This window comes from Mustelus asterias, chromosome 1 (assembly GCF_964213995.1).
Source record: "Mustelus asterias chromosome 1, sMusAst1.hap1.1, whole genome shotgun sequence".
In the NCBI taxonomy this organism is placed as follows: domain Eukaryota; kingdom Metazoa; phylum Chordata; class Chondrichthyes; order Carcharhiniformes; family Triakidae; genus Mustelus; species Mustelus asterias.
The window spans coordinates 183,617,969-183,762,147 of record NC_135801.1 but is presented as its reverse complement, the minus strand read 5'-3'; the positions used below and the strand labels follow the sequence as shown (position 1 = coordinate 183,762,147).

At 46.5% G+C, this 144,179-nt stretch overlaps 1 protein-coding gene and 1 pseudogene across 2 annotated transcripts; both read left to right on the top strand.

Annotated features, from left to right (window-relative positions):
- Positions 1 to 24,786: 24,786 nt before the first annotated feature.
- Positions 24,787 to 25,932, top strand: LOC144479950 (N-acetyllactosaminide beta-1,3-N-acetylglucosaminyltransferase 4 pseudogene; annotated as a pseudogene).
- Positions 25,933 to 54,289: 28,357 nt separating this feature from the next.
- LOC144500720 (histone-lysine N-methyltransferase Smyd1-like) lies at positions 54,290 to 141,737 on the top strand. 2 transcript variants are annotated; one of them, XM_078224087.1, is made up of 10 exons: positions 54,290 to 54,518; positions 88,356 to 88,532; positions 94,091 to 94,304; positions 103,253 to 103,383; positions 110,425 to 110,463; positions 121,781 to 121,976; positions 123,753 to 123,845; positions 135,752 to 135,915; positions 138,270 to 138,438; positions 139,996 to 141,737. In XM_078224087.1, exons 1-10 carry the CDS (start codon positions 54,382 to 54,384, stop codon positions 140,152 to 140,154), a joined length of 1,479 nt encoding a protein of 492 aa, XP_078080213.1. In that variant the 5' UTR covers positions 54,290 to 54,381; the 3' UTR covers positions 140,155 to 141,737. The 2 variants fall into 2 exon arrangements, with proteins under 2 accessions (XP_078080213.1, XP_078080222.1); XM_078224096.1 differs by lacking the exon at positions 110,425 to 110,463 and having other exon boundaries at positions 54,296 to 54,518; positions 139,996 to 141,093.
- The last annotated feature ends 2,442 nt before the right edge of the window (positions 141,738 to 144,179 follow it).

Sequence of the window (144,179 nt, the reverse complement as noted above, 5' to 3'; positions counted from 1 at the left end):
TCCCTCTGATGAAGCCATGCTGACTATCCCTGATCAAGCTTTGCCTCTCCTTCAGAAGTTTCTCTAATAGTTTCCCTACCACTGACGTGAGACTCACTGGTCTATAGTTCCTGGTTTATCTCTACAACCATTCTTAAATAGCAGAACCACATTAGCTGTTCTCCAGTAATCTGGTAATTCCTCCCTGTGGTCAGATTTGGGTCAGAGCCCCTGCAATCTCCTCCCTTGCCCCCCACAACAGCCTAGGGCACAATCATCTGGACCTGGAGATTTATCCACTTTTAAGGCTGCCAATACCTCCAATGGCTAGTCAGGCAACATCGTGACACTCACTGAATCATATCTTTCACACAATATCCCAGACTACCCAATTCCTATACCCGAGTATGTCCAATCCCAATGGCAGGGCAGACCCGGCAGATGTGGCAGCAGCTCAGTGATATACTGTCAGGAGGGAGCTGCTGATCCTCAACATTGACTTAGGACTCCATGAAGTCTCATGGCAACAGGTCAAATATGGTCAAGTAAACATCCTGCTGATTATCCTGTGCCCCCCCCACCCTCGTCCTCACATCAGTGCTCCATCATGCTGAACACCACTTGGAAGAAGAATGATAGTAGCAAATACTACGGGGGATATTTAGCCCAGAAACAGGCCATTCCATCTTCCCATCTTTCCTCATCTCGAACAGGCGCCAGAGTGTGGCGACGAGGGGATTTTCACAGTAACTTCATTGCAATGTTAATGTAAGCCTTACTTGTGACGCGAATAAATGAACTTTAAAATAAAAACTTTGACGAGTTTGTCCACCTTGCTTTTAGAATGTAACCTCTTACTTTTGAACACTTGGGTAATCCTGGATTTCTCCCCCTGGAAATGAGTGTTTAGGCAGGACAGGAAGTTTTGGGGAAGGCAATTGATCAACATCTTATTCTCCCTCAAATTCCGGTAACCCAGGTGTAGCAATAAGGTCAGTAACTCTAACATGCAAGAGAAGGACATTATCTGGTTCGGTTCTGTCTCTAGTCCTGTTGTTTGAAGGCTCCCACCCTTGACTAATACTTTTGATGCAAGGGCAGGTGTAGCTGCACTGACAAAGGGGTCACCACTGTTGAGGAATGTGGTATTACACCAGTGCGTGCTGATCCTTGAGTTTCACCTTCCATCTTAGTCATTTCACAAAATGATAAGAGATCATGGTCACGCTTGTCGGTCTAATTCAGGCATTTCCAAAGTGGGGGTTGCGACCTGCAGTGGGGCCGCAGGATGTTAAATATGGGTCACCAGTTAAATGCTCACTGCCTTATAAACTGATCCTGTTCAGAAGACGCGGGATGTACTGTGATCCTGTTTAAAACAGGGATGTTGTGTTTATAGTGCACATCTTGTAACAGGCGGGGTGACAATGAGCACCCCTCAGATGATGACACAGCCAGCATGAGGACTTGTGATGTGGAGGAAAAGCTTAGTATTGCCCAAGACAGTTCAAGTCACGTGCACTCTGTGAAAGGAAAAGATAAGAATTAGGAGAGAGGTGTATTTTTATACGTACAGTAAGTCCCGTTTAGATTGCGACAGTGCTGCAGCTTGCCTAGTCAGCAGACTCCGCCTGAGTCTTGAATTTCCTGCCGTGAAGGCAGGCTTTAACTTCAGAGTTTGACAAGAATGGGCATTTGGCAGACTTTGACCAAAAGTAAATTTGGTGAGAGTAATGGAGTGATCCCTGTCGGTCTCTCAGGTATGCTCTGCACCACAATCATCTCATACGCAGTCACGTTTTTGGAGACTGGTGAGTTTCATACTGGTATTGGGGACGGGTTGGGCGGGGGGGGGGGGGGGGCAAACACGCCAGTGAGCCTGGCTGCAGAGCGCTGGGGTGCCCTGATCTCACAGTGCACTGGGGGATCCTCTCCCACCCCCCATGGACATCAGGACCCCCCCCCCCCCCCCCCCCCCGCCCCCCCCCCCCCCCCCCTCATCGGTGGCATGTCCCCTCAATTCCAGCCTCCCGGACTACCTGGATCCACTACAGTTTGCCTACCGCTCAACAGGTCCACAGCAGACGCCATCTCCCTGGCCCTGCACTCAACCATGGAACACCTAGATAACAAAGACACCTATGTCAGACTCCTATTTATTGACTGCAGCTCAGCCTTCAACACTATTATTTCCACGAAACTCATCGCTGAACTCCATGGCCTGGGCCTCAGCACCTCCCTCTGTGACTGGATCCTGAACTGCCTAACTCGCAGACCACAATCAGTAAGGATAGGCAACAACACCTCCTCCATGATAATCCTCAACACTGGTGCACCACAAGGCTGTGTTCTCAGCCCCCTACTATACTCCTTGTACATCTATGTCTGTGCGGCCAAATTCCTCTCCAATTCGATTTTCAAGTTTGCTGACGACACAACCATAGTGGGTGGGATCTCAAACAATGACGAGACAGAGTACAGGAATGAGATAGAGAATCTGGTGAACTGGTGCAGCAACAATAATCTCTCCCTCAATGTCAACAAAACAAAAGAGATTGTCATCGACTTCAGGAAGCATAAAGGAGAGCATGCCCCTGTCGACATCAATGGGGATGAAGTAGAAAGAACAAAGAGAACAAAGAAAATTACAGCACAGGAACAGGCCCTTCAAGCCTGCTCCGACCATGCTGCCCGACTTAACTAAAACCCCCTACCCTTCCGGGGACCATATCCCTCTATTCCTATCCTATTCATGTAGTTGTCAAGATGCCCCTTAAAAGCCACTACTGTATCCGCTTCCACTACCTCCCCCGGCAGCGAGTTCCAGGCACCCACTACTCTCTGTGTAAAAAAATCTGCCTCGTACATCTCCTTTAAACCTTGCCCCTAGCACCTTAAATCTGTGCCCCCTAGTAATTGACTCTTCCACCCTGGGAAAAAGCTTCTGACTATCCACTCTGTCCGTGCCTCTCATAATCTTGTAGACTTCTATCAGGTCGCCCCTCAACCTCCATCCTTCCAGTGAAAACAAACCAAGTTTCTCCAACCTCTCCTCATAGCTAATGCCCTCCATACTAGGCAACATCCTGGTAAATCTTTTCTGTACCCTCTCCAAAGCCTCCACATCCTCTGGTAGTGTGGCGACCAGAATTGAACACTATATTCCAAATGCGGCCTAACTAAGATTCTATGAAACTCCCAATTTTTAAACTCAATGCCCCGGCTGATGAAGGCAAGCATGCCGTATGCCTTCTGGACTACCTTCTCCACCTGCCTTGCCATTTTCAGTGACCGATGTACCTATACACCTAGATCCCTTTGCCTATCAATACTCTTAAGGGTTCTGCCATTTACTGTATATTTCCTATCTGTATTTGACCTTCCAAAATGCATTACCTCACATTTGAACGGATTAAACTCCATCTGCCATCTCTCCACCCAAATCCCCAACCGATCCATATCCTGTTGTATCCAGGGTTCAGAGCTTCAAATTTTAGGTATCCAGATCACCAACAACCTGTCCTGGTGCCCCCATGCCGACACTAGTTAAGAAAGCCCACCAACGCCTCTACTCCTCAGAAGAAGAAGGAAATTTGGCATGTCAGCTATGACTCTCACCAATGTTTACAGATGCACTATAGAAAGCATTCTTGCTGGTTGTATCACAGCTTGGTATGGCTCCTGCTCTGCCCAAGACCGCAAGGAACTACAAAAGATCTTGACTGTAGCCCAATCCATCAGGCAAACCAGCCTCCCATCCATTGACTCTGTCTACAATTCCCGCTGCCTCGGCAAATCAGCCAGCATAATTAAGGACCCCACGCACCCCAGACATTCTCTCTTCCACCTTCTTCCATTGGGAAAAAGATACAGAAGTCTGAGGTCACATACCAAGAACTCAAGAACAGCTTCTTCCCTGCTGTTGTCAGACTTTTGAATGGACTTACCTTGCATTAAGTTGATCTTTCTCTACACCATAGGTACGACTGTAACATTACATTCTCCACTCTCTCGTTTCCTTCTCTATGAACGGTATGCTTTGTCTGCATAGCGCGCAAGAAACAATATTTTTCACTGTGTGTTAATGTGACAATAAATCAAATCAAATCTAAATCAAAGGGGGACGAAATAGAAAGGGTTGAGAGCTTCAAGGTTTTAGGTGTCCAGATCACCAACAACCTGTCCTGGTTCCCCCCATGTCAACTCTATATTTAAGAAAGCCTCTACTTTCTCAGAAAACTAAGGAAATTTGACATGTCGGCTACGACTCTCTCCAACTTTTACAGATGCACCATAGAAAGCATTCTTTCTGGTTGTATCACAGCTTGGTATGGCTCCTGCTCTGCCCAAGACCACAAGAAACTATCAAATGTCGTGAATGTAGCCCAATCCATCATGCGAACCAGCCTCCCATCCATTGACTCTGTCTACAATTCCCACTTCCATGGCAAAGCAGCTAGCATAATTAAGGACGCCACGCACCCCGGACATTCTCTCTTTCACCTTCTTCTGTTGGGAAAAGATCCAAAAGTCTGAAGTCACGTACTAACCAACTCAAGAACAGCTTCTTCTCTGCTGCCATCAGACTTTTGAATGGACCTGCCTTGCATTAAGTTGACCTTTCTCTACACCCTAGCTGTGACTGTAACACTACATTCTGAACTCTCTCGTTTCCTTCCCTATGAACGATATGTTTTGTCTGTATAGCGTGAAAGAAACAATATTTTTCACTGTATACTAATACATGTGACAGTAATGTATCAAATCAAAAACATCGGTCGCCCGCTTCGGGGCATCAAAGCCTTCCCAATGGGACCTCAAAATGAACCCCCCATCATGCCCCCGACCATGACCCAGGACATGCCCTCCCATCATGACCACTGACATGCTCCCCCCGTCCTCTGCACGACCTCCTGCATGGCTCCCCCCCTGCATGACTCCCCAATGCATAGCTCCTCATGGCATGAGATGCCAGTCTCCAGCCAATTCGATTCACTCCACATGATATCAAGAAACGGTTGGAGGCACTGGATACTGCAAAGACAATGGGCCGTGACAACATTCCGGCAATTGTACTGAAGTCTTGTGCTCCAGAACTTGCCGCTTCTCTAGCCAAGCTCTTCCAGTACAGTTACAACACTGGCATCTGCCCAACAATGTGGAAAATTGCCCAGGTATGTCCTGTACACAAAAAGCAGGACAAATCTAACCCAGCAAATTACTGCCCAATCAGTCTACTCTTGGTCATCAGTAAAGTGATGGAAGGGGTTATCAACAGTGCTATCAAGCAGCACCTGCTCAGCAATATCCTGCTCAGTGACGCCCAGTTTGGGTTTGGCCAGGGTCACTCAGCTCCTAACGTCATTGCAGCCTTGGTTCAAACATGGACAAAATAGCTGAATTCCAGAGGTGAGGTGAGAGTGACTGCCCTGATATCAAGGCTGCATTCGACTGAGTGTGACATCAAGGAGCCCAAGCGAAACCAGAATCAATGGTTATCAGGGGGCAAAATCTCCATTGATTGGAGTCATACCTGGTTCATAGGAAGATGGTTGTGGTTGTGGAGGGTCAGTCATCTCAGCTCCAGGCCATCTCTGCAGGAGCCCCTCAGGGTAGTGTCCAAGGCCCAACAATCTTCAGCTGCTTCATCAATGACCTTCCCTCCATCATAATGTTAGAAGTGGGGATATTCGCCGATGATTGCACAATGTTCAGCACCATTCGCGATTCCTCAGATACTGAAGCAGTCCATGTTCAAATGCAACAAGATCTGGACAATATCCAGGTTTGGGCTGACAAGTGGCAAATAACATTCGTGCCACACAAATGCCAGGCAATGACCATCACCAATAAAAGACACTCTAACCACTGCCCCTTGACGTTCAATGGTGTAACCATCACTGAATCGCCACTGTCACCATCCTTGGGGTTACCATTGACCAGAAACTCACCATCTAAACACGGTGGCTACAAGAGCAGGTAAGAGAATAGGAATACTTTGGTGAGTAACTCACCTCCTGACTCCCCAAAGCCGATCCACCATCTACAAGGCACAGGTCAGGAGTGTGATAGAATGCTCCCCACTTGCCTGGATGGGTGCAGCTCCAACAACGCTCAAGAAGTTTGACACTATCCAGGACAAAGCAGCCCTCTTGATTGGCATCACATCTACAAACATTCAATCCCTCCACCACCGATGCTCAGTAGCAGCAGTGTGTACTATCTACAAGATGCACTGCAGCAATTCACCAAAGATCCTTAGACAGCACCTTCCAAACCCACGACCACTTCCATCTAGAAGGACAAGGGCAGCAGATAAATGGGAACACCACCTCCTGCAAGTTCCCCTCCAAGCCACTCACCATCCTGACTTGGAAATATATCACCGTTCCTTCACAGTCGCTGGGTCAAAATGCTGGAATTCCCTCCCTAACGGCATTGTGGGTCAACCCACAACACATGGACTGCAGCGATTCAAGAAGGCAGCTCACCACCAGTTTCCGAAGGGCAACTAGGGATGGGCAATAAATGCTGGCCAGCCAGCGACACCCATGTCCCACAAATGAATAAAAACACTGCATATCCTGCCCCAGTCATAGCCCCTCCTGTCATGGGCCCCACTCAGGACCCATCCTCTTGGCACTGCCCCAGCACACTGGCAGTGCCCAACTGACATTATCAGGATGCCTGTTGGCAACTGCCAGGTTGCCATGCCTTGCCATGCTCCCAACCACCCGGGGGTTTAAATGTCTTCCGAGCCTCATGACATGGCCATCGTACCAGCTCTCCGCTAGTGGAGACCTGTAGTGATTCTTGCGCTGTGCCGGAAGGCTGGATGATTCCATGCACTGGTAGTCGAATGGCCTATGCATAATTAAATGCTGCTTTAAATATGCTGATCGGCCTCGCACCCTTCCTGGGCGCAACCCGGTTCAAGCCATTAGAAAAGGGCTGGGAGGATTGCAAACTGTTTGCGGTCGGGTGCAAAACCAATTTGCTTTTAGGCCCACACACTCCAGGATTGGCGCAACCCATGCCGGGTGCGGGGAGGTGGGAATATCACCCCAATATCTCACAATCCAACTCATTATTTTTCCCCCTCTGCGCATAAAAGTATTTTGCGGTTGAATCGATTTCAAAATGAGAAGACATCTGAGAAACAGGAAAACCATTGAGATGTTTAATTTTTAAAAAGATTACAGCTGTCTGTGAGAAAGGATAATCGACACATTAACCATAGACTTCTGTAGATGCAGCAACATGCAGTTATTGATGTGACATTTCCCGCCTACCAGGGAGGTTATTGATGGGATGGTAATAGACAGAGATAATGGGACTATCCTATTTAGTTTCCACCAAACAGCAGCATGTTGATCTGGTGAGCTCCGCATCCCAAAGGTGCATCTTAAATGAAAAATCTGTCACAAATAAACGGCAGTCAGTTTTCTGTGGGTGGCTGGGTGCACAGTAAATTAGTGTATTGTTTGATTTCAGACATTTATTTTGAATGTATATGTTGACGAGAGCTTGCAAAATACTGACACCAATTTCCTTGGTGCCAGAATATGGTGGCACAGTGGTTAGCACTGCTGCTTCACAGTGCCAGGGATCTGGGTTCGATTCCCGCCTTGGGCCACTGTCTAGTGTGGAGTTTGCATGGTCTCCCCGTGTCTGCGTGGGTTTCCTCCGGGTGCTCCAGTTTCCTCCCACACTCCGAAAGACGTGCTGGTTAGGTGCCATGCTAAATTCTCCCTCAGTGTATCTGAACAAGCGCTGGAGGGTGGCGACTAGGAGATTTTCACAGTAACTTCATTGCACTGTTAATGTAAGCCTACTTGTGACAATAATAAACTTTATGACCCAAATAAATTGGAAAATGATTTGAAACTGACCCCCCGATGCTAATATACTGTATAATGTTAGTACAAAGGCAAAAGATCCTTGGCGCGATCTTAACAGCCTTTCAAGCCACGATCCCACTCCAGCGAGGTCGGAGAACTTGACAGCCAGCCAAAGCTCCGTTCACTGCAGCTGGATGGGGAAAGTCCCGCCAGCGTGAACGATGGTAAGATTCCAGCCCCTATTTCATGACACATCCCACATGACATGGGTCATGAGGGACGGCCGTTTTGTAAAAGTGGGTCGCTGGAAAAAAAAGTTTGAAAAACACCGGTCTAATTGGGTTCAATACCACTTTGATGAGAACAAGTCTACTCTCTGTTCCCTGGGCATCTTCCTGGAAAAGGAGCCTTTGTGAAGTGTGTCAGATAACCAGTGCTGTACCTTCCGTGCATTCGGACCGTTTGAGGGGCTTTGATTTGTTATTAGCATTGAATGTTCTTTTCGTTGGTTCACGGGATGTGGGCATTGCTGACTGGGCCAGCATTTGTTGCCTATCCCTAATTACCCTTAAACTGAGTGTCTTGCTCGGCCATTTTAGAGGGTATCTAAGAGTCATTCACATTACTGTGGGTCTGGAGTCACACATAGGCCAGACCAGGTAAAGACAACAGATTTCCTTCCCTAAAGAACGTTAGTGAACCAGAGGGTCTATCCATTGACATCCTTTGCTGTCTCGATGTGGTTGAGGTCTACACGGGCATTTCAGGTCAGAAGAGAAAATTCCTGCTTGCAAAGGACATCTAATGTTTCCAGCACCTGTTTGCTCTTGCTATTGGAACGCAACATGTCAATGACTTGTAATTTGATTCCACCTGGTCCAAATAACTGGGTTTCAGCTGTTCCTAGCCTTTGTGTTACCAACCGGAGCTCTTTGCTCTCAAGATTGTCAGACTTGCTCCTGTATCCAATTTGAAATTAGTGATATATCCATTGACACAAATATCCGCATTCCAGAATGTGTATCTGGGGTAATTTATCAAAGATGTGGAGATGCCGGCGTTGGACTGGAGTAAGCACAGTAAGAAGCCTCACAACACCAGGTTAAAGTCCAACAGGTTTATTTGGCAGCACGCTGCCAAATAAACCTGTTGGACTTTAACCTGGTGTTGTGAGACTTCTTACTGTATCCTCCGTGCATCTAGAGGTTTTAGTTCCACACAAATATCCATACCTTTTACAATGAAAGCATGGGGGAGGTGGTGGCGTAGTGGTATTGTCACTGGATGAGTAATCCCGAAGCATGCTCTGGGGACCCAGATTCAAATCCCACCATAGCAAATGTTGAAATTTGAGTTCAATAAAGAAAAATCTGGAATTAAAAGTCTACTGATGACCATGAAACCATTGTCGATTGTCTTAAAAATTCATCTGGTTCAGTAATGTTCTTTAGGGAAGGAAATCTGCCGTCCTTACTTGGTCTGGCCCACATATGACTCCAGAGCCACAGCAATGTGGTTGACTCTCAACTGCCCTCCAAGGGCAACTAGGGATGGGCAATAAATGCTGGCCAGACAGTGACTCCCATGTCTCATGAATGAATAGAAAAAGTACCATCATTGGGGGTTTCCTGAGCCAAGGATTTTCTCCCCCACCGATACACAGTAACAGCCCCTCCCCCACCGATACACACAATAAAGTTTAAAGTTTATTTATTTATGAGTCACAAGTAAGGCTTACATTAACACTGCAATGAAGTTACTGTGAAATTCCCCTGGTTGCCACAGTCCAGCGCCTGTTCGGGCCAATGCACCGAACCAGCACGTCTTTCAGACGGCCCCTCCCCAACCGATGCACACAGTAACAGCCCCTCCCCCACTGTTACACACAGTAATCAGTTCTGCCCCATCACCCATCATATTCTGTGTTTCGAAAGGCTCTGATGAAGGGTCACCCAGACCCGAAACGTTGGCTCTATTCTTTCTCTACAGATACTGTCAGATCTGCCGAGTTTCTCCAGCATTTTCTGTTTTTGTTTCAAATTCCAGCATCCGCGGTATTTTGCCTTTGTTTGAAAGATTGGGCTGGTTCAGTACCCTGTCTATTTTGAACAGTGGTGAGGGGACATATTGTTCTGCTGTTAGATACGATCCAGCAGTCACTGGAATTGAACAATCCCGAGTATAAACACAGTGATTATTGGTCCGGATGGCTGGTTTTTGTACTGAGGACTGTGTTATCATGGGAATGAATGGTGTCACAATACTTGTGTTACTGAATTAGAAAAATGAAATCTGGCCTGGAGCCAAAATGGCCATCCTACCAGGAAGGCTGGAGAATTTAAACCACTTAAGAATAAAATGTAATTTTCAGTAATGGTGGCCATTTTGAATCACAGATTATCAGCTAAAACTAGAATCAAACAATGGGTTGCCTTTAATGAGATGGTTCAGGTACATTTGACACACATAGGGCAGGCAAGACAGAATTCCCTCGCTGACCAAATAGGTAGAGGGAAGATAATGCAGAAAAGGTTTGTGTATGAATGTCAGGTTGATAAAAGTCAGAACCAGGTTGAATGTAGAAAGGTCAGAACAGAACTGCAAAAGGAGTCATAGAGACAAAGAACAAAGAAAGGTACAGCACAGGAACAGGCCCTTCGGCCCTCCGAGCCCATGCTAATCATGATGCCCCAATTAAACAAAAAAACAACCTTCTGCCCTTACTCGGTCCCTATCCCTCTATTCCCTCCCTATTCATCTACCCATCCAGATGCCTCTTAAATGTTGCTAATGTGCCTGCTTCCACCACCTCCTCTGACAGCACATTCCAGGCACCCACCAGTCTCTGCATGAAAAACTTCCCCCGCACATCTCCCTTAAACTTCCCCCCTCTCACCTTGAATCTGTGCCCCCTTGTAATTGATACTTACACCCTGGGGAAAAAGCCTCTGACTATCCACCCTGTCTATGCCTCTCATAATTTTGGAGACCTCCATCAGGTCTCCCCTCAGCCTCCGTCTTTCCAGTGAAAACAATCCTAGTTTATTCAATCTCGCCTCATAGCCAACGTCCTCGGGACCAGGCAACATCCTGGTGAACCTTCTTTGCACTCACTCCAAAGCTTCCACATCCTTCTGATAGTGTGGTGACCAGAAATTCATGCAATACTTCAAATACGACCGAATCAAGAATTTATATTGCTGCAACATGATTTGCCAACTCATGTATCAATGCCCCAGCAAGCATGATAGAGTTTTACAGCATGGAAACAGGCCCTTCAGCCCATTGTGTCCACACCAACCATCTAGTACCTATCTATTCTAATCCCCTTTTTTCCTTATCCAACCCTTGATATCCCTTGACATCCAGGTTTCTCTGGACTTGTTGCTCCCGCCCTTCACTTGCATAGGAACATGTTGATACTGCATTCCCTCTGTTTCCTTTTTGAATGAATCCCACTGCTCTGATTTAGATCTTCCAACAATAACTAATCTAAAGAAACTGAGAACTAAGAGTGGAAACTGCCAATGTTCTGGCCATGACTGTGCAATCTTCCTTTGGTGCAAGAGAATTGCAAAGGTACATCATGGTTCAGGAATAGATGGCAGGAAAACACGGGCTCAGTGGTGAGAAAATGTACAGGAACAACGGCGAGAATCTGACCCACGATCTGCGTACATGGCAGGTGGGACTGGCAGCAGCTGCCTGTCCCAGGCCTGCACGAGATCAATCACGAACGTGATGTTATGCTGGCTGGCCACTTAAGGGCGGCATGGTGCCACAGTGGTTACCCTGCTGCCTCACAGCTCCAGGGACTCGGGTTCGATTCCGGCCTCGGGTGACTGGGTAGAGTTTGCACATTCTCCCTGTATCTGCGTGGGGTCCTCAGAGTGCTCCGGTTTCCTCCCGCACTGGTTGGATTGGCTATGCAAATTTGCCCCTTGGTATCCCAAGTTACATAAATTAAATAAGTTAGCCATGATAAATGAGTGAGGTTACAGGGATAGGACAGGGGAGAGCGACTGGGTAAGATACTGGGACAGAGAGTTGGTGCAGACTCGATGGGCCAAATGACCTCTTCTGCGCACTCATATTTTATAGACCTCTTTCGGTTATAGAGTCATAGAGGTTTACAGCATGGAAACAGGCCCTTCAGCCCAACTTGTCCATGCTGCCCTTTTTTTTAAACTCCTAAGCTAGTCCAAATTGCCCGCATTTGGCCCACTTCTCTCTATACCCATCTTACCCATGTAACTGTCTAAATGCTTTTTAAAAGACAAAATTGTACCCGCCTCTACTACTACCTCTGGCAGTTTGTTCCAGACACTCACCACCCTCTATATGAAACAATTGCCCCTTTGGATCCTTTTGTAACTCTCCCCTCTCACCTTAAACTTATGCCCTCTAGTTTTAGACTCCCCTACCTTTGGGAAAAGATATTGACTATCTAGCTGATCTGTGCCCCTCATTATTTTATGGACCTCTATAAGATTACCCCTCAGCCTTCTACACTCCAGAGAAAAAGGTCCCAGTCTATCCATCCTCTCCTTATAATAGGATGAATAGGATGAAAGAATATAATATTAAGGGTAAGATGCTTGGCAGTGTGGAAGATCAGAAGGATCTTGGGGTCCGGGTTCATAGGACGCTCAAAGCAGAGTCACAGGTGGAGGCTGTGGTTAAGAAGGCGTATGGAATACTGGCCTTCATCAATAGAGGAATTGAGTTTAGAAATCAGAAGATAATGCTGCAGTTGTATAGGACCCTGGTCAGACCCCACCTGGAGTACTGTGCCCAGTTCTGGTCGCCTCATTACAAAAAGGATGTGGAAGCCATAGAAAGGGTGCAGAGGAGATTTACAAGGATGTTTCCTGGATTAGGTGGCATGCCTTATGAGGATAGGTTGAGAGAGCTAGGTCTTTTCTCCTTGGAGAGGCGAAGGATGAGAGGTGACCTGATAGAGGTGTATAAGATGTTGAAGGGTATTGATAGAGTGGATTCTCAGAGGCTTTTACCCAGGGCTGAAATGGTTGCCACAAAAGGTCACAGGTTTAGGGGTTTGGGGAGTAGGTACAGAGGTGATGTTAGGGGTAAGTTTTTCACTCAGAGGGTGGTGGGTACATGGAATCGGCTGCCAGTAGTGGTGGTGGAGGCGGATTCGACAGGGTCTTTTAAGAGACCTTTGGATAAGTTCATGGAAGTTAGTAAGATAGAGGGTTATAGGTAAGCCGAGTAGGTAGGGACATGTTTGGCGCAACTTATGGGCCAAAGGGCCTGTTTGTGCTGTAGCTTTCTTATGTTCTATAACTCAAACAATCAAGTCCCGGTAGCATCCGAGTAAATGTTTTCTGCACTCTTTCTAGTTTAATAATATTCTTTCTATAATAGGGTGACCAGAACTGCACACAGTATTCCAGATGTGGCCTTACCAATGTCTTGTACAACTTCAACAAGACACCCCAACTCAATGTTCAATGTTCTGACCAATGAAACCAAGCATGCCGAATGCCTTCTTCACCACTCTGTCCACCTGTGACTCCACTTTCAAGGAGTTATGAACCTGTACCCCTCGATCTCTTTGTTCTATAATTCTCCCCAACACCCTACCATTAACTAATCCTGCTTTGGTTCGATCTACCAAAATGCATCACCTCGCATTTATCTAAATTAAACTCCATCTGCTATTCATCAGCCCACTGGCCAAGCTGATCAAGATCCCATTGCAATCTGAGATAACCTTCTTCACTGTCCACTATGCCACCAATCTTGGTGTCATCTGCAAACTTACTAACCATGCCTCCTATATTCTCATCCAAATCATTAATATAAATGACAAATAACAGTGGACCCAGCACTGATCCCTGAGGCACACCGTTGGTCACAGGCCTCCAGTTTGAAAAACAACCTTCTACAACCACCATCTGTCTTCTGTCACCAAGCCAATTTTATACCCAATTGGCTACCTTACCCTGGATCCTATGAGATTTAACCTTATGCAACAACCTACCATGTGGTACCTTGTCAAAAGCCTTGCTAAAGTCCATGTAGACAACATCAACTGCACTGCCCTCATCTATCGGGCGGCACGGTGGCACAGAGGTTCGCACTGCTGCCTCTCAGCGCCAGGGGCCTGGGTTCGATTCCTGGCTTGGGTCACTGTCTGTGTGGCATTTGCACGTTCTCCCCATGTCACCGTGGGTTTGCTCCGGGTGCTCCGGTTTCCTCCCACATTCTGAAAGGCATGCTGGATAGGTACATTGACCCAAACAGGCATCAGAGTGTGGTGACTAGGGGAATTTCATAGTAACTTCTTTGCAGTGTTAATGTAAACCTTACTTGTGATAAATAAATTTTACTTTATCTTCTTGGTTACCCCTTCAAAAAACTGTTACCCCTTCAGGTATGATTCTAAGAGCATGACTATTCCAGACTTGACTAGTCTGTGGGATAGCTCTCCAAATTCTGGAGCAAGTCAGTCATGAGGAAGACCTTACAAGTTTGAGTGAGCTGGCTGGGCCCTTGTCATGTCTGTATTTGCTACCTCGGTCGATTCTGGCTGATCTGACCAGTTTTATTCTCATTCTTACTTCACGTAGTTATTTGTTGCTACACGTGCCTCAGTGGACCATTTCCGTGGACAGTTAAGCATCAACTACATTGTTGTGGATTGGGAATCTGGAGGCCAGGATAGGTCAGGGCGACAGATTTCCTTCCTTAAAGAACATTAGTGAACCAGTTGGATTTTTTTTTCATCATGGACATAGGATGGGCAGTAATTGCTGGCCAGCATTTACTGCCCATCCCTAGTTGCCCGGGGGCAGTTGAGAGTCAACCACATTGCTGTGGCTCTGGAGTCACATGTAGAACAAAGAACAAACAAAATTACAGCACATGAACAGGCCCTTTGGCCCTCCAAGCAGGCACCGACCATGCTGCCTGACTGAACTAAAACCCCCTTCCCTTCCAGGGACCAAATCCCTCTATTCCCATCCTATTCATGTATTTGTCCAGACGCCCCTTAAAAGTCAGTATCGTATCTGCTTCCACTATCTCCCCCCGGCAGCGAGTTCCAGGCACCCACCACCATCTGTGTAAAAAAACCTGCCTCATACATCTCCTTTAAACCTTGCCCCTCGCACCTTAAACCTGTGCCCCCTAGTAATTGACTCTTCCACCCTGGGAAAAAGTTTCTGACTATCCACTCTGTCCATGCCCCTCATAATCTTGTAGACTTTTATCAGATCGCCCCTCAACCTCCGTCGTTCCAGTGAAAACAAACCAAGTTTCTCCAACCTCTCCTCATAGCTAATGCCCTCCTTGCAAGGCAACATCTTGGTAAACCTTTTCTGTACCCTCTTCAAAGCCTCCACATCCTTCTGGTAGTGTGGCGACCAGAATTGAACACTATATTCCAAGTGCGGCCTAACTGAGGTTCTATAAAGCTGCAACATGACATGCCAATTTTTAAACTCAATGTCCCGGCCGTAATTAAAAATAACAATTCCATTTCTACAAAGTCTCATCAAAAATGAAATCACTACATTTGGGTACGCGATGAATGCAGTTTTTATATGCTCTGCTCAGCATGATGTTGCTGTATACATTTCCGTGGCACACATTTTCTGAAATCTAATATTAGGAGCCATTAGGGAGTCCAAAGAGTTTAACTGTTCCAGCCAGTACAGAGCGAGACTGCGGATAGTTGGGAACCTGTCTCGGGGGCAGGGAATTCATATAGTGTTCATGGAAGTGGAAATGACTAGGGTTGGGAAGCATTTTCCGATCAGGGCCATTGTGATCTCCTGGACTCGTTTCGATCGCCTCAGGGGATCGGAGAGGAATTTCCCAGTTTTTTTTTTCCCCATATTGGCCCTGGGGTTTTTCACTCTGGGTTTTCGCCTCTCCCTGGAGATCACATGGTCTGGAATGGGGGGGTGGGGGTGAGTTAATAGGTTGTAATGAACAAAGCATCGTAGCTGTGAGGGACAGCTCGGTGGATAGGATATTGGTATGTAGATAGGCTGGAAAATTGGGCGGGGATCCTGGATTCAGGATTCAATCCTGGACCGGGGAGCGGCGCGGGCTTGGAGGGCCGAAGGGCCTGTTCCTGTGCTGTATTGTTCTTTGTTCTTTGTTCTTTGTATGCCTTCTTGACTACCTTCTCCACCTGCGTTGCCACTTTCAGTGACCTGTGTACCTGTACATCCAGATCCCTTTGCCTATCAATACTCTTAAGGGTTCTGCCATTTACTGTATGTTTCCTTTCTGTATTAGACCTTCCAAAATGCATTACCTCACATTTGTCTGGATTAAACTCCATCTGCCATCTCTCCGCTCAAGCTTCCAACTGATCTATATCCTGCTGTATGTATCCTCTGATGGTCCTCATCGCTACCGCAATACCACCAACCTTTGTGTCGCCCGCAAACTTACTAATCAAACCAGTTATATTTTCCTCCAAATCATTTATATATATTACAAGCAGCAAAGGTCCCAGCACTGATCCCTGAGGAACACCAAATGTCACATTCCTCCATTCAGAAACACACCCTTCCATTGCTACCCTCTGTCTTCTATGACTGAGCCAGTTCTGTATCCACCTTGCCAGCTCACCTCTGATCCCATGCGACTTCACCTTCTGCACCAGTCTGCCATGAGGGACCTTGTCAAAGGCCTTACTGAAGTCCATAGGCCAGACCAGGCAAGGACGCCAGGTTTCCTTTCCTTAAGGACATTAGTGAACTAGATGGGTTTTTATGACAATCGACAATGATTTTATGGTCATCAGTAGATTTTTAATTACAGATCTTTTTTCGTTGAATTTAAATTCCAGGAACAGTTACATTCCATCAACTTTATTCAGACAGGGTGGCATGGTGGCACAGTGGTTAGCACTGCTGCCTCACAGCGCCAGGGAACCGGCTTCGATTCCCATCTTGGGTCACTGTCTATGTGGAGTCTGCACATTCTCCCCGCGTCTACGTTGGTTTCCTCTAGGGGCTCCGCTTTCTTCCCACAGTCTGAAAGACGTGCTGGTTAGGCACATTGCCGAAGTGTGGCGACTAGAGGAATTTTGCAGTAACTTCATTGCAGTGTTAATGTCAGCCTTACTTGTAACTAATAAATAAACTTTTATTTTAAAAACCCCTCATGATTTTGATTACCTCGATCAACTCTCCTCTCAATCTTGGTCCCTTGAAAGGGACCACTCCCAGCCTCTCCAATCTATCCACAAAACTGATGTCCCTCATCCCTGGAAATACTCCTGTAAATTTTTTCTCAACCCTCTGTAAAACCTTCATGTCATTTATAAATTGAGTGGCAGGGTGACACAGTGGTTAGCACTGCTGCCTCACAGCACCAGGGACCCAGTTCAATTCCCAGCTTGGGTAGTCTGTGCAGAGTCTGCATGTTTTCCCCGTATCTGCATGGGTTTCCTCTCTCCATGCCTCCTAAATTCTCATCCAAATCATTAATATAAATAACAAATAACAGTGGGCCCAGCACTGATCCCTGAGGCACACCGCTGGTCACAGGCCTCCAGTTTGAAAAACAACCCTCTACAAACCCTCTTCTGTCATCCAGCCAATTTTGTATCCATTTGGTTACCTCACCCTGGATCCTGTGAAATTTAACCTTGTACAACAATCTACTACGCGGTACCTTGTCAAAGGCCTTGCTAAAGTCCATGTAGACAATATTAACTGCACTGCCCTCATCTACTTTCTTGGTTACCCCTTCAAAAAGCTCAATCAAATTTGTGAGACATGATTTTTCACTCACAAAGCCATGCTGACTGTCCCTAATCAGTCCTTGCCTCTCTAAATGCCTGTCGATCCTGTCTCTCAGAATACCTTCTGACAAATTAAACACTACAGACATTAGGCTCACCGGCCTGTAGTTCCCAGGCTTTTCCCTGCAGCCTTTCTTAAGGCATCACTATTTATTCCCCCAAATTCTCTCTCAACCTTTTTCAACAGTATATACTGATGAGAAGTATTCATTTAGGATCTCACCGATCTCTTGTGGATCTGCACATAGATGGCCATGTTGATCCTTAAGAGGTCCTACTCTCTCCCTTGTTACTCTTTTGCCCTTTATGCATTTGTAGAAGCTCTTTGGATTCTCCTTTGCCTTAACTCCCAAAGCGACCCCGTGTCCCCTTTCTGCCCTCCTGATTTCTCGCTTAACTCTACTCCTACACCCTCTATATTCTTCAAGGAATCCACTTGATCCCAGCTCCTTATGCATGTCATATGCCTCCTTCTTCTTCTTGACCAGGGCCTCGATATCCCAAGTCCTCCAGTGTTCCCTACTTCTACCAGCCTTGCCCTTCATTCTAAAAGGAATGTGCTTACACTGAACCCTGGTTAACACACTTTTGAAAGCCTCCCACTTACCAGACATCCCTTTGCCTGCCAACAGACTCCCCCAATCAACTTTTGAAAGTTCCTGTTTATTAACATCAAAATTAGCCTTGCCCCAATTTAGAATTTTAACTTTTGGGCCAGACCTATCATTCTCCACAATGTAGTGTCTTGCCACACAGTGTGTTTTTAATCCTTATACAATGGACAAAGAACTGTGAGTTGACTTCTTATTAATACAATAACATTTATTCATTCACACAATTAATATTGTATACTGAAGGGAGAACGTGCAGACTCCACACAGACAGTGACTTGAGCCAGGAATCAAACTTGGGTCCCTGGCTAACCACAGTGCTAACCACTGTGCTACCATGCTGCCCCAGAGAGGTGAATAATAAGAAATTATTGGAAGTTGTAACAAAGGCAACGCAATACTTGTGAGTAAATTTGATCTTGATATAGAAGGGAACAATCAGATTGGCAAATGTGACCTGAAGATGATTTTTTAGAATGCTTTTGTGACAGGTTCCTGGAGAATATGTTGTGGAACCAAATAGGGATAAAGTTATTTTAGATCTAATGTTGTGCAATGAGTCAAAGTCATAAAGTTGTAGTAATAGATCAATGAGCATGATACAATTGAATTCAACATTAAGTTACATTAAGTCCACATTACTCCAATCACAAACAAGAATCAGAAACATAAAGTGAATTATATAGATGTGAGGGCACAACCAGTTATGGTTAATTGAGAAAATAAACTTCAAGGTATAGCAGTAAATAAGATGGAAAATGTTTAAAGAAACAATTCAACATTCATGTCCTCCACAACCGATTCAGTGGCAGCGATAAGCACCATCTACAAGATTCACTGCAGGAACTCATGAGGGCTCCTTAGACAACACCATCCAAATACACATGACCACTACCATCTAGAAGGATAAGGGCAGCAGATACATGGGAACGCCACCACCTAGAGGTTCTCCTCCAAGCCACTCATCATCCTGACTTGGAAATATATCGCCGTTCCTTCGCTGTCACTGGGTCAATATCCTGGAACTTCCTCCCTATCAACACTGTGGGCACTCCCGTGTTGTTAGACTTCTTACTGTGCTTACCCCAGTCCAACGCCGGCATCTCCACATCGGTACTCCGACACCACAGAGACTGCAGCGGTTCAAAAAGGCAGCTGACCACCTTCTCAAGGGCAATTAGGGATGGGCAATAAATACAGGCCGAGAAAGCGACGGCCACATCCCATGAATGAATGAATTAAAAAAAGTTCCCCGAAAATACATTTCATTGCTCAACTAAAACTCGATTAGAAACATCCATTCATGGTTTGCTAAGGATTTTAAGAATAATATTAGATTATAAGAAGAGACTTGTATTGTTACAAAGAGCTGTAGTAATTCTGAGCACTGGAAGTGTTTCAGGAATCAGCAAAGAACCATCAAAAGTCAATAAGGGCTCATGGAATTGTGGATACTATGTTAGCATGGATGGTAAACAAAGGGGGGGAGTTCCCATCCTGTCCATCACAGGAGCCGTAGCGGACGGGGGCGGACCAAGCAAAGATCTGTTGACCACGGGCAGCATTTTCCAGCCTTGGGGCGAGGGTGGCTGGAACATCCCACCCAAAGAGCAGAGATAAATGGGGCATTTTGAATTCTGTGACTAGTGGGCTGCTCCAGGGATCAGTGCTGGGCCCTCAGATATTCACAATTTATATTAATGACCTGGATGAAAAGATGAATTTGAATGCATCTCCGTTTGCTGATGATTTAAAGCTCGGTGGGTTTGAAAGTTCTCAGGAGAACAGAAAGAGGCTGCAAAGGGATAGGTTAGTGATTGAGCAGCAGGGTGGCAGATGGAGTATGATTTGGAGGAGTGGGAGGATATTCACTTTGCTCATCAGAATTGAAAAGTAGAATACTTTTAAAATAGCATGCACAGTGGCACCGTGGTTAGCTCTGCTGCCTCACAGCGCTAGGGACCGACGTTTAATTCCCGGCTTGGGTCACCGTGCGGAGTCTGCACTTTTTCCCTGTGTCTGCGTGGGTTTGCTCCAGCTTCCTCCCACAGTCCAAAAGACGTGCTGGTTAGGAGCATTGACCATGCTAAATTCTCCCTCAGTGTACCCGAACAGGCGCCGGAGGGTGGCGACTAGGGGATTTTCACAGTAACTTCATTGCAGTGTTAATGTAAGCCTCACAGTGCCGGTGGCCTGGGTTCAATTCCGGCCTCGGGTCACTGTCTGTGTGAAGTTTGCACGATCTCCCCGTGTCTGCGTGGGTTTCCTCCGGGTGCTCTGGTTTCCTCCCACAGTCCAAAGATGTGTGGGTTAGGTGCGTTGGCTATGCTAAATTGCCCTTGTTGTCAGGGGGTTAGCAGGGTAAATACATGGGGTACAGGGACAGGGCCTAGATATGTTTGTTGTCAGTGCCGGCTTGATGGACCGAATGGCCTCCTGTAGAGATTCTATGAACTTGTAAATGTTAATGCTCAGAGAGACTTGAGACATGGAATACACAAATGCTAACAGCAAGGAATAGAAGAGCAAACAGCGTGTTCACCTTTATTGCAAATGGATTGGAGTACATGAATAAAGATGTCTTACTCACACTGTATAGTGCTTTGGTAAAACTACACCTGGAGTAATGTGTATAGTTTTGGTCCCCATATTTAGGAAGGATACACTTACACTGGAGATGGTACAGCGAGGGTTCACTAGATTGGTACCTGGGATGAGAGGGTTGCCCTATGATGAGAAACTGAGTAAATTGAGTTTATATTCTCCAGAGTTTAGAAGAATGAGATTTGAGCTCATTGAAACATTCAAGAATATTAAGGTACTTGACAGGTCAGACACTCAGTGGTTGTATCCCCTGGCTGGTGAATCTTGAACAAGGGTTATGGTTTCAGAATAAGGGACTGAGCATTTGGAATTGAGATGAGGAATTTCTTCATTCAAAGTGTTGGGAATCTTTGGAATTCTCTACCCTCGATGGGAATCACTCCATATATCTTTGAATATATTTAATGTTGACATAAGATTTCTTGTTTCCCAGGGAATCATGGGATATGGAGAGTTGGGGGTGGCGGGGAGGGTGGGGTGTGTGGGGGAGGGGTGGGGGGGGTTGGAGTGTAGTTGAATCCCAAGATCAGTCATGATTATATGCAATGTTAGGGCAGGTTTGGTGGGTTCAATTGTCATCTTCTGCTCCCTATTCTTGTGTTCAAAAACATTACCATTGGTTGGGTTGACAAGTGGCAAGTAGCATTCATGCCACACAAGTGCCAGGCAAGACCATCTACAGCAAGAGAGAATCTAACCATCTCCTCTTGACATTTAATGGCATTATCATTGCTGAATTTCCCCCAGTACCAACATCCTGGAGGTTATCATTGACAAGACACAGTCAAAATATTGTCTGATTTCAAGAAGAAATTAAAGTTTTTAAAGTTTATTTATTAGGCAAAAGTAAGGCTTACATTAACACTGCAATGAAGTTACTGTGAAATTCCCCTAGTCGCCACACTACGGCGGCGCCTGTTCGAGTCGCTGCACCTAACCAGCACATTTTTCAGAACGTGGGAGGAAACTGGAGCACCCGGAGGAAACCCACGCAGACACGGAGAACATACAAACTCCACACGTGATATTTTGTTAGGAATGTATCAAGGTTGAAAGAGCGGACACATGATTTGATTGATTGTCACATGTATTAGTATACAGTGAAAAGTATTGTTTCTTGCGCGCTATACAGACAAAGCATACAATTCATAGATATGGAAAAGAGAGTGTGCAGAATGTAGTGTTATAGTCATAGCTAGGGTGTAGAGAAAGATCAACTTAATGCAAGGTAGGTCCATTCAAAAGTCTGATGGCAGCAGAGAAGAAGCTGTTCTAGAGTCAGTTGGTACGTGACCTCAGACTTTTGTATCTTTTTCCCGATGGAAGAAGGTGGAAGAGAGAATGTCCGGGGTGTGTGGGGTCCTTAATTATGCTGGCTGCTTGGCCAAGGCAGTGGGAAGTGTAGACAGAGTCAATGGATGGGAGGCTGGTTTGAGTGATGGATTGGACTACATTCATGACCTTTTGTGTTTTCATGCAGTCTTGGGCAGAGCAGGAGCCATATCGAACTGTGATACAACCAGAAAGAATGCTTTCTATGGTGCATCTGTAAAAGTTGGTGAGAGTCATAGCTGACATGCCAAATTTCCTTAGTCTTCTGAGAAAGTAGTAGCATTGGTGGGCTTTCTTAACTATAGTGTCGGCATGGGGGGACCAGGACAGGTTGTTGGTGATCTGGACACCTAAAAACCTGAAGCTCTCGTTCCTTTCTACTTCGTCCCCATTGATGTCGACAGGGGCATGTTCTCCTTTACGCTTCCTGAAGTCGATGACAATCTCCTTTGTTTTGTTGACATTGAGGGGGAGGTTACTGTTGCTGCACCAGTTCACCAGATTCTCTATCTCATTCCTGTACTCTGTCTCATCATTGTTTGAGATCCGACCCACTACGGTGGAGTCGTCAGCAAATTGAAAATCGAGTTGGGGGGAATTTGGCCGTGCAGTCATAGGTGTAATAAAGAGCATAATAAGGGGCTGAGGACACAGCCTTGTGGAACACCAGTGTTGAGGATTGTCGTGGAGGAGGTATTGTTGCCTATCCTTACTGATTGCGGTCTGTGAGTTAAGTAGTTCAGGATGCAATTGCAGAGGGAGGTGCCGAGGCCCAGGCCACGGAGTTTGGAGATGTGTTTTGTAGGAATAATAGTGTTGAAGGCTGAGTTGTAGTCGATAAATAGGAGTCTGACATAGCTGTCCTTGTTATCTAGGTGTTCCAGGGTTGAATGCAGGGTCAGAGAGACGGCATCTTCAGTGGACCTGTTGCGGCGGTAGTCAAACTGTAGTGGATCCAGGTAGTCCGGGAGGCTGGAATTGATTTGTGCTGTGACTAGCCTATTGAAACTCTTCATAATGATGAATGTCAGAGCCACCGGACGATAGTCATTAAGGCACACTGCCTGGCTTTTCTTTGGTATTGGGATGATGGTCATCTTCTTGAAGCAGATAGGGACCTCAGATTGTTGTAAAGAGAGGTTGAAGATGTCTGCAAGTACCCCCGCCAGCTGATCCATGCAGGATCTGAGTGCTCATCTGGGTACCCCATCTGGTGTGGAGATGCCGGCGTTGGACTGGGGTAAACACAGTAAGAAGTTTAACAACACCAGGTTAAAGTCCAACAGGTTTTAGTACCAAATAAACCTGTTGGACTTTAACCTGGTGTTAAACTTCTTACCCCATCTGGGCCAGTTGCATTCCATGGGTTGACCTTCGAGAAGGCTGCTCTGACATCTGCAATGGTGACCTCAGATACATGTTCATGCAAGGCTTCCAGGATGGAGGACATGCACTCGCTGACCTCTTGCTCAAAATGGTCGTAGAATGCATTGAGCTCACCAGGGAGGGGCGTGTTGGAGCCGGCGATTTTACATGCCTTCATCTTGTAGTCTGTTATGCCTTGCAGACCTGGCCTCCAGTGAGAGGAGAGAGACATGGGATTATTTCCCTTGGCGGAGGATGTTGAGTGGAGATTTGCCAGTGGTATTGAGAGCCTGGAAGTGTTTTGACAGGATGCGAAAGGAGAAGTGACAGAAGTGTCAGCAACCATAGGGACCAGATTTATGTGACTGTCAAAACAACCAGAGACAACATGTGGAAACATGTTTTTTAGGAGCCTGTTGTTATGATTATACACAGCTTGAAGAGATGGTGAAAGTAGATCCATAGAATCATCGAATCCCTACAGTGCAGAAAGAGGCCATTTGGCCCATCGAGCCTGCACCGACCACAATCCCATCCAGGCCCTATTCCTGTAACCCCTCATATTTACACTGCTAATCCCCCTGACACTAAGATCAATTTAGCACGGCCAATCAACCCTAACCCGCACATCTTTGGAGTGTGGGAGGAAACCGGAGCACCCGGAGGGAACCCACGCAGACACGGGGAGAATGTGCAAACTCCACACCGACAGTGACCTGAGGCCGGAATTGAATTCAGGTCCCTGGCAACAGTGTTAACCACTGTGCCGCCGTGCCGTCCAAAGAGCCAGCACAGGCACAATGAACAAAATGGCTGCCTCATCCCTTCACTGCAGCAATGCTCGATGATACAAACATACAAATTAGGTGCTGGAGTAGGCCATTCGACCCCTGTCGCCCTCAAAAGGCAGTGAAAGTAGAATATTTTTAAGGTAGAACTAGGTAGATTCTTGATTAACAAGGTTATCGGGAGTTGGCAGGAATGTGGAGTTGTAGTTATAATCAGATCAGCCACGATCTTATTGAATGGCAGAGCAGGCTTGAGGGGCCGAGTGGCCTACTCCTTCTCTTAGTTCTTACATTCATATGAAATTTGCAAGTAGTACCCAGCCTCTGCAGCTTTTGGAAGAATGTTGTGCAGCCGGAACTCAGAACTGAATGTTTGTCGCTTTTCATGCTTTCCACAATTAAGTATATAATCTTCCCTTGTGTATACATTCTCAAGATGTAATTTTCTCCTCTCTCAATCTGCAGGTATGAACATGACTGCTTTGAGCCGGGCAATGAAAGGCATTGTGGTGTTTTCAATTCTGCTAATAGTTGGTTTCAGCTTCTATAACCCAGTTACCATCACAAAGAGGAAAGTGGAGATTTTAACATGCCTCAAGTTTATCTGGCGTTCCAAAGCCTCACCAGCTCAAACCAATGTCACCAACGTGACTGCTGATATGGTCAGTGCTCAGCCCAGAGAGGAACCCGCTCCAGGCCCCTGCCTTCCCAACCTGAGTTTTAACAGCTTGACTGCCAAGTTGAAACCAATCTATAAGGACTTCATGATGTACCGCCATTGCAAGAACTTCCCACTCCTGCGACAAGCCCGCAGCTGCAGTGAGAAAGATACCTTCTTGCTGTTGGCGATTAAGTCTCTGGCGGAGAACGCCGACCGGCGCGCCTCGATCCGCAGCACGTGGGGGCAAGAGCGCACCGTCGGCGGGGCTCTGGTGCGTCGCGTCTTCCTGCTGGGGCAAACGGAGATCCAGATCCGCTCGCAGGCTGTGCAGGCCATGGTGGACCACGAGAGTGAGGAGCACCGTGACATCGTCCAATGGGGCTTTCGTGAGTCCTTCTTCAACGTGACGTTGAAAGAGACGCTCTTTTGGAAATGGTTCTCTGAGGAATGCCGTGGGGTCAAGTTTGTCCTCAAGGGCGACGACGACGTGTTTGTTAATGTGGAGAATGTTCTGGAATATTTAAACGACGTCAACCCTGCCCATGACCTCTATGTCGGAGATGTCTTCAGAAACTGGTACCCGACCAGGGCTGTGCACAGCAAATACTACATCCCTTTGTTTCTGTATGGGAAGAAACCTTACCCTCCGTATGCCGGTGGGGGTGGCTACCTACTATCTGCAACATCAATTCTGAAACTGCACAACGCCTCCGCATCTCAGGAACTCTTTCCCATTGATGATGCCTTTGTGGGAATGTGTGCCCAAAAGGCCAATATTGAAGTGGTTGCTCACACAGGCTTCCGCACGTATGGGAACATTCCATATGACCCGTGCATTTACAAAGGGTTAATGCTTGTCCACCGAGTGACCCCCAATGAATTATGGCTGATTTGGAGTTTGCTAAAGTATAACACTAAGACGTGTAGTCATTTCACAAGAATCTCATTGAAACTGTGAAGAAACAGTTCTATTTTTCTGTTCTGGCAAGCGACATTCGCGCTACACAAGTGTCAGGCAATAACCATCTCCAGCAAGAGGCAACCTAGCCATTGCCCCTTGATATTCAACGGCATTATCATCACTGATTCCCCCACTGTTGACATCTGGGGGGTGACCAGAAACTGAACTGGACTAGCCATATAAACACAGGTCAAAAGCTCGAAATCCTGCAGCAAGTAACTCACCTCCTGACTCCCCAAAGCCTGTCCATCATCTACAAGACATAAGTCAGGAGTGCGTTGGACTACTCTCACCTTGCCTGGATGGGTGCAGCTCCAACAACGCTCAAGAAGTTTGACACCATCCAGGACAAAGCATCCCGTTTGATTGGTATCCCTTCCACAAAAATTCACTCTCTCCATGGGGAGAGACAATCGCAGCCATGTGTACCATCTACAAGATGTACTGCAGGAACTCACCAAGACTCCACAGGTAGCACCTTCCAAACCCATGGCCACTACCAACTCGAAGAATAGGTCACATGGGATCATTAGCATCTGGAAGTTCCCCTCCAAGCCATTCACCATCCTGACTTGGAACTATATCACCGTTCCTTCGCAGTCGTTGAGTGAAAATCCCAGACTCTCTTCCGAACAGCACAGAGGGTGTACCTACATCACATGGGCTGCAGCAATTCAAGAAGGCAGCTCATCCATCTTCACAAGGGCAATTAGAGATGGGCAATAAGTGCTGATCTAGCCAGCATCACCCACATCCCATAAATGAATAAAAATAAATATATATCCGATAGCAATATTCAATCCTTGGATTCACTGTAGAAATCAGAGTTGGGAATCATGCTCTGATTCTCTCTTCATTCTTCCCGTTCCATCAATGGAAGCACCGTGACTGCCATTGTTGCTGAGCTCAAGTGACTGACCGCAGATGATCATCCCTGGAGATTGCTTGGCCTGTTTGGTTCAAAGTATGAGACATCCTGCCTTCTGGGACAAACCTGAGGTTCCAGCTGATCAGTCAGGTGGACAGAAGATCTTGTGACACTGTTTGTCAAAGAGGAGGGGCATTCACCCTGGCCAATGCTTACCACTCACCCGACACCTTTTTAGAAACAAATAATTTAGCCGTTGCTATTTAGGAGGTCTTGGTGTGAGCAAATTAGCTGCCCCAGAGGGCAGTGGAAGCCTGGTCAGTGAGTATGTTCATGACCGAGGTTGATCATTTCTAGATAGTAAAATCATCAAGCGATATGGGGATAGTGCAGGAAAATGACACTGAGGTAAAAGATCAGTCATGGTCTAACTGAATCGTGGAGGAAGCTCAAGGGGCCAAATGTCCTATTCCTGCTCCAATTTCCTATTTAGAATAGAATCATAGCATCCCCACAGTGCAGAAGGAGGCCATTCGGCCCATCAAGTCTGCACCCACCAAAATCCCACCCAAGCCCTATCCACATAACCCCACACATCTACCTTAGCTAGTCCTCCTGACACTAAGGGGCAATTTAGCATCTAACCTGCACATCTTTGGATTGTGGGAGGAAACCAGAGCACCCGGAGGAAACCCACGCAGATATGGGGAGAATGTGCAAACTCCACACAAATATTGACCTAAGCCGGGAATTAAACCCGGGTCCCTGGCACTGTGAGGCAGCAGTGCTAACCACTGTGCCACCGTCCCGCCCCACATATTTCCCAACATTACAACAGTAACTACACTTCAGAAGTACTTTTTTGACTGCAAAGTCCTGAAACTGTGAAAGGGGCCCTGTATAAAGTCAACCTCTTTCTAATTACCTTGTGATCCTCCATGTTAAAACAGTCCTGCTCATTTGGACCTTGAGCTTTTGTTGCAATAATGTTACACCCACTCAGAGATTTGGGGGGGTTCATTTCTTGCAAATTACGAGTGCTGGAAGGAATGGGGTGGGTTTGTTTAGAAGGGGGATGGCATCAGTTGATGCTTCACGCCATTTATAAAGAACTGAAACTGTGTTGTTGTATTGAAATCTGTTTAGCATTGCTTAAACATTGTGGAGGCACCAACGAAAGGGAGTGGGATAGCTTGATCTTGGTTTCAGATAAAGCTCGGCACAACATCATGGGCCGAAGGGCCTGTTCTGTGCTGTACTGTTCTATGTTCTAATGTGTCTTTCACCCAGCCTCCACATTGACCACCACAATCATATGATCTGATTGAGGTTAAATTCTTACTCACCTAACTCAGTCATGAACTTATTGAATGGCGGAGCAGACTCGATGGGCCGAACGGCCTACTTCTTCTCCCATGTCTTATGGCACAACCTGAGCAGGGCACCCCCTCTGAGCAGGACTGACTCATTTTGCAACCTGTTGAATGGCTTCATTGCCGTCACAGTGCATCAGTGGTGAACTTGCATTTATATAGCACTTTTCACCACTTAGAAACATCCCAAAGCACTTTACTGTCAATGAAATACTATTAAAGTGGAACTACTGTTGTACAGAATGTGGCAACCAATTTACACACAGCAAGATCCCACAAGCAGGAATGTGATGACGATCAGGTCATTTCATGTTTTTGCTTATTAGTATTGGTTGAGGGCAAAATGTTGGCCAGGACAAAGGGGAGAAGTTTCCCCGCTCTACAAAATAACGCCTTGAAATCTTTTACACCTACCTGTGTGGGAGTACGGCTGCTAAACCTCCCACCTGGGGTGAAAGTGGAATTCAATCTGCTCACAACTTGTAGATCATTGGCAGAACATGACGAATATTGTAACATCTTTCAAGGCTTTTGCGAGTACTCTTTTAACATGACGCCCAACGTGAGGCTTTTCTTTGTAAATGTTTCCGGGGCGCTGCACACCTTCAAAAGACATCTGGAAAAGTAGCACATAATCTTCCAAATCTAAAGACACATGGGGTGAAAAGGGTGATGTTAATTTGGGTACGTGATTGGTTAGTGGGTAGATGACAGAGGGCAATGGTGAATGGGTGATATTTATTTTTGGAGAGGTGTAATCAGTGGGGCTCCCTCAGGGATTGGTATTAGAACCATTTATATCAATGAACTAGACTTGGGCACGGAGAGTACAATTTCAAAGATGGTGGCTGACGCCAAACTCAACCACATTGCAAGTGGTGAACAGGATAGTACAAGATTTCAGTAGACTGACTGATAAAATAGGTAGGCTCGGGGCAGATGCAGTTAAGTATGAAGTGACGCACTTTGAGACAAACATGAAGTAGAGGGCATTTCTTCACTGTCGCTGGGTCAACATCCTGGAACACCCTTCCTAAGGGCGGGTGTTGCTGCACCCCAGAGACTTCAGCGGCCTAAAAGGGCAATTAGGGATGGGCAATAAATGTTGGCTTAGCCTGGTGACACCTACATCTCATGAATGAATAAACTTTTTTTAAAAATCTGACGAGCTCTCACAAAGGGTCACCCAGATTTGAAACGTTAGCTCTGTTTTCTCTCCACAGATGCTGTCAGAGCTGCTGAGATTTTCCAGCATTTCCTGTTTTAGTTTAAAAAATCTGAACTGCACAATTTTTTTGTGGGGGGTGGGGTGGGGGGGGGGATGTACAGAAGAAGAGAGACTGGGGATGCATATTCACAAGTCTTTAGCGGCAAGACAATTTGATAAGGGCAGCAGTGACACATCTCTCAACATGGAGAATCCTGTGGAATATGGAAGTTTTATATTGGAGATGTTTTCAGAACCTGGCGCAATTCCTGACTAGGGCTGCAGACAGTGAATACTAGAATCTGTCTCTTTGCACGCGGATACGAGCCTTTCCCCCCACACGCCAGTGGCTGCCTGTTATCTGGAACATCATTCCAAGAACTGTACAAAGTGTCCAAACTAATTGTGGGAATGCGTGCCCACAATGTCTCGTCTGACCTTGCACTCACCTCTCCTCCACACCTCCTCAATATTGCATTGGAAGGCCCGATTTTAACCCACTTGAAACACATTTACTTGCACAGAGTTAAAATCAGGTCAGAAGTGGCAGTCTGGATTAAATACGCAAGGCCCTGGAGGACGAGTAAACCGAGCATCTGACTCCGAGGTGAAAATGTTCCCAACTGAGACAAGACTGACACCTCCACACATTCTTTATGCAGTGGTGTCCATTGGAGCTCGGAGTTCCTTCAGAATAGAATATCTCTCCTTTAATCTTTGTAGGCGGTGTATAATTAAATGGAACACTGTTTCGCTTGGCAGATTAGTTTTAAATTGAGAAAATGAGCTTTATTTCTATTTTTTAAAATTGTATTATACAAAGTTATGGGCATTGTTGTCTCAATGTAGATTTTGGTCGATATAATAAAGGGTTGTAATTATTTGATTAAAGATTTTATTTTAATTTAACTGGAGTATTTTATAATTCATTATCTTTTTTACAAATAAGATGTGTTTGATTTGTTCTGAACGTTGATTGTCCTTTTCTGTCATGAATTTTGTTTTCCAAATTAAGGGACTTTAGCTGTGACTGGAACACATTGGAGATTCTGAGCTGAGAGTTCCTGAAATGGTCTCAGTGTATAAGCCCAGGGTATGGTTCCAGTGTATAGGCTCAAGGTATGGTTCCAGTGTTTGAACCAGTGTATGGGTTCCAGTGTTTGAACCAGTGTATGGGTTCCAGGGTATGAAGGCCCAGGGTATAGAGGCCCAGGTATTGTCCCAGGGTATGGTTCCAGTTTATTTATTCATGTCACAAGTAGGCTTACATTAACACTGCAATTAAGTTATTATGAAAATCCCTGAGTCACCACACTCCGGTGCCTGTTCGGGTACACTGAGGGAGAATTTAGCATAGCCAATGCACCTAACCAGCACGTCTTTCGGACAGTGGGAGGAAACCGGAGCACCTGGAGGAAATCCATGCAGACACGGGGAGAACGTGCAGACTCCGCACAGAGTTACCCAAACCGGGAATTGAACCTGGCTTCCTGGCACTGTGAGCCAACAGTGCTAACCACTGTGCCACTGTGCTGCCTGGTAGGGTCCTAGGGTATGGTCCCAGGGTATGCTTCCAGTGTACAGGCCCAGTGTGTGGGTCCAGAGTATGGTCCTAACTCATGGTGGGCAAAAGACTTTCCTGCTGATCAATGTTGGGAACTACATTTGCATTCATTTGCATAATGTGAACACTTACTTAAAATCCAAAGTGCTGGAATCACATTCTCGATCCAAATGAAGCGCCCACTAGTGGATAATTAGAATGCTGTGTTTCATCGGAGTATAGTAGCGGTGTGCACTTGGTGAGCTTCACTCCAGCAGCGACTGCGAGGTTGGTGGGCTGCTTTCATTAACCTTTAACAGCGAGGCTTCAATATTTTGCTGCTTCTCTGATTCAACGTCAGGTCGAGCGTCCATCAGGCAGGACCATAGGGAAGGGGGACGAACACGGGCCTGACTGGGGCAGGGTTCCTGGAATACGAGGGGGAAAGGGGTGAACACAGACACATGACTGGGGTAGGTACTGGAACATGGGAGTGAAGGGGGAAACAAGAGGCATGACTGGGATGGATGTTGTCAGAGGAAGGGAGAGGAGTAGTGTAACTGTGTCCTGGGTCTAGGTTAATAAAATTGAGAAAGATGATTTGATTTGAACTGATTTATTATGTTACATGTATTAATATAAATCATCTGGTTCACTAATGTCCTTTCGGGAAGGAAATCTGCCGTCCTTACCTGGTCTGGCCTACATGTTCCAGAGTCACAGCAATGTGGTTGACCCTCAACTGCCCTCAGGTAACTAGGGATGGGCAATAAATGCTGGCCAGCGAGCGACACCCATGTCCCATGAATGATTAAAAAGATACAGTGAAAAGTATTGTTTCTTGCACGCTGTACAGATAAAGCATACCGTTCATAGAGTACATAGGGGAGAAGGGAAGGAGAGGGTGCAGAATGTAGTGTCACAGTCAGAACAATCAACTTAATGCATGGTAGCTCCATTCAAAAGTCTGATGGCAGCAGGGAAGAAGCTGCTCTTGTGTCAGTTGGCACGTGATCTCAGACTTTTGTATCTTTTTCCTGAAGAAGGTGGAAGAAATTATAATCAAGGGGCCCTTGATTCTGCTGGCTGCTTTTCCGAGGCAGCGGGAAGTGTAGATGGAGTCAATGGGTGGGAGGCTGGTTTGTGTGATGGACTGGGACACGTTGGCTGGGGCCAAATTGTTGCAGGAAGAGACTGCCCTGAGGTGGGTGCTGACCATATGAGGACTCGGCCTGGCACGCATGTCTCAGTGCCACTCCTGGGAGGGGGGCAGGCTTCTCTGGCCAGTGACGGTCATGCACAGCATGGTGTGCAGAGTGTGGTCAATCTCTTAGAGATTGTGATCTTGGGGGCCAAAGTACTGAGAGAATAAGGGGAGGTGCCTGTAAGTCGGGAACTGGAATGTCATTGGGGGGTTGGGGGGGGGGATGCAGTGGTGTTGTACGGTCTTATGATCTAGTTGAATAACAGAGTAGGTTTGAGAGATTGAATGGTCTATTCTGCTCCTATGTTCCTATAGGCCCAGTCACCCAGATCCTTCTGTACTGCAGAGTTCTGCAATATCTCACCATTTCAATAGAATCATAGAATCTCTACAGTGCAGAAAGAGGCCATTCAGTCCATTGAGTCTGCACCAACTCTCTGAAAGAGCATCCTACCCAGGCTCTCCCATTTGCCCTATCTCTGTCGCCCCACACAATGGTGGAAGCAGGCACATTAGCAACAGTGAAGAGGCATCTGGATAGGTACATGAATAGGGAGGGAATAGAGGGATACAGACTGAGTAAGGGTAGAAGGTTTTTTTATAGTTTAGTTAGGGCATCATGATCGGCGGAGGTTTGGAGGGGCCAAAAGGCCTGTTCCTTATGCTGTCCTTTTCTTTGTTATTTGTTTACCATGGCTGATCCACCTAACTTCCACATCTTTGGACTGTGGGAGGAATCCGGAGCACCTGGAGGAAACCCATGAAGATACGGGGAGAACGTGCAAACTCCACACTGTCGCCCGAGGCCGGAATTGAACCCGGGTCCCTGGCGCTGTGAGGCAGCAGTGCTAACCTCTGTGAAACATTGCCGCCCTAATAAAATGCTGCTTTCCTATTCTTCCTGATAAAGTGGATAAATACACATTTTCCCACATTACACTCCATCTAGGTGGGGGCGATGGCCTAGTGGTATTATCGCTTCACTATTAATCCAGAAATCTCAGCGAATGCTCTGGGGACCCGGGTTTGAATCCTGCCACAGCAGATGGTGGAATTTGAATTCAACAAAAAATATCTGGAATTAAGAATCTACTGATGACCATGAAACCATTGTCGATTTGGTATCCTGGTAACTTTTTTCTGTACCTTCTCCAAAGTCTCCACATCCTTCTGGTAGTGTGGCAACCAGAATTGAACACTATATTCCAAATGCGGCCTAACTAAGGTTCTATAAAGCTGCAACATGGCTTGCCAATTTTTAAACTCAATTACCCAGCCGATGAAGGAAAGCATGCCGTGTGCCTTCTTGACTACCTTCTCCACCTGCGTTGCCACTTTCAGTGACCTGTGTACCTGTACACCCAGATCCCTCTGCCTATTAATACTCTTAAGGGTTCTGCCATTTACTGTATATTTCCTATCTGTATTAGACCTTCCAAAATGCATTACCCCACATTTGTCCGGATTAAACTTTATCTGCCATCTCTCTGACCAAGTCTCCAACCGATCTATATTCTGCTGTATCCTCTGATGGTCCTCATCGCTATCTGCAAATCCACCAACCTTTGTGTCGTCTGCAAACTTACTAATCAAACCAGTTACACTTTCCTCCAAATCATTTATATATTTTACAAACAGTAAAGATCCCCAGCACTGATCCCTGAGGAACGCCACTTGTCACAGCCCTCCATTCAGATATGCGCCCTTCCACTGCTACCCTCTGTCTTCTATGACCTAGTAAGAGTTTTAACAACACCAGGTTAAAGTCCAACAGGTTTATTTGGTAGCAAATAGCATTAGCTTTCAGAGCGCTGCTCCTTCGTCAGATGGAGTGGAAATCTGCTCTCAAACAGGGCACAGAGACACAAAATCAAGTTACAGAATACTGATTAGAATGCGAATCTCTACAGCCAACCAGCTCTTAAAGATACAGACAATGTGAGTGGAGGGAGCATTAAGCACAGGTTAAAGAGATGTGTATTGTCTCCAGACACGACAGCCAGTGAGATTCTGCAAGTCCAGAAGGCAAGCTGTGGGGGTTACTGATAGTGTGGCATAAACCCAACATCCCGGTTTAGGCCGTCCTCATGTGTGCGGAACGTGGCTATCAGTTTCTGCTCAGCGACTCTGCGCTGTCGTGTGTCGTGAAGGCCGCCTTGGAGAACGCTTACCCGAAGATCAGAGGCTGAATGCCCGTGCCCTGTTTGAGAATGCTTACCCGAAGATCAGAGGCTGAATGCCCGTGCCCTGTTTGAGAGGAGATTTCCATTCCATCTGACGAAGGAGCAGCGCTCCAAAAGCTAATGGTATTTGCTACCAAATAAACCTGTTGGAATTTAACCTGGTGTTGTTAAAACTCTTACTGTGTTTACCCCAGTCCAACGCCGGCATCCCCACATCATGACTTCTATGACCTAGCCAGTTCTGTATCCACCTTGCCAGCTCACCTCTGATCCCATGCGACTTCACCTTCTGCATCAGTCTGCCATGAGGGGCCTTGTCAAAGGCCTTACTGGGGTCCATGTAGACAACATCTACTACCCTATCCTCATCAAACATCTTCGTCACTTCCTCGAAAAACTCAATCAAGTTAGTTAGACACGACCTCCCCTCCACAAAACCATGTTGCCTCTCGCTAATATGTCCACTTAGTTCCAGGTGGAAGTAAATCCTGTCTCGAAGAATCCTCTCTAATAATTTCCTTACCACTGACGTAAGGCTCACCGGCCTGTAATTACCTGGATTATTGTTGCTACCTTCTTAAACAAAGGAACACTATTGGCTATTCTCCAATCCTCTGGGACCTCCCCTGTAGCCAGTGAGGATACAAAGATTTCTCTCAAGGCCCCAGCAATTTCCTCCCTTGCCTCTCTCAGTATTCTGGGGTATATCCCATCAGGCCCTGGGGACTTGTCTCCCTTAATGTTTCTCAAGAACCCGAATACCTCCTCCTTTTTGACCTCAACATGACTCAAACAATCTACACACCCTTGCCAGGATTCATCATCCACCAAGTCCTTCTCTTTGGTGAATACTGATGCAAAGTACTCATTTAATACCTCGCCCATTTCCTCTGGCTCCACACATAGATTTCCTCCCCTGTCCTTGAGTGGGCCAACCCTCTCCCTGGCTACCCTCTTGCTCTTTATATATGTATAAAAAGCCTTGGGATTTTCCTTAATCCTGCTGGCCAATGCTTTTTCATGACCCCTTTTAGCCCTCCTTACTCCTTACTTAAGTTTCTTTCTACTTTCCTTGTATTCCACACTTGCTTCGTTAGCTATGAGGAGAGGTTGAAGAAACTTGGTTTGTTCTCACTGGAACGACGGAAGTTGGGGGGGGGCGACCAGATAGAAGTCTACAAGATTATGAGGGGCATGGACAGAGTGGATAGTCAGAAGCTTTTTCCCAGGGTTGAAGAATGAATTAAGGTGCGAGGGGCAAGATTTAAAGGAGATGTACAAGGTAGGTTTTTTACCCAGAAGGTGGTGGGTACCTGGAGCTTGTTGCCGGGGGAGGTAGTGGAAGCAGATACGATAGTGACTTTTAAGGGGCGTCTTGACAAATACATGAATAGGATGGGAATGGAGGGATACGGTCCCCGGAAGGGTAGGGGGTTTTAGTTCAGTTGGGCAATGTGGTCGGTGCAGGCTTAGAGGGCGGAAGGGCCTGTTCCAGTGCTGTAATTTTCTTTGTTCTTTGTTCTTTGATTGTCGGAAAAACCCATCTGGTTCACTAATGATCTTTAGGGAAGGAAATCTGCCGTCCTCACCTGGTCTGGCCTACATGTGACTCCAGAGCCACAGCAATGTGGTTGGCTCTCAACTGCCCTCTGAACAAGGGCAACTAGCGAAGGGCAATAAATGCAAATGCTGGCCAGCTAGCGGCACCCATGTCCCACGAATGAATAAAAAAAATCTGCCAAGTTTTTTGCCCTCTCATTTAACCTATTCAAACCCCTTTCCTTATGTTCACTTCATAACATACTCTCCTTCCTATCTTTGTGTCATCAGCAAATTTAGCCAACATATATTCCAGTCCCTTGATATAGATAAAGTAAAGTTTAAAGTTTATTTATTAGCCACAAGTAAGGCTTACATTAGCACTGCAATGAAGTTACTGTGAAATTCCCCTAGCCGCCACACTCTGGAGCCCGTTCGGGTCAATGCACCTAACCAGCACGTCTTTCAGACTGTGGGAGGAAACCGGAGCATGTGGAGGAAACTCACGCAGACACGGGAGAATGTGCAAACTCCACACAGACAATGGCCCAAGCCAGAAATTGAACCCAGATCCCTGGCACTGTGAGGCAGCAATGCTAACCACTGTGTTACCGTGCCACCCACAGATTGTACACTGTTCAGATAGTTAAAGGTTACTTCAGTGAGTACCAATATTCTTGGGAGTTAACAAGAGTGGCCGCCCTTTGCTAGTTTTACCCCCCCCCCCCCCCCCCTCCCCCCCAACCTCTGTTTGCAGACAAAACACATTGGAACATAACAAAAAGATCATGCTCCAAAACATAGAATCATAAAATGGTACAGCACTGGAGGAGGCCATTCTGCCCCTCAGTCTATGCCTGTTCTTTTGAAAATCAATTCATTTAGTTCCATTCCTAATTTCTTTCTCCATATCACAGCATTTTGACATTGCCCATTGATATTCAGTGACATTACCACCGCTGAAACCTACTGTCAACACCCTGGAGGTTACCATTGACCAGAAACTAAACTGGACCAACTATATACATGCAGTGGCTACAAGAGCAGGCAAGAGGCTAGGAATTGCGTGGCGAGTATCGCACCTCCTTACCCCCCTCCAAAGCCTGTCGACCATCTACAAGGCACAAGTCAGGAGTGTGATGGAACACTCTCCCCTTGCCTGGATAAGTGCAACCCGTTTGATTGGAGGGTTTAAACTAATATGGCAGAGAGGTGGGAATGTCTGTAAGGATTCAGGGCAGGGGAAATCAAGAACAAGAGGAAAACATAGCAAGGAGAATAAGATAAGTGATAGGCAGAGAAATCATGGGCCAGAATCAGATAAGAACACAATAAAAAATAATAGGAACAGGACCAGCATTATTAAAAGGGCTCACCTTAAGGGTTTGTTTCTGAATGCTCAGAGCATTTGAAACAACATGGATGAATTAGATATGCAGATAGATGTAAAGGGGTAAGTTATAGTTGGCATCATGGAGACATGGCTCCAAGGATGGGAACTTAACATTGAGGGCTATTTGGTGTTTAGGAAAGACAGCCAGAAAGGTAAAGGTGGTGGAGTTGCATTGTTGATTAAAGATGATATTGATACGATATTGAGGAAAGATATTAGCACAGATGATGTGGAATCTGTATGGGTCGAGTTAAGAAACACCAAAAGGCTGAGGAGTGGTATACAGAGCATCAAATTGTAGTGGTAATGTTAGGAACACAGTAAGAAGTTTAACAACACCAGGTTAAAGTCCAACAGGTTTATTTGGTAGCAAAAGCCACACAATGTTAGGAACAGCATGAGACAGTAAATCGCAGATGAATGTGGTGAAGGAACATTGCATTCCTTAATGTAATGTTTGGTGATATAGATTGGGAGAGTCAAATTAGTCACAGTACAATAGAGGACGAATTTCTGGAGGGCATACGGGATGGTTTGTTGGAGCAATATGTTGAGAAACCAACAAGAGAACAGGCCATATTGGACTGGGTGTTGTGCAATGAGAAAGGATTCGTTGGCAATTTAGTTGTGAGAGAAGCTTTGGGGATGAGTGACCGTAAAATGAAAGAATTCTTTATCAAGGTGGATAGTGATGCAGTTGATTCTGGGACCAGGGTCCTGAATCTTAATAAAGGTAAATATGATGGTATGAAGCATGAATTTGCTTTGATAGGCTAGGTAAAGATGTTTCCCAGGGAGGTCATGAGGGAGGTCGTGCCTTACAAATTTGGTGGAGTTTTTTGAGGAAGTGACAAAAACGGTTGATGAAGGAAGGGCCGTGGATGTCGTCTATATGGATTTCAGTAAGGCATTTGACAAAGTCCCACATGGCAGGTTGGTTAAGAAGGTTAAGGCTCATGGGATACAAGGAGAAGTGGCGAGATGGGTGGAGAACTGGCTTGGCCATAGGAGACAGAGGGTAGCGGTCGAAGGGTCTTTTTCCTGCTGGAGGTCTGTGACCAGTGGTGTTCCGCAGGGCTCTGTACTGGGACCTCTGCTATTTGTGATATATATAAATGATTTGGAAGAAGGTGTAACTGGTGTAATCAGCAAGTTTGCGGATGACACGAAGATGGCTGGAATTGCGGATAGCGAAGAGCATTGTCGGGCAATACAGCAGGATATAGATAGGCTGGAAAATTGGGCGGAGAGGTGGCAGATGGAGTTTAATCCGGATAAATGCGAAGTGATGCATTTTGGAAGAAATAATGTAGGGAGGAGTTATACAATAAATGGCAGAGTCATCAGGAGTATAGAAACACAGAGGGACCTAGGTGGGCAAGTCCACAAATCCTTGAAGGTGGCAACACAGGTGGAGAAGGTGGTGAAGAAGGCATATGGTATGCTTGCCTTTATAGGACGGGGTATAGAGTATAAAAGCTGGAGTCTGATGATGCAGCTGTATAGAACGCTGGTTAGGCCACATTTGGAGTACTGCGTCCAGTTCTGGTCGCCGCACTACCAGAAGGACGTGGAGGCATTGGAGAGAGTGCAGAGAAGGTTTACCAGGATGTTGCCTGGTATGGAGGGTCTTAGCTATGAAGAGAGATTGGGTAGACTGGGGTTGTTCTCCTTGGAAAGACGGAGAATGAGGGGAGATCTAATAGAGGTATACAAGATTATGAAGGGTATAGATAGTGTGAACAGTGGGAAGCTTTTTCCCAGGTCGGAGGTGACGATCACGAGGGGTCACGGGCTCAAGCTGAGAGGGGCGAGGTATAACTCAGACATCAGAGGGACGTTTTTTACACAGAGGGTGGTGGGGGCCTGGAATGCGCTGCCAAGTAGGGTGGTGGAGGCAGGCACGCTGACATCGTTTAAGACTTACCTGGATAGTCACATGAGCAGCCTGGGAATGGAGGGATACAAACGATTGGTCTAGTTGGACCAAGGAGCGGAACAGGCTTGGAGGGCCGAAGGGCCTGTTTCCTATGCTGTACTGTTCTTTGTTCTTTGATCATTTGCCTTGTATTGTGTGGTAACTGTGGCTGGATTTGACTTATAGATTTATTTAATTTAGATGTTGATGCGCGACAATCAAGCACGAGGTACAAGACTTCAGCGATTGAAGGCTTTTATTGACAAACAATGGAACTATCCAACACGAGTACACCAATCCAGACTGAGGGGTCCCGCCTGAGCAGAGGGTCTTATACCTCTCCCCAGGAGGCGGGGCCCGACCGGGATGTACCATAACAGCATCCACCACAGGTATATTAATCCCACAGTGTAAACACCCTAACCCAACAACAACATTATAACAACCCCACAGTGGCAACACCCTAACCCAACAGTAACATTGGAATAACCCCACAGTGGTAACCAACGATGGTTCACCACATTCACCCCTCCTTTAAAAACAAAGGCCGGCGGGGTGCGAAAACAGATTACATATATACAAAATCTACAAGTCCAGACAGTCTGGAGGACCGCACCGTCGCTGTGATCTCCTCAACACCGGTTGCGACACCGGAGCAGGTGCTTGCGGTGGCGTTCTCTCCAAAACAGCGTCCGGCTGTCCCCTGGAGGACTCACGGGCCGGTTGACCCTGGTGAAGCGGTGGTGCAAGGGATCCTGGTACCTTCTGTGGTGGCGCCGATCTCCGAGTCTCAGGCAAGCTGTACATGGGAGTATAACTGTTATGCACTGGTCCCGGTGCTGACCGCGCCACGTCTGGGGAAGAAAGAAGTGAAAGGGGGTTCGTGACATGGGGTATAGGAGCGACAGGAGTTGCTACGTCCCCTGCGGGCGCCAGGTCTCGAATCGAGACCGTATCCTCTCGCCCGTCAGGATATGCCACATAGGCATACTGAGGGTTGGCGTGGAGGAGTTGGACCGGTTCGACCAAGGGGTCGGACTTGCGGGCCCTCACATGTCGCTGCAGAAGGATGGGTCCTGGGTACGTCAACCAGGCTGGTAAGGAGATCCCCGAGGACAACTTCCGAGGGAATGAGAACATCCTCTCGTGGGGAGTAGCATTGGTTGCCGTACACAGGAGGGAGCGAATGGAATGAAGCGCATTTGGAAGAACCTCCTGCCAACGGGAGACTGGAAGGCCCCTGGACTTCAGCGCCAATAGGACAGCCTTCCAGACTGTAGCATTCTCCCTCTCCACCTGTCCGTTACCCCTAGGGTTGTAGCTCGTGGTTCTACTAGAGGCAATCCCGTATGAGAGCAGGAATTGCCTCAAGTCGTTACTCATGAACGACGAGCCCCTGTCGCTATGTATGTAGCAGGGGTACCCGAACAGGGTAAAAAGATCACTGAATGCCTTAATCACTGTGGCAGTCGACGTGTCCGCACAGGGGACAACAAACGGGAACCGGGAGTATTCATCTATGATATTGAGAAAGTAGACATTCCGGTCCGTTGAGGGAAGGGGGCCCTTAAAATCCCCACTCAGCCTCTCGAAGGGGCGAGTGGCCTTGACCAATTGTGCCCGGTCCGGTCGATAAAAGTGCGGTTTGCATTCCGCGCAAATCCGACAGCTTCTCGTTACTGACCTGACATCCTCCACCGAGTAGGGCAGGTTGCGGGCTTTTATGAAGTGGTAGAGTCGAGTGACTCCAGGATGGCACAGGTCATTGTGGAGGGCGTTCAAGCGGTCCTCCTGCATGATAGCGCATGTTCCGCGCAAGAGGGCATCCGAGGGCTCATTGAGTTTCCCTGGACGATACATAATATCGTAATTATAGGTGGAGAGCTCAATTCTCCACCGCAAGATCTTGTCATTCTTGATCTTGCCCCTCTGCGTATTATTGAACATAAACGCCACGGATCGCTGGTCCGTGATCAGGGTGAACCGCTTCCCCGCCAGGTAATGGCGCCAGTGTCTGATGGCCTCCACAATGGCCTGAGCCTCCTTCTCCACCGCTGAATGCCGAATTTCGGGACCTTGAAGGGTGCGGGAAAAAAACGCGACGGGCCTGCCTGCCTGGTTTAGTGTGGCGGCCAGGGCGAAGTCCGATGCATCACTTTCCACCTGAAAAGGGATGGATTCATCCACCGCGTGCATCGTGGCTTTCGCAATGTCGCTTTTCAAAGCCTTGAAGGCCAATTGGGCCTCCGGCGTGAGTGGGAAAGTCGTGGACTTGATGAGCGGACGGGCTTTGTCCGCGTAGTTGGGGACCCACTGCGCATAATAAGAAAAGAAGCCGAGGCATCTCCTCAGTGATTTTGCGCTAGCGGGCAAGGGAAGTTCAGTAAGGGGGCGCATACGGTCTGGATCTGGGCCGATGACCCCGTTTTCCACCACGTATCCAAGGATAGCTAACCTGCGCGTACGGAATACACACTTCTCCCTGTTATAGGTCAGATTCAGGCGAGATGCAGTGCGCAGAAAGTTTTGGAGATTCGTGTCATGGTCCTGCTGGTCATGGCCGCAGATGGTGATGTTATCCAGGTACGGGAAGGTAGCCCGCAACCCGTTCTGGTCCACCATTCGGTCCATAGCACGCTGGAAGACCGAGACCCCATTGGTGACACCAAATGGAACCCTAAGAAACTGGTATAGACGACCATCCGCCTCAAAAGCCGTGTATTGTCGGTCCTCTGGGCGGATGGGGAGTTGGTGGTAGGCGGACTTAAGGTCTATGGTGGAGAACACCCGGTACTGCGCAATCTGATTGACCATATCAGATATGCGTGGGAGAGGATACGCATCCAGCTGCGTATAACGGTTAATGGTCTGACTGTAGTCGATGACCATCCGGGGTTTGTTCCCGCTTTTAACCACCACGACCTGCGCTCTCCACGGACTAGCACTGTGCCGTATGATCCCTTCTTTGAGGAGCCGCTGAACCTCAGATCTGATAAAGATCCGGTCTTCAGCGCTGTAACGCCTACTTTTAGTAGCGATGGGCTTGCAGCCTGGTACCAGATTCTTAAATAAAGAAGGTGTGGTGATCTTTAGTGTGGAAAGATTGCATGCGGGGCGCTTTGGGCAATTTGGAGGCTGCGGCTGATTCCCTACTACCAGCGAAGGGAGTGGCCCACCGTACTGTAGGATCACACTCTTCATGTGGACCATAAAGTTTAGTCCAAGGAGAATTGGCGCGCAAAGGTGCGGCAACACAAGGAGCCTGTATCGCTCGTAAATTGTGCCCTGCACCTCCAGGGTTACCATACAACGTCCTTGGATCGGTACAGACCGGGACCGTGATGCCATAGAAATTGTCTGTTTGGCAGGTAGAACCCGGAGTCCACACCTTTTCGCAGTGTCAGGGTGAATAAAACTCTCGGTGCTCCCACTGTCAAACAGACAATACACAGTACGACCATTTACCTTGATGTTCATCATCGAACAGTCAAGCCTGTGATGCTTTGTCTGGTCCAGAGAGATCGACGCCACCGTTGGCCCTTGGACGTCACTGCATGCAGCCGAGGTTGATACTGAGGACCCCTGCTGGTCGCTCCTGGTCGTCGTCGACCATGATGGCCGCCCCCATGAATCGCACGTGGGTGAGGGCGCCAAGCGTAGCGACTCCTGGTGGTCATCCTCCTCCTCCGTCAGCCACGATGGCGCCGTCCTGGATTCGCACATGGTCGGGCCTCGCGGGTACTGCGACGCCGAAGGAGATTGTCTCCGCTCTGGAGGGTCACAGGCTGCACTGCCGTTCTTGGGCTTCAATCTGCAGACTTTAGCGTAGTGCCCCTTTTTACCGCACTGACTGCAGATCGCCGTTTTAGCTGGACACTGTTGCCATGGATGCTTGGCTCCACCGCAAAAATAGCACCGCTGGCCGCCTAGAGCTGCCGCCGTCGTTGGGTCAATATGGGAGCGCGAGCCCGTGGGGCGAGGAGGGATTTGTGACTGCTCCTGCCACGTTGTCTCCACGTGGTCTTCGGGGTACAGAGCCAAGCTTTTCGACGCTGCCTCCAGCATCTCAGCCATCTCCATCGCTTGGGTCAAGTTGAGGTTCCCTTTCTCCAATAGCTTAAGCCGGATGTACGAGGACCCTACCCCTGCTACAAACGCATCTCGGGCGAGGTCGTACATATACTGCTCAGCCGACACCGCTTTGCAGTCGCAGCCCCTGGCAAGCTGCAAGAGCTCATTGGCGTAGTCCTCCATGGTTTCGCCCGACTGCCGACGTCGTGTAGCGAGGAGGTAACGAGCGTGAATCTCGTTGGGTGGTCTCGTGTATCGTTTTTTCAAGAGCTCGATGGCCCTCGGGTAAGTGGTGGCCGCACGAATCGTGAGGTAGACCGTGTCGCTTACCCTCGCGTGGAGGACCTGGAGTCTGTCGTCGTCTGTAGTAACTGCTGCAGAGGCCGCCAGGTAGTCCTCGAAACACTTCAGCCAGTGGTCGAAGGTGTTAGCGGCACCGACCGCACGTGGGTCCAGCGCCAGACGCTCTGGTTTCAGCATTTGCTCCATACTCTACTGTCGAGAGTTTTATGTTTGTCAATAAAATTGATGCGCGACAATCAAGCACGAGGTACAAGGCTTCAGCGATTGAAGGCTTTTATTGACAAACAATGGAACTATCCAACACGAGTACACCAATCCAGACTGAGGGGTCCCGCCTGAGCAGAGGGTCTTATACCTCTCCCCAGGAGGCGGGGCCCGACCGGGATGTACCATAACAGCATCCACCACAGGTATATTAATCCCACAGTGGCAACACCCTAACCCAACAGTAACATTGGAATAACCCCACAGTGGTAACCAACGATGGTTCACCACAGATGTTGTTTTGGAACAGGGAAGTGTTAAGGATTTCAGGGATTGCAGGTATATATTTTGGAACAAGGGGTAATTTCTATATAAACTGTGTGTATGATTAGTAATTCAAAGATTTATTTCTCTTAGAATATTATAATCCTGTTTCTGTGTAATTGCCTTGTCTTTCACTTTAAAAATTGACTTTAGCAATTGTTACACAACAACTGGGCTGGTTATTCTCACTGAGGGGGGGTTCACGTGATTCCTCACACCACCATCAACCGGTGTTTCAGGTTGAGACACCCTCTCAGACAACATCTGCGTGGTTCGTGACAGAGCAGACCGGGTTAGACCATAAGACCATAAGACATAGGAGCAGAATTAGGCCACTCGGCCCATCGAGTCTGCTCCACCATTCAATCATGGCTGATATTTTTCTCATCCCCATTCTCCTGCCTTTTCCCCATAACCCCTAATCCCCTTATTAATCAAGAACCTATCTATCTCCGTCTTAAAGACACTCAATGACCTAGCCTCCACAGCCTTCTGCGGCAAAGAGTTCCACAGATTCACCACTCTCTGGCTGAAGAAGTTCCTCCTCTTCTCTGTTTTAAAGGACTGTCCCTTTAGCCTGAGGTTGTGCCCTCTGGTTCTACTATCTAGGTTATCACAGAGGGAGCAATCCCTGTGGGATGCTGATGGAGGGAGAAGGGGGAATGAGTGTTCCATGGTGGCAACATGCTGGGGTTGGCAGAAATGACGGAGGATGGTGGGCGGCACGGTGGCACTGCTGCCTCACAGCGCCAGGGACTCAGGTTCGTTTCCTGGCTGGGGTCACTGTCTGTGCGGAGTCTGCACGTTCTCCCCGTGTCTGTGTGGGTTTCCTCCGGGTGCTCCAGTTTCCTCCCACAGTCCAAAAGACATGCTGGTTAGGTGCATTGGCCATGCTAAATTCTCCCTCAATGTACCCGAACAGGCGCCAGAGTGTGGCAACTAGAGGATTTTGACAGTAACTTCATTGCCATGTTAGTGTAAGCCTACTAAATAAATGTTTAAAACTTTAATGGTCTTATGAATGCGAAGGCTGGTGGTGTGGAAAGTGAGGATGTGATGGGAGGAGTTGGGGGGCAATCAATCCTGGTTCTGGGAGGGAGTGGAAGTGGTGAGGGATTGTGAACAAGCTGGTTCACCCTGAGACAGTGACTGCAGTGAGGGAAGCAGGGGAGGGTGAAGTTGATGGGAAGCATACTGAATTTACAGCCAGGCCTGAGGACAAAGATTTCGGTCTTGCCAACATTTAGCTGAGTGGGACTTTGTGGTTCACTGAGAATTGATATTTAACAAACTGGGTAGAATTTTCCGGCCATGCTCACCCCAAAACTGGAAAATTCCACCCACGGTCAACGGGGGGAATTGTCCCGCTACGATTCCCTTGGCGGGCGGGAAGTAAAAATTCCCCCCACTGTCTGGGAAGAGTGGGAAGTTTCACAACACCCCATGTTAAAGTCCAACAGGTTTATTTGGAATCACAAGCTTTCGGAGCGCTGCTTCTTCACCTGATGAAGGCTCAGTGCTCCAAAAACTCGTGATTCCAAATAGACCTGTGGACTTTAACGTGGTGTTGTGAGACTTCTTCCTGCGCCCACCCCAGTCAAAAGCTGGCATCTCCACGTCATGGGCAGACTGAGCATGTGTTAGGATGAAAAGAATGAGCTGCAGAGAATAGAAACCTACAGGCAGTCCCTCAGGGAATAACAAACAAATCAACCAGATTAAAATCTTTTAATACTTGTTGTGCAACCTGATTGTACAATGTTTGTAAGGAAATTGAATGGTTTACGGTCCTTGTAAATAGGAGGTAGGTGAGTCATCAAAATGTGGATTGCCCCTCCATTGCACAATGACAATATTTAACTGCCAGCGCACAAAACCGGTTCATAAACCCCTTCAGAAACGGACTCCTGGTTTGAAAGCTGGTTACATAAGAACCATTTAACCTGCTCCACCATTCAATTCAATCTGATCTGTATCAAATCTCCTTCCAGCCTTTGCCGAACAAAACATACCAGGAAACGTTGATGAAGTGGGAGAGGGGGGCGGGGTGTTGAGAATGACATTTTGGGCGGGGGAAGAGTCCAATAGTTCTGAAACTAATGGAGCAGGTGACTTTACCAAGAAGGAAAAAACAGTTCAAAATGATCAAATCTCAGTAAGGATCAGTTATTCTGGGGCTTGTAATACTGGAGTTCCATTTTAAGGTGTTCAAGGCAAGTTCAAGTCGGTTTTACTAGTACCTACCCTTCCTTTCCAAGTTGCACTGGTTTTTATCTCCAGGGTTAAATTACTGATCAATTGATCTTTATTCCACTTTTCCTGGTTGGAGAAACCATTCTCTTCACTCTCTTGTGCCAGAGGTTTATGATATTTCTGTTACAGACTCATCCATTCCCAATCACTTTCTAAAACTCCCCTATGTTTGTTTTAAAAAGTAAACGTGTTAAGTCTCCACTCAGTTCCCTCTGCTCCTGTGCAAATCCCAACCTTTGCCTGAAGATCATCTGTGCATCAATGTGTTGGAGAGTACACCGGGGAGCTGCATGTTTGCATGGTGGGGAATCTCTGTATTAACTTGTGTGTGAGGTTCCGGTCCACATCATCAGGTCCTCTGCCTTCAACATACAAACATAGAAACTAAAAGCAGGAGTAAGCCATTTGGCCCTTAGAGCCTGCTCCATCATTCATTTTGATCATGGCTGATCAGCAAATTCAATATCCTGATCCCCCTTCCGCCCATATCCCTTGATCTCTTTGGAGCTATATCTAATTTCTCCTTGAAATCAGTCAACGTTTTGGCCTCAACTACTTTCTGTGGTAGCAAATTCCACACATCCACCATCCTCTGGGTGAAGAAATTCCTCCTCACCTCAGTTCTAAAATGTTTACCCCTTATCTTCAAACTATGATCCCTAGTTCAGGACTTCTCCACCATTGGGAACATTCTTTCTGAATCTACCCTGTCTAACCCTGTTAGAATTTTATTCGTTTCTATGCAGTCCCCTCTCACTCTTCTAAACTCCAGTGAATATAATCCTAACCAATTTAGTCTCTCCTCATATGACAGAACTGCCATCCCAGGAATCAGTCTGGTAAACCTTCACTGCACTCCCCCTATAGCGAGGACACCCTTCCTCAGATAAGGACCCCAAAACTGCACACAGTACTCCAGGTGTGGCCTCACCAATGCCCTACACAATTGCAGTAAGAAGTCTCACAACACCAGGTTAAAGTCCAACAGGTTTATTAGGAATCATAAGGTTTCGGAGTGCTGCTCTTTCATCAGGTGAGTGAGTGACTCGCCTGATGGAGGGGCAGTGCTCCGAAAGCTTGTGATTCCAAATAAACCTGTTGGACTTTAACCTGGTGTTACATAGAACATAGAACAGTACAGCACAGAACAGGCCCTCCGGCCCACGATGTTGTGCCGAGCTTTATCTGAAACCAAGATCAAGCTATCCCACTCCCTATCATCCTGGTGTGCTCCATGTGCCTATCCAATAACTGCTTAAATGTTCCTAAAATGTCTGACTCCACTATCACTGCAGGCAGTCCATTCCACATCCCAACCACTCTCTGAGTAAAGAACCTACCTCGGACATCCTTCCTATAGCTCCCACCACGAACCCTATAGTTATGCCCGCTTGTAATAGCTCCATCCACCTGAGGAAATAGTCTTTGAACGTTCACTCGATCTATCCCCTTCATCATTTTATAAACCTCTATTAAGTCTCCCCTCAGCCTCCTCCGCTCCAGAGAGAACAGCCCTAGCTCCCTCAACCTTTCCTCATAAGACCTACCCTCCAAACCAGGCAGCATCCTGGTAAATCTCCTTTGCACTCTTTCCAGCGCTTCCACATTCTTCTTATAGTGAGGTGACCAGAACTGCACACAATATTCCAAATGTACAGTTGCAGCATAACCTCATGGCTCTTAAACTCCAACCCCCTGTTAATAAAAGCTAACACACTATCGGCCTTCTTCACAGTTCTATCCACTTGAGTGGCAACCTTCAGAGATCTGTGGATATTGACCCCAAGATCTCTCTGTTCCTCCACAGTCTTCAGAACCCTACCTTTGACCCTGTAATCCACATTTAAATTTGTCCTACCAAAATGAATCACCTCACATTTATCAGGGTTAAAATCCATCGGCCATTTTTCAGCCCAGCTTTGCATCCTATCTATGTCTCTTTGCAGCCTACAACAGCCCTCCACCTCATCCACTACTCCACCAATCTTGGCGTAATCAGCAAATTTACTGATCCACCCTTCAGCCCCCTCCTCTAGGTCATTAATAAAAATCACAAAAAGCAGAGGACCAAGCACTGATCCCCGCGACACTCCGCTAGCAACCTGCCTCCAATCCGAAAATTTTCCATCCACCACCACCCTCTGTCTTTGATCAGATAGCCAGTTACCTATCCAATCGGCCAACTTTCCCTCTATCCCACACCTCCTTACTTTCATCATAAGCCGACCATGGGGGACCTTATCAAACGCCTTACTAAAATCCATGTATATGACATCAACTGCTCTACCTTCATCAACACACTTAGTTACCTCCTCAAAAAATTCTATCAAATTTGAGAGGCACGACTTGTCCTTCACGAATCCATGCTGACTATCCCGGATTAATCCGCATCTTTCTAAATGGTCGTAAATCCCATCCCTAAGGACCTTTTCCATCAACTTACCGACCACTGAAGTAAGACTAACCGGCCTATAATTACCAGGGTCATTTCTATTCCCTTTCTTAAACAGAGGAACAACATTCGCCACTCTCCAGTCCTCTGGCACCATCCCCGTGGACAGTGAGGACCCAAAGATCAAAGCCAAAGGCTCTGCAATCTCATCCCTTGCCTCCAAAGAATCCTAGGATATATTTAATCAGGCCCAGGGGACTTATCGACCTTCAATGTTGTGAGACTTCTTACTGTGCCTATCCCAGTCCAACGCCGGCATCTCTACATCATGGTTATACAATTGCAGCAAAGCATCCCTATCCCTATACTCAAATCCTCTTGCTATGAAGACCAACATACCATTTGTCTTCTTTACTGCCTGCTGTACCTGCGGATGGAGGTAGAACAGGCAATTGAGTGCCTTGTCATCTTGATGTGCACTGAGGCTGGGCCCTACTTCCAGCTGTTAATGATACCAGCAGAAGTATCTCTCAGAGTTGCTCAGATTAGGCTTCCTGTTTTTATGGTCTAATTGCGGAGCTCATTCAAAAAGCCAGCACAAGCACAGAGGGCTGAATGGCCTCCTCCTGTGCTATACAAGTCTCTGATGATAGGCAGGGCAGAGGTAGGTGGCTGTGAAACAGATGCCTGCTCTGCCACCTCAAACTGTTGTTTGAGTGATTGCGTTTCTATTTCAGCTACACTCTGGTCACAGGTGCAACACCAACAGGGTGTTGTTGTCCTTAAGTTGACTCCAAGTCACATGCGGAATTTCTTTTCTGTTACCTGCACCAAACAAGGAAATGTCCAACTTTTCCACAACAGCATGAGCAAAGATTTGGAAAACATCAGTGAGTTTAGTGTTCGAAGGAGCATCTACAGCAGGCAATGGAGTGGACGCCTTAAACTCTTCACCCAGTGACACCATTGACTCTGTCTACACTTCCCGCTGTCTCAGAAAAGCAGCCAGCATAATCAAGGACCCCACGCACCCTGGACATTCTCTCTTCCACCTTCTTCCATCAGGAAAAAGATACTAAAGTCTAAGGTCACGTACCAAAAAACTCAAGAACAGCTTCTTCCCTGCTGCTGTCAGACTTCTGAATGCACCTACCTTATAATGAGCTGATCTTTCTCTACACCCTAGCTATGACTGTGACACTACATTTTGCACCCTCTCCTCTTCTTCTCCCTTATGTTCTCTATGAACAGTATGCTTTGTGTAGCACGCAAGAAACAATACTTTTTATTGTATTCCAATACACGTGACAATAATAAATCAAATTAGATCAAATCAAATCAAATGAATGTTCCTTCTCAGGGTTGAACTTTGCCAATCAGAGGTATTCAGGGTCACAGCCTTTATTGGCTGGGCTTTCCCCATTTTGGAAAGAGGAAATGATTACTTATTAGTATCACAAGTAGGTTTACATTAACACTGCAATGAAGTTACTGTGAAAATCCCCTCGTCCCCTCGTCGCTCTGGCTCCTGTTCGGGTATACTGGGGGAGAATTTAGCATGGACAATGCACCTCACCAGCACATCTTTCGGACTATTTGAGGAAACCGGAGCACTCGGAGGAAACCCACACGAACACGGGGAGAATGTGGCGGCACGGTGGTTGGCACTGCTGCCTCACAGCTCCAGGGACCCGGGTTCGATTCCCGGCTTGGGTCACTGTCTGTGTGGAGTCTGCATGTTCTCCCTGTGTCTGCGTGGGTTTCCTCCGGGTGCTCTGGCTTCCTCCCACAGTCTGAAAATGTGTTGTTTAGGTACATTGACCCATACAGGCGCTGGAGTGTGGCGACTAGGGGAATTTCACAGTAACTTCATTGCAGCGTTAATGTAAGCCTTATTTGTGACTAATAAATACATTTTACTTTAATGTGCAGACTCCGCACAGACAGTGACTCAAGCTGGAAATCGAACCTGCGTCCCTGGCAATGTGAAGCAGCATTGCTAACCACTGTGCCATCATGCCACCCATAGGAAGTAGTGACATCTGGTTTCCACCCTCACAACTCTGTCCCAGGACTTCCTCAATGTTCCTCAGCCACAGAAGGCTGAGGAGGCCAGGTCATTGAGTGTCTTTAAGACAGAGATAGATAGGTTCTTGATTAATAAGAGGGTCAGGGGTTACGGGGAAAAGGCAGGAGAATGGGGATGAGAACAAAATCAGCCATGATTGAATGGCGGAACATACTCGATGGGCCGAGTGGCCTAATTCTGCTCCTATGTCTTCTGGTCTTATGGTCTAAGGTGATGGAACCAGGCGTTACAGCTCAATGCACCGATATGAAATCGGCGAGAGTGAGCCATTCTGCCCCTCACTTACCCCTGCACCCATCGGGAACTCAAATGACATAAAATCCCAAATGGTAAGGCTTGTGGCGGGACTCTCCAGACCAGGGGGCCAGCAGATGCCTGCGGAGCACTCAGATGAAAAGAGAACAAACGCAGTTTGTCTTGTCTTCCTGTCATCTCCCCGTCCCCTCGTGACCTTTGGGGCCTGAGACCAGCAATGACCAGAAGACTCTAATCCTGGCAGTGAGAGGTCTCCCCATGTTCCTGCTGGGAGGATTAAAAAAAAATATAAGAAACTTATTATGTAAATAGTAAATATTGAGGTGCAGAGGGATATGGGTGCCCTAGTGCTTGAATCACAAAAGGCTAGTAAGCAGACACAGCAGGTCATTAAGAAAGCAAATAGGAACACAAGAATTAGGAGCAGAAGTAGGCAAATTCAGCCCTTCGAGCCTGCTCCGCCATTCAATCAGATCATAGCTGATCTCTCCCTGATCTCAAATCCATCTCCCCCCTGTTCCCCATCTCCCCTTGGCCCTCTCTTTATTAGTAATATGTCTATCTCCCTTTTGAAACCATTCAACAATTCAGACTCCACCGCGCTACGGGGCAGCGAGTTCCACTAATTCACCACCCTTTGTGAGAAATAGTTCTTTCTCATCTCAGTTTTAAATCTACCGCCTCTCAACCTATACCTGCGACCTCTTGTTCTAGATTGTCTCATAAGAGGAAACATTTGGTCGACATTTACTTTATCAATCCCTTTTAAAATGTTATATACCTCGATCAGATCCCCTCTCATCCTTCTAAACTCCAGTGAGTACAAGCCCAAACTGTTTAATCTCTCCTCATACGTCAGCCCTTTCATCCCCAGAATCAATCTGGTGAACCTCCTCTGAACTGTCTCCAATGCCACCACATCCTCCCTCAAATAGGAAGCCCAAAACTGGGACACAATACTTCAGATGTGGTCTCACCAACACCCAATACAACTTCAACAACACTTCTCTACTTTTATACTCCGGTCCTTTTGCAACAAATGCCAATAGAATATTATTGTTTATTGTGAGGGGAATTGATTACAAAAGGAGGGAGGTTATGCTTCAGTTATACAGGGCATTGGTGAGACCACATCTGGAATATTGCGTACAGTATTGGTCTGCTTATTTAAGGACATATGTAAATATGTTAGAGGGAGTGCAGGGAAGGTTTACTAGACTAATACCAGGCAAGGGCGAGTTGTCTTTTGGGGAAAGGTTGGAGAGTTATGTTTGTAACCACTTGAGTTTAGAAGAGTAAGAGGCAACTTGATCAAAACCTTTAAGATCCTGAGGAGTATTGACATGGTGGATGTGGGGAGGATGTTTCCACTTGTCAAAGAATCTAAAACTATGAATCACTACTTAAAAATAAGGGGTTGCTCATTTAAGATGGAGATTAGGAGAAGTTTTGCTTTTCAGAGGGTGGTGAGTCTCTGGAACTTTCTTCCTTAACAGGCAGTGGAAGCAGAGTCTTTGAAGATTTTAAAGGCTGAACTGGATAGATTCTTGATTAACAAGGGGGGTGAAAGGTTATGGGGATAGGCAGAAATGTGGTGTTGAGGTTACAGTCAGATCAGCCAGGATCTTATTGAATGGTGGAGTCGACTCGAGGCCGAGTGGCCTACTCAAAGAAAGAACAAAGAAAATTACAGCACAGGAACAGGCCCTTCGGCCCTCCAAGCCTGCACTGACCATGCTGCCCATCTGAACTAAAAACCCCTACCCTTCTGGGGACCATATCCCTCTATTCCCACCCTATTCATGTATTTGTCCAGACGTCCCTTAAAACTCACTATCGTATCTGCTTCCACTACCTCCCCCGGCAGCGAGTTCCAGGCACTCACCACCCTCTGTGTAAAAAACTTGCTACGTTCAACTCCTTTAAACTTTGCCCCTCGTACCTTAAACCTATGTCCCCTGGGAAATAGCTTCTGACTATCCACTCTGTCCATGCCCCGCGTAATCTTGTCGACTTCTATCAGGTCGCCCCTCAACCTCCGTCATTGCACTGAGAACAAACCAAGTTTCTCCAAACCACTCCTCATAGTTAATGCCCTGCATACCAGGCTCCTGCTCGGAATTCAAATGTTCAGCTGCAATGACCCGGCCTCACAATTGTACAAGTTGAGATATTAGTCCAATAATTTGCCTCATCGGTGCAGCAAAAAAAAGAAACGTGCATTTGGTGTTTTTGTGAGGGGAGAGGTCAAAAACCAAATGCATTATATGCTGCGGTGCTAACCACTGTGCCATGGTGTTGCCCACTAAATTTCACAATAACGTCATTGCAGTGTTAATGTAAGCCTATTCTGGCAATAATGAATAAACTTTAAACTTTAAGAACTTTAAATTGCAACTATCTTGTGTCTTGCCATTTCACCAGTGTATGTTCTCCTGAAGTCAAACATAATAAGAACATAAGAAATAGGAGCAGGAGTAGGCCATCTAGCCCCTCAAGCCTGCCCCACCATTCAATAAGATCATGGCTGATCTGATAGTGGTTTAGTTCCACTTACCCGCCCGCTCCCCATAACCCTTAATTCCCTTATTGATCAGAAATCTATCAACCTGTGACTTAAACATATTTAACGAGGTAGCCTCCACTGCTTCAATGGGCAATAAAATAGTTTCCTATCTAACTTAACCTTCAGGTAAGTTCAATTTAAACAATTGTGCACTGCTTAATCATTCTAATCTGACCAATCCAAATCATTTGGCCTTTGTCATCATCCCTTTTTTGACAGGTTTCTGGAACTTTCTGCAATGCTTTGTAATTCGCGAATGCTCTGGGCCACTTTGCTGTTAAATGTGCAGCAACTCAAGAGACTGACATCTCTCTGAAATGTTTTCACAAGTTTCACAACAAACGGCTGCCACTCTTCAGCTGCCACACTTTGACGGACGCCGTCATCTGTCTTCCAAAAATAACTCCTCTGGCTGCAGACCCTCTCCTCAGGGGGAAGAAAGATAACTCGAGACATCGTGGGATTAATAAAGTACCTCAGGAAAATCACTTCCGTCTTTGAAAAGACTTATCACCGTGATTCACTTTCAGAGGTTAAAGAGATATACGGTAGTTTGCCTGAATTAATCTCAGTCCCACCTCCCACCGGACGGTGTTCCCCTCTCTCTTCCCCCAGCCACCCTGCCAATTTTGAGTTGGTACAGGCTGGATGAGCCATACCATTTATAGAGTTTGCTTGCAGCCATCTGAATGTGTCAAGATCACTGAAGATTAGTGACCAAGCTTAAAGCCCATTCTGCTGCGCTCTGGCTCATTCCCTCCATGACAGTTGGCAATATGGAAAAAGTAGAAGTCTTCAACACGGATGGCAAGGGCAGGGGTCTGAAGTTGAAACAAGAGCTTTTAAGTGGGGACGTGGTCTTCGCTGAGCCAGCATATGCCGCGGTTGTGTTTGACAAGTAAGTCAGTATGTCTAACTATTGCGCACACAAACCATCTCATGTTGCTCCATTGCAGGCAATGGGATCAAATTTGAATCTTTCATACGGCACGGTGGCACAGTGGTTAGCACTGCTGCCTCACAGTGCCAGGGACCCGGGTTCCATTCCTGGCTTGGATCCTGTCTGTGCGGAGTCTGCACCTTCCCCCAGTGTCTGCATGCGTTTCCTCCAGATGCTCCGGTTTCCTGCTACAGTCCGAAAGACGCGATGTTAGATGTGTTGGCCATGCTAAATTCTCCCTCAGTGTATCCGAACAGGCACCAGGGTGTGGAAACTAGGGGATTTTCACAGTAACTTAATTGCAGTGTTAATATAAGCCTACTTGTGACACTAATAAATAAATTTTTAAAAGGGAGTCTGTATTTTGATATAGGAGCACCTCTGCAAGGTTTCATTGATTATTGACTGGCTAATTGATTGAGCTCCATTTCTTCATTGCCCCAATTCTTAAAGAACTTTCCCCTTTTGTCTTGCCCAGTCTTCATGTGTGAGTTGGTGGGGGTAGATCACATGGGACCATTTTATGTCGCTGTGGGGAGCTACGCGGCTCAGTAACTGCCCTTGGTAAATTTCCAAGGTGGAGAAGTTTCTTCAGGGATTAAATTGAATTAGGGCAGCACGGCGGCACTGTGGTTAGCACTGCTGCCTCACAGTGCCAGAGACCAGGGTTCGATTCCCGGCTTGGCTCACTGTCTGTGTGAAGTCTGGGGATGAGCGGGGATTTTCACGGTGACTTCATTGCAGTGTTAATGTAAGCCTACATGTGACACTAGTAAATAAACTTTAAAATGCAGAGCTTTATCAATTATTCCAGATGTTATCAGGATGTGGGCAACATTGAGAAAGTTTCATTAATTTTATTGCCCTGTTCCACCTCAATCTTCACCCTTGTTGTGGTGAAGCCCCCATTCTAGCGTTTGGTAAGGAAATTGGGGACTTCAGCCTCATGATGATGAAGGAATGGGGATTTATGTTCAAATAAGGGCTGTCTTGACATCAAGGAGAAATTGGAACCCCTTCAATTCTGCTGCCTTTATCCTTCTTGCTGGTGGTAGAGGTTTCAGGGTGGGATGTTGTAATGAGCTTGGCAAGTGGCTACGGTGAATCCTGTAGTTGAGACTTACTGCTGTTGTCGTTCACTGGTATAGAATTCACTTAGAATCATAGAGTCCCGACAGTGTAGAAGGAGGCCATTCAGCCCATTGTGTCCACACCGATCACAATCCCACCCAGGTCCTATTCCTGTAAGCCCACATATCTACCCTGCTAATCCCCCTAACACTAGGGTCAATTTAGCATGGCCAATCAACCTAACCCACACATCTTTGGACTGTGGGAGGAAACTGGAGCTCTGGCGGAAACCCGCGCAGACGCGGGGAGAATGTGCAAACTGCACACGGAGAGTGACCCGAGGCCGGAATGGAACCTGGGTCCCTGGCGCAGTGAGGCAGCAGTGCTAACCACTGCGCCACCGTGCTGTCCATAATCGATGGGCTGGGTGTTGAGTCCAGTGGAAGGGTTTCCTAATCAACCGGCCTTGTTTTGAGTTTCAGATGTTCCTTCCACTGCACCAATTACGAGGAATAGTGAATGCTGGGGCAGTGAGTCACTTGTTACAGAGTAAGGAACGTTTCCTTTGCTCTTGTAGCTGTCTTGTTATTTTGACTGGTCTGGTTCAGCCTCTGGTCGATGGATGTTAGATTCATGGAATGGTTCCAGAAAAAGTCATGTCTGTGTCAGCTCTGCATGAGCAACTCCCCTGGTCCCTCGTGTCTCGTCCCTGATAGAGTCATGGGATGGTTGATGGTGGGGGATTTGGTAATAATGGTATTATTGACAAGTATGAAATGCTAAGACCATCCCCCATGTGAGACAATCACTTCCTGTGCAAAGATGTGCCAGTTAGGTTGATTGGCCATGCAAAAATGGCTCCTTAGTGTCAAGGGGATTAGCAGGGTAAATATGTCGGGTTGCGGGGATAGAGCCTGGGTGGGATTGTTGTCAATGCAGACTTGATGGGCCGAATGGCCTCCTTCTGCACTGTAGGGATTCTATGTGCATGTGAACATCAGCTGCAACTTCTCAATTCAAGCTCTGCCGTTAAACAATGCTCCTGATATCACTGACATCATGGAATCCCTACAACGCAGAAGGAGGTCATTTGGCCCAACAAGTCTGTACCAACCCCCCAACAGAGCATCTTACCCAAGCCCACCCCATGTCCTATTCCTGTAACCCCACACACTTAGTCTGCTAATTCCTCTAACCCACAAATCTTAGGACACTAAGGGACAATTTAGCATGGCCAATGAACCTGACACGCATATCTTTGTATTGTGGGAGGAATTCAGAACATCCGGAGGAAACCCACGCAGACACGGAGAGAATGTGCAAACTTCACACAGACAGTCATCCAAGGCCGGATTTGAACCCAGGTCCCTGGCGCTGTGAGGCAGCAGAGCTAACCGTGCCGTCCTGCATTATTATCGACAGGATTATGACTTGAGCTGAATGCTGTGTCCGTTGCTGACCTTACGGAGGAAGTGTCAAGTGACGAAACAGCTAAGGATGGTTAAGCTGTAAGGACTGCCCTGGGAAACCCCTTCAGCGACGTCCTGGGAAGGTCACCAAAGGCCTCTAGCAATCATAGGCCGCCTCTCCTTTTGTCAGACAATTTTCCTGTTGGAGGGTGGGGGTGGGGGAGGTGGGGTGTTTCCTGCTGTTTCCTGTTGTCTCCTGTTGACGTTTTGGTTTTGCTGGAGTTTCTTAGTGAACAGCTCAGAAAAATATTGTCTGGAGGGAAATTGATGTTGAGTTCTTGCACCTTGTGTCTGGAATAGAAATCTGCTATAGGATCTGGAGCTGAGAGATTCTGACAGAAGATGGGCTGACGATAAACTGGTCTACTGCCACTGTTGATAACTCCGATTAATACTTACAGTTTTATGAATTGCAAATGCTTTCCCCGGAGAAACAAACGAAATTATGTAAGATTAAATGCAAAGACTAATAAATTAATTACACTAATGGATGGGATTAGACAGGCAGACAGCAACATTTAAAAATAGACATATAGTGAATGAGACAGACACTGTTCAGTAAAGAGATATTGCAGGGTACTGTATAAAGTCTTAGTGACAGCTCAGTTGGTAATACTCATTCCTCTGGGTAAGGGTTCAAGTCCCACTCTCAGGCTTGAGTACAAATATTAAGGCAGACATGACATTGCCTCAGTGTCAGCCATGCCATCTTTTGGATGGGACATTAAACCAAGGCCCCTGTGTCTGCTCAGGCAGATGCTGGAAATTCTATTCTGAAGAAAAGCAGAGGCGTGCTTCCCGGTGCCCTGGCCATAATTTATCCCTCAGTTAACATTGCTAAATTAAATGACCTGGTCATGATCATATTTGTGGCATCACGGTGGCACAATGGTTAGCACTGCTGCCTCACAGCACCAGGGACCTGGATTCAATTCCAGTCTCGGGTCACTGTCTGGGTGGAGTTTGCACATTCTCCCCATGTCTGCGTGGTTTCCTCCGGGTGCTCCGGTTTCCTCCCACAGTCCGAAAGATGTGCTAGTTAGGTGGATTGGCCATGCTAAATTGCCCCTTAGTGTGAGGGGGATTAGCAGCGTAAGTGTGTGGGGTTACGGGGATGGGGCCTGGGTAGGATTGTGGTCAGTGCAGGCTAGTTGGGCCTAATGGCCTCCTTCCGCACTGTAGGAATTCGATGATTCGATGCTGTTTGCGGGAGCTTGCTATGTACAAAATGGCGACTGTGTTTCCTACATTGCGGGCTGAATTATCCAACATTGCTCGCAGCCGGGATTCTCTCATCCCACCGCAGTGAATGAAAACTTGGCTGAGCGCCAAATTATCCGTCCTCGCTGGCAGCGACGGCGGGGCGTGAACGACCAGAGAACTCCGGCCTATGGCTGGAATTTTCTTAGAGAAATTCTCAGTGTAAAACGGGTGAGAAAATGGCAGCATAGCATGTCACCGATATTTAAATTAGCCTCGTGCCCGGGAAGGGCGCAAGGCTGATTTCGCCAGCAGAACGAGGCTGGCCGTATCATCCTGCTGCGCTACTCAACCAACGCAGCTGGGCAGAAGAATCCCACCCTCCATCTGCAGTTAGACTTCAAAGAAAAAGTTTATTTATTAGTGTCACAAATAGGCTTACATTTACACTGCAATGAAGTTACTGTGAAAATCCCCTAGTTCCCACACTCCGCCACCTGTTCGGGTACACTGAGGGAGAATTTAGAATGGCCAATGCACCTAACCAGCACGTCTTTCAGACTGCGGGAGGAAACCGGAGCACCCGGCGGAAACCCACGCAGACACGGGGAAGAACGTGCAGACTCCGCACAGACAGTGACCCGAGCCAGGAATCGAGCCCGGGTCCCTAGCGCTGTGAGGCAGCAGTGCTAACCACTGTGCCATCGTGCCACCCTTCAAAAGCATTTCATTGGCTGTAAAACACTTTGAAACGTCTGATGGTTGTGAAAAGCACTACATAAAGGCAAGTCTTTCTATTTTTCTTATGGGTAATGAATTATACAGGAATGACATCTCACTTTACTGAATGGAAGAACGGCAGATTATCTCACTCTCTCATATCTTTATGTAATTTTCTAAAGTTTGTGGGGGACATACCCAGAGTTGGGTCAAGGATTGATAGCGTTATTGTTCACTCTGTAAACTGTCTCGTGGGTGGCACGTTGGCACACTGGTTAGCACTGCTGCCTCACAGCGCCAGGGACCAGGATTCAATTCCAGCCTCAGGCCACTGTCTGTGTGGAGTTTGCATGTTCTCCCCTGTCTCTGCGTGGGTTTCCTCCAGTTTCCTCCCACTCTCCAAAGATGTACGGGTTCGGTGGATTGGCCATGCTAAATTGCCCCTTAGTGCCGGCGGGGGGGGATGGGTCTGGGTGTGGTGGTGTGTGGTGCAGACTCGATGGGCCAACTGGCCTTCTTCTGCACTGTATGATTCTAGAGTCTATCTAAATTACAGCTACCTGACAGGAAAAATCAATCGGCAAAAAATGTTAGGTAGAAATGGAATTCTTCGAAAGCTTGTGCTATGTGTGAGGTGATTCACTTTGGAAGGAGTAACAGGAATAGAGAGTACTGGGCTAATGGTAAGATACTTGGCAGTGTGGATGAACAGAGAGATCTCGGTGTCCATGTGCATAGATCCCTGAAAGTTGGCACCCAGGTTGATAGGGTTGTTAAGAAGGCGTAAGGAGTGTTAACTTTTATTGGTAGAGGGATTGAGTTTCGGAGCCAGGAGGTCATGTTGCAGCTGTACAAAACTCTGGTGTGGCCGCACTTGGAGTATTGCGTGCAGTTCTGGTTGCCGCATTATAGGAAGGATGTGGAAGCATTGGAAAGGGTGCAGAGGAGATTTACTAGGATGTTGCCTGGTATGGTGGGAAGGTCTTATGAGGAAAGGCTGAGGGACTTGAGGTTGTTTTCGTCAGAGAGAAGAAGGTTAAGAGGTGACTTAAAAGAGGCATACAAGATGATCAGAGGATTAGATAGGGTGGATAGTGAGAGCCTTTTTCCTCAGATGGTGATAGCTAGCATGAGGGGACATAGCTTTAAATTGAGGGGTTAGAGATATAGGACAGATGTTAGAGGTAGGTTCTTTACTCAGAGAGTAGTAAGGGCGTGGAATGCCCTGCCTGCAGCAGTAGTGGACTCATCAACATTGAGAGCATTCAAATGGTTATTGGATAAACATATGGATGATGTTGGAATAGTGTAGGTTAGATGGGCTTTAGATTGGTTTCACTGGTCGGCGCAACATCGAGGGCCGAAGGGCCTGTACTGCGCTGTAATGTTCTATGTTCTATGTTCTATAACTGTACGAAGAAAGTTGAATATATATCAATATATATATATCAATATATTGAATATATCCACCATCTGCCAGACACAAGTCAGAGTATGATGGAAGACCCTCCACTTGCCTGGGTGAGTGCAGCTCCAACAAAACTGAGGAAGCTCCACACCATCGAGGGCAAAGCAGTCCACATGTTTGGTATCCCTTCCACAAACATTTACTCCCTCCATCACCGATGCACAGTGGCAGCAGTGTGTGCCATCTACAAGATGCATTGTCGGAACTCACCTAGGCTCCTTAGAAAGCACCTTCCAAACCCATGACTGCCACCATCTCAAAGGACATGGGCAGCAGATACCTGAGAACACCACCGACTGGAAGTTCCCCTCTGAGTGACGAGTCACTCACCATCCTGAAATATATACATTTAGAAATATATCGCTATTCCTTCACTGTCACTGGATCAAAATCCTGGAACTCGCTCACGAACAGCACTGTGGGTGTACCTACACCTCAGGAACTGCTGCAGTTTGAGAGGGGAGCTCACTACTACCTTCTGAAGGACAACTAGGAATGGGCAATAAATGTTGGCCTATCCAGCGATGCAATCATCCTATAAATTAATTTCTTTTTAAGTACGATGGAGTGTTGCACAGACTTTTGGATGGGATGCTAAATGAAAGCAGATGTAAAAGATCCAATTGGAAGAGCATAAGAGTTCTCCTGGGATCCTGACTGAATTTGGTCTCCCAACCAGTATCACGAAGAACAAATTAACCACTCATTTATCACTTTGCACCCGAAGGACCCTGTGCATAATTTGGAGGTTGTATTAATTTACCTCCAAAATGCACACTGGCTTTAGGCTGCTTTGGGACATACTGAGGGCATAGAATCATAGAATCCCTACAGTGCAGAAGGAGGCCATTCAGCCCATTGAGTCTGGACTGGCCACAATCCCACCCAGACCCTATTCCCATAACCCCACACATTTACCTTGCTAATCCACCTGACACTAAGGGGCAATTTAGCATGGCCAAGCAACCTAACCCACACATCTTTGGGCTGTGTGGGGAAACCGGAGCACCCGGAGGAAACCCACGCAGACACGGGGAGAACGTGCAAATTCCACACAGGCAGTCACCCGAGGCCGGAACTGAACTGAATTGAATTGAACCCAGGTACCTGGTGCCGTGAGGCAGCAGTGCTAACCATTGTGCCACCGTGCCGGCATGAATAGCACAGCCTAACTGTCAGGACTACCGTTCCTCATATATCGAGGCAACAGATTTAACAAATGGGCTGAGATCACCAAGGATAAGGAGCTACTGGGCTGAGGAAAGAGGAAGTTAACTTGGTGTTTTCAGAGAATTAGCAATGGGGATTTTAAAAGGGACGCATGAGGGAAGGAAGAGAATGGAGTGCTTGAGGGAGGAGAAGGAGTCGGGAGAAGAGGCCAGGGTGAGATTTGATGATGGCGTGTTTGGATTGAGGCTTCAGTTGGAAAATCTACCGAGGTAATTGAGTCAGGAGGTGGTGGAGGGGTGGAATCATTCCCCAGCCAGAGTCAGTGCCTCAGGAGAAAGGTAAGTAACAGGGATGACTGGGGCAAATGAAGGGGGCAAAAAGGATCGCGTCACCAAATGTGTTCAGCAGCTGCTGAAACTAAAGAGTGACATTGCACAAAGAACCGTGAAACATTCTTTGCTGAGAACTGATAGATGATATTTTGTGGGAAGGTTAAGATGAAATGTCAAATGAAGTTCATGGAATTGCTGTCATCAGGGAATGCTATCATCTGGTATAACTATTCAGTGCTAATGGACCACTTCGCATTGAGATTTTTAACTCCAATTACCACTATTCAAGAGTCATATTCATTTGATTTGATTTGATTTGATTTTGATTTGATTTATTATTGTCACATGTATTAACATACAGTGATAAGTATTGTTTCTTGCGTGCTATACAGACAAAGCATACCGTTCATAGAGAAGGAAAGGAGAGAGTGCAGAATGTAGTATTACAGTTATAGCTAGGATGTAGAGAAAGATCAACTTAATGCAAGATAAGTCCATTCAAAAGTCTGACAGCAGCAGGGAAGAAGCTGTTCTTGAGTTGGTTGGTACGTGACCTTAGACTTTTGTATCTTTTTCCAGAAGGAAGGAGGTGGAAGAGAGAATGTCCGGGGTGCATAGGCTCCTTAATTATGCTGGCTGCTTTGCCAAGGCAGCGGGAAGTGTAGACAGAATCAATGGATGGGAGGCTGGTTTGCGTGATGGATTGGGCTACATTCACGACCTTTATTGAACTGAATTGAATTGATGTCCATTCGTGTCCTTTAGTGTAATGTGGGATTCATCTGGTAGAACTCTGAGGCAGAAGGTTGAACCTTCAAGAATAGTAAGAAGTCTCACAACACCAGGTTAAAGTCCAACAGGTTTATTCGGAATCATGAGCTTTTGGAGCGCTGCTCCTTCATCAGGAAAGCTCGTGATTCCAAATAAACCTGTTGGACTTAACCTGGTGTTGTGAGACTTCTTACTGTGCCCATCCTAGTCCATCGCCGGCATCTCCACATCGTGGCTACAAATCTTCAGGAGAAGGAGCTCCACTCCAGAGACTTGAGTGCATAAACCCAGCTGACAGGACAGTGCAGATCTGAGGGAGTGCTGCGCTGTCAGAGGCACTGCCTTCCAAGCTCGGAGAGGGATTTGTAGGTGGTGGTGTTCCCAAGTGTCTGCTACACTTGTTCTTTCTTGGTGGTAGAGGCTGGGCATATGGAAGATGTTGGCAAAGGAGCTTTGGTGAGTTGCTGCGGTGCATCTTGTAGATGGTCCACACTGCTGCCACTGTGCGTTGGTGATGGAGGGAGTGAATGTTTATGGTGGTGGATGGGGTTCCAATAAGTGGGCTTCTTTGTCCTGGATAGTGTCAAGCTTCTTGAGTGTTGTTGGAGCTGCACTCACCCAAGCATGTGGGGAATATTCCATTACACTCCTGACTTGTACCTTGTAGATGGTGGACAGGCTTTGGTGCGTCAGGAGGTGAATTATTCTCAACGGGATTCCCATCCTTTGTAGCTACGGTATTTATATGGCTGGTAAATTTATGCTGCACTCCCTCTCATTATGTGCATGTCTTAAGTGCCAAGGGATTAGTGCTAGAGAATGGGATTTCACATTGCTTACCACCTGCTGAGATACACAACAGCAGAGACTCAAAAACATTCCACTACTAGTTGCTAAGGGATTAGAAAGAGAGGGTCGTTGATAAGGGAGAGGTCACTGCAAGCATTAAACCTTCAAGCTGCAGATATTATTGTTCAGTTTTATTTCCTAAAAACCTGATTTGTGCAATGTCTGCATGAAAGGGCTTGGAGGGAAAAGGAACAAATTGAATGAAGGTGATGAGGACAATATGTTCGCATGCTGACGGATCAGATCGACTGTTGCAACCATAATGTACATACACAACAACAATAACAGGGGTGGCACGGTGGCACAGTGGTTAGCACTGCTGCCTCACAGCTCCATGGATCCGGTTCAATTCTGGCCTTGGGTCACTGTCTGTGCGGAGTCTGCACGTTCTCTCCGTGTCTGCGTGGGTTTCCTCTGGGTGCTCTGGTTTCCTCCCACACTCCAAAGACATGCAGGTTAGATTGATTGGCCATTCTAAGTTGCCCCTTCGTGTTAGGGGTCTGTTAGAATAAATACAAGGGTTACAGGGATAGGGCCTGGGTGGGATTGTTGTCAGTGCAGGCTCGATGGGCCGAATGGCCTCCTTCTGCACTGTAGGGATTCTATGAGCCTCCCTTTATATACTTTCTCTCACCCAGAAAAATCTACAAGGGGCGAGCGCGGCCGGAATCCCGCCTGACATCAACAGACCTTTGCATGGTCCATGTTCCTGTGGTGGGCGTAACAGGAAAATTGCGCACAAGTTGTTTCACCAAAGAGTAATTATACAAGAATTGACACCAAGTTAAAAAAGAGATGATAGAAGGGAAGAATCAATGCAGGGTCAGAGAGGTGAATTCTAAGGAAGGCCTGAAAGGAGGAATGGAAAATGATGGGACGGAGAGGTTTACGAAGGGAATGACAGAACTGAAGGTTAAAAGCTGATAGCATTGTAGCAAATGATGGGGTAGCTGGAGTGGGGATGTAACTTCATTCCAGTGTTAATGTAAGCCTCACTTGTGACTAATAAATTAACTTTGAGTTTACAAGCTGGAGGAAATTGCAGAGTTGGGAAGGGATGAGGCCATGGAGAGGATTTGTACATAAAGTTGTGAATTTTAAAATCGAGCCACTGGTGGAGAGAAAGCAATGAATAATGTTGCTGAATTTGCAATCCATCCAGGCCAACATCACTCTCCTGATGTCAAGTGTCCAAAGCTCAACACAGCCCTCCACATTGGGTTTGACTAAATTATTCCCAATGTTTGCACAGTAATCCCAGCATAATCTGTAACCTCCACTCAAAAAAATTACAATCCAATTATTCAATGGCTGGGGCAAATTAGTGTATACTCTGCTGCCAAGGTGAAGCCTCACCAGGTGCTAGAATTTGTCAGAGATGGAGTTCCAACACCATAGCCCAAATGCACTACATGCTCCCAGTCCAACAACGCCTCACTTTTAAAATTCCCACCTATGTCCCGTGCACAAAAAGCAGGACAAGTCCAACATGGCCAATTACCGTCCCATCAATCTACTCTTGATTACGAGTAAAATGTAATATGCCACTGCCAGCGCTATCAATATGCCACATATTGAACAGTAACCGGCTCACTGACACTCAGTTTGGGTTTCACCAGGGTCACTCAGCTCCTGACCTCAGTACAGACTTGGTTCAAGCATGGACGAAAGAGTTGAATGCCAGAATTGAGGAGCAAGTGACTGTTCTTGACATCAATGCAGCATTTGACTAAATATGGCATCAATATGGGTGGCACGGTGGCACAGTGGTTAGCACTGCTACCTCAAGTGCCAGGGACCTGGGTTCAATTCCCGACTCGGGTCACTGTCTGTGTGGAGTTTGCATGTTCTCCTCGTGTCTGCGTGGGTTTCCTCCGGGTGCTCCGGTTTCCTCCCACAGTCCGAAAGACATACTGGTTGGGTGCATTGGCCATGCTAAATCCTCCTTCAGTGTACCCGAACAGGTGCCGGAGTGTGGCGACTAGGTGATTTTCACAGTAACTTCATTGCAGTGTTAATGTAAACCTACCTGTGACTGATAAATAAACTTTACTTTAACTTTACTTTAAGAAGCCCTTGTAACATGAGTCAATCAGGGGGAAAATCAGGGGGAAAGCTCTCCATTGGTTGGAGTCATACCTGGCACAAAGGTGGTTGTGGTTATTGGATGCCAACCATCTCAGTCCTGGGATATAATTGCAGGAGTCCCTCAGGGTTAGTGTCCTGAGCCCCAACCATCTTCAGCTGCTTCATCAATTACCTTTCCTCCATCATAAAATCAGATGTGGGGATGTTCACCGATGATTGCATAATATTCAGTACCATTCATGACTCCTCAGATTCTGAAGCAGCCCATGTCCAAATGCAGGAAGACCTGAACAATATCCAGGTTTGGGCTGACAAGTGGCAAGTAATGTTCATGCCACACAAATGCCAGGTAATGACCATCTCCAACAAGAGAGGATCTAACCCACATGCCCTGACATTCAATGGAATTACCGACGCTCCATCCATCACTATCAAAATTCTGGGAGTTACCATTGGCCAGTAAGTGTCCCTCCAATCACTCACCATCCTGATGTGGAAATATATCGCTGTTCCTTCACTGTCGCCGGGTCAAAACTCAGGAACTCCCTCCCTATCAGCACTGTGGGTGTGCCTACACCACATGGACTGCAGCAATTGGAGAAGGCAGCTCACCACCACCTTTTCAGGAGCAATTAGAGATGGGTAATAAATGCTGGCCTCGCCAGTGACACCCACACCTGAGCATGGATTCAAGTAAAAATGGTTTGACATCAACTGGAGTATTTCATCCAGTCCTGGTCACCTCACCACACTTTCAGAATGATGTGAAGGCAACAGAGGGAGCACAGAAATAATAGAAATAATAGTTCCAGGGATGAGGAACTTTAGATTCACGGACAGATTGGAGAAGCTGGGGCTGCTTTTCTTGGAGAAGAGAAATTTGAGAAGAGATTTGACCGGTGTTCAAAATCAGGAGCGGTCTGGACAGAATCGATAAGAGGGAAACGGTTCCATTGGCAGATCCATAGAGCATAAGAACAGCGAGACTTCAGCTGAGTGACAAAAGAAGTGACAATGACTCAGGAGAAAAATATTTTCCACACAGCGAGTGGTTAGGATCTGAAACACACTGCCTGAAAGTGTGACACAGGCAGGGTCAATCAGTTCAAACTCCAGCCTTCACAAGAGTATTAGATAATTGTCTGAAGAGAAAATTGTGAAAATAGACTGCCCCCACATTATAATCATGGCCACACTTTAAATGTATTTCAGAGGTTGCTAAGGGCATTGAGTTGCACAGAAGTCAAAGAACAAAGAAAAAGAACAGTACAGCACAGGAACAGGCTTTTCGGCCCTCCAAGCCTGCGTCGATCATGAGGCCTGTCTAAACTAAAACTGTATGCACTTACAGAGTCTGTATTCTTCCATAAGACCATAAGACATAGGAGCAGAATTAGGCCACTCGGCCCATCGAGTCTGCTCCGCCATTCAATCATGGCTGATATTTTTCTCATCCCCATTCTCCTGCCTTTTTCCCCATAACCCCTGATCCCCTTATTAATCAAGAACCTATCTGTCTCCGTCTTAAGGGCACTCAATGACCTGGCTTCCACAGCCTTCCATTCCCATTCTATTCATGTATTCAAACAAATTACTGTGGATGCTGGAATCTGAAACCAAAAGAGGAAATGCAGGAAAATCTCAGCAGGTCTGGCAGCATCCGTAAGGAGAGAAAAGAGTTGACGTTTCGAGTCCAGATGACTCTTTGTCAAAGCTGACCAAAGCTCTTTTGGTCCATTCACGTATTCTCTAGTTGCCCGTTACCTGCTCCCACCACGTCCCAGGACAGTGCGTTCCGGGCATTCACCACCCACTGGGCCCGATTTTACCATTTTCATTCTAAGTGTCGAATCTGGGCGTAGTACAGATCCGAATTAGAAATCCGCTTTCAGGCGCCCCCATACGCTCTCAGCCATCTCCAGTCCCATTCGTTCTGTGGGCGGGGCTTAGCGCGGCTGAAACGATCGGAGCTCTGAACTGCGCATGCGCAGTTAGAAAAAAATTGGAAAAAGTGCGCCTGTGTCAGATCGCTCCCGAGCTGCATAAAACTGAGAAAGCGGCCCGGGAGCGAAAAGCGGGAGCGAGGGTGTATCACAGGGTGGGGGGGGGGGGGGGGCAGATAGATCTCTGGTGGGGGGGGCAGATAGATCTCTCGTGGGGGGGCAGATGGATCTCTGGTGGAGGGGTGGGGGCAGGGGGGTCTGCTGCCACTCTGTGGGTGATCGGTGTGGGGGGGGAGGGGGGCAGGGGTGGCGATCAGTCTGGGTAGTGGGAGTGGTGGATAAGGGGGACACACACACATCACTGTCCCCCTTATGCAACCCCCTCACTACCCAGACCAATTGCCACCTCTGCTCCTCCACCAGAGATCTATCTGCCCCCCCCACCAGAGATACATCTGCCACCCCCCCCGAGATACATCTTACCTGCTTCCCTCTCCCCCCTCCAGACGACGATCTGGCCTCACTCACCACCCCCCCCCGAAAACGAACTTGCCTCACTCCCCCCGCTCCCCAGACGATGATGTGGCCTCACTCACCCCCCCTCCCCGAAAACGAACTTGCCTCACTCCCCGCCCCCCCGCCTCCCCCCCCCCAGAGAATGGTGTGGCCTCACTCCCCCTCCCCCCGCCCGACAACTAACTTGCCTCACTCTCCCACCCCCCCCCCCCCCAGAGAATGGTGTGGCCTCACTCCCCCTCCCCTCCAGAGGAACATCTGACCCGCCTCCTCCTCCCCCACTACCAGACAACGATCGGCCCTCCTCCCCCCCACCACCAGACAACGATCGCCCCCCCCCACCACCAGACAACGATCACCCCCCCTCCACCACCAGACAACGATCACCCCCCCTCCACCACCAGACAACGATCACCCCCCCTCCACCACCAGACAACGATCATCTCCCCTCCACCACCAGACAACGATCACCCCCCTCCACCACCAGACAACGGTCGCACCCCCCCCTCCCCCCGCCCGACAACTAACTTGCCTCACTCCCCCCCCCCCCAGAGAATGGTGTGGCCTCACTCCCCCTCCCCTCCAGAGGAACATCTGACCCGCCTCCTCCTCCCCCACTACCAGACAACGATCGGCCCTCCTCCCCCCCACCACCAGACAACGATCGACCCCCCCCACCACCAGACAACGATCACCCCCCCCTCCACCACCAGACAACGATCACCCCCCCTCCACCACCAGACAACGATCACCCCCCCTCCACCACCAGACAACGATCACCCCCCCTCCACCACCAGACAACGATCACCCCCCCTCCACCACCAGACAACGGTCGCACCCCCCCCTCCCCCCCGCCAGAGATACATCTGACCCGCCTCCTCCACCTCCCGCCCCCAACCAGACAACGATCTGACCTCACTCCCCTCCTCCCCCCTCCAACCAGAGAATGATCTGACCTGCCTCCCTCTTCCCCCCCCACCACTGATCTGAGCCAGGGAGCCGTTGGAAACACTGAACGCGTCCTTCAGAGGCTGGAGCACCCGACTCAGACTTTTATTTAGCAGGTCCATAACGGTGCGGTTCCGGATTGGCAAACACGGTGGTAAAGGGGGAAATGCTGATAAAGTTGGGCGGGCAGTTCATTAATTCAATTTAAATGCATGCAAATGCATTTAAATCGCCGTTGCGCCCGTTTTGGGTGCAAAGCGGATCGCCGCCATTCCCGGGTTTCAGTAAAGTGGCCATCTGCGCGGACATGGGTGCAGATCGCGATAAAGCCCTCACACCCAACTTTACCACGATTTCGCGCCTGAAAACGGGCGCAAATTGTTGGTAAAATCGGGCCCACTGTGTAAAAAACTTGCTTCGCACATCTCCTCTAAACTTTTCCCCACACACCTTAAACCTATGTCCCCTAGTACTTGATTTTTCTACCCTAGGAAAGAGCATCTGACTATCCACTCTGTCCATGCCACTCATAATCTTGTAAACCTCTATCAGGTTGTCCCTCAACCTCTATCGCTGCAGTGAGAAGTCATGAAAGGTAGCACATAATTACAAGTCATGCTTTATATTAGGAGATGTACACCTTTGTTTCTAAGCCATAAATCATGTTTTCTTTGTTAGATATGCAGGAAGTGTAAACCTACTTTGAATAACCTTTGTTATAAAGTTAATCACATAATAAATATATAGTTTGCCGTAATTTAAAATTCACATCATTTATTTTTCAAATCCCAACATAGCATCACCTCACCATGGAGGCATGGTTAGCACTGCTGCCTCACAGCGCCAGGGACCCGGGTTCGATTCCAGCCTCAGTCTATGTGGAGTTTGCACATTCTCCCACATGTCTGTGTGGGATTCCTCCGGGTGCTCCGGTTTCCTCCCAAACTCCAAAGATGTGCAGGTTAGGCGGATTGGCCATGTTAAATTGCCCATTAGTGTCCCAAGATGTTAAGTTTAGGAGGATTAGCGGGGAAGCTGCCTGGGGTTATGGGGATGGAGGTGTTGGGCCAGTGTAAGATGCCCTGACGGACAATTAGTGCAGACTCAATGGGCCGAAAGACCTTCTTCTGTAGGGGCTCTATGGTTCTCTCCCTTTCTCTATATAGAACCATAGAACATTACAGCACAGAAACAGGCCTTTTGGCCCTTCTTGACTGTGCCGAACCATTTTTCTGCCTAGTCCCACTAACCTGCACCTGGACCATATCCCTCCACACCCCTCTCATCCATGTACCTGTCCAAGTTCTTCTTAAATGTTAAAAGTGAGCCCGCATTCACCACTTCATCTGGTAGCTCATTCCACACTCCCACCACTCTCTGTGTGAAGAAGCCCCCCCTAATATTCCCTTTAAACTTTTCCCCCTTCACCCTTAACCCATGTCCTCTAGTTTTTTTCTCCCCTCGCCTCAGTGGAAAAAGTCTGCTTGTATTCACTCTATCTATACCCATCATAGTTTTATACACCACTATCAAATCTCCCCTCATTCTTCTACGCTCCAGGAAATAAAGTCCTAACCTATTCAACCTTTCTCTGTAACTCAGTTTCCCAAGTCCCGGCAACATCCTTGTAAACCTTCTCTGCACTCTTTCAACCTTATTAATATCCTTCCTGTAATATCAAAGAATCCCTACAATGCAGAAGGAGGGATTTGGCCCATGGAGTCTGCACTGACTCTCTGAAAGTGTATCTTACCCAGGGCCTATCCTCGTAACCCCATGTAACCTCCTCGAGTCCGACAACCTTCTGAGATCTCTGTGCTGCTTCAATACTGACCCCACTATGCATTCCCACTGCTAATCATTACACCACTGGAGGCCATACTTCCAGCTGCCTGAGCTCCAAACTCTGAAATTCCCTCCCTAATCCTCTCCGCCTCTCTCTCTCTCCACATTTCTTTTGAGCTATTATTTGATGCAGTTGTTTTGATTCTGCTGTCAGGTTCCCTGGGAAAAATCTTCCAGCCCTGCCAGCAGTGGGAATCTTGGTGGAGGGGAGAACTTAATCTGATGTGAGGTTAAAATTCAGTTATCTGATGATGGGATGAGTTTCGGCAATAATGATCTCGGGACCTTAAAGGCGGGTTAAAGGTGAGTCAAGTTTCCCAATGAACAACATTGGGAATCCCAGAGCATTAGCATGTCGTTGCAGACTCACCCAAATTAAATTCTCCCTTCAAATTAATTCCTCGCCAGTAAGAAATTAGAATGTTCGCTTTTACGATTGCATGCGAGTGCCGTGCACCGGGCAAGGTGATTTCTTCCAGGATTAATGGTGAGTTGCTATTGCATTGTTCTCTTTGAGGGGGCCATCTGTAATCACCAACCTAGGTTTGAGACTGGGTGGTGGCAGTGCAGGTTGTGTGGGGGATAACATAAAGAAGGAGGGAAGGGTTAGTGGGGTTCAGTGGAGGAGTGGTTGGGTAAAGGTGGAAGGGATGGTGCAGGCTGTCCACATGTCCTAGGGATGGGCAATGAATGCTGGCCAGCCAGTGACATCCATGTCCTTTAAATATGGCGGCAGGATCTTCGACCACATGAGGTAATGGCAGAAACGGATACTTCCAAACAAACTCGCCATGAGAAATGGCAAACTCGCCGTGGATGTTTGATTGTGGAATCTGTGGAATTCACTACCTCAGAGTGCAGTGGATGGCATTGAGTAATTTGAAGGAGGAGACAGACAGATTTTTGATTCGCAATGTGTTGAAGGGTGATGGAGAACGGGCAGGAAAGTGGAGTTGAAGCCGAGACAAGATCAGCCATGATGGTATTGAATGGCAGAGCAGGCTCGAGGGGATGAATTGCCCATTCCTGCTCCTAGTTCATATGTTCTTAATTTATTTATTTTTTGTTCATTGATGGGACATGGGCGTCGCTGGCTGGGCAGCATTTATTGCCCATCCCTAGTTGCCTGAGGGCAGTTGAGACTCAACCACATTGGTGTAGTTCTGGAGTCAGATGTAGGCCAGACGAGGGAAGGATGGCAGATTTCCTTCCCCAAAGGACATTAGTGAACCAGATGGGTTTTTATGACAATCGCCAATGGTTCCATGGTCATCAGTAGATTCTTAATTCCAGATTTTTAAAAACTGAATACAAATTTCACCATCTGCTGTGGTGGGATTCGAATCCGGGTCCAAAAGTCCAAAAGTGACCAAACTTTTGCTTATCTGTCCTAGTATTGCCTTCTGTGTTTCTTGTTTATTGACACTCCAATGAAGTGCCTTGGAATGTTTTACAATAAGGGATCTTACGTCAATCCAAGTTTCTGTTGCTATTTTGTTGCCAGTGGGGGATTGTGGCATCGGGGAAACCTCATCAAACGCCCTCCTTTGAATAAAAAAAGGACAATGGTGAATGGGTCTATCTGTGAAACCTCCAGCAAATGTCCTCCAGACAGCATTGTACATTCCCATTCTAAAAATGAACAAGGTCTTCTTGTCTGCCAGTCTTTCTCCATATATAGGAACCTGTCAGACCCTGATCACGCAGCAAGCATTAGTGCATGACTGGCGTGAAATTCTGCTTCTTGTGCAGTTGACACTGGCTGATGGATAAAAGCCGGATGGAGGCAGATAACGAAGGTTGTGCAGGGATCACATTGCAGCTTAAACTACCAGTGCTCATAACACAGTCTGGGGCTCCTGCTTCCACAACACTTGCTGCTCCATGAGGTTCTGAACCTGAATTCTCGGCCTACGCATTGGCAAGACCTTTAAGCGAGGGTGGGATGGAGTGTTGGGTGCTTTTCTCCTCCGCCAGTTAAAGAGAGACAGCAGGCCTGAAATCCAGATTTTTCTTTTGCGGATTCTAGGCTAACAAAATCGAGTCAAAATTGCTGGAATGAAGGCAGAAATTGTTAACAGCAACTTGCATTTTTATAGCACCTTCAGCAGAATTAAATACATTTCACCAGTGTTATCAGAAAAGGAAAACGGTAACATTTGACAAAGAATGATTCATCAGGACAGGTGATGAAAAATAAAAGAAAAAGAAGGTTGTTTTCGTTGGGCTGAGGGACAGCCTGATCGGGGTGTACAAGATTATGAGGGGCCTGGACAGGGCGGATAAGGAGCAGCTGTTCCTCTTAACTGAAGGATCAGTCACAAGGGGGTCATAGGTTCAAGGTGAGGAGCAGAGGGGGTGAGGGGGAATGTGAGGCAATGCTTTGATGCCACCCTCAGTCAAATGCTGCCTTGGTGTGAATGGAAGTCACTCTCACCTCACAAATAATGTCATGGGATATTTTCCATAGTCTGGAATGCGCTGCCCTGATCATAATGAATGGCGGAGCGTGCTCCTCCTGCTCCTATCTTCAACGTTTCTATGTCTGGGAGGGTGGTGGAGGTGGGTTGCCTCACATCCTTTAAAAACTACATGGATGAGCACTTGGCACATCATAACATTCAGGGCTATGGGCCAAGTGCTGGCAGATGGGATTAGATGGGAGTCCAAGTGTTTCTAATGTGTCGGTGCAGACTCGATGGGCCGAAGGGCCCTGTCTGCAATGTATGATTCTATGATCCTATGATCTTGAAGGAGTTATCTTAAGGGCTAGCAGGCAGGTAGATGAGGTTTGTTTTTAGAAAGGGAATGTCCAGTTATCTCTGAAGAACACTTAGAGGATTTTACAGACAGATTCATTCAACATTGTAATTTTTCACAAACAAAAGGACATTTGATGAAGTTTCCCTGTTTGCACAATCTCCCACTGGCAAAAAACCCCATAGCAACTTACATTCTTACATCTCTTACTGTCCAAGGTGAAGAGGCACAGATGTGATTAGGGATGAAATTACATCCAGGCTTAAGGTCTAAACTGATAAAAGCATGAAGTATAGGAATAATTGTTAGCTGATTCTCTTCCCCCACCTAGTGGTGCATTAGGCAGACTTCATCTGTTTCCTTAGCTATAATTCCCTGAAACTGGTCACTACGTCTGTCTTATAACTTGAGGGGTGCCACTCCACACCCAGCATGACTGACCAGGAGTCTCTCCTGCTCTTAGCACCTCCCATTGCCACTCTCATAATCAGGAGTGGGAACTTCAGCTGAATTCCCTCTGCCCTTAGGCAGCACTACTGCAAAGAAGAACAAAGGAGGAGGAAAGTTACAGCACAGGAACAGGCCCTTCGGCCCTCCAAGCCTGCACCGACCATGTTGCCTGTCTGAACTAAAACCCCCAACCTTTCCGGGGACCAATATCCCTCTATTCCCGTCCTTTCATATATTTGTCAAGGTGCCACTTAAAACTCATTATCGTATCTGCTTCCACTACCTCCCCCGGCAGCGAGTTCCAGGCACCCACCACCCTCTGTGTAAACGAAGGCCGAAACTCAGTATTTATTACCCATCCTTAATTGCCCTTGAGAAGGTGGTGGAAGAATTTTACATGTTGACACATTCAACTTGTTCGACCGTGTGGTGAACGCAACTTCCTTGGCCATCAAGTCCTGGAGTGGGTCTCAAACCCAGAGCTTCTGGCTCAGAGGCAGCGATGCTACTCACTGCACCACAAGACTTCCATCTGGAACTAACAAACAACATTTAAGCAAGGTGGAGAATCATTGGGCTGCATATAGTACTTTATGAAGCGGCTTTACAAAATCTATATTCAGCACCTTGGAGAGCCATCTCCAGACAAGGATTTATTTGAGCTTGATATTGCAAAAGGACTCATGGAAGCCCCATTGAATCCTATCACTATGCACCTCACTGTCTCAGCTCACCATGGTTTCCAAATGGTTCTGGCTCTTCAGCAGCCCCAGCAGGAAGGTGCCCCAAATTATCGAACCATAGAAACACTACAGTGCAGAAGGAGGCCATTCTGCCCATCAAGTCTGCACCGATCACAATCCCACCCAGGCCCTATCCCCATAACTCCATGCATCCCCATAACTCCTGCTAACCCTCCTGACACTAAGGGGAAATTTATCATGACCAATCCACCTAACCCGTACATCTTTGGCTGTGGAAGGAAACCGGAGCACCCGAAGGAAACCCACACAGACAGTGGGAGAACGTGCAAACTCCACACAGACAGTCACCCGAGGCCGGAATTTAACCCGGGTCCCTGGCGCTGTGAGGCAGCAGTGCTGACCACTGTATCACCGTGTCGCCCAATCAATGTTCCAACCTCTCTCTAACGTGAATGGAAAATATCCCATGACATTATTTGTGAGATGAAAGTGACTTCCATTCATACCAAGGCAGCATTGGACTGCGGGTGATATCAAAGAGTGATACTAAAATTGGAGTCAATGGAATTCAAGTAGAAAGCTGGTTGGAGTCATATTTCTTCTAGAATGTGGCGATGCCAGTGTTGGACTGCGGTGGACAAGATGAGAGGTCACATGACACCAGGATATAGTCCAACAGGTATATTTGAAATCACAAGCTTTTGGAGCCCTGCTCTTTCATCAGGTGACCTTCGAGTCAGGATGGGTCATCCAAAAGGGTCACCCGGACTCAAAATTTTGGCTCCATTGTCTCTCCACAGATGCTTTCCAGCATTTTCTGTTTTCGTTCTGGATTCCAGTATCCGCAATATTTTGCTTATATCCTACAGTTCTTTATCAAAGTGGATAGGATATTGGTATGTAGATAGGCTGGAAAATTGGGCGGGGATCCTGGATTCAGGATTCAATCCTGGACCGGGGAGCGGCGCGGGCTTGGAGGGCCGAAGGGCCTGTTCCTGTGCTGTATTGTTCTTTGTTCTTTGTTCTTTGTTCTTTATCCCTGGAATCATTCTTGTAAATCTCTTTTGTACGCTCTCCAATGCCTTCACAGCCTTCCTCAAGTACGGTGCCCAGAACTGACATAGTCCTCAATATGTGGCCTAATTAGGCATCATACATAACTTTGTTATTGCAAGTATTTCCTTTCACTTTTATTGCACACTTTCACTCATTGGGTGGTGCAGTGGTCATGTGGACTAGTTATCCAGAGGCCCAGACTAATGCTTTGGGGGCACAGGTTCAAATCCCACCACGGCAACTGATGGAATTTAAATTCAATTAATAAATCTGGACTATAATACTAGTGACGATCATGAAACTATTGTCAATTATTGTAAAATCCCATCTGGTTCAATAATGTCCTTTAGGGAAGGAAATTTGCTGTCTTTATCTGGTCTGGCCGACATGCGACTCCAGAACCACAACAATGACTCTGAAATGGGCCTAGCAAACCATACAGATCAAGGGTAATTAGGGATGGACAAAAAAATACCGCCCTTGAGAACATCAACCACAGCCCATGAGAGAATACAGGAAAAAAAAGGATGAATTGCATTTGCTAGTTCGTGATTGTATCATTAAGGTTTAGGCAATCAGTATGGGAGCCTCCAAAGAATGATATAACAGCTGCATTTGAGTTTTGGAGCAGATATGACCAATATTGCCAGTGGAACTTTATCAGATCAAAACTTTTATTGGATCGAAGTGCCATTTTTAAATAACTTGGACTGATAAAGACTCTGTAAAACCTTGAATTTTCATGAATATTTATTTTATAGCTTAGCAAATGCCAGACAATGACCATCACCAATAAGAGAGACTCTAAACACCGCCCTTTGACATTCAATAGTGTAACCATCACTGAATCCCCCCACTGACAGCATCCTTGGGGTTACCATTGACCAGAAACTCAACTGGACTTGCCACATAAACACAGTGGCGACAAGAGCAGGTCAGAGGCTGGGAATACTGTGGCGAGTAACTCACCTCCTGACTCCCCAAAGCCTGTCCACCATCTAGAACAAAGAACAAAGAACAATACAGCACAGGAACAGGCCCTTCGGCCCTCCAAGCCCGTGCCGCTCCCTGGTCCAAACTAGACCATTCTTTTGTATCCCTCCATTCCCACTCCGTTCATGTGGCTGTCTAGATAAGTCTTAAACGTTCCCAGTGTCCCCGCCTCCACCACCTTGCCTGGCAGCGCATTCCAGGTCCCCACCACCCTCTGTGTAAAATACGTCCTTCTGATATCTGTGTTAAACCTCCCCCCCTTCACCTTAAACCTATGACCCCTCGTGAACGTCACCACCGACCTGGGGAAAAGCTTCCCACCGTTCGCCCTATCTATGCCTTTCATAATTTTATACACCTCTATTAAGTCTCCCCTCATCCTCCGTCTTTCCAGGGAGAACAACCTCAGCTTACCCAATCTCTCCTCATAACTAAGCCCCTCCATACCAGGCAACATCCTGGTAAACCTCCTCTGTACTCTCTCCAAAGCCTCCACGTCCTTCTGGTAGAATAGAATAGAATAGAAACCCTACAGTGCAGAAGGAGGCCATTCGGCCCATCGAGTCTGCACCGACCACAATCCCACATATTTACCCGCTAATCCCACTAACCTACGCATCAGGACTCTAAGGGGCAATTTTGTAACCTGGCCAATCAACCTAACCCGCACATCTTTTTGACTGTGGGAGGAAACCAGAGCACCTGGAGGAAACCCACGCAGACACGAGGAGAATGTGCAAACTCCACACAGACAGTGACCCGAGCCGGGAATCGAACCCGGGACCCTGGAGCTGTGAAGCAGCAGTGCTAACCACTGTGCTACCTTGCCGCCCAGAACTGGACGCAGTATTCCAAATGCATTACAAGGCAGATGTCAGGAGTGTGATGGGTGCAGCTCCAACAACACTCAAGAAGCTTGACATCATCCAAGATAAAGCAGCCCGCTTGATTGGCACCCCATCTACAAATATTCAATCCCTCCACCACCGACGCTCAGTAGCAGCAGCAGTGTGTTCCAAGATGCACTGCATCAATTCACCAAAGATCCCGAGACAGCACCTTCCAAACCCATGACCACTTCCATCTAGAAGGACAAGGGTAGCAGATACATGGGATCACCACGACCTGCATGTTCCCCTCCAAGCCACTCACCATCCTGACTTGGAAATATATCGTCATTCATTTATAGTTGCTGGGTCAAAATCCTGGAATCCCCTCCCTAATGGCATTGTGGGTCCACCATTGTGGACTGTAGCAATTCAAGAAGGCAGCTCACCACCACCTTCTCAAAGGCAACTAGGGATGGGCAATAAATGCTGGCCAGCCAGTGACGCCCATGTTCCATGAATGAATGAATATGCACATTGCTGGCTGAGCCAGTATTTATTGCCCATCCTTAATTGCCCTTGAGAAGGTGGTGGTGAGCTGCCTTCTTGAACCTCTGCAGTTCATGTGGTGTAGGTACTCCCCCATTGCTGTTAGGGAGGGAGTTCCAGAATTTTGACCTGACAAGACTGTCCTTGAACACCTGCCACTGGCCTCAGAATTGGAGGAAGGTCAGGGAGTCACGGGAAGAAGGCAGGAAGGCCGCTTGGGGAATTTTACTGGTCCGTTTACCTGCAAACCTACCCATGTGAGCCTCAAAAATTCGGCCCACTGTTTCACTTGGCAGGAATATGTGGAGTGCTGGAAAGTTGGCAGAGAGGAGGTGAAAGGGCATCCTTAATTTCACAATCAGAAGTGGGAACTTCAGCTGAATTCCTCTCCCCTTTGGCAGCAGGACTGCAATGAAGAACAAAGATCAAAGGAAATTACAGCACAGGAACAGGCCCTTCGGCCCTCGAAGCCTGTACTGATCATGCTGCCCATCTGAACTAAAAAAACCCTACCCTTCCAGGGATCATATCCCTCCATTCCCATCCTATTCATGTATTTTTAAAGATGCCCCTTAAAAGTCACTATTGTATCTGCTTCCACTACCTCCCCGACAGCGAGTTCCAGGCACCCACCACCATCTATGTAAATAATTTGCCTCGTACATCTTGTCCCTCACACCTTAAACCTGTGCCCCCTAGTAATTGACTCTTCCACCCTGGGAAAAAGTTTCCGACTATCCACTCTGTCCATGCCATGTGGTCCACCAAGGACCTTGGTGAGACCACATTTGGAATATTGTGTGCAGTTCTGGTCACCTCACTATAAGAAGGATGTGGAAGCACTGGAAAGAGTGCAAAGGAGATTTACCAGGATGCTGCCTGGTTTGGAGGGTAGGTCTTATGAGGAAAGGTTGAGGGAGCTAGGGCTGTTCTCTCTGGAGTGGAGGAGGCTGAGGGGAGACTTAATAGAGGTTTATAAAATGATGAAGGGGATAGATAGAGTGAACGTTCAAAGACTATTTCCTCGGGTGGATGGAGCTATTACAAGGGGGCATAACTATAGGGTTCATGGTGGGAGATACAGGAAGGATATCAGAGGTAGGTTCTTTACGCAGAGAATGGTTGGGGTGTGGAATGGACTGCCTGCAGTGATAGTGGAGTCAGACACTTTAGGAACATTTAAGCGGTTATTGGATAGGCACATGGAGCACACCAGGATGATAGGGAGTGAGATAGCTTGATCTTGGTTTCAGATAAAGCTCAGCACACCATCGTGGGCTGAAGGGCCTGTTCTGTGCTGTACTGTTCTATGTTCTATGCCCCTCATAATTTTGTAGACTTCTTTCAGGGTCGCCCCCTCAACCGCCGTCATTCCAGTGAGAACAAACCAAGTTTCTCCAACCTCTCCTCAAAGTTAATGTCCTCCATACCGGGCAACATCCTGATAAATCTTTTGGCTAAAACTGTCGTTTTGGCTAAGATCCGTTCACAAACATAAAGGGTAGGACTTTCCGGCCACGCTCGGCCCAAGGTCGGAAATTCCCTCCCCGAGGTCAGTGGATCATTGCATGCTCCACGGAGTTTTCTGTCCAGCCCGCTACGATTCCCATGGCGGGTTGGATGGGAAAATTCCGCCCAAAGAGTTTTTGTTCTGTATGTCACAGATCCATTCCACTGAGCTTTCATGAGTCCTATTATTGAGTCCTTTGAAACAAACTTTTAATAAATATGGGCTATATTTGCAGAGTACGCATTTTCTTTCACTCAGAAATGTGCTCCAGTTCTTCATATACATTGGCTTGTTTCCAAATGCTTCAATAGTAAACTTGAGGCTAGGAATACTGTTGCGAGTAATTCACCTCCTGACTCCCCAGAGCCTATCCACCATCTACAAGGTACAAGTCAGGAGTGTGATGGAATACTCCCCACTTGCCTGGATGGGTGCAGCTCCAACAACACTCAAGAAGCTTGACACCATCCAGGACAAAACAGCCTGCTTGATTGGCACCCCATCCACAAACATCCACTCCCTTCACCACCGACGCTCAGTAGCAGCAGTGTGTACTATCTACAAGATGCACTGCAGCAATTCACCAAAGATCCTTAGACAGCACCTACCAAACCCACAACCACTTCCACCTAGAAGGACAAGGGTAGCAGATACATGGGAACACCATACCTGCAAGTTCCCCTCCAAGCCACTCACCATCCTGACTTGGAAATATATCGCCGTTCCTTCACAGTCGCTGGGTCAAAATCCTGGAATTCCCTCCCTAATGGCATTTGTAGTTCAACCCACAGAACATGGACTGCAGCGATTCAAGAAGGCAGCTCATCACCACTTTCTCAAGGGCAACTAGGGATGGACAATAAATGCTGGCCAGCCAGCGACGCCCATGTCCCATGAATGAATAAAAAAAACCTCACTCCCATTGTATCACAGTGCAGCCATTTTGGCCCCAATATTTGTGATCTCATCCCACACCCTTTGATCAGTTACAAGACAGGCGCATTCGGTAACATTAGGAACAGGAGTTGCTTATTTAGCCCTTGTGCCACAGCAGAATTCTTGCCTTTACTTCCTCTCCTTTGGCTTGCTTGGTGTGTCCATCATCATTATGGCTCTGAGCTGAGGTTGTCCTTGTTCAGGAGTGATAGAAACTGCTGGAGGCAATGCTGTTGATAAACTTTACCTTTTATAAAAGCCTCCTTACTATATTCTGTTGTCATGTGCAAGGGTCATGAATGAAGCCCAGTCCATCAGTCAAACCATAGAGTCATAGAGGTTTACAGCATGGAAACAGGCCCTTCAGCCCAACTTGTCCATGCCATCCTTTTTTTTAAACCCCTAAACTAATCCCAATTGCCCGCATTTGGCCCATATCCCTCTATACCCATCGTACCCATGCAACTATCTAAATGCTTTTTAAAAGATAAAATTGTACCCGCCTCTACGACTACCTCTGGCAGCTTATTCCAGACACTCACCACCCTCTGTGTGAAAAAATTGCCCCTCTGGTCACTTTTGTATCTCTCCCCTCTCACCTTAAACCTATGCCCTCTAGTTTTAGACTCCTCTACTTTTGGGAAAAGAATATTGACTATCTATCTTGTCTATGCCCCTCATTATTTTATAGACCTCTATGAGGTCACCCCTCAGCCTCCGACATTCCAGAGAAAAAAGTCCCAGTCTATTCAGCCTCTCCTTATAACTCAATCCATCAAGGCCCGGCAGCATCCTAGTAAATATTTTCTGCACTCTTTCTAGTTTAATGATATCTTTTCTACAATAGGGTGACCAGAATTGCACACAGTATTCCAAGTGTGGCCTTACCAATGTCTTGTACAAATTCAACAAGACATCCCAACTCCTGTATTCAATGTTCTGACCGATGAAACCAAGTATGCCGAATGCCTTCTTCACAACTCTGTCCACCTGTGACTCCACCTTCAAGGAGCTATCTCTTTGTTCTAGATCTCTTTGTTCTGTAACTCTCCCCAATGCCCTACCATTAACTGAGTAAGTCCTGCCCTGGTTCAATCTACAAAATTGCATTACCTCGCATTTGTCTAAATTTAACTCCATCTGCCATTCGTCAGCCCACTGGCCCAATCGATCAAGATCCCGCTGCAATTGGAGATAACCTTCCTCACTGTCCACCATGCCACCAATCTTGGTGTCATCTGCAAACTTACTAACCATACCCTCTATATTATCATCCAAATCATTAATATAAATGACAAATAACAGTGGACCCAGCACTGATCCCTGAGGCACACCGCTGGTCACAGGCCTCCAGTTTGAAAAACAACTCTCTACAACCACCCTCTGGCTTCTGTCAAGAAGCCAATTTTGTATCCATTTAGATACCTCACCCTGGATCCTGTGAGATTTAACCTTATGCAACAACCTACCATGCGGCACCTTGTCAAAGACCTTGCTAAAGTCCATGTAGACAACATCAACTGCACTGCCCTCATCTACCTTCTTGGTTACCCCTTCTAAAAACTCAATCAAATTTGTGAGACATGATTTTCCACTCTCAAAGCCATGCTGACTGTCCCTAATCAGTCCTTGCATCTCTAAATGCCTGTAGATCCTGTCTGTCAAAATACCTTCCAACAATTTACCCACCACAGATGTGAGGCTCACTGACCTGTAGTTCCCAGGCTTTTCTCTGCAGCCCTTTTTAAACAAAGGCACAAATTTGCCACTCTCCAATCTTCAGGCACCTCACCCGTGACTATCGATGATTCAAATATCTCGGCTAGGGGACCCGCAATTTCCTCCCTAGCCTCCCACAACGTCCTGGGATGTACCTCATCAGGTCCCGCAGATTTATCTACCTTGATGCGCTTTAAGACTTTCAGCCTCCCATCCATTGACTCTGTCTACACTTCCCGCTGCCTCGGCAAAGCACCAGCATAATTAAGGACCCCCACGAACCTCAGACATTCTCTCTTCCACCTTCTTTCGTCGGGAAAAAGATACAAAAGTCTGAGGTCACGTACCAACCGACTCAAGAGCAGCTTCTTCCCTGCTGCCATCAGGCTTTTGAACGGACCTACCTCGCACTAAATTGATCTTTCTCTACACCCTAGCGATGACTGTAACAGTACATTCTTCACTCTCTCCTTTCCTTCTCTATGAACGTATGTTTTGCCTGTATAGCATGCAAATGCTATACATAAGAACATAAGAACATAAGAAATAGGAGCAGGAGTAGGCCATCTAGCCCCTCGAGCCTGCCCCGCCATTCAATAAGATCATGGCTGATCTGACGTGGATCAGTACCACTTACCCGCCTGATCCCCATAACCCTTAATTCCCTTACCGATCAGGAATCCATCCATCCGCGCTTTAAACATATTCAGCGAGGTAGCCTCCACCACCTCAGTGGGCAGAGAATTCCAGAGATTCACCACCCTCTGGGAGAAGAAGTTCCTCCTCAACTCTGTCTTAAACCGACCCCCCTTTATTTTGAGGCTGTGTCCTCTAGTTTTAACTTCCTTACTAAGTGGAAAGAATCTCTCCGCCTCCACCCTATCCAGCCCCCGCATTATCTTATAAGTCTCCATAAGATCCCCCCTCATCCTTCTAAACTCCAACGAGTACAAACCCAATCTCCTCAGCCTCTCCTCATAATCCAAACCCCTCATCTCCGGTATCAACCTGGTGAACCTTCTCTGCACTCCCTCCAATGCCAATATATCCTTCCTCATGTAAGGGGACCAATACTGCACACAGTATTCCAGCTGCGGCCTCACCAATGCCCTGTACAGGTGCATCAAGACATCCCTGCTTTTATAGTCTATGCCCTTCGCAATATAGGCCAACATCCCATTTGCCTTCTTGATCACCTGTTGTAGCTGCAGACTGGGCTTTTGCGTCTCATGCACAAGGACCCCCAGGTCCCTTTGCACGGTAGCATGTTTTAATTTGTTTCCATTGAGATAGTAATCCCATTTGTTATTATTTCCTCCAAAGTGTATAACCTCGCATTTCTCAACGTTATACTCCATTTGCCATATCCTCGCCCACTCACTCAGCCTGTCCAAATCTCTCTGCAGATCTTCTCCGTCCTCCACACGATTCACTTTTCCACTTATCTTTGTGTCGTCTGCAAACTTCGTTACCCTACACTCCGTCCCCTCCTCCAGATCATCTATATAAATGGTAAACAGTTGCGGCCCGAGTACCGATCCCTGCGGCACGCCACTAGTTACCTTCCTCCAACCGGAAAAACACCCATTTATTCCGACTCTTTGCTTCCTGTCGGATAGCCAGTCCCCAATCCACTTTAACACACTACCCCCAACTCCGTGTGCCCTAATCTTCTTCAGCAGCCTTTTATGGGGCACCTTATCAAATGCCTTTTGGAAATCCAAAAACACCGCATCCACCGGTTCTCCTCCATCAACCGCCCTAGTCACATCTTCATAAAAATCCAACATGTTCGTCAAGCACGACTTTCCCCTCATGAATCCATGCTGCGTCTGATTGATCGAACCATTTCTATCCAGATGCCCTGCTATCTCCTCTTTAATAATGGATTCCAGCATTTTCCCTACTACAGACGTTAAGCTGACCGGCCTATAGTTACCCGCCTTTTGTCTCCTTCCTTTTTTAAACAGCGGCGTAACATTAGCCGTTTTCCAATCAACCGGCACTACCCCAGAATGCAACGAGTTTTAATAAATAATCACTAACGCATCCACTATTACCTCTGACATTTCTTTCAATACCCTGGGATGCATTCCATCCGGACCCGGGGACTTGTCCACCTTCAGTCCCATTAGTCTACCCAGCACTGCCTCTCTGGTAACATTAATCGTATTAAGTATTTCTCCTGCTGCCAACCCTCTATCGTTAATATTTGGCAAACTATTTGTGTCCTCCACCGTGAAGACCGACACAAAAAACGTATTTAAAGACTCAGCCATATCCTCATTTCCCACTATTAACTCCCCCCTCTCGTCCTCCAAGGGTCCAACATTCACTCTAGCCACTCTATTCCTTTTTATATATTTATAAAAACTTTTACTATCATTTTTTATATTAATTGCTAGCCTAGCTTCATAGTCTATCCTTCCTTTCTTTATCGCTTTCTTAGTCTCTCTTTGTTGTTTCTTAAATTTTTCCCAATCACTTGTTTCTCCACTATTTTTGGCCACTCTGTACGCAGCTGTTTTTATTTTAATACTCTCCTTTATTTCCTTCGTTATCCACGGCTGGTTCTCCCTTTTCTTACAATCCTATACTATGCTAACAATACATTTCACTGTATACTAATACATGTTGTGGAGATGCCGGCGTTGGACTGGGGTAAACACAGTAAGAAGTTTAACAACACCAGGTTAAAGTCCAACAGGTTTATTTGGTAGCAAAAGCCACACAAGCTTTCGAGGCTCTAAGCCCCTTCTTCAGGTGAGTGGGAATTCTGTTCACAAACAGAATTTATAAAGACACAGACTCAATTTACATGAATAATGGTTGGAATGCGAATACTTACAACTAATCCAGTCTTTAAGAAACAAAACAATGGGAGTGGAGAGAGCATCAAGACAGGCTAAAAAGATGTGTATTGTCTCCAGACAAGACAGCCAGTGAAACTCTGCAGGTCCACGCAACTGTGGGAGTTACAAATATTGTGACATGAACCCAATATCCCGGTTGAGGCCGTCCTTGTGTGTGCGGAACTTGGCTATCAGTTTCTGCTCAGCGACTCTGCGCTGTCGTGTGTCGCGAAGGCCGCCTTGGAGAACGCTTACCCGAATATCAGAGGCCGAATGCCCGTGACCGCTGAAGTGCTCCCCAACAGGAAGAGAACAGTCTTGCCTGGTGATTGTCGAGCGGTGTTCATTCATCCGTTGTCGCAGCGTCTGCATAGTTTCCCCAATGTACCATGCCTCGGGACATCCTTTCTTGCAGCGTATCAGGTAGACAACGTTGGCCGAGTTGCAAGAGTATGTACCGTGTACCTGGTGGATGGTGTTCTCACGTGAGATGATGGCATCTGTGTCGATGATCCGGCACGTCTTGCAGAGGTTGCTGTGGCAGGGTTGTGTGGTGTCTTGGTCACTGTTCTCCTGAAGGCTGGGTAGTTTGCTGCGGACAATGGTCGGTTTGAGGTTGTGCGGTTGTTTGAAGGCAAGAAGTGGGGGTGCGGGGATGGCCTTGGCGAGATGTTCGTCTTCATCAATGACATGTTGAATCCTCCGGAGCCTTCAACATGTCATTGATGAAGACGAACATCTCGCCAAGGTCCCTCATGGCAGACTGGCGCAGAAGGTGAAGCTGCATGGGATCAGAGCTGAGCTGGCAAGGTGGATACAAAACTGGCTCGGTCAAAGAAGACAGAGGGTAGCAGTGGAAGGGTGTGTTTCTGAATGGAGGGCTGTGACAAGTGGTGTTCCTCAGGGATCAGTGCTGGGACCTTTGCTGTTTGTAATATATATAAATGATTTGGAGGAAAATGTAACTGGATTGATTAGTAAGTTTGCGGACATCACAAAGGTTGGTGGATTTGCGGATAGCGATGAGGACCATCAGAGGATACAGCAGAATATAGATCGGTTGGAGACTTGGGCGGAGAGATGGCAGATGGAGTTTAATCCGGACAAATGTGAGGTAATGCATTTTGGAAGGTCTAATGCAGATAGGAAATATATAGTAAATGGCAGAACCCTTAGGAGTATTGATAGGCAGAGGGATCTGGGTGTACAGGTACACAGGTCACTGAAAGTGGCAATGCAGGTGGAGAAGGTAGTCAAAAAGGCATACGGCATGCTTGCCTTCATTGGCTGGGGCATTGAGTTTAAAAATTGGCAAGTCATGTTGCAGCTTTATAGAACTTTAGTTAGGCCGCACTTGGAAGATAGTGTTCAATTCTGGTCGCCACACTACCAGAGGGATGTGAAGGCTTTGGAGAGTGTACAGAAAAGATTTACCAGGATGTTGCCTGGTATGGAGGGCATTAGCTATGAGGAGAGGTTGGAGAAACTTGGTTTGTTCTCACTGGAGCGATGGAGGTTGAGGGGAGACCTGATAGAAGTCTCCAAGATTATGAGAGGCATGGACAGAGTGGATAGTCAGAAGCTTTTCCCAGGGTGGAAGAGTTAATTACTAGGGGGCATAGGTTTAAGGTGTGAGGGGCAAGGTTTAAAGTAGATGTACGAGGCAGATTTTTTACCCAGAGAGTAGTGGGTGCCTGGAACACGTTGCCGGGGGAGGTAGTGGAAGCGGATACGGTAGTGACTTTTAAGGGGCGTCTTGACAAGTACATGAATAGGATGGGAATAGAGGGATATGTTCCCCAGAAGGATAGGGGGTTTTAGTTAAGAACAACAAAGAACAAAGAACAATACAGCACAGGAACAGGCCCTTCGGCCCTCCAAGCCCGCGCCGCTCCCCGGTCCATGATTGAATCCTGAATCCAGGATCCCCGCCCAATTTTCCAGCCTATCTACATACCAATATCCTATCCACCGAGCTGTCCCTCACAGCTACGATGGTTTGTTCATTACAACCTATTAACTCACCCCCACGCCCCCATTCCAGACTATGTGATCTCCAGGGAGAGGCGAAAACCCAGAGTGAAAAACCCCAGGGCCAATATGGGGAAAAAAAATCTGGGAAATTCCTCTCCGACCCCCTGAGGCGATCGAAACGAGTCCAGGAGATCACAATGGCCCTAAGTCCGGCATCATGGCCTGTTCCTGTGCTGTAATTTTCTTTGTTCTTTGTTTTTTGTTCAAATCAAAAAAATCAAAAATCAAATCAAAAATCTTACATCACTGATGATGCAGAGTGTCGATTTAGATACTGAACATTAACCCTTTGAAATTGGGAGTAGAATTGATAGGTGTATGATGGCTGACATGATGGGCTGAAGGGCCTCTTTCTATGCTGTTAGACTCTATGGGCAGGATTTTCCAGCCAGGCTCACTCCAAACCCGGGAAATCCCACCCGAGGTCAACAGACCTTTACATGGTCCGCCACCACCCACCCGCTATGATTCCCGTGGCGAGCGGGATGGGTAAAGTCCGGTCTATGACTCTGTACCTGAGACTTAGATAACTGAATTTTCAAGGCCACCATCATGCGGTCTCCATGGCAATGTCTCTAACAATCAGAGCTCACTTGTCAACCCAGGACCCAGGTCCGATTCCCGGCTTGGGTCACTATCTGTGCAGAGTCTGCACATTCTCCCTGTGTCTGCGTGGGTTTCCTCTGGGTGCTCTGGTTTCCTCCCACAGTCCAAAGGTGTGTGGGTTAGGTGAATTGGCCATGCAAAATTGCCCTTTTGCATCACAAAGATGTGCAGGTTAAGTGGATTGGCCATGTTAAATTGCCCCTCAGTGTCCAAAAATGTGTCAGTTAGATGGATTGGCCATGGTAAATGTGCAGGGTTACAGGGATAGGGTGGGGGTGATGAGGGGTTGGGTAAGATGCTGTTTAGGAGAATTGGTGCAGATTCAATGGGCTAAATGACCTCCTTCTGCACTGTAGGGATTCTATAGTTAAACTAAACTCGAGATTTTCTTTCTTTCTCTCCATTACAGCCTCATATATCAAGTGTGCCACAGCTGTTTTAAGAAGCAGGCTAAACTCCAGCGCTGTGGGCAGTGCAAGTTTGCCCACTACTGCGACCGGACCTGCCAGAAAGCAGCGTGGGCAGAGCACAAGAATGAATGTGTCGCCATCAGGAACTACGGCAAGCCCACCAATGAGACCGTCAGGTGAGCCATGATTGGGTGCTCCCCTCCACCTTGCAGCAGCTGCAGCCACTCTGTGAATGGACAGGGGAATAAAGCAAACTGGATGGATGGGGTTGGGAGAATTGGAGATCGCCTGTGTTAAATATATGGCCAATGTCTTAGCTTAGACGTCCGCAAGTATGGCTTACCATGGAGAATGACCACCCTTTAAGAGTGGCAGGGTGGCACAGTGGTTAGTAATGCTGCTTCACAGCGCTAAGGGCCCAGGTTCGATTCCCAGCTTGGGTCACAGCCTGTGCAGTCTGCTCGTTCTCCTCGTGTCTGCGTGGGTTTCCTTCAGCTGCTCCAGTTTCCTCCCACAATCCGAAAGGCATGCTGTTTAGGTGCATTGATCTAAATTCTCCCTCAGTGTACCCGAACAGGTGCTGGAGTGTGGAGACTAGGGGATTTTCACAGTGACTTCACATCTTTCAGACTGTGGGAGGAAACCCACGCAGACACTGGGAGAATGTGCAGCCTCTGCACAGACAGTGACCCAATCCAGGAATCGAACCTGGGTCCCTGTGAGCCGTGAGCCTCCAATCCTAACCACTGTGCCACCGTTCACATACTTGAAACACCTTACCGAGCTTCAAGGAACTTGTGGGGGTTGGTGATGAGGTATATCAGGTGGTCGTGGGAGTGGGGGAACAAGGCAGAAATGGGAGTTAGATGGGAATATCCAACCTCAGTATGACAATGTCTCACCTTGATGTGTAACTGAGGATTTATGGCCCGATTATATGGAAGGTTTGATGTCATTATGGGGTGGTGTTTGCAATGCATCAAGGCAAGATCAGCAGTACAACTGAGGGATCAAGGTACTGACGTGACAACGCGGATTATTCTGGAAAGCGAAGACAGGCTGTAATCAAAGAGCACAGCAGTGCCCAGGAACAAAGAACAGTAGAGCACAGGAACAGGTCCGTTGGCCCACCAGCCTGTGCCGACACATGACGCCTTTCTAAAAAGAACTTTTGCCTCTCCACAGCCCATATCCCTCTATTCCCTGCCTATTCATGTATCTGTCAAGATGCCTCTTAAACATTGCTATTGTATCTGCTTCTACCATGTCCTCTGGAAGCACATTCCAGATACTTACCACCCTGTGTAAAAAGCCTGCCTCTCACATCTCCTTTCAACTTTCCCCCTATTACCTTAAACATTGGATCTGGATGTGAAGCAGGGATAAGTGGTCAGTCAGGATGAAGGAGCCATCAAGAAGAAGAGAAGGGGGGGAAACCAAAGGCAAGGGAGACCCCCAAGGTCTCCTCGTTAGGCCAGGAGGAGCACTTCTGATTCCTCTGGCCAAAAACCCGCTGTTCGGATGGTTCTGAATGACATTATCAGGCCACGGGAGTGGGCAACTGTCCTCTGCGGGATCCAAAAGTCAGTTGAGATGGTAGGGGATGTGGTGGCAGGAACATGTTAGACGCATACACCCCCCCAACTCATCCCTTATAACCCCGCTCACCGCACCCTACCATCTTAACCCATCCCCACAGCTTCCAGCGGCCAAGGGATCACCAATAGTCCTGCCAACTGATCTAGACATTAAGCCATTAATCAACAGCAGCACTTTTCCCTGAGCCTCCCAGAGCTTGGCTTTGCCTGACCAGGCAGTGATTGGGAATTAGCTGCACAGCTTCACATCATTGTAAAGAAGGCTAGATGTGAAGGTGTCGCTGGCTAGAGCAGCTTATAGCAATTTATAGAATCATAGAATTCCTGTAGTGCAGAAGGAGGCCATCCGGCCCTTTGAGTCTGCACTGACCACAATCCCACCCAGGCATTTACCCTGACTACTCCCCCTGACATTAAGGTGAAATTTAACATGCCCAATCTACCTAACCCGCACATCTTTGAACTGTGTGAGGAAACCGGAGCAGCCGGAGGAAACCCATGCAGACAAAGGGAGAACGTGCAAACTCCACACAGACAGCGACCCAAGTCAGGAATCGAACCCGGGTCCCTGGTGCTGTGAGGCAGCAGTGCTAACCACTGTGCCACTGTGACGCCCACTGGATTTGAAATGAGGGCCTCTTGATCTGCAGTCAAATGCTCTACCACTGAGCTATACCCCCTCAGCAATTGAAAAATATTTATCCAGCGATTCTTTTCCTCTAATATTTCTCCCAGGAAATGTGTTGGGTTGGGTGAGATGAGAGAGCATCAGGGTGATGGGGTTCAGAGGTTACACCGTCCCGTATGGACCAGCACATCTTCACTTGTGCTTCTTTGTCATATGTTTGTATCCCTCACCTGCAACAAGTGTAGCTGGGATGCGACTGTTATCACGTCAAAGCACAGAACCATGGCACTAACGGTGGCACAGTGGCACAGTGGCAAGCACTGCTGCCTCACAGCTCCAGGGACCCAGGTTCAATTCTGGCCTCGGGTGACTGAGCAGAGTCTGCATGTTCTTTCCATGTCTGCGTGGTGTTTCTCTGGGTGCTCCGGTTTCCTCCCACACTCCAAAGATGTGCGGATTAGGTTGATTCGCCATGCTAAATTGCCCCGAGTGTCAGGTCAATTAGCAGGGTAAGTATGTGGGGTTACGGGAATAGGGCCTGGGTGGGATTGTTGTCACTGCAGGCTCAATGGGCTGAATGGCCACCTTCCGCAACGTAGGGATTCTATGATTCGCAGTATATTTGTCTTTCATGAGCTTTGTAACTTTCTGCCACTTTACAACTGTCCAAGAATTCTGAGTTCCTGAACTCAGGCACATCCCCCTATTAAGTTTTCCCCACATCTAGGCCCACATAGCACTGGAATATCCTCCCTTCTCTCTCTCAACCCTCCACCTCTTTTTCCTGGCCAAGCCTTTAGTCATCCCTCCTGTTGTGCATTGTAAATCAATGCACAGCTATGTGGTGCGTCACATGATTATGTGATGACATCATCAGAAATATTTGGGAGGTTTTTTCCCCTTACTTCTCAGACTGTCAGCAAGCAACACCTATCTAATAAACCTTCAGGAACTGGTTAAGTAACCCACCGTATGGCAACCTTTTCATTCTTCTATCTTTGCTGTATTAATGAGCTGCCCATATTAATATACAACAACTCCTCACATAAGACCATAAGATATAGGAGCAAAATTAGGCCATTTGGCCCATCGAGTTTGCTTTGCCATTCAATCATGGCTGATACGATTCTCATTCCCATTCTCCTGCCTTCTCCCCATAACCCCTTGATCCCCTCATTGATCAACAACCTATCTATCTCTATCTTAAAGACACTCAATGACCTGGCCTCCACTCTGTGGCAATGAATTCCACAGATTCACCACCCTCTCTCTGGCTGAAGAAATTCCTCCTCATCTTACTTTTAAAGGAGTGTCCCTTCACTCTGAGGGTGTGCCCTTGAGTTCTAGCCTCTCACTAGTGGAAACATCCTCACCATGTCCACTCTATCCAGGCCCGTCAGTATTCTTTAAGTTTCATCTGTGAAGAGGGAATAGAGCTAATATTTCAAGTCTGGATGATCCTTCGAAATGTTGGCTCCAGATGCTATCAGACCTGCTGAGATTTCCCAGCATTTTCTGTTTCTGTTTCGGATTCCAGCATCTTTTGCTTTTAACTCCTTATATCTCCTTCTTTGGGCTAAAAGTGATTTTTGACTTGGTTGCACATTGGTGACATGGAGATATTTTTGTGATTTAAACTCCTGCAGTCGTCCAGGGTGTGGTGAACCATAGATGGTTACCACTATGGGTACTTGAACAATATGTTACTCTTGTTACTGTTGGGGTTAGGGTTTGGGTGTTCCACCTGTTATTATTGTTTATGTGGGACAATCCGTTCGGCTCCGCCTTCTTACAGGAGTATAAAGGTCACTGCTACTTCCTAGTAGCCCTTAGTCTGGGATAGTATTGTTAAGTAGTGTGCTCCAATCTTGTGAATAAAAGCCTTTATTCCCGGGTACGTCCTAGCCTCCCGTGTGAATCAATTGCGCATCACAGGGATAGGGATGTTTTACTGCAATTGTATAGGGCATTGGTGAGGCCACACCTGGAGTATTGTGTGCAGTTTTGGTGTCCTTATCTGAGGAAGGATATCCTTGCTATAGAGGGAATACAGCGAAGGTTTACCAGGCTAATTCCTGGGATGGCAGGTCTGTCATATGAGGAGAGACTAAGTGGGTAAGGATTATATTCACTGGAGTTTAGAAGAATGAGAAGGGATCTCATAGAAACTTATAAATTTCTAACAGGGTTAGACGGCGTAGATTCAGGAAGAATGTTCCCAATGGTGGGGGAGTCCAGAACGAGGGGTCATAGTTTGAGGATAAGGGGCAAACCTTTTAGAACTGAGGTGAGGAGAAATTTCTTCACCCAGTGGGTGGTGAATGTGTGGAATTCACTACCACAGAATGTAGTTGAGGCCAAAATGTTCTCTGATTTCAAGAAGAAATTAGATATATCTCTTGGGGCTAAAGGGATCAAAGGATATGGGGGGGAAAAGGGGATCAGGATATTGAATTTGATGATCAGCCATGATCATTATGAATGGCAGAGCAGGCTCGAAGGGCCGAATAGCCTACTCCTGCTTCTAGTTTCTATGTTTCTATGTTTCAATGTTACTTTGCCATTCATGTTTGTGTTGACTCTTTGCTAGGGCCATCGGAAGCTGATTAGACGAACTCTTGTACCCAATTCTGGGCCTCATATTCTAGGAGGGATGTCAGGTCTTTGGAGAGGGAGCAGAGACTGGCACTGAGGATGAAGGACTTAGGAAAGGACCAGAGAAGTGTGTGCCACTCTCCTCAAAGCAAAGCAGAGATATACTGAAGGGTGTTCAAAGTTATGAAGTGTAGAATAAAGATGGTGAAGGTGTTTCCCGTGTAGGTAATTGGATGAAATAGATTGAAGATAATTGGTAAAAGAATCAGATGGGAAATGAGAAGATTTATTTTGATGCAGTGAGTTGTTACGATCTGATTTGCTAAAAATAAGCAAAATACTGGCGGATGCTGGAATCTGAAGCAGAGGATGCTGGAAAATCTCAGCAGGTCTGGAGAGCATCTACAGCATCTGTAGAGTCAATGTTTCAAGTCCGTTTGGCTCTACATCAGACCTGAGAGAGAGGGGAAATCTGTTAGATACTACACTGTAGCTGGAAGAGATTGCAACAAAAATGTAGCAAACTTAAGAACAAGGGGTGGATGACCAAGTCCGAGGAGGCGGGAGAGTGGGAAGGAGTGTTTTGGTATCAGGACAAAAATGGATGGGATATTAAAAAAAAGGGGTGAAGATGGAGGAGAAAGGTCACAGTTTAAATTGTTGAACTCAATGTTGAGTCCTGAGGGGTATAATGTGCCTATTCAGATTTAAATTGCATTGACTGAAGGGGTGATGGAAGCAAATTCAATAGGAACTTCCAAAAGGCAACTGGATATAGTGGAAGGTGACAGGTTTTGAGGGGTTTTGGAGATCGAGACTGGGACCATTTCAATAGCTCTTTTAAAATACTGCCACATGCTTGATGGACCAGCTTGCGTGTCTCAATGTCTCTATGCTTTTGTGCTTCTCTCAGGCTGGCTTCCCGCATCTTGTGGCGGATGGCGAGAGAGGAAGACATTGTCACTGCAGACCGTCTCTCTTCCCTTATGGACCTCCAGGACCACGTGGATGACCTCAGTGAGGAAGAGAAGGCACAGCTCGCTACGGATGTTGAGGTTTTGCGCAGTTACTGGCACCCGAACAATCAGCACTTTGACAGTCAATCCCTATCTCACATATTTGGAGTGGTAAGTTGTGTGGAATCAGCGACCTCATCCTCTTAAGCATAGATCCTCCTAAAAATAACTTACAAGGGCGAAGGTCATGCTCGCCGATCATTCTTCTTAGGCCCGTGGTAATTTGATGTCATATTGATTGGTAATTTGAAATTCAAAGGCACTGTTTTTTTTAAAATTCTTATCACCAATGCACTGAATTTTGTTTCTCACTTAGGGCACAGAAAGAGGCCATAGAATCATAGAAACCCACAGAAGGAGACTATTTGGTCCTTCAAGACTGCACCGATTCTCTGATAGAGCATCTTTTCCAGGCCCACCTCCCCCCATCCTATCCCCAAAACCCCGTACACTTGCCATGGCTAGTTCACCTAACCCACACATCTTTGGACTGTGGGAGGAAACCGGAGCACTCGGAGGCAACACGCACAAACATGGGGAGAATGTGTAGATGCCACACAGACGGTCACCCAAAGCTGGGAATTGAACCCGGGTCCCTAGCGCTGTGAGGCAGCAGTGCTAACCACTGTGCTGCTGTGCCGCCCATTTTTTTTCTCTAAAAAAACAAGGCCGAGAAAAAACTGCAGCCTACTCGATTTACCAGCTCCTGGTCCATAGCTCCGCAGGGTACAGTACAGCACTTCAAGTGTATATTCATGCAAGGTTCTAAATGTTAACTGAATGCTTTGCACATTGCGTGGCCACACAGACCACTGAGGAAAGTGTGAGATAATGCATTTTGGAAGGTCCAATGCATGTAGGAAATATATAGTAAATAGTAGAACCCTTAGGAGTATTGATAGACAGAGAGATCTGGGCGTACATGTCCACCAATCGCTGAAAGTGGCAACGCAGGTAGACAAGGTAGTCAAGAAAGCATATGGCATACTTGCCTTCATCGGTTGGGCATTGAGCACAAAAATTCGCAAGTCGTGCTGCAGCTGTACAGAATCTTAGTTAGGCCTCATTTAGAATATAGTGTTCAATTCTGATCGCCACACTACAGAAGGATGTGGATGCTTTGGAGAGGGTACAGAAAAGATTTACCAGGATGTTGCTTGGTATGGAAGGCATTAACTATGAGGATAGGTTGGACAAACTTGGTTTGTTCTCACTGGAATGACGGAAGTTGAGGGGTGACCTGATAGAGGTTTACAAGATTATGAGTGGCATGGACAGAGTGGATAGTCAGATGCTCTTTCCTAGGGTAGAAAGTCAAGTGCTAGGGGACATAGGTTTAAGGTGGGTGGGGAAACATTTAGAGGAGATGTGCGAGGCAAGGTTTTTACAGGGAGGGTGGTGAATGTCTGGAACGCCATGCCCGGGAAGGTGGTGGGAGCAGGTACGATTGTGGCATTTTAGGGGCAACTAGACGAATACATGAATAGGATGGGAATGGAAGGATACAGGCTCTGTAAGTGCATACGGTTTTAGTTTAGACAGGCATCATGATCGGCGCAGGCTTGGAGGGTCAAAGGGCCTGTTCCTGTGCTGTACCGTTCTTTGTTCTTTGTTCTTTGAAAGTGGGAGAAATTGGTTTGCTTTCATGACACAAAACAGAAGTCATCAGTTGTGCCCTGACAGGAGATTCTGAGCTCACACAGATAAACAAAAGTGCTATAAGATAATTAGGAAATAATATTGATTGGAACAGGATTGAAGTTTATGTGACAGTCCCAAAATTCAAAGCGAATTAGCAAAGTGCTCCTACCGCCTTCATTCGTGCCTGTTAAATTTGCCACTGTCTTCCTGCACAGTCAATACCACACCCGCTGGGGGAGACGTTTATTTTATGCAGTGCTTATTCCCAATGAATCACAGAAAGAAAGAGGCCATTTGGCCCATTGTGTTGGGGCTGGCCCTCCGTAGGAGCAATTTGTCTGGTGCCACAACCCAGCCTTTTTTCCCCAGCTAAAGTAAAGTTGAATTTATTAATTAGTCACAAGTAAGGCTTACATTAACACTGCAATGAAGTTACTGTGAAATTCCCCTAGTTGCCACACTCCAGCGCCTGTTCGGGCCAATGCACCTAACCAGCACGTCTTTCAGAATGTGGGAGGAAACCGGAGCACCCGGAGGAAACTCACACAGACACAGGGAGAATGTACAGACTCCACACAGACAGTGACCCAAGCCGGGAATTGAACCCGGGTCCCTGGTGCTGTGAAGCAGCAGTGCTAACCACTGTGTTACATTCTTCCCTTTCAGATAATAATCCAATTCCCTCTTACGTACCTTGATTGAATTTCCTCCGCCACACTCTCAGGCAGAGCGTTCCAGATCCAAACCACTCGCTGCATTAAAGAGTTTTTCCTCTATTGCATCTTTTGCCAATTGCTTTAAATGTATGCCCTCTCGTTCTCAATCAATGAATTCAAAGGGGACCCAGTTTGACTATAGCCCATTTTACCCTGAGTCAAGGCTTACCCCTTCACGTGCAATGTTTAAATCTAAATTTGAGCAACGGATGACCATCTGGAAAAAGATACAAAACTCTGAGATCACATACCAACCGACTCAAGAACAGCTTCTTCCCTGCTGCCATCAGACTTTTGAATGGACTTACCTTGCATTAAGTTGATCTTTCACTACACCCTAGCTATGGCTGTAACACTACATTCTGCACTCTCTTCTTTCCTTCTCTATGAATGGTATGCTTTGTCTGTGCAGTACGCAAGAAATAATACTTTTCACTGTATACTAATACATGTGACAATGATAAATCAAATCAAATCAAAAAACTGCCATCATTCAGTGACAACACGAGTGGTATTCATTACAGACAGGATACTGTTATCAAGCCAAAAAGACATTCTTCCTATCACATAATTGTATGAATAAGTGTATGAATTTCAGTGCCAATTTTTTTTTAAAGTTTATTTATTAGTGTCACAAGTAGGCTTACATCAACACTGCAATGAAGTTACTGTGAAAATCCCCTAGTTGCCACACTCCGACTCCTGTTCGGGTACACTGAGGGAGAATTTAGCATGGCCAATGCACCTTACCAGCACGTCTTTGAGACTGTGGGAGGAAACTGAAGCACCCGGAGGAAACCCACGCAGACATGGGGAGAACATGCAGACTATGCACAGACAGTGACCCAAGCCGGGAATCGAACTAGGGTCCCTGGCACTGTGAGGCAGCAGTACAGTGTCCACCCCATGCCAGGTATATAGGTTGTACGTCCCAAAGACTTGTGGATCGTCACAAAGAGCACTTCCCTTTGGCTGTTCGCAACAGGCAGAAGAGTACTGACCATGCCCAGCCAGCCCATACTTGCAAAGCGCAGAGCCTAGTGTCCATCTTTAGATATGATTCCATGCTTGGACAGCACTTGATAAACAATCCTGATTGTGCTAAGAATTATACTGGAAACAACTTTAATTACTCAGGCTGGCAATGTGGCAAGGGAGGGATGTTTTTGCACGGCTGGTTTGGAATGATCAGCAATGCACTGCCTGAAAGAGTTGGTGGAAGCAGGTTCCATAATAATCTTCAAATGGGAGATGGATATGTACTTGAACAGGAGGAATTTGCAGAACAAGAGCAAGGGAATGAAACAGATCTTTCAAAAGGTCTTTCAAATGGACTTGCGGATAGCGAAGAGCATTGTCGGGCAATACAGCAGGATATAGATAGGCTGGAAAATTGGGCAGAGAGGTGGCAGATGGAGTTTAATCCGGATAAATGCGAAGTGATGCATTTTGGAAGAAATAATGTAGGGAGGAGTTATACAATAAATGGCAGAGTCATCAGGAGTATGGAAACACAGAGGGACCTAGGTGTGCAAGTCCACAAATCCTTGAAGGTGGCAACACAGGTGGAGAAGGTGGTGAAGAAGGCATATGGTATGCTTGCCTTTATAGAATGGGGTATAGAGTATAAAAGCTGGAGTCTGATGATGCAGCTGTATAGAACGCTGGTTAGGCCACATTTGGAGTACTGCGTCCAGTTCTGGTTGCCGCACTACCAGAAGGACGTGGAGGTGTTAGAGAGAGTGCAGAGAAGGTTTACCAGGATGTTGCCTGGTATGGAGGGTCTTAGCTATGAGGAGAGATTGGGTAGACTGGGGTTGTTCTCCTTGGAAAGACGGAGAATGAGGGAAGATCTAATAGAAGTGTACAAGATTATGAAGGGTATAAATAGGGTGAACAGTGGGAAGCTTTTTCCCAGGTCGGAGGTGACGATCACGAGGGGTCACGGGCTCAAGCTGAGAGGGGCGAAGTATAACTCAGATATCAGAGGGACGTGTTTTACACAGAGGGTGGTGGGGGCCTGGAATGCGCTGCCAAGTAGGGTGGTGGAGGCAGGCACGCTGACATCGTTTAAGACTTACCTGGATAGTCACATGAGCAGGCTGGGAATGGAGGGATACAAACGATTGGTCTAGTTGGACCAAGGAGCGGCACAGGCTTGGAGGGCCGAAGGGCCTGTTTCCTGTGCTGTACTGGTCTTTGTTCTTTGTTCTTTGTTCTTTGTCAGTACGGACAGGATGGGCCGAATGGTCTCATTCTCCACTGTCAGAGTCTATGGACGAATCAAACAATGCAAATTATTTTTAGACTGCCTTGGAATGAAGAGTCAATCAAGACTATTTGATTCTTCATGATATTGTCCCTGCCTTAGTGTCACAAACTATACTGATGTTATCTGCAAGGGTATCTCAGCTTGAAATACGGATTGTGGTGGTGTTTTTGGAATTGTGTGAGGAGTCATGTGAAACCCCAGTGAAATGAACCAGTCCAGTCATCTTACAACAATTAAAAAAGACTATTTATTAAATTTAAATGACAAATACACATGAACAGGACCACAATATTTGAAGACAATTGTGTATATAAATCACTAAACACACACAGTTTATGTAGAAATTATCCCCTTGTTCCAAAATATATTGCTGATCCCTGAATTCCATAAGACTTCCTCCTTCCCAAGAAACGTTCGAATTAAAGTAAATTTGTAAGTCAAATCCAGCTTATAGTTACCACACAATACAAAGCTGAGGATTGAGTCTGGGAAACACCTTTTCCTGGTCCAGGAAAGATATTGAAACTGCCTCTATAAAGATTCCTGCACTACCTTGGCACTAAGGCTTAGATGTGGGCCTAGGCTCCTGGCCGTGAATTGTGGACTGGCCTCTCAGGCTGTTAGATGTAAACTGGCTCACCTGCTTCAGAGAGTGCTGGCAATTATACCATTCCTCCTCTTTGAGTCTTCAATTCTATGTATTTGGCAGGCCGTGTCTCTCAAATTCCATGACTGTAGACATTAGCATGCCTTTATCTGCACTGGTCTCTCAGTCCTCTAGGTAAGCTGTTTCTGACTAATAAGGCAATTTACACCTAGTTCTGTTTAGGTGCCTGCTAATCACATTACTGGGCAAGTCTCATCTTTTGAATGCCTTTTGAATGGTGGCTTTTGATGTTGCTAGGCAGATTTCTACCTGTTGTTGGGCAGGTTATTTCCTCTCATACCTTGATAAATTCTTGTTACTGCTGTTACTAGGCACACTCAACGCAGACCCTAGAAAATAATTGTGATGGTTAGCTGCTGTTTCCAACCCTCCCCATTCAGACATTTTAAAGTCCCCGCTGTCCATTGCCACCTCCAGGCATTTCTTCCGCAGCTCCTGCCACCAACCAACTTGAGCCTGAGATGGGGTCTGGTCAATCCGAAACCCAGTAGCTGATGAGTGTAATCTTTTCCTTTGACATTTATTTACACTGCATCTCGTTTATATTTTGAAGTTTATCTTATTTGAAAGTTATTTCATTAATGAACTTTGGCATTCAGGAATCTTCAGCATCAGTGGCACAATGGTTAGCACTGCTGCCTCACAGTGCCAGGGACCTGGGTTCAATTCCCGGCTTGGGTCACTGTCTGTGTGGAGTCTGCACGTTCTCCCCGTGTCTGCATGGGTTTCTTCGGGTGCTCCGGGTTCCTCCTACAGTCTGAAAGACATACTCGTTAGGTGCACTGGCCATGCTAAATTCTCCCTCTGTGTACCCGGAGTGTGGCGACTGGGGAATTTTCACAGTAACATCATTGCAGTATTAATGTAAACCTACTTGTGACTAATAAATAAACTTTTAACTTTACTTTCTGTTTTGCTGCTCTTATCTGATGAGAAAGTTCCTACAAAAAAAACTAACAACAGCATTTATTTTATATTTTGTGATTTATTTTATTCCATAATTTGCGGCTGCTAGGAATACCCATGATAGTACAGTATTTCAGCTTGTACATTATATATTTTTCTGGACAAGGACTGTTTGAAAGAACCTAACTCCACTTTTTACATTGATTTCTACAGGGGCCTATTTTTCACTTAAAGTCTTTTTCATTTTAAGTTGTGATTTTAAAGAATGCAAGTGTAACAGTGAAGACATTATAGCACAAACTTTCCGTTCCCCAGGGGTTGTATCGGGGAGAGACACCAGAAGATGTGCTGGTGGACCCCCTGGAAGTCTCCACATAAGAACTGCATGAAAATTGCCCAGGATTTGATGTGATTTGATTTATTATTGTCACATGTATTGGGATAGAGTAAAAAGTATTATTTTGTGCGCATTATATGGACAAAGCATACAGTTCATAGAGTACATAGGGAGAAGGAAAGGAGAGGGTGCAGAATGTAGTGTTACAGTCAAAACTAGGATGTAGAGAAAGATCAACTTAATGTATGATAGATCCATTCAGAAGAAGTTTAATGATCTTCGTTACACTATTTTTAAAAAGAGGAAGGGGATCTATTCCTGGTGTATTGGTCACAAGTTATCCCTCAACCTCATAAAACAGAAAACACGATCATTTATTTCATTGTGGAAACTTGCTGTGCACAGATTGGTTGCTCTGTTTCCTATGCTGGCTTCACTTCAAAAATGTCCCCTACGACCAATAAGACGTAGGAACAGAAATAGGTTATTCAGCCCATCGAGACTGCTCACCATTCAATGAGATCATGATTGATCTGATGTGATAATCTTCAACTCCACTTTCCCGCCTTATCCTCACAACCCTTGACTGATTAAAAAATCTGTCTATCTCAGCCTTGAACATACTTAACAGCCCAATTTCTACGGCTCTCTGCGGTAAATAATTCCACAGAATCACTACCCTCTGAGAGAAGAATTTCCTCTTCATCTCTGTCTTAAATGGGTGACCTCTTGCTCTGAGATTATGCCCTCTGGTCCGAGACTCTCCCACAAGGGGAAACAACCTCTCTGCATCTACCCTATCAAGCCCCCTGAGAATCCTATATACCTCAAAAAGATCACCCCTCATTATTCTAAACTCCAATGAGTTCAGGTCCACCTACTCAACCTCTCCTCATTAGAAAATTCCTCCATACCCGCCCGGGATCAACCTAGTGAACCTTCTCTGGACTGCCTGCAATGCCAGTACATCTGTCCTTGGATAAGGAGACCAAAACTGTTTGCAATATTCCAGGGATGGTCTAACTAGTGCCTTGTATACTTTAAGCGAGACTTCTCTATTTTTATACTCCATTCGTTTTGAAATAAAGGCCAACATTCCATTTGCTTTCCCTATTACCTTGCTGTCCCACCTATTTTTGTGTCAGCCACAATCTGCAAACTTGGCAATAGTATATTCACTTCCCTCATTCGTGTCATTAATATATATCGTAAATAGCGTAGCCCCTGCACTGATCCCTGTGGCACTTACCGAGTTACAGGTTGCCATCCTGAAAACACCCCTCATATCCAAACTCTCAGTCTTCCATCAGTTAGCCAACCCTTAATCCAATATAGTACTCCCAACACCACGGATCCTGTCTTATTAAGTAGTTTCCTGTGTGGTACCTTATCAAACTTTTTTTTGTATATCCAAATATATTATATCTCCTGGTTTCCCACTATCTATCCTGCTCATTACCACCTCAAAGAATTCTAATAGATTTGTCAGGCATTATTTCCCCTTCATGAAGCCAAGCTGACTCAGCTTGATTATATTATGTATTTCTAAATGCCCTGCTATTAAATCCTTTATAATTTTTCATTGACAGATGTTAAGCTAACTGGCCTGTAATTACCCTTTTTTTGTCTCCCTCATTTTTGAATAATGGTGTTACATTGGAAGTTTCCAATCCTCTAAGTCTTTTCCAGAATTTAATCCATTGCTTGTAAAATACTTTGGGACATACTGGGATCATGAAATGCACATAATAAGCACAGGGTTTCTTTTAAAGGATAAGGAAAGTGATCAAACATCTGGAAAGGATGCTTTATCTTATGAGAGAATCCAGAACCAGGGACCACTGGTTAATAAAAAAAGGGGCACCGCCAGAGACAGAGATGAAGACAACTATTTTCTCTCTTTGGGTTGTGAGTCTTTGGAGCTCTCTTCCTCAAAAGTTTAAAGTTTTAATGTTTATTTATTAGTGTCACAAGTAGGTTCACATTACCACTGCAAGGAAGTTACTGTGAAAATCCCCGAGTCGCCACAGTCCGGCACCTGTTCGGGTACACTGAGGGAGAATTGAGCATGGCCAATGCACTTAACCAACATGTCTTTTGGACTATGGGCGGAAACCGGAGCACCCGGAGGAAACCCACACAATCACGGTGAGAACGTGCAGACTCCGCACAGACAGTGGCCCAAGCCGGGAATTGAACCCGGTTCCCTGACGCTGTGAGGCAGCAGTGCTAACCATTGTGCCACCGCCCTAGGCAGCGGAAGCAGAGCCTTTGAACATTTTTAAGGCAGAGTTGGATAGAGTTTTGAGAAATGTTATTGGGGGGGCGGGGGGGGGGGGGGGGGGGGGGGGGCGGGGGGGGTAGGTGGGAAAGTGGGGTTGATGTCGCAATCAGATCAGCCATGATCTTACTGAATGGCGGAGCAGGTTTGAGGGGCCGATTGGCCTCCTCCTGCTCCTAATTCGTACGTTTGTCTGTTCACCTGTTTTTTAAAAAAAACTTATGTTGTTAATTCTCCAGATAAACTGCAATGGTTTTACAATCAGTGACCAACGTGGGTTGCAGGCTGTGGGAGTCGGAATATTTCCAAACCTCTGCCTCATAAATCATGACTGCTGGCCTAATTGCACAGTTATTTTGAACAATGGCAAGTAAGTTAAAAAAAAAACAAAATAATTTGAATAATATAGTTGCATGAGCATGACTTTTCTGGGAAGGGTGAATTCTGCCTGAACGCACATTGGGGAGTCAAATGTTGCATGATTTTTATTGATTTATTTAATGCTGCTACTGTGTTATATTTTAACTTAGAATTAGCAAATAGTAGTTAGTGGAATATAGGAATACAAGTAGGCCGTTCTGCCCCCCTGAACCTATTCCATCATTCGGGTAAATTATGGTTGATGTGCATCTTATCTCGCTCGTACTGGCTTGGTGTCATAACCTCCTTCAATTCTCTGACCAAGACAGGTCCGACTAGAGTACCATAATTAGGGCAAGGAGATAGCCCAAATCCACCCCAGCCAGAACAGGGATCAAATCCATGCTGCCGGTACCAATCTGAAGCAGTCTCCCACAGGAATCTGTTGTGGCAACATATACGCTTACACACATACTGTGGACTGGAGTGATAGACCCCCATGATAGAGCCTCCAATTTCTTTCCATCGCACGGCGACTCCGGATCTCTTCCACCGTTGGAAGAATTTACAGGTTGTTGGTCAACCTGTTTGGTTGTTTGATGAACAGACTTTTCTTGGCCCAGTCCTATACTGGGACTTAAACCCAGCACGTCTGACGGGGACACTATCCACTGCACCACATGGACTTCCTTAATAACCTTACTTAACACAAATCCATCAAAATCATAGGCCGGAATAAAATCATAGAATCCTACAGTGCCAAAGGAGGCCATTCAGCCCATCGAGTCTACACTAACCACAATGCCACCCAGGCCCTATCCCCATAACCCCATGCATTTACCCTAGTTAGTCCCCCTGACACTAAGGGGCAATTTAGCATGGCCAATCAACCGAACCTGCACATCTTTGGACTGTGGGAGGAAACCAGAGCACCCGGAGGAAACCCACGCAGACACGGGGAGAAGGTGCAAACTAGACACAGACAGTGACCCAAGCTGGGAATCAAACCCGGGTCCCTGGTGCTATGAGGCAGCAGTGCTAAACACTGTGCCACCGTGCCACCCCGTTCACGCTGGCTGGATTTTCCCATCCCGCTGCAGTGAACGGAGGTTTGGCTGGGCGCCAAAATTCTCCGACCTTGCTGCAACAGGAGCGTGGTGTGAATGGCCGGTAAGATCGCGCCCTTAGCGTGTAGTACACCACAGACAATTGTTAAATGCAAAATTCCGCGGACAAACAATTGTTAGCCGATTCAATTCACAGCCTGTCAGGGGTCCAGTGCCACACTGGCTCCAGGAGGAGAGGCAGAAGGCGGTGGGTTTAATTCCCACACCAGAGAGTTGAGCACAGAGCCTAAGCTGACACTGTGGGAGTGCAGCACTGTTAGAATTTCAAATGCAATGTTAAACCAAGGCCATCTCAAGTGGACCTAAAAGAATCCATGCATTATGTTGAAGAAGATACCTAGGGTTTTATAGTGTTATGGGAAATATTTATCCCTCAACCAATATCACTAAAAAAAATAACCTGGTGTTGTGAGACTTCTTACTGAAAAAAATATCATCTAGTTATTATCTCATTGTTGTTTGTGGGAGCGTTGCCTGAGTGAGTGGCTATGTGTTTCCTACGTTACAGAAGTGACTAAATTTCAAAATGATTTCATTGACAATAAAGCATTTTGAGACATCATAAACAAGTACTATATATATATATATATTCAGGACTCCTTTTCTTCCTATGCGTTGGTGTTAACTAGTTCCTATCATTTTACATTTTTTATTCATTCATTTATTCGTAGGAAATGGGTGACGCTGGCTGGCCAGCATTCATTGCCCATCCCTAATTGCCTTTGTTCAGAAGGCAGTTGAGTGTCTACCACATTGCTGTGGTTCTGGAGTCACATGTAGGCCAGACTAGGTAAGGACGGCAGATTTCCCTCTCTGAAGGACATTAGTGAACCAGTTGGGTTTTCCCGACAATCGACAATGGTTTCATCAATAGATTCTTAATTCCAGAGTCTTTTTATTGAATTCAAAGTGTCCAGTGAAGTGCCTTGCAATGTCTTACAATAAGAGATCTTACTTCAATCCAAGTTTCTCTTGTTATTTTGTTGCCAGTGGGGGATTGTAGCATCAGGGAAACCTCATCAAATGTCCTCCTTTGAATAAAAAGGGCAATGGTGAATGGATCTATCCATGTAACCTCCAGCAAGCAACCTTCTGGTTAATAGTCGAGCAATAATACCACTAGGCCATTGCCTTCCATACGTGCAGGAAAAGGCTGTAAAAAGAAGAAATAGAAATAGGCAAGGAGTGTCAAAGTTCCATTGGCATACCAAACAGATCCTATTTAAATGGGAACTGCTTTTCCCTTGATATCAGCTTTGTGGGGCTCACAAACAGCCTGTGTGACTGCTGTAACAGAATTTCTTTATTCTTTCATGGGATGTGGGTGTCTTTGGCAAGGCTAGCATGTGTTTCCCATCCCTACTTGCTCTTGAACTGAGTGGTTTGTTAGTCCATCTCAGAGGGCAGTTAAGAGTCAACCTTACTGCTGTTGATCTGGAATTACCTGCAGGCCAGACCAGGTAAGGATGGTAGATTTCCTTAGTGAACCAGGTGGAATTTTTACAACAAACAACAATGATTTCATGGTCATCATTAGACTTATATTTGCAGTTTTGCTGTGGAGGGATTTGAACCCTGGTCCCTAGAGCATTACCCTGTATCTCTGGCTTACTTGTCCAATGACAATACCACTACACTACTGCCTTCCTTTGTGGAAGTCCCAGGATAGCCTGGAGATCCTCCATCCAAATACGTCCCATGTATATGATATTGATGGTGCCAACTATTTGCCTTGGGTATCACAATTTTGTTTCTATTCTTCCTTGGAATATTCATGCCACTGGCTGGCCAGCATTTATTGCCCATTCCTAGTTGCCCTTGAGCAGGTGATGATGAGCTGCCTTCTTGAACAGCTGCAGTCCATGTAGTGTAGGTACACCCACAGTGCAATTAGAGAAGAAATTCCAGGATTGTCACTTAGCGACAGTGAAGGGACGGCGATATATTTCCAAATCAGGATGGTGTGTGGCTTGGAGGGGTAGTGCTCCCATTTCCTTGTAGGTAGTAGATGTTGTGGGTTTGGAAGGTGCCGTCGACGGTGCTATCGACATCTTGTCCTAATTTGTTTTTTCATTCAGCATTTTCCTACAGGGGCCACAGAGCAACCGAGGGGAATACTGAGGGCGTATTCTAGCTGCTGAATTATAGATAGAAGTTTCATAGTGTAGAAGGAGGCCATTCAGCCCATCGAGTCTGCTCTGACCACAATCCCACCCAGGCCCGATCCCCATAACCCTAGCTAGTCCCCCTGACACTAAGGGGCAATTTAACATGGCCAATCCACCTAACCCACATGTCCTTGGACTGTGGGAGGAAGCCTCAGCAAACTCAGCCAACAGAAGTGATGACTCCTTGTGGGATGGGAGGTGTTCCGTGATCATTGGGATTTAGCAGCACCACACTCAGAGTCCATTTAATCACATAGATGATGCCAATTTGCTGGTTGTAATTAGCACACCCCCCCCCCCCCCCGCCCCCCCCCCCCCCCCCCCCCCCGCCCACCCCCCGCCCACCCATTCCTTGGCACTGGGGAATTTGAAACCCTGTAAGGTGGGGACAAGGCTGGGAAGACCTTTCAGCTCTCACAATGTCAACTTTGACCTCTTCGTTGGCTAAAACCTCTGCTTATTGCTGAAGGTTTATTGCTGGAGCTTGCAAGGAGAGAGTGGGCCCCCTTCAGCAGGTTCAGTTCCAGCCATGGCCACTCCGTGGCCAACCTCCGCAGATGTGGCATTAATATGCAGGTGTCTGCGGGAGAGGGTAAACTATGCACCACATCGTAGAAGAGGTTTTTTTATTCATTCGTGGGACATGGGCATCGCTGGCTGTCCAGCATTTATTGCCCATCCCTCGTTTCCTGAGGGCAGCTGAGAGCCAACCACATTGCTGTGGCTCTGGAGTCACATGTAGGCCAAACCGGGTGAGGACGGCAGATTTCCTTCCCTAAAGGACATTAATGAATCAGATGGGTTTTTCCAACAATCAACAAACGTATTCAAGAGGCAGCTGGATATAGCACTTGGGGTGAATGGGATCAAAGGTCATGGGGAGAAAGCAGGATTAGGCTATTGAGTTGGATGATCAGCCATGATCGTAATGGATGGCGGAGGAGGCTCGAAGTTCCAAATGGCCTCCTCCTGCTCCTATCTTCCAAGTTTCTATGTTAATGGTTTCATGGTTGTCAATAGATTCTTAATTCCAGATATTTTTTATTGAATTCAAGTTCCACCATCTGCCGTGGCAGGATTTGAACCCAGATCCCCAGAACATTAGCTGAGTTTCTGGATTGATAGTCTCAGTAATAATACCACTAGGCCATCACCTTCCCTAACTGAACGGAGCAAGATCGCGCGTGGTCTGCCATCCCATTCCGCCCCCATAGGAAATCACTCCCTCTTTTGAACCTGCCACTGAACATAGACTCCAGAGTGGAAGATTCTGGTCCCATTTTTGGGGGTAAAATTGGTCCTTTTATTGCAGGGTTGATAATGCTGCTTAAAACTTACATCATTGACGAAACATTTGCTTATCTGTCCTCGTGTTGCCTTATGAGTCTCTTGTTTATTGCCACACGAGTGAAGTGCCTTGGAATGTTTGGCAATAAGAGATCTTACTTCAATCCAAGTTTCTCTTGCTATTTTGTTGCCACTGGGGGATTGTGGCATCAAGGAAACCTCATCAAATGTCTCCCTTTGAATAAAAAGGGCAATGGTGGATGGATCTATCTGTGTGACCTCTAGCAAGCGACCTTCTGGTTAATAGTCGAGCAATAGTTCCATTAGGCCATTGCCTTCCATACTTACAGGAAAAGGCTGTAAAAAGAACAAATAGAAATAGGCTCAAAGTAGGTAAGGAGTGTCAAAGTCCCATTGGCATACCAAACAAATCCTATTTAAATGGGAACTGCCGTTCCCTTGATATCAGCTTTATGGGGCCCACAAACAGCCTGTGTGACTGCTGTAACAGAGTTTCTTTATTCTTTCATGGAATTCCACCATCTGTTGTGTCGGGATTCGAATCCAGAACCATAGAGTCATAGAGGTTTACAGCATGGAAACAGGCCCTTCGGCCCAACTTGTCCATGCTGCCCTTCTTTTTTAAACCCCTAAGCTAGTCCCAATTGCCCGCATTTGGCCCATATCCTCCTATACCCATCTTACCCATGTAACTATCTAAATGCTTTTTAAAAGGCAAAATTTGTACCCGGCTTTACTACTACCTCTGGCAGCTTGTTCCAGACACTCACCACTCTCTGTGTGAAAAAATTGCCCCTCTGGACACTTTTGTATCTCTCCCCTCTCACCTTAAACCTATGCCCTCTAGTTTTAGACTCCCCTACCATTGGGAAAAGATATTGACTTCCCAGCTGATCTATGCTTCTCATTATTTTATAGACCTCTATAAGATCACCCCTCAGCCTCCTACGCTCCAGAGAAAAAAGTCCCAGTCTATCCAACCTGTCCTTATAACTCAATCCATCAAGTCCTAGCATCCCAGTAAATCTTTTCTGCACTCTTTCTATTTTAATAATATCCTTTCTACAGTAGGGTGACCAGAACGGTACACATTACTGAGTTTCTGGATTAATTATCTGGCGATAATACCACCAGGCCATAGCCTCCTCTTGGAGTGTCCAATCCGCAGACCCAGCAGAAACCTACCCGCACTCAACTCAATAGGAAAGGAAGAAACTGCTTGGCTTAGGGACTTTGCATTCGCTAAATAAATGAATAATTGCTGGAGGTGGGGGGTAAAAGTTAGCTTGTAGTGTAGTGATAGAGTGCTGGGTTGGGGCCTGGTTAACCCGAGTTTGAAATACTAACTGGATCACCTTGTTAGGGTATATGGATAACAAGGCTGATGACTAAGATAGATAGGCAGGCCACCATTGTGTGGAAAGAAGGTGGGTGGCTCAATGGGACAGATATTCCCAAACCCACTTTCTATATTAGATTATCCTCAGTTCTAGATGTTCGTAGCTTGTGCCAATCCGGACATTGACGCTTCCTATTCTAACATACACCTAGACCACCATTCCCCATAAGGAGTGGCATGGTGGCACAGTGGTTAGCACTGCTGCCCCACAGCACCAGGGACCCAGATTCTATTCCCAGCTTGGGTCACTGTTTGTGAGGAGTCTACACGCTCTCCCCGTATCTGCGTGGGTTTCCTCCCGGTGCTCCGGTTTCCTCCCACAGTCCAAACGATGTGCTGGTTAGGTGCATTGACCATGCTAAATTCTCCCTCAGTGTACCCGAACAGGCGCTGGAGTGTGGTGACTAGGGGATTTTCACAGTAACTTCATTGCAGTGTCACATAGAAATATGGAGGTAGGAGCAGGAGGAGGCCATTTGGCCCTTTGAGCCTACTCCATCATTCATTACGATCATGGCTGATAGTCCAACTCAACAGCCTAATTTGCCTTCTCACCACAACGTTTGACCCCATTCACCTACTGTAAGCCTACTTGTGGCACTAATAAATAAATTTTAAATTTAACTGAAACTTTAAAAACTCTTAAAGCTGTACCCTAACTCCCATTGAGCCTCCTTCACTTCATCATTCCCTGTGTTTGCTGACCTGCACTGGCCTTCCTTTGAGTAGGGTGCCGCCTCTAAAATCCTCAGGGCTCCGCCTCCTCTTCACCCAGATTTCTGCATTCATCCAATTCCAAAGGCCAAAAACTCAGAAATTCACTCCCTAAATCTCTTCATCCCCCTCCTCCTTACAACCTAACTCTCTGACAAAACCTTTGGTTACCTCTTTATGTGGCTCAAAGTCAAATTTTGTTTGATAATCACTCCAGTGAAGCAGCATGGGACATTTTTGTACCTTTATGGTGATTATATTGAATGTTATTGAGTGTGATTTATTTCTTTCTGTTTTCGTTGTGAAATGTAGTTCTTTTAAATTTTGTTTTCCAGTCGTTCTGCAGTTAATTCAATGTTTCACACACAGATGAGGTGGGTTGTGCTGCTGTTGATGCCAGTTTTTATCTTTTTCCTCTTCCTGTTTGACATTAACTCTGCACAGTGTTCATTGTCTGGGAGGTGTGACCATTTGTACTTCTTCCGAGCTCAATCCTTCCCAGGAAAAGGCCTGAAAAAGAAACAAAAAATGAGCGTGCGATGGAGGCGAATCGGTGCAAATCAAAAGATAAAATAAAAATGAGAATGTTCCACATGATGGTCAATTGAAAACATAAAATTGTGACATTAGACAGCAGAGCAGTCAGCATCTGAAGTAGAGAAAGATGTTAATGTTTAATTTGGAATGCCACAACAGATTGGAGAAGCTCCTTAACAGGACTGACTGAAATAAAAAGGATCATTTTTAATTGCAGGGAGCTGTAAAGTGGGCTAGTCAGGGGACATTGGAGAAGATAATTGACATTACAAAGGAAAAGGATCTTTACTAGCTTGCTTGTTGGGTCTGTAGGTAACGTTCCTGCCCTTCTTGGCCCACAAACAATGCTGAAAAGGCACTTAGCTGAAGGATCCAGTCTTTCTCGCCTCTGTGTATTTAGGGGCTAATGAGGTGCTGAAGAGAAACGACAAATAAAAGTCAGGAGTTTAGCTGCATTTTGAGTTTACAAATGTACTGACGTCAAAGACAGAGCAAAGAAATAAATTGGGAAAACACGGTGTCAGGCAAGAGTTGGAGTGTTGTGTTCAGTTTAGGTGCAATTATTGTAGAAAGAACACAGATGCATTTGGATGGTGCTAGCTATGGGAAGCTTAGATTGAGAGCATGCAAAAACAAGAAAGCTTTGCTAATCCTTCATAAAAATGATTGGTTATGGCTCAACTGGATTATTGTGTTCAATTCTGGGCACCACACCATTATTCCCTTTCAATCTCATGACAGCACAGCATAAATTGGCCGCCTTAAGTTGCCACGTTTGGGCAAACTACACAAAAAAAAATTACAGCTGCTTAAACTGCGCACGCACTTCAAAAGCACAAAACTAGAGGGTAACACACTGTAAAAAAGGATGTTAAGACCTTAGCGAGAGTGCGCTAGAAACTTTCTAGAGTGGCAGCAGGAAAGAGGTTTTTCAGTTACATGGGGAGACCAGAAGAACTGGGATTGTTCATCCTGGACTGGAGAAAGTTCAGATGAGATTGAATAGAAGTGTTCAAAGTCATGACTGGTTGGGATAGAGTAAATAAGGAGAAATTGTCTCCAATAATGGAAGGGTTGGAGGACTTAAGATTTAAGAAAGGACCAGAGGCAACAAGAAGATTTTATTTTTTACGCAGCAAGCTGTGGTGATCTAGAATGGAATTCTTGAACGAGTGCTGGAGGCAGATTGATTATTAACAACTCAAAGGAGAATTGGGTAAGCACTTCAATGGAAAAACAAATCGTTGGACTCTGGAGTAAGAGCAGGAGATTGGCATAGAGCCAGGTATGATGGGCCGAATAGCCTGTGGGTGTATCACTCTATGACTAGGGCAGATTTGAGCTACTGAGGGTTAGTTGGAACCTAACCCTCCTGGATGGAAGCTGACAGGCCGATTGTATTTCCACCCTGCCTTACTTTATTTTACATAAAGTTTTTTTAAAGTTTATTTATTAGTCTCAAGTAAAGCTTACATTAACACTGCAATGAAGTTACTGTGAAATTCCCCTACTCGCCACACTCTGGCGCCTGTTTGGATCAATGCACCTAACCAACACGTCTTTCAGAATGTGGGAGGAAACCGGAGCACCCGGAGGAAACTCACGCAGACACGGGGAGAATGTGTAAACTCCACACAGACAGTGACCCAAGCTGGGAATCGAACCCGGGTCCCTGGCACTGTGAGGCACCACTGTGCTACCGTGCTGCCCCATTGAGCTTTTGATTTGATTTATTTATTGTCACATATATTGGGATACAGTGAAAAGTATTGTTTCTTGTGCGCTATACAGACAAAACATACCGATCATAAAGTACATGGGGAGAAGAATGTGCAGATCGGCAGGGTCCATCCAGTGTTCTCACAGGCAGTTTCTCCTCGGGGCAGGGAACAGAGAAGGTGAGCTTTCAGAGATGTTTGACAAGGTACCCCATGGTAGGCTGGTACGAAAGGTGAAGTCACAAGGGATCAGAGGTGGGCTGGCAAGATGGATACAGAACTGGGTTGGCCATTGAAGACAGAGTGTAGCAGTAGAAGGGTGTGTTTCTGAATGGAAGGCTGTGACTAGCGGTGTTCCACAGGGATCAGTTCTGGGACCTTTATTGTTTGTCGCATATATAAATGATTTGGAGGAAAATGTAGCTGGTCTGATTAGTAAGTTCACAGACGACACAAAAATTGGTGGAGTTGCAGATAGTGAAGAGGATTGTTGGAAAAGTATTATTGACGTGATGAGGTGCTGACCATATCCTGCGGTTTGGTGATTGTAGGGAGGTGGTTGTTTTGCAATAGGAAATGTTGGAGGAAGATATCATCAGCTTGAAGGTAAAGGTGGAAAAATATTTCAAGCAGGGGAAGATACTGGGTTACGGGCGAGAGTTGCAGTGTGAATCATTTTGGTTCCTCCAAGCCCAGTGACACAGCGGTTAGCACTGCTGCCTCACAGTGCCAGGACCTTGATTTGATTCCCAGCTTAGGTCACTGTCTGTGTGGGGTCTGCATGTTCTCCCCGTGTCTGTGTGGGTTCCTCCGGGTGCTCCAGTTTCCTCCCACAGTCTGAAAAAAGTGCTGGTTAAGTGCATTGGCCGTGCTAAATTCTCCCTCAGTGTACCCGAACAGGCACCGGAGTGTGGCGGCTAGGGGATCTTCACAGTAACTTCATTGCAGTGTTAATGCAAGCCTACTTGTGGCACTGATAAATAAACTTTAACTTAAGATGCAATAGGTCTTGTTGTAAATGTTTATGGTGGCATATCATCATCTGAAGTAGATGATTGTTTAAATTCCACTAAAATAGTTTTCAAGCCCTATCTTCCTAGTTCAGATGTTGACTGTTACGTATTTTCAGCATTTTTTGTTTATACTCTTTACAATCCCACTCCCACCCCCATGATAGGATGATGGGATTAACATTTTGTGTGGGAACAAAACATTAACTGTTCAAAAATTAACCTTTCTTATTCTTTTAAAGGCTAACTGATCGGGTCTGTAGCAATTTCTATTACTTTATGGAAATATTAAATAAACACACAATGTCTCTTTGTTCAGCCATCCTCACTACTGACAAATGCCCAACTTGTTAACAGGACACTCGGATGTTCCGGAACACACGTACATGTCTTGGTCATTTGGTTGTTTGTGTCAGCATGCAGGCAGCATCACGTATGCTTTGGTATATGGCATGGTACATAAATGGTGCAACATTAAATACCAGTTCTATTAACTTTCAAAGCACAATGTAAGTGAAACTTGTGCAGACAATCTAGATTAGCACTCCACCGTGTGGAGATAACGCCTTGTTTGGGACAGATTGCTGCCTTCATTTAAGGTTTTAAAGTTGAGTTCTGCCCCAGGTATCTGAAAAGAAAGCCTATTCAAGATCATTGAAAGTCAGTTCAGACCAGCTAACTCACAGGATCGCAGAACTGTTACGGTTCAGAAGGAGGCCATTTGCCCTATTGTGTCTGCACTGGCTCTCAGAAGGAGCGGTGACATAGTGGTATTGTCACTGGAACGAGTAATCCAGAGACCTGGGTTCAAATCCCACTGTCAGATGGTGAAATCTGATTTCAATAAAAATCTGGAATTAAAAGTCTAATGATGACCATGAAACAATTGTCGACTGTGGTTAAAAAAAAATCTGGTTCACTAATGTCCTTTAGAGAAGGAAATCTGTTGTCCTGACTTGGTATGGCCTATGTATGACTCCAGATCCACAGCAATGTGGTTGACTCTTAAATGTCCTCAAGGGTGGCCCAGCCAGTGATGTCCATATCCCATGAATATGTTTGTTAAAATTATGACTCAGTGCTATTCTCCAGCCTTTCCCCTGCACCCCTGCACATTGCTTCTATTCAAATTAGCATCAACTACCTCCTTGAATGCCTCGATTGAACTCGCTTCCACCACACTTCCAGACAGTACATTCCAGAACCCAACCACTCGCTGTGCGAAAAGGTTTTTCCTTATGTGGCATTTGCTGCTTTTGCAAATCACATTAAACCTGTGTCCTCTCATTCTCGATCCTTTAACGAGCAGGAACAGTGCCTCCCTATCTACTCTGTCCAGTGCTACTCTGACTCACGGGAAGGTTTAATCAGGTGGGTGAGTTTAGGGAGCTCCGCTCACAAGAAGCCAAATGTACCTCCCATAGCTAATCTCTATTCATTTCTCTCCTCAATTGTTCCGGCCTCTTCATGCGTGTAGTTGGAGGGAATCGACGGAACCTGTTCTTCTTATTAATTCACAATCACAAAAATGAACTTTATCCTTTTGAGCCAACATGCAAATTGCTGCAGCGATTTACTAAGAGGCCATTGTTAATTAATTACTCTTACCTTTAGCAATTCTTAATGAGCAGGCTTTTATTTTACCAACTCTAAAGGAAGGAAAGTCTGAACAATATGGGAATGGAAATTTCTACCATTTTAAATGGGCATCTGGTCCAGCAAGAAGCACTCTTCCTGTGAAATTCTGCAAACTGCATTCACTGGCTTCTTTTTCTTCCCCTTTGTTGTTTCTGATGATTTCTTTGAAGTATCCCCACACCCACAAAGTTGAGACTTAGACCCAGGAAATGAAACACCTATTGTAGGGTTTCCAATACCAGCCTCTAATGCACCCAGTCAAGCAGGCACAGAAGCACAGTGGTGATATTACTCTATTAGTAATCTGGAGGCCTGGGTTAGTCATTTGGAGGCAGAGGCCTGGATTTTATGGTCCCCCACTGGTGTGCTTTTCAGCAGTGGGGGGATGGGGGGGTCATGAAATAGGGGTAACGATTTTCCCTCTGAGTTTCCGCCCTCCCCGACCTGGGCATAGATCAGCTAGACAGTCCAAAGATGTATGGGTTAGGTTGATTGCACCAGGTTAAAGTCCAACAGGTTTATTTGGTAGCAAAAGCCACACAAGCTTTCGAGGCTCTGAGCCCCTTCTTCAGGTGAGTGGGAATTCTGTTCACAAACAGAACTTATAAGACACAGACTCAATTTACATGAATAATGGTTGGAATGCGAATACTTACAACTAATCCAGTCTTTAAGAAACAAAACAATGGGAGTGGAGAGAGCATCAAGACAGGCTAAAAAGATGTGTATTGTCTCCAAGGCGGCCTTCGCGACACACGACAGCGCAGAGTCGCGGAGCAGAAACTGATAGCCAGGTTCCGCACACACAAGGACGGCCTCAACCGGGATATTGGGTTTATGTCACACTATTTCACATAAATATTTCTGCTTTTTTCCTCCTGAGTCTTTATCATGCGATCCTAGAATCAGAATTTATGTCACACTATTTGTAACTCCCACAGTTACATGGACCTGCAGAGTTTCACTGGCTGTCTTGTCTGGAGACAATACACATCTTTTTAGCCTGTCTTGATGCTCTCTCCACTCCCATTGTTTTGTTTCTTAAAGACTGGATTAGTTGTAAGTATTCGCATTCCAACCATTATTCATGTAAATTGAGTCTGTGTCTTATAAGTTCTGTTTGTGAACAGAATTCCCACTCACCTGAAGAAGGGGCTCAGAGCCTCGAAAGCTTGTGTGGCTTTTGCTACCAAATAAACCTGTTGGACTTTAACCTGGTGTTGTTAAACTTCTTACTGTGTTTACCCCAGTCCAACGCCGGCATCTCCACATTAGGTTGATTGGCCATGCTAAAATTGCCCCTTAGTGCCCTGAGATGCGTAGGTTAGAGGGATTAGCGGGAAAATGTGTAGAAATATGGGGGTAGGGCCTGGGTGGGATTGTGGTCGGTGCAAACTCGTTGGGCCAGATGGCTTCTTTCTGCACTGTGGAGTTTCTATGATTCTATGATTCTAACTTTTTTTCCCAAAGGTGGGGGGGGTCTAAAACTAGAGGGCATAGGGATAAGGTGAGAGGGGAGAGATACAAAAGAGTCCAGAGGAGCAATTTTTTCACACAGAGGGTGGTGAGTGTCTGGCACAAGCTGCCAGAGGTAGTAGTAAAGGCGGGTACAATATTGTCTTTTAAAAAGCATTTAGACAGTTACATGGGTAAGATGGGTATGGAGGGATACGGGCCAAATGTGGGCAATTGGGACTAGCTTAGTGGTTAAAAAAAAAAGGTGACATGGACAGGTTGGGCCAAAGGGCCTGTTTCCATGCTGTAAACCTATGACCTTATAGTGATTTTATGCTGGGACGGGCAAAGCCTTGCCCCAATTGAGGCCTTTAAGTGGCAATTATTGACCACTTAAAGACCGTTTCCCACACAAAGCCTCAATTTTCAGTCTGTCTGGACTTGGCGGAGGCTTGAAAATGATTGTGCTGAAGCTTCAGGCAGGAAGGGTGAGATTGAGGGGGGCACTATTAGTGAGGAGCAGAAGTACAGCTTGCGGCCAATTAACGCTCATTCACACGTGAAATGGCTGCGGGGCTTGGGTCACTGTGTGGAGTTTGCACATTCTCCCCGTGTCTGTGTAGGTTTTCTCAGGGTGCTCCGGTTTCCTCCCACACTCCAAAGATGTGCAAGTTAGGTGGATTGGCCATGCTAAATTGACCCTCGTGTCAGGGGGTTAGCGGGGTAAATATGTGAGGTTACAGGAATAGGGCCTGTGTGGGATTGTGGTCGGTGCAGATTCGATGGGCTGAATGGCCTCCTTCTGCACTGTAGGGATTCTATGATACACATCCCACCACAGTATCTGGGGAATTTCACTTCAATTACCTGAACAGGTGTCTGAGTGCGGCGACTAGGTGATTTTCACAGTAATTCATTGCTTGCTAATGTAAGCCTACTTGTGACACTAATAAACTAAACTATTAAATAAAATCTGCACTTAAATTATTTTGCTATCAGTAGTTGTGACTTATTCGAATGTCCTAAAAACACATCTGGTTCTCGCATCAATTGCCACCCTTACCTAGTCTAGCTTATAGTTGACTCAATTTTCATAGCAATGGAGTTAACTCTTCATTGTTCTCTGAAATGGCCTAGCAAGCCACTCAGTGGTATTCAAGCAGATGGCTCCCTCTTGGAGGGAATTCAGGGTGGGAAGTAAATTTCAGCCATACATCTTGTGAATGAAGAAAGGGAAAGAAAAGCAGCTTAAGATGTTTTACTATGATAAAGGTGTGATTTAAATACACGTTGTTGCTGAATAAATCACTGTCTATTGAGTCCCATCAATATGTCTCAAAATGAATCTCGGAAGAGGACTAAACTAGAAATGGCACGGCACATTTGTGCCTGTACCAGCTCTTTGGCCAAACTATCCAAAATCTCTCCTGTTTCGCCATCGCCAAGCATTTTCCCTTCATTGACATTCTGGCAAGTTGACTGAGTGGCTTGCTGGGCCATTTCAGAATCAACCACATTGTCCTGGATATGGAGTCACATGTAGGCCAGGCCAGATAAGGACGGCAGGTTTCCTTAGTAAACGAGACCTGGACCGGGGAGCGGCGCGGGCTTGGAGGGCCGAAGGGCCTGTTCCTGTGCTGTATTGTTCTTTGTTTGTTCTTTGAGATGGGTCATTACCACAGTGGTTTCACAGTCACCATTAGACTTTCCATTCCAAATTTTTTATTGATTAGATTCAAACTCCACCATCTGCCATGGTGGGTTACAAATCCGAGCATTACTCTGGTTCATAATCTAGTGACATTACCACTACACAACGCCCTCCCTAACAGCACAGTGGGTGTACCTACACCACATGGACTGCAGCGGTTCAAGAAGGCAGCTCACTACCACCTTCTCAAGAGCAAATAAGGATGGATCACAAATGCTGAGCGAGAAGATTGTAGATTCGAGTCCCATTCCAGAGACTGACTGTGCAATATACACTGACACTGCCGTGCAGTATTGAGAGAGGTGCAAAAGATTACATGGGAACTATTTTCAGGAGATAGTTGACCTGGCCAACATTCATCCCTCCCACCAACATTTCAAATGCATGCTCATTTCATTGCTGTTTGTGGCACGTCACTGTGTGCAAATTGGGTGTTGCATTTCCTTCATTACATCAGCGATGTTCAAAAATACTTCACCGGTTGTGAAGAGCTTTTGGATGTCGTGATGTCATGAAAGTGGCCGTAAAAATGCAAGTGACCAATATTTATATTCTTCCATCACGTTTTTGTTGATTGCTTTTTCCCTTGAATTTGTTGCCTGCTTTTATTTATTTTTCCAAAAATATACTTTGTTCATAAAATTTGTAAAAGTACATTATGAAACATTTCAGAATGTGTGGTAACATTCAATTTTTCTCCATGCAGCATGTTATTCTCTTGAGGTACCTCAATTTCAATACTCTCGATATGCACAGATTCGTTCCATGCAGGCATACTGCCTAAAGCGTCCTACACACCTCCAGCCCCTATGACTGAAAAGTCTTAGATAGGAGCCTCCTGTATTTAATTATATTGGGAGTGCAAATATGACCCCCCTTCCCAAAAAAAACAGATCTGATGGAAAGTTGATACTAGAACCAGAGGGCGCACAACCTCAGGCTAAAGGGACAATCCTTTAAAAAAGAGATGAGGAGGAATTTCTTCAGCCAGAGAGTGGTGAATCTGTGGAGCTCTTTGCCGCAGAAGGCAGTGGAGGCCAGGTCATTGAGTATCTTTAAGACAGAGATAGATAGGTTCTTGATTAATAAGGGGATCAGGGGTTAGGGGGAAAGGCAGGAGAATGGGGATGAGAAACATAGCAGCCATGGTTGAATGGCGGAGCAGACTCAATGGGCCGAGTGGCCTAATTCTGCTCTTATGTCTTATGGTCTTATAGTCTTATTGCACCTATGCGTGGCATGATGGCACAGTGGTTAGCGTTGCTCCCTCACAGCACCAGGGACTTGGGTTCAATTCCAGCCTTGGGTGACTTGTCTCTGTGGAGTTTACATGTTCCCCCCTTGACTGCGTGGGTTTCCTCCGGGTGCTCCGGTTTCCTCCCACACTCCAAAGATGTGCACATTAGGTGGATTGGCCATGCTAAATTGCCCCTTAGATCGATTAGGTATGGGAAATGTGTGGGATTAGAGGCATAGGAGGGAGGAGAAAACTTGGGAAGACATGGCAATAGGTGATTGCACCTATGTGCGGCACGGTGGCACAGTGGTTAGCACTGCTGCCTCACAGCGCCAGGGATCCGGGTTTGATTCCAGCCTCGGGTCACTGTCTGTGCGGAGTCTGCACGTCCTCCCCATGTCTGCGTGGGTTTCCTCTGGGTGCTCTGGTTTCCTCTCACACTCCAAAGATATGCAGGTTAAGTGCATTGGCCATGCTAAATTCTCCCTCAGTGTACCCGAACAGGCGCCGGAGTGTGACAACTAGGGAATTTTCACAGTAACTTCATTGCAGTGTGAATGTAAGCCTACTTGTGACTAATAAATAAACTTTACTTTACTTTATTTCACTCTGTCAGAGAGTAAGTGCAGACTTGATGGGCCGAATGGCCTCTTCTGCACTGTCGAGACTCTCTGATTTTATGACCTACCTGTCAGCAACTACCAGCAGTTTCATTAAGTAAGGTGATCCTTTCTGTACGGTGGTATGTATTTTATGGAGCATGTCTGTTCCTCACCCTAAAATAAACCGAAGCTTGTCATGTAATGGGATCATTTTACAAAAACTGAAACGACATGACCTTTACAGTCTCCCCGGTAAAAACACCTCCAGAAAAAAAAACACTTCCAATTAGAATACGGGTCAAGATTATTCCGAATAAAGCATTTGGTCAAAGACATCTGAAATTTTTAAAATGCAAAGAGCTTACAAATTGCACTGTGCAATGGGTGTGCTGATGTTCTAACCCTTCCATATGAAATTGATGTTCTTGCTGTCGTAACAGTGGCGTTAAACAGTGCAACAATCTCCATAGGGGCCATTAACTTTCAAAAAGAAATTTGAGCTTCCAGTTGATAGCTGAAAGGATGGCTTGAAAAGATTTCACGAAAAGACCTTTACTGTAACAACCAAACTAAAAACACTATTGACTAAACACTATTGTTATCATAGAATCATAGAATCCTTACAGTGCAGAAGGAGGCCATGCGGCCCATCAAGTCTACAGCGACCACAATCCCACCCGATTCCCATAACCCCACACATTTACCCTGCTAATCGCCTGACCCTAAGGATTAATTTAGCATGGCCAATCAACCTAACCTGCACATCTTTGGACTGTGGGGGCAAAATGGAGCACCCGGAGGAAAGTCGTGTCGACACAGGGAGAATGTGCAAACTCGACACAGACAGTGACCCAAGGCCAGAATCGAACTCAGGTCCCCGGCACTGTGAGGCAGCAGTGCTAACCATTGTGCCACCATAGTCAACTTATACCTCAAATTAAAGAACAGAACTTATCTCTTATACTTTTAACAAAACCATAAACCCATGTCACAAATATACTTTCTACTGTCCCTTTCAGTAGTCATTTGATTTTCCCCTGACACAATCCAAAGTGATTCTTAGCTCTCCAGAGTTTACATCCATTTCTTTCTTTTCCCGGCCTGGAAACCTTTGACCTCAGAACTGTGATTTATGATGAGAGTTATTCCTGGTAATTTTTCCTCGAGCTGAAGGTGGATGAATCTTCCATCTTCATTTGATATCCTCACATATTTGGTCTTTTCAATCAAAACACGAGCTCTCCTGCATGGTGAACCAATGCAGATCTTGGACTCTAGCTGCTCCCTCTCTTCCTGGCCGAATATCTGAGAGTTTTCAGGGATATCATAGAAACCTTCACAATGGCAACTTCCATGGCAACATGAATCACATGGGCCTTGTATCCAGGTAGAAATGTCTCCAATTGTGAATGCATTACACCTTCGTTCCAGCAAAACAATCCATGCCTCCCATTAACTTTTAGCAGCCATGTCACCAGGCAAGGTTATCTGGCAGAGTTCAGATCATATAGCCCCCCTTCATTTTATCCCTAATTAGAAACACAGTTCCAAAACACAGCAATCTTTAAATTTCATATTTGTAACATCAGTTTAAACTGAATGGGTTTCCATTAGAATAGCTGGCACAGTAATTTCATGCGATTGCCAACACTCTAATCTTGAACTAGCATGTTGAATGATAGCTTACAACGTATAGGCAACAATGATACAATTAGGTCAGGAGCCATAATTGTGACATCTCTACTATGCTTAGACTTGCAAAGATTGATATCTTTATCAACAGAATCGAACTTCGGACAATCCAGCCAATTAAGGCAGGGGAGGAGCTGACAGTATCATATGTGGACTTCCTGAACTTAAGTGCGGACAGGCGCAACCAGCTCAAAAAACATTATTACTTTGATTGTACCTGTGAGCACTGCACCAAGGGAATCAAAGATGACCTGATGCAGGCTGTGAAAGAGGAAGATGGAAAAAAGGTAGGTCAACAAAAGCATAACACCTCCCCTCCACCACCCCCATTTGTGACCTCAGAAAGAGGGTCCAATCTGTAGCACAGGTTCATAGCTCCTTGAAAGTGGAGTAACAAGTGGACAGGGTGGTGAAGAAAGCATTCAGTATGCTTGGTTTCATTGGTCAGAACATTGAAAACAGGAGTTGTCTTGTTGAAGTTGTACAAGACATTGGTAAGGCCACACTTGGAGTACTTTGCACAGTTCTGATCACCCTATTATAGAAAGGATATTATTAAACTAGAAAGAGTGCAGAAAAGATTTACTAGTATGCTACCGGGATTTGATGGTTTGCGTTATAAGGAGAGGCTAGATAGACTGGGACTTTTTTTCCTGGAGCGTAGGAGGCTTAGGGGTGATCTTATAGAGGTCTATAAAATAATGAGGGGCATAGATCAGCATGATAGTCAATATCTTTTCCCAAAGGTAGGGGAGTCTAAAACTAGGGAGTCTAAAACTAGAAGGCATAGGTTTAAGTTGAGATGGGAGAGATACAAAAGAGTCCAGAGGGGCAATTTTCTCACTCAGAGGGTGGTGAGCATCTGGAACAAGCTGCCAGAGGCAATAGTAGAGGCGGGTACAATTTTGTCTTTTAAAAAGCATTTAGACAGTTGCATGGTTAAGATGGGTAGAGAAGGACATGGGCCAAATGCGGGCAATTGGGATTGGTTTAATGGTAAAAACTGGACGGCATGGACAACATTCAACACTCCCCAAACACAACTCATTCATCACTCTCTAAATTCAACTCATTCAATACTATCCAATCCCAGGACATTCAACATTAAGAAATCTGTTACGGTAAACTAATGAATTGTAATGGAACAGGTCAAATAATGTTCACCAGTCAGATTTTTTTGATTATAAAACAGATCCACCTTGGTGAGATTGCTGACTGGGGTGTGTTATGATACTGTGCTATTGATACATTTTATGTTTCTGCAGAATGTTTTAAAGTTCAGTCTTTTTTCTACAGGGAATCAGTATGTCTGGAGGGAATACAGTTCAGATGCTGGGAAAGCAAAATGAAGTGTTTACAAAGATAGAGCTAATGGGATTTTGTTTATAAATGGAGATTTCCCCTGGGTTTTTTTGCATAAAGGAATGGAAACTGGGGTTTTGGTTGAGGTATACAGGGTCATGTCATGGTACGGTTAATGAGGTGAGCTAGGGTTGCAGCAGAGAAACAATTGTTCAGTTGCTGTCTGGTGGTGTTTATAGACAGAAGTCTACAAGCTGCTCTATCTCTCCACAAAGTCTCTCTGAAAGCTCCAATGATGTCAACCCAAGTTAGAGCACGTACATATGTGATTGCTAACTATATTTAAAGTGGATTTCAAGTCTATAGGAAAAATGTTACTAATCTGGAACTGAAATAGTGATAAGCTAAAAATTAAAGTTGTTTCTTTTCATGTTTAAAGATTGTTAAACTGTTAAGAGTTATGCTGCTTCATTTTGTTAGTGTTATGCTTAAATTGTGTTATGAATAATGCTTGCTTTGACAAAAAAGATCCCTAATTTATCAATGTAATTTCTCCTGAAGTGAAGTATCCTTTCATCACATTCATGCCAAAATAGAAACATTGTTAGGGTCTAATCTGACTTTATAATATACCTTGTGTTTCTGATCATGGATCCTAACAAATAGCAACAGCTAGTCCACCTGAAACAAAGGTTCTATTGGAAGAATATTTAAAAATTGTGCAGCATCAACCAATAACCACCATATTTGTCACCTTCTAGCCATCAGATGAAACAGTGAAAGAGGTTATTGAGTTTTCAAAGACGACATTGGAGAAGATTGATAAAGTCCGATCTGAGGGACTTTGGAGTAATGTAAGTACAGGGAAAAATTCATCAAATCCAATTAACCTTAAGTCAACAAAAATTGGACATGAGAATTTTTCTTCCACTCTGGGTAGCATCCTTGAGTATTTGAGGGTTGTTGAACCATGGCTTAATCAGCACTTTTAGTGTGGGGCATGGTGTGGAGGCAGGCTCCAAATCAACCTCATTTGGAATGGGGATCAAATCCTGTGCCATTGGCTCAATTCTTTTTTAAATATTTGTTCATGAGATGTGGGCGACACTGGCTGGGCCAACAATTATTGCCCATCCCTGAGGGGATTTAGGAGTCAACCACATTGCTGTGGCTCTAGAGTCACATGTAGGCTTGACTGGGTAAGGACAGTAGATTTCCTTCCCTAAAGGACATTTCCTTCCTCTGGGGACAAGACATTCCAGCCAAATGAGCAAATTGCCTCCCCAATGAGAATTATTTTTGGCTTTATTTCCTTAACTTCAGCTAGAGTGCTTGGATTCGTACTGAGGAGAAACTTCCTCCGATATTATCAACAGATTTTATCCAACCTAGTTTATTTGAGATGGATTTGAATCTTTATTGCAGGTGGTAGTGGATAATGTAGCTGCAGAGTGTGTGATTGAAGAGGGGCTGGCAAAAATATAGGAATAGACACTTGATTACCTTTAACCTCTCTAAAGGTTCCGTTTGGTGGACGTCCCTGTCCTTCCCCAGTATGTGGTGGGCCAACCCACCCTAAATAAAGGAAGCCATCGACATAGCGGGCAAAGCTTTTCCCTCTCTCTGCTTTCACCAGTACAGACTTAATGCTGGTCGATCAATTCTGTCCCAGAATTTGTTGACAAAACAAAGGTGTGCAAATGACTTCCATTTGATGCGCGATCAATCCACTCGGGAGGCTAGATCGTACCCGGGAATAAAGGCTTTTATTCGCAACAAGAATAGAGCATACTGCTTAACAATACAATCCCAGACTAAAGGGTCACTAGGAAGTGCAGTGACCTTTATACTCCTATAGGAAGGCGGAGCCAACCGGAGTGTACCACAAAAAAATGCTAACAGGTGGAACACCCCCAACCCTAACCCCAACAGTAATAAGAGTAACATATGTACAAGTCCCCATAGTGATAACCATCTATGGTTCACCACATTCACCCGTCCTTTAAAAACAAAGGCCGGTGGGGCAAAAAAACAGTACGAACTGTCCATATATTCACAAGTTCAGTCGTATCGGAGGTCCGCACCGTCTCTGCGACCTCCGCAGCACTGGCGGTAGTGCCGGTTCTGGTGACCGTGGTGTCCCTCTCTCCAAGGTGGTGTCCAGTGACTCCTCCAGTTCCTCACGCACGGGTGGACCTCGAGGTGGCGACAATCTCCTGGACTCAGGCAAGCTGTACACGGGAGTAAGAGGATTAAGTGGAGGTCCCGATACTGCCCGTGCCGTGTCAGGAGGGGAGAGAATGGGCAAAGGAACCCTAACCAGGGGTGCGGGAGCGACGGGGGTTTCCAGGTCCCCTGCAGGCGCCAGATCTCGGATAGAGACCGTGTCCTCTCGCCCGTCAGGATATGCTACATAGGCATATTGAGGGTTGGCGTGGAGGAGATGGACCTGTTCAACCAAAGGGTCGGACTTGCGGGTCCTAACATGCCGCCGCAGGAGGACAGGTCCTGAGTACGTCAACCAAGACGGCAGTCAGGTCCCAGAGGAAGACTTCCTAGGGAAGGTAAACATCCGCTCATGTGGGGTAGCATTGGTTGCCGTACACAGGAGGGACCGGATTGAATGGAGCGCACCAGAAAGTATCTCTTGCCAACGGGAGACTGGAAGACCCCTAGACCTTAACGCCAGTAAGACAGCCTTCCAGACTGTAGCGTTTTCTCTCTCGACCTGCCCGTTACCCCTGGGGTTGTAACTCGTAGTCCTACTTGAGGCAATTCCTTTAGAGAGCAGGTATTGCCTCAAGTCGTCGCTCATAAACGACGAACCCCTATCACTGTGGATATAACTGGGGGAGCCGAACAGGGTAAAATGACTCCGCAGGGCTTTGATGACCGTGGCAGCGGACATGTCCGAACAGGGAATGGCAAAAGGGAATCGGGAGTACTCGTCAACCACATTGAGGAAATACACATTCCGATCTGTCGAAGGAAGGGGGCCCTTGAAATCAACACTCAGTCGTTCAAAAGGGCGAGTGGCCTTAATGAGGTGTGCCCTGTCAGGTCGGTAGAAGTGCGGCTTGCATTCAGCACATACCTGGCAGCTTCGAGTTATCGACCTGACATCCTCTATGGAGTAGGGCAGATTCCGGGCCTTTACAAAATGAAAGAGCTGAGTGATCCCCGGATGGCAGAGATCATTGTGGAGGGCCTGTAGCCGGTCCTCCTGCACACTGGCACATGTTCCATGCGACAGGGCATCTGAGGGCTCATTGAGCTTCCCCGGACGGTACATGATATCATAGTTGTAGGTGGAGAGTTCGATTCTCCACCTCAAGATTTTATCATTCTTAATTTTTCCCCTTAACGTGTTGTTGAACATGAATGCTACGGACTGCCTCCACAATGGCCTGAGCCTCTTTTTCCACAGAGGAGTGCCGAATTTCAGGGCCTTAGAGGGTGCGAGAGAAAAAGGCGACGGGCCTGCCCGCCTGGTTAAGTGTGGCGGCCAAGGCGAAATCAGATGCATCACTCTCCACCTGGAAGGGGATGGACTTATCGACAGCGTGCATCGTGGCTTTCACGATGTCAGCTTTTATCCTTCAAAGGCTAAGCGAGCCTCTGCTGCCAGGGGAAAAGAGGTAGATTTTATGAGCGGACGGGCTTTGTCCGCATAATTGGGAACCCACTGTGCGTAATACGAGAAGAAGCCTAAGCATCTTCTCAGTGCTTTGATGCTAGTGGGTAGGGGAAGTTCAAGGAGGGGACGCATACGGTCTGGATCGGGGCCGATGACCCCGTTTTCCACCACGTATCCGAGGATTGCTAGGCGGTGCTTGCTGAATACACACTTCTCCCTGTTATAGGTCAGATTCAGGCGAGACGCAGTGCGTAAAAACTTCAGGAGGTTGGCGTCGTGGTCCTGCTGGTCATGGCCGCAGATAGTGACGTTGTCCAGGTACGGGAAGGTAGCCCGTAGCCCGTTTTGGTCCACCATTCGGTCCATCTCACGCTGGAAGACCGAGACCCCATTAGTGACGCCAAAAGGGACCCTTAAGAAGTGGTAGAGACGGCCATCCGCCTCAAAGGCCGTGTATTTTCGGTCCTCTGGGCGAATGGGGAGCTGGTGGTAGGCTGACTTCAAGTCGATGGTGGAGAACACCCGGTACTGCGCAATCTGGTTGACCATGTCAGATATGCGCGGGAGAGGGTATGCGTCCAGCTGCGTGTACCTATTAATGGTCTGACTCTCGTCTATGACCATCCGGGGCTTGTCTCCAGTCTTGACCACCACGACTTGTGCTCTCCATGGGCTAGTGCTAGGTTGAATGATCCCTTCCCTGAGGAGCCGCTAAACCTCAGATCGAATAAAGATCCGATCCTCAGTGCTGTAACGCCTGCTCTTAGTTGCGATGGGCTTGCAGCCTGGCACGAGATTTTCAAATAAAGAAGGCGGGATAATTTTGTGTGTCAAGAGACTGCACGTGGAGCGCGCTGGGCAATTTGGAGGCTGCTGTTCTCCCACTGAAAGTGGAGGGAGTGGCCCATCGTACTGCAGGGTCACACTCCTCAGGTGGACCATAAAGTCTAGCCCCAGGAGTACCGGAGCGCAAAGGTGCGGTAACACGAGGAGCCTGAAGTTCTCATAAACTGTGCCCCTCACCGTTAGAGTTACCACGCAGCTCCCAAGAACGGTAACAGATCGGGACCTCGACGCCATAGAGATTGTCTGCCTGACAGTTTGTACGCGGAGAGCGCACAGTTTCACGGTATCCGGATGAATGAAACTCTCCGTACTCCCGCTGTCAAACAGACAATGTATCAGGCGTCCGTTTACCTCTATGTCCATCATGGACTTGTCGAGTCTGTGAGGTTTGGCCTGGTCCAGGATGATTGACGCCACTGTTGGATCCCGAGTGCAACTGCAGGCAGCTGAGATGGTCGACGATGAGGACCCCTGCTGGTCGTCTGCGGCCGGTGTCCTCCAAAATGGCTGCACCCATGGATCGCATGTGGTCGATGGCGTTGAAAATGGCAGCACCCGCAGGTCGCACGTGTCTTGCGTCGTCGTCATCAGGAATGGCGGCGCCCATGAATCGCACGTGGTTGAAGACATCGACGAAGCTGGAGACGAGGAGACGGATCCTGGGGAGTCACACGCAGCACTGCTTGGCTTCGAAGGGGGCTTCGCTCGGCACACTTTAGCATAGTGCCCTTTCTTTCCACAAGCGGAGCAAAATACCGTCCTGGCCGGACATCTCTGGCGAGGGTGCTTCACCAATCCACAGAAATAGCACCGTGGGCCTCCTGGAGCTGCCGCAGCCGTCAAGTCCGAGGTTGAAAGCACGATCGCGCAGTTCCTAGGAGCCGCCGGGTAGAGTTGAGTCGGTGGCTGTACTTGCCACGATGTTCCCACGTGGTCGGTGGGGTAAGTTTCAAGACTTCTGGAGGCCGTTTCCATCGCATCAGCCAATTCCACTGTCTTAGCTAGGTCCAAGTTACCCTGCTCTAGCAGCCGCAGGCGAATATAGGATGAGCCGATTCCCGCCACGAACACATCTCAGATCAGATCGTTAGTGTATTGAGTAGCCGACACTGGTTTGCAATTGCAGGCTCTGGCTAGCTGCTGAAGTTCGCGCAGGTTCTGTCCCGTCGTTTCGCCGGGCTGCCGCCGTCGAGTGGCTAGTAGGTGACGAGCATGAATCTCATTTGGCGGTTTATGGTACAGCTTCTTGAGTAATTCGATGGCCTCTTTGTAGTCTTGGGAATCACGGATTGTTGCATACACAGTGTCGCTTACCCTTGCGTGGAGGACCCGCAATCTGTCGGCGTCGTTTTGGACTGCTGTTGAGGCGTCGATATAATCCTAGAAACACTTCAACCAATGGTCGAAAGTGTTCGACGCTCCAGCTGCACGCGGATCCAAGGTTAGCCGATCGGGTTTCAGCATCTGCTCCATTTTTTTTTCAGAACAAAATTTGTTGCGAATAAAATTGATGCGCGATTAATCCACTCGGGAGGCTAGATCGTACCCGGGAATAAAGGCTTTTATTCGCAACAAGAATAGAGCATACATGCTTAACAATACAATCCCAGACTAAAGGGTCACTAGGAAGTGCAGTGACCTTTATAGTCCTATAGGAAGGCGGAGCCAACCGGAGTGTACCACAGAAAAATGCTAACAGGTGGAACACCCCAACCCTAACCCCAACAGTAACAAGAGTAACATATGTACAAGTACCCATAGTGATAACCATCTATGGTTCAGTACCCAAAGTGGTAACCATCTATGGTTCACCACACCATTGTTTTTCACATTCAAACTGAGCAGCAATGTGTGATGAGGAAGAGATACCACATGAACTGCAAATTTCTGGATGATTTGTTCCTTTTCCCTTGTGTCTCTTGTGTTCTCTTCCTCTTAATTCAGTCTTCCCTTCCCTCTTTTTAATATCCTGTCAGCACTTAGTTTGACATTAAATCTACTTGGTCTAATTCACCTCCCTTCTGAGTCTCTAGAGTCATTGAGTCATTACAGCACAGAAGAAGGTCATTCAACCCATTGAGTTCAAACTGGTTAGAAACTTAGAAACAGAAAAACTACAGCACAAAACAGGCCCTTCGGCCCCACAAGTTGTGCCGAACATATCCCTACCTTCTAGGCCTCCCTATAACCCTCCATCCTATTAAGTCCCATGTACTCATCCAGGAGTCTCTTAAAAGACCCTATTGAGTTTGCCTCCACCACCACTGACGGCAGCCGATTCCACTCGCCCACCGCCCTCTGTGTGAAAAACTTCTCCCTAACATTTCCCCTGTACCTACCCCCCAGCACCTTAAACCTGTGTCCTCTCGTAGCAGCCATTTCCACCCTGGGAAAAAGCCTCTGAGAGTCCACCCGATCTATGCATAACTATAGGGTTCGTGGTGGGAGATACAGGACGGATATCAGAGGTAGGTTCTTTACGCAGAGAGTGGTTGGGGTGTGGAATGGACTGCCTGCAGTGATAGTGGAGTCAGACACTTTAGAAACATTTAAGCGGTTATTGGACAGGCACATGGAGCACACCAGGATGATAGGGAGTGGGATAGCTTGATCTTGGTTTCAGATAAAGCTCGGCACAACATCGTGGGCCGAAGGGCCTGTTCTGTGCTGTACTGTTCTATGTTCTATGCCTCTCAACATCTTGGTTGACTGTAGAGCAATTTAGTCAGTCCCTAATCTCCAACCCTCTTAAGTTTATTTCTTTCCCTCAAACGTCCATCCAATTTCCTTCTGAAATTATCCATTGTCTCTGCCTCATTGCACTCATAGGCAGTGAGTGCCAGGTCATTACCAAGGGAGCCCCTCTTCTTGCATAGAGTTATTGAATTTTTAAATAAGCGAATGAGTAAGAGTAGGTAAATTATTACACACTGCTTTGCCAAGCAAGAGCTCGGCCAGTTATGGAATAATTGCACGTAAAGGTGATGCTCTCAGTGGTAACATTGCAATGACAAGGCGGCACAGTAGCACAGTGGTTAGCACTGCTGCTTCACAGCTCCAGGGTCCTGGGTTCGATTCCCGGCTCAGGTCACTGTCTGTGTGGAGTTTGCACATTCTCCTCGTGTCTGCGTGGGTTTCCTCCGGGTGCTCCGGTTTCCTCCCACAGTCCAAAGATGTGTGGGTTAGGTTGATTGGCCAGGTTAAAAATTGCCCCTGAGAGTCCTGAGATTCGTAGGTTAGCGGGTAAATATGTGGGGGTAGGGCCTGGGTGGGATTGTGGTCGGTGCAGAGTCGATGGGCCGAATGGCCTCCTTCTGCACTGTAGGGTTTCTATGATTCTATGACTATGCGCTGCAATCTCACCAAAGCTGCTCTTTAAAAACCTATCTTTACAGTCACCATGCTGCCTTTTCAACACTGACCAAACCATCAAAGGTCTGCTCATGCCATGTTTGTTTAAATTAATTTAGAGGATGTGGGCATCACTGACTTGGCCAGCATTTATTACCCATCCCTAATTGCCCTTCAGGAGGTAAAGTTTATTTATTAGTCACAAGTAGGTTTACATTAACATTGCAATGAAGTTACTGTGAAAATCCCCTATTCACCACACTCCGGCACCTGTTCGGGTACACTTAGGGAGAATTTAGCATGGCCAAGGCACCTAACCAGCACGCCTTTCAGACTGTGGGTGGAAACCCGAGCATCCAGAGGAAACTCACGCAGACACGGGGAGAACGTGCAGACTCCGCACACACAGTGACCCAAGCCGGGAATCGAACCTGCATACCTCATGCTGTGAGGCAGCAGTGCTAACCACTGTGCCGCTCCTGAGGTAGTATAATCTAAGGCTGTTCACCATGTTATACCTGTACTTAACCTTGCTGCCACCTATACGACCATTGCTGATTACCATGTTGTGTTATTATAATGACATAACAGGCACCAATTGCTCATATTGAATTTGGTTTATTTAGATTAGGCACGTGAGAACAGCCTTACATAGGAGCATAACTTGGAGACATTAAGAGATAAGGACCAGCATGGTGGCACAGTGGTTAGCACAGCTGCCTCACAGCACCCAGGGACCCGGGTTCGATTCCAGCCTTGGGTCACTGTCTGTGTGGAGTTTGCACATTCTCCTCGTGTCTGCGTAGGTTTCCTCCGGGTGCTCCAGTCTCTTCCCACAGTCCAATGATGTGCCGGTTAGGTGGATTGGCCATGCTAAATTGCCCATTGATATCAGGGGGACTAGCAGGGCAAGTACATGGGGTTACGGGGATACAACCTGGATGGGATTGTTGTCGCTGCAGGCTCGATGGGCCAAATGGCCTCCTCCTGCACTGTAGGGATTCTATGAAATCAAAATCTGGTACCAGTCTGAGAGTAATTATTGTAAAATATATTTATATAATATTTAGTATCATGTATTTACATGCACGTTGTATATACAAAACGTCCCATTCTTGCGTTGTTGTCACAGGTCTGGGTCAAAGTTTCCCTATTATAAATTCCTGGACCTTTACAATGGAATTGTAAATGGAATTAATTTATCTGTTTTACCTGAGGCTGCAATTACAGCCTTGATTTGAGTGGTGGCGCTGTTGTGCTGCTGATTTGCCTTTCCAATGTCCCAACCAACTCATTGTCGCTGCTTCCCAAGTCACTGTCAGTTTTCCTACTTAAGTTTAAATTTATTTATTAGTGTCATGAGTAGGCTTACATTAACACTGCAATGAAGTTACTGTGAAAATCCCCAAGTCGCCACGCTCCGGCACCTGTTCTGAGGGAGAATTTAGCGTGGCCAAAGCACCTAACCAGCACGTCTTTCAGACTGTGGGAGGAAACCGGAGCACCCGGAGGAAACCCACGCAGACACGGGGAGAACGTGACAGTGACCTGAGGCTGGAATCGAACCTGCAACCCTGGTGCTGTGAGGCAGCAGTGCCTCCTACTTACTATCAATGTTCATATAAACACAAATAATGGTATAAATATGTCTTCCCTCATTGTGCCTGTCTGCACCTGGACACGATGAATGGAGATACTGAGGGAGGGTCGACTTATCAAGGGATTTTCCTAGTCTTCTGCTATAATTTTGTCAGAATCGCCACAGGAATGGTGAAAATAAATGATGTAAACTGCAAACAATGAGTGGACAGCTGAATCCCTGAAGGCATGCCTGTGCTTGCCCCCAGTAACTCCCCCTGACACATTTATGTGGACTCCATAGAACACCTACAGTGCAGAAAGAGGCCATTCGGCCCACTGAGTCTGCACTGACTTTCCGAAAGAGCATCTTAGCCAGGCTCACCCCCTGACCCATGACTAATCCTACACAGAACCGTGGAATGGTTACAGCACAGAAAGAGGCCATTTAGCCGCATCTGTGCCGGGTCTCTGTATAAAATACCTTTTGGAAATCCATGTAAACTACATCAACAGCAATAACCTCACCAACCTTTTCTTAACCCTGCATAAGGCTCCAGCAGTTAGTCAAACAGGATTAACAAATTCACGTTGGCTTTCCTTAATTAACCCACATTCATAGAACATAGAAAAGCTACCGCACAAACAGGCCCTTTGGCCCACAAGTTGTGCCGAACATGTCCCTACCTACTAGGCTTACCTATAACCCTCTATCTTACTAACTTCCATGAACTTATCCAAAAGTCTCTTAAAAGACCCCATCGAATCCGCCTCCACCACCACTTCCGGCAGCCGATTCCACGCACCCACCACCCTCTGAGTGAAAAACTTACCCCTAACATCTCCTCTGTACCTACTCCCCAATACCCTAAACCTGTGACCTCTTGTGGCATACATACAAGAAACTTTTAATTTTGTCCCAAAATGTCATTTCTAGACGCTTTTCTGGAGAATTGTTCAAGAAAAAGGACAAATTGACCTCTGTGTGATGTAAAGAAAGGTCAGGCAGGGGGGAGGGAGGGGAGTGGAGGAGTGGGAGGTGGTAATATCCTGGATTTTCATTGGCAGTTGTCACACTGGGAGCTCCCGGAAGCAGATTAGAGTGGATGATTGGGTAGTTAGCCTTATTTCTTTTTTTTAATACTTTTCCAATTCAATCAAATCAAATCCAATTCAGAGTCTCAACAAGTTGAGACATTTCAGATCCAGGCTGACAAGACAGGGCGAGCGACCAAACCACCCTGTCCTGGGCCTGATCTACATGAGTCAAGCTGATTGGAGAAGGGGGAGGTTCCTCCTCCAAGACTTGAGCTCATTTGCATCTTAGCCAAAAGGCCGAGATGCCGCTTTTAAAAATTGCTTCATATGAAACATATGAAGCCTCAGCGTAACCCAATGACCTTGACCAAGCGCGGCCGACAATGGGGTGCCGACCATACACTTGATCTTAGCCAAAAGGCCGAGAGCCTTATTTCACAGAAGGGGGTTTCGCGTTCCCATAACTCATCAGTAGGGGGCACCAGTGCCCTGTTTGAAAGAACAAAGAAAGGTACAGCACAAGAACTGGTCCTTTCGCCCTCCGAGCCTGTGCCAATCATCATGCCCTAACTAAACTAAAAAAAATCTGCCCTTACCCAGTGCATATCCCTCCATTCCCTCCCTATTCATCTACCCATCCAGATGCCTTTTAAAAGTTGCTAATGTGTCTGCTTCCACCACCTCCTCTGGCAGCACGTTCCAGGCACCCACCACTCTCTGCACATCTCCCTTAAACCTTCCCCCCCCCCCTCATCTTGAACCTGTGCCCCCTTGTAATTGACACGTCCACCCTGGGAAAATGCCTCCTGTTTATGCCTCTCATAATTTTGTAGACCTCTATCAGGTCTCCCCCTCAGCCTCCATCTTTCCAGTGAAAACAATCCTAGTTTATTCAACCTCTCCTCCGAGCCAACACCCTCGAGACCAGGCAACATCCTGGTGAACCTTCTGTCAATGTCAATCCTGTCAATCCGAATGTTATTTGTGGAGTTTTAGTCTTTATTGACTCGGACTGTCTGGTATATACATTGAACCTTATCCCAGGGGGAGGGTTTGTCCCCCTTGGGTGCGGGCAACAAAGATTGGGATCATTTTTGTGCGCTTTTACATGAGAGTGTCCCATAATTGGCCTGGAGAGAGGCTAGTTGTCCAATCAGGGATGGTGGGTGGGCTTTCAAAGCTGGAGGGCCAATCAGAGGAGCTGTTGGTTGCAATGGAATGTAAGTGGTGGAGAGGATGCTTTAAAATGGGCCCTCACCCCGTGTCAACTTTATTGAATTGATTCCGGGGATGAAAGCCTAGATGTATGAGGAGAGATTAAACAGTTTGGGCTTATACTCGCTGGGGTTTAGAAAGATGAGAGGGGATCTGATGGAGGTATATAAAATACTAAAAGGGATTGATAAAGTAAACACAGACCAAGTGTGGGAATCTTCCAAAGAAATTGAAAGTGTCGAATTCGCGTAAAAACTGGAATAAATCCCATTGGATTTTTCAGCAGGATTTTCAAAATGAATCTCCCACACTCTATATTACACAATATATTCCTGATTAAAAAAGGGATAAGGGGATATGGGGAATAGGTGGAGGTAGCTTTGAGACCAGGGAGAGATCAGCCATGATCTGATTGAATGGCGGAGCAGGCTCAAAGGGCTAAATTTGCTTACTTCTGCTCCTGATTCCTATGTCCCTATGTACATTTTTAAAAATTGGATTTTTGCATCCAGGCCACTGTGGGGTGTTGAGACAGTGGGTGTGGGAACTCCTCTGAAGAGCGGTCAGCGGCTGCCCCTGAATCCAAGAAGGCAGGGAGGGTCTCTCGTTCAGCCTGGAATGCAGGCCATTCACAACCCTTGCATCCAGGCCTTCCCTGGGAGGCCACTTCCTGATGCCTGCAACAGGCTCTTCCTGAACCTGATCAGTCACCCTGCCAGCTCAATCTGCTGAGCACACCTGCCCACACCCACCCTCCAAGCTACCTTCCCAAAGATAGCCCAGGGGTGAGATGGAACTGAGGAGCCTGAACCTGGCATGGCTACTTCTAGCTTCCACATGCCTCTGATCCAGTAGAGCTCAAATCTCTGCCTATAATATCTCAAGGGGCTGGACCTCTTGTGGACCTCTTGCTCCCAGGTCCAAGATGTGGTGAAATTAAATGGATAAATAGACAGCGGGATCGCTGGGATGATGTATTAGCACTTGAGTGAATAGATACCATTAACTTAATTCTTTCTTTCTCTCTGTTTCTTCCTCCTCCCTGTCCCCATTGTGATCCATGTGTTTCCATCTTCCCCCTTTGCGCAAGTTCAGGTGGTGAAGCTGTGTCGGGAATGTTTGAAAAAGCAGGAGCCTGTACTGGCTGATACAAACCTCTACCAGCTGAAGTTCCTTAGCCTTGCCTCCGAAGTGCTCTCGTACCTGCAGTATTTTGAAGAGGCAGCAGAATATGCCAGGAAAATGGTGGAAGGGTATCAGTAAGTGTCAACAATTACAAATGACAAGCTGCGAGTTACATACATGAAAGGACTTGCTGTCAATGAGAAGGTCGATGTCAGTAAGGTGGTGGCATTTGGTGACCCTTTAACCATTCACCCCCCCTTTGAAAATTTCTTCTACTTTCAGGGCCACCTATGATGTTCCATTGGTAGCACTCTCGCCTCTAAGTCAAAAGGTTGTGGGTTCGAGTCCCACTCCAGAGATTTAAGTGTGCAGTACCAAGGGGCTGCTGCACTGTCAGAGGGTGTGCTGTCTTTGGGAATGAGACATTTCACTGAGATCCTGTTTGCCATCCCAGGTGGGTATAAAGGATCCCATGCTCCAAGTTCCAAGAACAGAAGGGGCATCCTATCCAATGTCTATCTCACAATAAACATCAATGAAAGCAAAGTGTGGGATCCGGTCTGGTCTATGTGGAGTTTGCACGTTCTCCCCGTGTCTGCGTGGGTTTCCTCCGGATGCTCTGGTTTCCTCCCACAGTCCAAAGATGTGTGGGTTGGGTTGATTGGCCATGCTAAATTGCCCCTCAGTGTCAGGGGGATTAGCAGGGTAAATGCGTGGGGTTACGGGGATAGGGCCTGGTTGGGATTCTTATCAGTGCAGGCTCGATGGGCCAAATGGCCTCCTTCTGCATGTTTATGATTCTATAGTGAAAGATCATCCACGTGAAATGTTAACTCTGTTCCTCTCTCCACAGATGCTGCCAGACCCACTGAGTATTTCCTGTTCTTATTATCTGTTTGTTATCTCATTGCTGTTTGCAAGAACTTGCTGTGATAAAATTGGGCGGCCCTGTTTCTTACATTACATTTCAGAAGTACTTCATTGGTTATAAAGTGGGTGTCCCTGGGGGTCATGAGAGGTGCTATATAAATGAAATTCCTTTCCTGTCTGGAGACATGGACCTGCTGGAACACTCATTCTGCAGATGTTTATGGCCATCTGGTACCTTGCCCCAGTGGCCACTGGTTGTATATCAGTAGGCTATTGGCCATGTTTAGGCATTAAGACCCAGCCCAATTCTGCTCACGAACAATGTGACGATCTCTCGCATTTCCCTGCTAAGATCTGTGATGAACAATCAGACATGGGACTTACGGCTGATCTTTTATACTGCCCCTTTAATTCAGTGACAGTGACAGTGACATTCAGTGCTCTGGTTTCCTCCCACAATTCAAAGATATGTGGGTTACGTTGACTGGCCATGCTGAATTGCCCCTTAAGTACAAGGGGGATTAGCAGAGTAAATACGTGGGGTTACAGGGATAGGGCTTGGGTGGGATTCTTATTGGTGCAGGCGGCACGGTGGCACAGTGGTTAGCACTGCTGCTTCACAGGGACCCGGGTTCAATTCCTGGCTTGGGTCACTGTCTGTGTGGTGTCTGCACATTCTCCACATGTCTGCGTGGGTTTCCTACGGGTGCTCCGGTTTCCTCCCAGAGTCCGAAAGACGTGCTGGTTAGGTGGTTTGGCCGTGCTAAATTCTCCCTCAGAGTACCCGAACAGTGCTGGAGTGTGGCAACTAGGGGATTTTCACAGTAACTTCATTGCAGTGTTAATGTAAGACACTAATAAATAAACTTTAAACTTTAAAACAAACTCACAAGCAGCACGCTTGGGAGAACCGAATCAGAAAGCAATTGGAAAGCTGGATCAGTGAGGGTATTATATGGTATTTTTGTGTTCAATCCCACACACTACACTTTAGGAAGGATGTCAAGGTTTAGAAAGGGTGTGGAACTGAGATTTATGAATGGAACTTCAGTCAAGTGGAGAATCTTGGGTTGTTCCAATTCTCGTAAAGAATGCTGAAAGGAGATTTGATGAAGGCGATCAAAATCATGAATGGTTTTGAACGGTGAATAAGTAGGGATAGTTTTGAGTGGAAAGAGGATTACTAGCCAGAGGACACAAATTTGAGATGACTGGCAAAAGAGCAAAAACAAGATGGGAGCAGATTCAATAAGGTCTTGGATAAATACTTCAAGGGTCAGTAAGCCTCTAGATTAAAGAGCAGGGGAAAGGGACCAATTCGAGAGCTCGACCAACAAGCTGACACAGGCACGATGGGCTGAAAGGCCTCCTTCTGTTCTCTGTTTGAACTTAATACAAATAGATCACAAATCTGGGTTCTCCCTGGTTGGTTTGATCCAAAACCAAAAGGTGTAATTTTAAAAAAAAAACAAATTCTTCCAAACACTTTCCAGTTCAGCACTGTGCTGTCAGTTGTTGGTTATGTATAACATTCCTGGGCATTGCTTGGCATAAGTGGGGCTGAGGATTTTCCATCATACGGCAATGGTTTTTAATCAAGTATCTTAACTGTTCACAGGAAACTCTACCATCATAACAATGCCCAGCTGGGTATGTCTCTGATGAGGGCTGGCGTAACACACTGGCACGCTGGAGTCATAGAACCCGGTCACGCGATGATTTGCCAAGCTAATGGGATTCTCCTGGTGACACATGGCCCCACCCATCCAATCACCAAGGATATTGAGGTTAGTTTGAAAAGCGGTATTGCAATTGGAGCTGAGGACTTATACTTCGACCGTGTTCGAATCTACAGTACAACGCATTCCTGTTTGATTCTCTTTGAACCTGAACCAAGCTTTCTACTCTGCATCCGGTCTGGCACCAACACAGTACAACCCGCTTGTGTTAGTCAATTGGCTACCATTAGGGTTGGGCATGTGGTGGTGTAGTGGTACTATCACTAGACCAGTAATCCATAGGCCTGGGCTAATCCTGTGAGGATGGGTTCTAATCCCAACAAGGCAGCCAGTAGCATTTAAATTCAGTTAATTAAATCTGGAATTGAAAAGTTTGTCTTAGTACCATCTCAGGACCATGTGACAAGGTTCTTCATGGGAGACTGATCAAGAAGGTAAGATCCATGGGATCCAGGGCAATTTGGCAAATTGGATCCAAAATTGGCTTGGTGGCAGGAGACAGAGGGTGATGGTCAAAGGTTGTTTTTGTGACTGGAAACATGTATCTAGTGCTGTTCCACAGGGATCGGTGCTGGATCCCTTGCTGTGTGTAGTGTACATTAATGATCTAGATGTTGGGGATATGATCATTAAGTTCGCAGATGACACGAAAATTGGTGGTGTGGTAATCACGAGGAGGAAAGCCTGAGGACACAATCTTACCAGCCATTCATGCCACACGCCCGCCGCAGCGAGGTCGGAGAATTTGGTGGCCAGCCAAATCTCTGTTCACTGCAGCGGAATGGGAAAATTCCACTGTCATGGGCCCGGGACCCGAGTTTGATTTCGGCCTCGGGTCATTGTCTGTGTGGAGTTTGCATGTTCTCCCCGTGTCTGCGTCGGTTTCCTCCAGGTGCTCCGGTTTCCTCCCACCGTCCAGGTGTATTGGCCATGCTAAAATTGTTCCTTAGTGTCCAAAGATGTGTAGGTTAGGGAGATTAGCGGGATAAACGTGTGGGGTTGCGGGGAATGGGCCTGCTCTGTTGGAGAGCTGGTGCAGACCTGATGGGCCGAATAGCCTCCTTTTGCACTGTGGGGAATCTATGATTCTATGTGACCAGATGTCAAATGATATCTGATGTACAGTCCTCCGATACTTTACTAAAGGTGTTGATATGAATGCAAGTTATTTTGGTAGCTTTTCCACCACCGACTCAAGAAAAGCTTCTTCCCTGCTGCGGTCAGACCTTTGAATGGACCTACCTTAGCTTTGACAAAGGGTCATCTGGACTCGAAACATCAGCTCTTTTCTCTCCCTACAGATGCTGCCAGACCTGCTGAGATTTTCCAGCATTTTCTCTTTTGGTTTCAGATTCCAGCATCCGCAGTAATTTGCTTTTAACTTATATTAAGTTGATCTTTCTCTACACCCCAGCTATGACTGTTACACTACATTCTGCACCCTCTCCTTTCCTTCTCTATGAACAGTGTGCTTTGTCTGTATAGCGCGCAAGAAACAATACTTTTCATTGCTTGCTAATACGTGACAATAATAAGTCAATCAAATTAAGAAGGTTGTTGTGCTGTTCAGCAGTAATGATTAATTGAATTGTGCCTGTCTCACAGACCATGCGGTGCCAGACAGAAATGGAGCTGAGAATGTTCAACGAGAATGAGTTTCTTTATTACCAGATGAGAGAGGTAGCCCTGAAGAATCAAAAGATGCAAGTGATGGCTGAGCCAGCGGGCGAGTACGTCAAGGAGCTTTTCCGCAGGAAAAAATAAAAATGTTTGCGTTGAGTCTTTTGCTGCGGGAGTACTGGATCGATTAAGTGCGGCGCAACTGGCGGTCGAAGGTTGGGCGTGGGACAAAAGCGAGGAGAATTCAGTTGCAATCAGAACTTGTCAATCACCCTTATGAAAAATTGGGCAGCGCTTCTCCCTCACAAAATGGTATTTGGTGCAGTCATGTATTTCCACGTGTCACTTGTAAAGTAGCCACACACTGTTTGTCTAACGTGCTTTTCACAAAGGCAACATTAGCCTCGGCAAGTCAGGGTGGGATGGGGTGGAGAACTGGACACACGGGGAGTAATTTTAATCGGGGTGGAATCCCGGTTTTACATTTTACTCGCTACCACGCTCCATTCATTTCAATGGACAATAACATTGGGCAGTGAGCGAGTAGCCAAAGAGTGGTAAGTAGGGTTAGGTTAAAATTACTCCCCAAGCAGATCATTTTTTTCTCTATCATGGTGCTCAATGGTCTACAAGTGCAGCTCTCCTCAATTGCTTTTTTTTCCCCATTCAGTGTGTTGTCAATCCAGTCCCGGGTCAGTTCAGACCGGATCCCTGAGGTTTCTTTGTTTCCAGTAGTTAGGGGACAGAGGACAGAAATCCTGTTTGGAGGTGTGATCCTCACCTCCCCCTCCCCTGACACTGTTAGCGTGCTGGAGGTTGCAGGAACATTGTGCGGCTGCCAATGACACGCTAGCACTCTAATAACACTGGAATTGATCGCAAGATAACTTTGTGCTGAGCAACATATGGCGATGTGCAGATGGGATAGGCCCATCTGGCAAGAGTGATTCAGATTCATAAGTTCATAAGATATAGGAGCAGAATTAGGCCATTCAGCCCATCTACTCCACCATTCACTCATGGCTGATATGCTCCTCATCCACATTTTCCTGCCTTCTCCCCATAACCCTTCACCCCATTACCAATTAAAAATCTGTCTAACCACTCCTTAAATTTACTCACTGTCCCAGCATCCACTGCGCTTTGGGGTAGCAAATTCCACAGATTCACAACCCTTTGGGAGAAGTAGTTTCCCCTCAACTCTGTTTTAAATTTGCTGCCCCTTATCTTAAGACTATGACCTCTCCTCCTAGAATGCCCCACAAGAGGGAGCATCCGCTCCATGTCTACTTTTTCCAGACCTTTTATCATCTTGTATACCTCAATTTGATCTTCCCTCATTCTTCTAAATTCCAGAGAGTATAGGCCTAAACTGTTCCAATCTCTCTTCATATGACACACCCCTCACCTCTGGAATCAATCTAGTGATCGTAAGATCCATAAGATTGTACAGCAAATAAAGAGGCCATTCAGCCCATCGAGCCTGTAGAAGCCCATGAAAAGAGCTATCCATTTAGTCCCACTAAATCTGCTCTTTCCCCATAACATTACAATTTGTTACCTTTTAAAGCAAACACCCCATTTTCTTTTGAAAGTTGCTATTGAATCGGACTCTTCCAGCCTTTTGCGTTCCAAATCATAATATCACTGTTCCTTCATTGTCGCTGGGGTAAAATCCTAGAATTCCCTCTCCCTAACAGCACTGTGGGTGTACGAACACCACAGGGACTGCAGCGGTTCAAGAAGGCAGCTCACCACCACCTTCACAAGGGCCACTAGGGATGGGCAATAAATTCTGGTCTAGCCAGCGACACCCTCATCCCGTAAAATGAATTTTAAAAAACCAATTTACTGTGTCAAAAAGAAATCTCTTCACTGACCCCCGTCCCCACATCCCGTTTTCCATCGTCCCCCCCCCAACCCCAGTCCCCTTCCAACTCTTGGGGAAGAAAATAATAGATGGAACAGCCATGAGTACCAGATCTAGTGAGAGCCAGACCGAGCACATGTCTCTCATTTGGAATGAGTGGTTTAAACATAGAACATAGAACAGTACAGCACAGTACAGGTCCTTCGGCCCTCGATGTTGTGCCGAGCTTTATCTGAAACCAAGATCAAGCTATCCCACTCCCTATCATCCTGGTGTGCTCCATGTGCCTATCCAATAACCGCTTGAAAGTTCCTAAAGTGTCTGACTCCACTATCACTGCAGGCAGTCCATTCCACACCCCAACCACTCTCTGAGTAAAGAACCTACCTCGGACATCCCTCCTTTATCTCCCACCATGAACCTTAGAGTTATGCCCCCTAGTAACAGCTACATCCACCCGAGGAAATAGTCTCTGAACGTCCACTCTATCTATCCCCCTCATCATCTTATAAACCTCTATTAAGTCGCCTCTCATCCTCCTCCGCTCTAAAGAGAAAAGCCCGAGCTCCCTCAACCTTTCCTCATAAGACCTACCCTCCAAACAAGGCAGCATCCTGGTAAATCTCCTCTGCACTCTCTCCAATGCTTCCACATCCTTCTTATAGTGAGGTGACCAGAACAGCACACAATATTCCAAATGTGGTCTCACCAAGGTCCTGTACAGTTGCAGCATATCCCCACGGCTCTTGAACTCAAACCCCCTGTTAATAAACGCTAACACACTATAGGCCTTCTTCACAGCTCTATCCACTTGAGTGGCAACCTTCAGAGATCTGTGGATATGAACCCCAAGATCTCTCTGTTCCTCCACATTCTCAGAACCCTGCTGTTGACCCTGTAATCCACATTCAAATTTGTCCTCCCAAAATGAATCACCTCGCACTTATCAGGGTTAAACTCCATCTGCCATTTTTCGGCCCAGCTCTGCATCCTATCAATGTCTCTTTGCAGCCTACAACAGCCCTCCACCTCATCCACTACTCCATCAATCTTGGTGTCATCAGCAAATTTACTGACCCACCTTTCAGCCCCCTCCTCCAAGTCATTGATAAAAATCACAAATAGCAGAGGACCCAGCACTGATCCCTGTGGTACACCGCTGGTAACTGGTCTCCAGTCTGAAAATTTTCCATCCACCACCACCCTCTGTCTTCTATGAGACAGCCAGTTACTTATCCAATTGGCCAAATTTCCCTCTATCCCACACCTCCTTACTTTCTTCATGAGGTGACCATGGGGAACCTTATTAAATGCCTTACTAAAATCCATGTATACGACATCAACTGCTCTACCTTCATCTACACACTTAGTTACCTTGCAAAGAATTCAATCAAATTTGTGAGGCAAGACTTACCCTTCACGAATCCGTGTTTACTATCCCGGATTAAACTGCATCTTTCCAAATGCAGTAAGAAGTCTAACAACACCAGGTTAAATTCCAACAGGTTTATTTGATAGCAAAAGCCACACAAGCTTTCGGAGCCTTAAGCCCCTTCGTCAGGTGAGTGGGAATCCTGTTCACAAACAGGGCATATAAAGACACAAACTCAATTTACATGAATAATGGTTGGAATGCGAATAATTACAGCTAATCAAGTCTTTAAGATACAAACAATGTGAGAGGAGAGAGCATCAAGACATGCTAAATAGATGTGTATTGTCTCCAGACAGGACAGCCAGTGAGACTCTGCAGGCTTGTGTGGCTTTTGCTACCAAATAAACCTGTTGGACTTTAACCTGGTGTTGTTAAACTTCTTACTGTGTTTACTCCAGTCCAACGCCGGCATCTCCACATCTTTCAAAATGGTCATAAATCCCATCCCTCAGGACCTTTTCCATTAACTTACCGACCACCGAAGTAAGACTAACTGGCCTATAATTACCAGGGTCATTCCTATTTCCTTTCTTGAACAGAGGAACAACATTCACCACTCTCCAGTCCCCTTGCACTATCCCCGTGGACAGTGAGGACCCAAAGATCAAAGCCAAAGGCTCTGCAATCTCATCTCTTGCCTCCCAAAGAATCCTAGGATATATCCCATCTGGCCCAGGGGACTTATCGACCCTCCGGTTTTTCAAAATTGCTAATACATCTTCCCTCAGAACATCTACCTCCTCCAGCCTATCAGTCTGTATCACACTCGCATCCTCAAAAATATGGCCCCTCTCCTTGGTGAACACTGAAGAAAAGTATTCATTCATCGCCTCTCCTTTCTCTTCTGACTCCATGCACAAGTTC

Bases quoted from the DNA above. Each gene is read 5' to 3' on its own strand.
- LOC144500720 (XM_078224087.1), top strand. From the start codon at position 54,382: ATGACAGTTGGCAATATGGAAAAAGTAGAAGTCTTCAACACGGATGGC. The intron at 54,519-88,355 runs GTAAGTCAGTAT...TCTCCATTACAG, and splicing joins GCCGCGGTTGTGTTTGACAA to CCTCATATATCAAGTGTGCC. The intron at 121,977-123,752 runs GTAGGTCAACAA...GTCACCTTCTAG, and splicing joins AAGAGGAAGATGGAAAAAAG to CCATCAGATGAAACAGTGAA.